Below are 144,179 nucleotides of genomic sequence, written 5' to 3'. Positions count from 1 at the left end.
AAAACATAGTTGCTTTTAATGTAACAGAAAATTTGAAATGTCTATAAATTAGTATATCTGGGTTTGGATATTACATTCATTTTTCTGTAGTAAGTACTTAATTTTATTCCCCCAAACCAAATATTAATGGTTAAAATACATAGAACACCTACCTTTTGCCTTTGTAATCAGATGATGTACTGTAGCACACACAGTAAACACATTCACGTGCATGCAGCGCTCACACCCACACATGCTCTCTCTCACAAACACATTTCTGGAAAGCTACTGCATTTTCTGGCTCACGAGGAAGAACTCAAGGAGAACAAATTTATTATGAGACCATGTTTCTCAAACTGAGGTAGCCCTTTATCTCAAGCTGAGAATTATGGCAAACAACTAGAGTAAACAGTGTAACTGATCCCCTAAACTGTTTATTTTAGTTAATGAATTAAACATCATTTTTTTTGTATATATATAAAAAAAACTAGAACAGATACTCGAAGGAAGAGAATGCAAATTTCCCATGAAAATTTAAAGATCATAGCAACGTGAGACTGCAAAGAAATGTGGATCTTGTGGCAAACTGCTTGGGCTCTGTCCCAGACTGCCAGTCACACAGGTTCTGTTTGTTTCTTTGTTTAAGTGGAAAGTCAGGCATTCTTGTACAGGATTTGCATAGAAACAAACACAGAAGCTACCGACCCACAGAACCTGTGCTTCCCTGGGATAATAGATGTGATTACATGGGGCTAAAGGATCAGTTATGATGATTAAGAGAGCGGTGTCACTGAAGTTGTATTTCAATAACACCAGAAACAGCAAAAAGTTTACAAACTAATGGCAACTGAACAACTCAGTACTGAATGAATGAAAAATGGGTCAAGACAGAAATTGAGAATGAAACTAGAGGCTTTCTAGAATTGAATGAAAATGAATATGTAGAAAAGTCTTCTGGCGAGTGCTTTTGCAGAGTCAGCACACAGAAGATGTGCTGCAGCCAACTCTGGGAACATATGAGTGTCATTCGTGCGCTACTGGTTCCAGTGGCATGGAAGCTACACGACAAAAGGGGTCATGGAAAGGAGCTGAGGCTTGGAACCATGTGGCAGGTTTAGAGGACCCGAAGAGAAGCCAGAAGATGACCCTTGTGAAGGTTCAGTCCTCTAGATCTTGTAGATGCCAGGACTATGTATTAACTGACAAGAGCAGTGACAGATACAGAATGGAGCCATCCTGAGCCTAGCTGTGTGCTTCAGATAGCAGAGCCAGAGAAACAGCTGCCCAAGCACTTTGGAACCAGATGATGACAAAGTGCCAGATGTCCGAGGTTGGGCTAACTATACTATTGGAACTTGGTTTTACTTAAGTGTGATTAGAACTGTCCCTAGCTCTTCCACTTTGGAATTAGACAGTATACAACTTAATTTTGATTTTGTAGGAACCAGAAAGTAAGAGACTTTGGATTTTTTTTTTAAAGAAACATTGGAGTTTTAAAGTGTTTAAAGACCATGAGACATTTGAAGTTGAGCTGTGGTTTTTATTGTTATGTTACGATGTGATCTTGGTGAAAAGTAAAGATGAGAGTTTAACAACAGTGATGTGTTTGTGTGTCGAGTCAACAAGGGGTAGACTTGTGTTAGCTAATCTTGGTTGTCAATTTGGCATACTTAGGAAGAGAGAACTTCACTTGAAGAGCTGCCTTCATCAGACTGGCCTGTGAGCATCTCTGTGGGGCCTTCTCTCGACTGCTAACTGATGTGGCAGGGCCCAGCTCACTGTGGGTGATAACACTCCTGTGCAGGAGGTCCTGGATTGCATAAGAAAGCTGTCTGTGCATGAGCTAGAGAGAAAACCAGAACCGTGTTCCTATGTGGCTTCTGTGTCGGTTCCAGCTTCTAGGTTCCTGTCTCAGTCTCTTGCTCTAACTTTTCTGCAATTATGGACAGTGACCTGAAGTAAGCAGTTTTCTCCCCAGGTCATGGTCCTTACCACTGCAACAGGGGAGCAACTAGAACACTAGGGGTTTCTCAAACCGTGTAAGCTTTGGAAACTTTCTGGGTCTTATACAATTTTTTATTTCATGAGTCTTAGGAACCTCTGTCTTCTCTCTAGAATGGAGAGTTCATACCGAAGGGAAATGGCTTCAAGTTTCCCAGATTATAAATTCCTGGGAATGGTAAATCATTAAAGTTCTAAACCTCTCCTGCCTCAGTCAGCCATAAAGAAAACTTCCAAATTAACTTAATCTGATAATCATATTCTCCTTATGCTAGAAGAGTTTTGCCTTAATTCTCTAGAGAATTCTGTACAGAGGTGGTCAAGTGTACCTTGCTGGGTTTCCCTCCCTGCCTATGAACCAGCATGCCTATGGAGTAAACCTTCATAAAACCTTCAAAGTTGAGAGAGCTTCCAGTTAACTGAACACATGGACATTAGCAGAGAATAGCTAGTGAGGGCTTAGAAGCTTGGGGTCCTGTCTCCCTCAACCCACCCTGCCTGTGCATTTACTCATTTGTATCCTTTATGCTACACACCTACAAATAGCAGTCAGTGCTCTCCAAGTCCTATGAGTAACTCGAGCAAAGTAATCAAATTCAAGGAAGAGGTATGGGAACCGTCTCCCTGTTACTCAAAAGCTCAGGTAGAATAGTCTTGGTGTGTGACTGGAATCCAAAGGAGTTTTTGGAAACTGAACTCCAATCTGTGAGGCCTGATGCTATTTCCAGGAAGATGGTGTCAGAATTACATTGGATTAGAGGACAGGATCTGGATTAGAGTGGAGCAGCTGGTGTCCCCTCTGAGAGAACTGCTTGCCGGTTGGGGAAAACGCATGCTTTGAGGTCATGGAAATTCTGTATTGACTGTGGTGTGAGAACGGACGGAATACAGGCAGTTTTCTTTTTCTTGACACAGGGGTAAAACTAATTTTGCACAAGGACAAAGGCATCCCAAATACAGCACCTTCTTTGATTGACTGATGATTGACAGAAACACTAGCCACAATATGTGGCACAGGTGTTTTAACTGTCACCTAGAACTCGCTGTCCTGCAAAGGGCATCTTCTTACTCCACACAAAGAATGCTCTCGGGTTTAGATCATTGTTTCTAATATTAAGCCAAAATGTCTTTCCTGAAACTTGATTTTAGTTGTCTCGGGTCTTTCTTGGAAAATCATATGGAAAAAGTCTATTTTTTCCTCTTCAAAATAGACTCTCAACTCTAGCCCAGCTGACATGACGTTAGAGTTTTTGCTTTCCCATGAAACATAGTCTGTTTCCTCACTAGTTCTTCATATAATATGGGATTGATATACCTCACTGTCTGGGTACTTTCTTTTACACACACACTCTGTTTAACATAAAAATTTAAACTATAGGTTGTTAAACTGTGGGTCGATCAATGCAGAAAGAGGAGGAGAGATGGGGAGCAAATTGTAGCATGATTAATAAAAACCCAGAGAAAGAAATTGGGGTTCAACCTGACGGTTAGAAAAGTAAAACAGCCAGCTACTGACTTTTAACCTCTACCTCAGTACAAAATGGTAATCCTGCCTCCAGGTATCTCAGAATGAGTGTGTGTGAGAGCTGTCTCCTCCCGTTTTGTATTCCTCTCAATACTGGGATTATAGACATGTACCACTACCTCCCATTTACTATGGCAAACACATGAGTCTACTGGGATTAAAGCTGTGTGTCACCACTGCCTGGTTTGTAAGGCTGATCATTGCAGCTGTTTTGTTCTCTGAACTTCAGGTAAGCTTTATTTATTACAATATAAATGAAATAGAACTACAACAAATAACACCAGGGTTGCTAGATAAAGCTTCAAGAAATCATAATATTTCAAATTTACTTAAATTATACTATATTTGTATGTATCTTGAGGGAAGTAATGACACTTGATAATGATCCCCACAAAAAAAAAACCAAAAAATAACAACAACAACAACAACAACAACAAAAAAAAACCAGTACTAGTCAGGAGAAACCTCCTTTCAATGGTTGGTCAAGGTAGCTCAAGTGACTCCCAAAACCATGTGGACTATTAATGTAGAGTTTGGCTGCATCTCTGAAGTTGAAGTTATGTTCCTATTGATGAGGTCACAGGGTTTACATTATTTAAGCTGGATCTAACCTGAAACCTCCCTTGCTGAAATTTAGCTTTCATAATACCAGAATATCCTTTGATGGCTTCCAATGAACAGTTCTACTCAGCAATGAGCTCTGTGAACCATAACATTGACAAACATGGCAAGATATCCCTCAAGGTGCACCAGTGGCACTCACATTATTGGTGATAACCTACAGTTGTCAAATTGGACTTCAGAGCACTCAACAGTCTGGTACTGGAAAGCTAGTGAGGTCATGTACTTGAGAAAAGAATCTGCTACCACCACATTGTTAGACCAGCAAAATTCCTAACTACATTCTAAATGTTATCCTTATACCCACAGGTAAGCGTAGCCACCACTCTTCATCAAAGAAACCTCTCATTACAGCAAATGGAGACCATCACAGAAAACCACAACTGAACACAATGCTAAATCAACAGACTGTGGAGAACCCAACCCCAATGACTACATCTACGTCATAGCTCCTGCATCTGACTCAGGGAACATCATGGAAGAGGGGACAAAAAGATAATATCAGAAAATCAGTTATGAAATACTCTCTCCTAGAAATAGCTGCATAAACAGAACCAGAGCAATGGTAATATCAATAGAAATGCTAACGTGGAAGGGGGGAAAGTTCACAGGCTATCACCAGGATGACGCTCCTAGAAGAAGAGCTACGGGCAACTAATGATTGCTAGGGGAGAGAGAGTTAGCCTCTCCCAGGGATGAGTCCCCTTGTTAGACAGTCAGCCCTGAGACTGTGTGTGTGTGTGTGTGTGTACATATATATATATAGTACACACATATACATATAGTATGTTACAATAGTAAAGAAAAAAGACTAATTTGTAAGTTGATGGGGATAGAAAAGTCTGGAGGGAGGCTACCTTGGAAGGGGCTGAAGGAAGAATGTAAAATGTATAAAAAATGAATAATAAAATAATAAATAGGTTATACTAGTCAGTTTTTGTTGCCATAACAACACTTGAAGCAGCTATTTTTTTTTTAAAAAAAAGAGTTATTTTGTCTTATGGTTATGGAAATTCCAAGCACAAACTTGAGGTCCCCCCAGGGTAGGGGTTCTGCAGTAAGACATCATGTCAAGAAGGCGAAGTACAACTTTCACTCCATGCTCCAGTAAACAGGAGGAAACAGAGCCCATGGGCCTACACTCCCATGGCCTAACACTCTCCCAGAGGCTCCATCTCCTAATGGTTCTCCACTTCTGATCAGTACCACCCTGGGGAGCAAGCCTTCGCTATTACATGGTCCATGAAAGACATCTAACATCCAAACTATACCAAGGTTATTAAACTCTTCACATTTTCAAATATTCAAAAGCTGTTTGCCTCACCAGTGCATGAAGTAAGGACACAGCTTTGCCCCTCCCTGCTTAAGTTCAATTTCTACTAATGCCTTCTACAATTTGTAGTAGTTTCTGTTAAAAATAATATTCCCCTTTTTGACTCTCATTGAACTTTAAATCTTTATCAAGTGAACTGCTGTCAATCTGAAGCTTGCCTACCTTGTATTTAAATAGTTGATTCTTTGAACTTGGATGCAAAACTTAACATTTAACCCTATTAAGTGTATATTGTTAATTTCATTCCATTCTTCTCCTTTTCAAGGTCTTTTGACTTAACTTTGATTCTTTAATCTGGTTTATCAGCTCTACCTCCAACTTTCAGTCATGTGCAAATTTGATAGGCCAAGTTCTTTTGTCTTGTTTTTTGTTTTTTTGATGAGACAAGATCTCACTATATAGTTCTGAGTGGTCTGAAACTCACGATGTAGACCAGGCTACCCTTGATCTCACAGGGATCAGTCTGGTCTCTGCTTCCTGGGTGCTGGGATTAAAGGTGTGTGTCGCCACACATGGCCAGCCCAGGTATATATTAAAATTCAAAGGACTAACTGTCTTTCTGGAAGGGTGGAGAATAGAGGATTAATACTGATTGAAGGAAAGTGTGAACAAAGGCAGGAATGAAATGTGGATTGGTACTCTGCTAATACTTTTGCTGTTTTCCAACGTACTCACAAAGCCAATAGGATCAGCCTTTTCAAATACTCTGTGTAATTTAACCAACTGTTACCTTTGATGCCCCTCACTGGGAGAAAAATTAAAATGAAAACATTGACAACTGTAGGAGGGGTGGAGACTGACTTCACAGTGGTTCTCGAGCTTGAGAGAGTTAACGAATCACCCAGGACATGTGTTCGATATGCTTGATCCCTGAATCTCAGCTCCTGGAATTTGGATTCAGCGAGTCTGAGACGTGACTCCAGGAATGTGCATTTGTAATAAGCACCATATGCTATTCTGATGCTTTTGGTCTTAGGCCACATCTCAGAAGCATCCTCAGGAAGTTTCCTTAGGTTGAAGCCGACAGTGTGCTCCCTAGTTCTCAGAGGGTGCTGTGGCTTCCTGCCGCAGTGTAGAATGAAAACTGACTGAAGGAGGGTGTGAACAAAGGCAGGGATGAGAAGTGAAATGGTACTCAGCTAATAATTTAGCTATAGTTTTCAACTCACGCACAAAACCGATATGATCAGCCTTTTCAAATACTCTGTGTAGTTAAACGAATTGATAACTCTGTGTCTCACTGGGAGAAAAATAGAAAGGGATGTTTAGCATGACCCATGCTTCACGAACATAGGCTGTCACTTAGTGGTTACTGCGTTCCTTTCCTAGTGCTCAGAAATATTACTGCATATGTATGGACTCTGAGGACTCTGAGAACTAAGCAATGTCTTGTGTTAACCCGCAGAATCTTCTTCTGCTACTTCCTACTTCCCTTGTAAAAAAAAATTAGGGTGTAGGTTTAAGTGGCATTGTCTTTCTTCCTCTTTTCAGTGTGTGTGTGTGTGTGTGTGTGCTTCTCAAGGCTAAAGCAGTAGTTATCAATCTTCCTAATGCTGTTACCCCTTAATACACTTCCCCATATTTTGGTGATCCGAAGCATAAAATGTAGCATGAATAATAAAAACCCAGAGGCATATATGGGGTTCAAAACGAAAGATCAGAGAAGCAAAACAACCAACTACTGGAGAGCTCTTACCGCTATGGAATCTTCAGACTGAAAAGAGAGTGAGTTCTTGTCTCATCCTGTCTTATATCCCTCCTAGTGCTGAGATTAAAGACATGAACCACCACTGCCCCGCCTCTATGGCTAACTCGTGTGACTGCTGGGATTAAAGTGTGTGCCGCCACTGTCTGGCCTGTATGGCTGACGAATGTGGCTGGCTAGCTTTGTGCTGTGATCTTCAGGCAACCTTTATTTATTAAAAAAACAAATAAAATATCACTATGACACAATTATTTCCTTGCTTCTTCATAATTGTAGTTTTACTACTGTTATGAATCATAATATAATATCTGATGTGCCACCTCTCAAGAGGCTGCAACCACACGTTGAGCACTACTAGGCTAGAGGATAGTCTCGGTCATTGCTCCTCAAGCACCTCGCCTTTCCCTTAAGACAGGGTTTCTAACAGTCATGAACTTGTCAAATAATCCAGCAAGCCCCAGAGATGTGCCCATCACTACCATCACTACATGTGTGCACCATCACATCTGACTCTTACATGGGCTCTGGTGACCAAACGAAGATCTTCATGCTGCGAGGTAAGGACTCTATCAATGAAGCCATATCCCCATTTGTCTGGTTGTCCTTATTTCTCAATATTCCTTCAGAATAATAAGGATCTAACCAGTACTTTAACCAGTAGGTATTTTTTAGTTACCCCAAAATATATATATTCAAACAAAATTTAAGGATCACCAGAGAAAACTTAGAAACAAGACATCTTTCTTAACCCAAATTAGTCCTTGTTTGTGCTATGCCCAGATCCTCAAAATCCCCCCAAACCAAACAGGAGATTGAGTCCCCCATATGTAAAAGCAAAGAGCTTTTATTCTATACAAGTTTGCAAACTCAGACTCCCCGCGTGTCCAACGTATTGGACTGACTGGAGAGCCCAAAGCTCAGTTAGAGTTGGGTTTTGTCATAGTAAAGGTGGGGGTGAGGGATTTCTAAGGCTCAGGACCCCCGATTGGCTGACGTTTGTCTAGGGGTGTCCTGGTGAACGTGTGCTGGCAGGTGATCCCATCTACAAGGGTTGCAACATTAGGAATTTCCTTTGGATTGTCTATTCCTGGGTGGTGCCTAGACAGTCTCAGTTTGTGGTTCTTCCTGCAACCAGGTGTTGCCTCAGGGTGAACTCTGAGACTCTGGACTCCATGAAGCTTACAGTGCTGGGTCCTACACTGGCAGGAGATAATGGTTGGAGTGTTAAGAACCCCCTTTGGATGCTCTGTTCCTGCTAATCTTATCATGGTTGGCTCCTACAGTTTGCATTTTGCCCTGCCTGTGAGGATTTTTCCATGACCCAATGGATCTTTGTACTTCCCCAGTCCCCTTTACAGGACAATTCCTCCACCCTGCTTTCAGCCTTCTCAGGTGGGCACCTGAGTGCTCACAATGTACTTAATTTTGTTAACTTACTTTTTTTTTTTAGTTTTGTTTTTAGATCATGTATATTCAAACAGTAAAACGAAAGAGGCTTTACTAAAACCAACATGAAACATCGCTCCTGAAGGGAGAGTAGTGTTGTATTTAACTCTTCGCCACCAGTACAAAGGCATCTAGAGAGGGCTGATCTAAGTAAAAGAAGAAAGAGGAAGACGGGAAGGAAGGATCTAGACCACTGAGGAGTCTAAGGACCTGGGGAAACCCAAAGGGATTTCTTCAACAAAGTCAGCTAGCAGATCTGTCCCCACCTTACAGGAAAGGGCCTGCCTGACAATGGCACTTGCAGAAAGTGGCAGGATGAGCGGTTGCCATGCAGATGGATTTAGCTCTCCTTCCCTCAGTCACCAGGTCGTGACTCAGCTATGACTCTTAGTCCCCATTTCACTCTTTGGGTGACTCTTCTGATTGCTTGCAGAGGCACGGAAGTCCCCACTTTCACCCCAGCTTAAGACAGCTCTAGAAGGTTCTCACTTAGGCTCTGTGAAAGTTGCGTGCCAGCTCAATTGCCCACTCCTCTCAGCCTGTGTTCTAGTCTTACTGGTTTTTAGCATTCCTGAATTTCGGGGCACCTTTCTGCATACCCATCTACAGGTACTGCTCTGAACTCTTGCTGCCTATATAAATCTTGACAACCCTGTGATGTAGGTGTCAATAGCACCCTCTATCCAGCGTTCCTGAGGAACCGGAGACTCAAGAAAGTGGGTAAATAGCAGTTTCAAGGCATCCCAGCCCTGAGGAATGGAAGAGGCTTTCCTGGGAAGCAGTCATTCTGATGGACTGCAGTCCTCTCAGCTCATTCACTGTGCCTCTCAGTGTCAGGGAGACAGCAGGGCGCAATAGAAGAACTTCCTGCAGATCTACAGTGGGAGAGGAAGTGTTGCCATTGTATAAGATGGTCTGTGGGAAAGGCGGTGCTTGCCTGAGCCCTTCCTCTTCCACAGAGCCTTTGGGGGAGGTGGGACTTGCTTTCCCAATCCAACTACATTTCCCAGGGCTCAGCTTTCACCCAGCAACTGGAAACAACCCCCCCTTACCTTCTACACAAGGACAGTACATACAGAGCGCCAGAATGAGAGACTGACTGGCTCCTCTTCCCCAACACAAGAATGACGTATTTGAGTGCACACTGAGTCTTTCTGAGTGGCCTAAAACACATGGGCAGCTAGATGCGCTCTGCTCTTTATCAACAAGAGCTTTAAGATGTAGCTTAGGCAGAAATCTGCAAGGCCACTGTAGCCATATCTATATGAAGCAATTATTAAGAGAAAGGTTGAAATTTAGAGGGGAAATGTTTATATTAGAATGAGACTCTTAATCCAAAGGTAGGATGATGGCCAACTGTCCTAAAGAAGGACAGTTGACAAGCTGGGAAGGCTGGTGGCACTACAATGAACGTTTTATGGCTCAGCTTTTATGGCTTTTAACTATGGACTGTCTTCCCCTGAACTGAAGATACTTTATATTCTTTTAAATGGTATTTGTCTGGCATTGTTCATCTAGGAAACTGCTATTGGAACTGTAACAGGGAACAAAGTAGAAACTGGAAGCTATCAGAGCTCATACTATAGCAGCTACTATTTAACCCTTTCACAGCCTCCACCTATCGCTCTGCATGCGTATGTGCATGCGTGTGTGTGTGTTCGTGTGTGTGTGTGTGTGTGTGTGTGTGTGTGTACTCTGAATATGAAAGTGGGCAGTCAAAAAATTTTGTGAACCACTTTCCCATCCAGAAATATCCTTTAAGCTCACATGGCTAGTGGTTGCATGGTCTCGACTGAGGACGCTCAATATTTTAACTACTTTCCAATTGTTCGATATTTAGGCTAATTTTTGCTATGAAAGACAATGTTGCTGTGAATATTTTTAGGACTCTAGTGATTTCTTTGGGAGAATCTTCCAGAACAAAGTCTTGGAGGTATAATTAAAAACCACTGTATCTTATCTCTGGAGCAGCTCTTGGAAGGCTGTACTTCACAGTGCATCGCCCACTAGACTAGGTTTTCCAGGTTCAGCAGCCTCAGAGTTAAGAAAATAATATTTCCACGCACATTCTTTATTTCTTTTATTAGCACAGCTCAAACATCTTTCATCTCTTCCTCATTCAAGTTTCCCTGAAATTGTTTGCTCATACACTTTCCCAGAAATTTTATTGCAGTTTCGGATCTTGCTTCTCATTTGCGTAAACTAGTTACACACTTACTACAATAAATCTTTTCATGGCATCCTTGTGTGGAACACTGTTTTGACTTAAGCTTGGCAGACGTTTTAAGAAGTGCTGTCCCTCAAAAATGTTAGCCGCTTGTAGTCTTTAAACAATGAGCTAAACGCTGTACACATACCTTCATCGAAGTCTTCTTCCCCACTGTTAGCCCATTGGTTCTGACTGAAATGACTTTACAATGACTGAAAATAGTGTCACATACGTGTGGTGAGGAAGCAGAATCTATCTCCCAGAGCTTGAACACATCGGTGCCCCTGTGCTGCACCCGTTCCCCTTAAAACCTTGATTTTTTTCCAAGATGCGACTACCACGCCCCTTGTCATTCTTGCTCCCTTTGCCTCTAACCCATGTTTGCTCCTCTAGTCACGCACGTGTTTTCTTACTTTTGAGCATCAGGAAAAAATATCTACATGAAATTCATCTTCTATCTCATATTCTGACTTACCTCCCCCCATCTATGGGCTTAGACTTTATCCATATTTTATGGGAAGATGTGGCCCAGTCATTTTCACCAGTGGAAAACGTTTCATTTTGTAAATATCAGCATTCACATTCTTGGAGCCTCTGGGTGAGGGTTTCTCTCGAGACTATACTTAGGAGTAACATTACCAGAGTAAACTGAATGCGTGTGATCTGTTTCACAAGCCAAGGCTAAGTAGTTTTTTTTTTTTTTCCAGTGGTTGTACTAATTACATCCCCAACTGCAGACTCTAAAAGCATGTTGTTGGGCTTCCTTGCCAATACTTTGGTATTTTACAGTATTGAAATCTGCTAGGCATTTTCACCCAGTGGATTCACACCAACTTTTTAAGGCTTTTTTCTTTATTTTCTTTCTTTTTTGTTTTGTCCAAGTTCCTGACACCTGAAAAGCAAAATCTCAAAAACAAATCAAACTCCTTTTATGTGGATTATCAGTTTCTCCATAGGGTCAGACACTTAGCAAACTGTTCATATCTGTCGTGCTGAGTCTTGGGTTCAGCCCCGCGAAGAGGTGGTCACATCAGCTGGGATGAAGAGAAATTAGGAAGCTGGTGTTCTAGCCTGCTTCTGCCCCTGACACTCTGTGGAGTGTGCATCTATGTCACCTGGCTTCTCTGCATCCTAGCAGCTCACGGGGCCCAACAGAGCTGACCTTTCTCCCCTCCCGCTGCAAGGAGGAAATCCCGCTGCAGAGCACTTTGAAATCTTTGGATGACAAGCATGGCAGATGCGCCAAGTATGATTGTTACCCATGCCAACAACACTAGAAGACAGCATAAAAATAGGAAGCAAAGAAATGTTCATGTTGTGCGGGCTTCAGTGAGAAAATTAGCTGGTCAGAATGTCATCCCCTGTTTCTATAGACATTGGCTTTTATAAAATTAAGAGCCGGGAAAAAAATAAGTGCATACACTATTTTTTTTCTTTTTTTGTCTTTGACAGACAGAGAAGTCTTTTGAGTATCCTGATCCTTGTGAGACCAGGTGAGTCACTGCTTCAGAAGGAAGGGTGAAGGGTAATGCCTGAGGAGCCCAGTCAAACAGTTTTTACAGATGCCCTGCTCACTCCACCATTCACCCCAGGCATCGAAGCTGTAAGGTCTGAAAGGATGCTCCAGGCTGAGAACTGGGGAGGGTCTAAGACTTGAGACTGTCAGAAAATAGCAACTCATCTCCTCGTAGCAGAAACAGATCATCCTTTGACTGTGGCCTACTACCTTTCACTTCATCTTCTTAGCCCTCTCTCCTACCCTGTATGTGAGAACAGGAGAGATGCACAGAAGGGACTTTCCGACAACCTTTGATACATTAGGAACCACAGAATACGATGAGTCATGGCCATTAATGCGAAGGCTCATTCTAAAATTGCCTTAACCGTGATTCGAGTAGCTCACATCCATCTTGGTCCGCTGCGGTAAGTGAATTGTGATGAGCCATAATCACCTTTTCTTACCAATCCGATGGGCTGTGGAGCCGGTTCCAAGCCACAGGAGAGGCATTTCCCACACTCAGCGTGGAATCTGAAAAGGGAGCTTTCGTTTGATTTTGCTCACCCCTGCTCTAGATCTTTACACTGGAGATTTTAAAAGTCAAAATTGCACAAGGTGGTTCAGCTGCTGCACCCCATGGAGAAGTTCAGAAAGGAAAAGGTAAGAGGGTGTAGCCTTAGGCTTGTAAGGGGGGCGTGAGTGACAGGTGTCCACCCACAGGAACTGTTCTGTGAAGTTATGAATCACAGGGTACTCGACTCCTAATTTTCACCCAGGAAGGGAAAGCTACTGAGCACTATTGAAATGTTTTGTTCGCATGTTTCTCCCAGAGAGGGTCCTCATACTGCCTTCTGGGGGAACGTGCGCTCGAATCAATGCAATTAAATTATTACTGTAGAACTGGTTTAGTGTGGCTCTGGTAGGAATCCTTTCCATCAGGAAACGCTTCTTAAGAAAACCGTGGTCCACCCATAATCCAGTCACATGGCAACCTGTTTATTCCAGTCTTTCACCTCCTGAGGAGGGCCATGATCAACAGATTTGGAATCACTTCACTGAAGAAATCAGTTGAAAAGCGGAACGCCAGCCTGCTGGTAGTTTCTTTTTCTGCCCACACCTACTAAATGGTTGAAGTGATTTTTCTCTTAAAACTGACAAATTATTTACTCCTGTGTGAGTTACAATGTTGGTAGAGTCTTTTCAAAAAGCGTACGCATGTGCGTGTGTGTGTGCGTGCGCGCGCACCTGTGTGTTTTAAGCTTAAACTGTTCACAGTAGCCTAAAATTCAGTTTCCTTTTACTAAGTTCATCTTTATCTGATTTCTCAACAGGCAGGGAATAGTCATCCAGCCCTGAAATGTCACCATGATGAAGGGTATGGAGAACACAGGAAAATGATACCAAGCTAACTGGAAAACACCCTAACAGATAGCCATTGTATACTGTAGTTTCAGCGTCCCTCCCAAATGCATGCTGATGTGTGATGCTCTTGGAATCAGTGGTCAGAGTGTCAGCCTTAAGACGTGATTAGATCCCAAAGTCTTTTGTGAGTGCATTAAAATTGTCGGTACGGGAACGGGCTTTTGATGAAAGGAAAAAGGTCTTCCCCTAACTCTACTGCATTCACTGCCTTGCCGTCATGTTAGGACATACACAGAAAACAACCAGATGACATACCTGTTCCTGGATGTCCCCCCTTCTACAGCCATATTTCCTGTTGTCCATAAACCACCCAGCCTGCAGTTATTATGTTATGGAAGCAGAAACACAGGGAGGCATCATGGCTTCGCCCTTCTAAGCTGTGCCTGGGAGTGAAAACGGAAAAGAACCTAGAGGGAAGAGGCAGATGGCTGGCCGAGATGGCAGAGGCGTGAGAATCCCCTCCACCTTTTGTTTTCTGCCCACATCTCTACAATGCTGCTTGTATAACAAACATGGCTGTAAAGGTACTTAGATAAGTGCAAGAGAAGATCTAGGGTGGCACTGATAAGGCGTAGGTGTCAGGCCCCTTCCTGTGCAGGGTGGATGGTGTGAAGGCCTGGGTTGCTAAGGCTCCAGGTGGGGAGATGAAGCCGGGTTATAATCAGCAAACATTTCTGTGTCAGCATTTCTAGCAAATCACTTGGAGGGATGTTTGGAAGAAAGGGGCCTAATTCTCCAGCACTCCTGTAATTTGTCATGATAGAATTTCTCATTCTAAGTAAATATTCAGTTTCATGTCTAATTTTGTATTTGTAATTCTGCATCTTCTTTTCTTAACGAGGGTTCCTATAATTGGTTCAGCATGGTGTCTCACAAACTCTGAAGGTGACTTTGGTTAGGTGGGTCACGGGAACACCAGCTATGCACAAATAAACTGGCTCCCACCCTGGCTTCTCCTAAGAATCCCTGTCTGCTGGACAAAACGCTACTGTGGCCAGTGTTTCTTACCTCACCACATTCTCTGATTTCCCTGACCTTCTAAGAGGTTTGGAATTCTTAGTCACAAGAAAAACAACTGGAAACACTAGCTTAGAAAGGGGTGAACAGCATAGTGACATCATGTCCAGATATTCTTTTGTAACTTTTGCCTTGGTTCGAGAAGTCTCTAGGCTAGAATCCTGGCTGTAGGCAACTCATTGACAGATTTTCCTTTTCTGAAAAGTAGCCAGCTGCCATTGGTGTTACTCTGAACCTCTGAACTCAGTAGAGTAACCTTAATCAAATTAGAGGACAACGGCCGAGGAAAGGAGAAAGACAGGGATATTAGGGTCCCCACCTTTAATTTTTTGTTAGTCATGTTGTGTGGTGTTTTAACATTCTGAGAAGGGTATTGTTAACATCCAAGACTGCCAGATTTAGCAACAAAAAATAGAAGTTGATGAAATAAATTTGATTTCAGATAAACAAAGTTTTTAATATATATGCTCTCCAAATTGGAATCGAGAAGACCTATTGAAGCACCACCCATTTTACCAGGTTATGCAGTCATTACTCCCATTTGGGAGCTGATGAAACCAAACACCCGAGCTTTGTAAGATGCACAGGACTTTGCCTTTTAAGAACTGTTTTAGTGCCCCTCACTATGTCATAAAATTATGTGATATCAGATCTCCTCCACCCCTAGATAAGTGGGAAATTAATTGGCCTTTAGAGGAGACTTTCCCAAGCTTAGAAAACAACAAACTCTCTCTTTGCAGAGAGAGTCCCCAGGAAATTGCATCTCAGAATTTCAACACTGCAGATAGGATTCCTGGGGAGAAAGCAACAGGACCTCTGCTGGAGAAAACATTGAGAATGTGGGTCCTTCAGGGAGGAAATTAGAACGGGGAGGCTGAAAGCCCAGAGCAGTTTTCGCGCTCCTGGAAAGCCACCTCTTCCGCGGTCCCGACAGTGGGAGGGGAAATGCCCTGGGGAGTTGTGAGGGCTCTCACCTGGGTGTTGCTGGAGCCTGAGGCCCACTCACATTTTCTGTCACCTCGGAGCGCTGATTTACCTTCTCCTCCCATTCTACACGCAGCAGAACTAATTGCCTGCCTAATTGCCAAAACTAATGGCTCTGACGTTCATTGTTCATCTGCTCCCTTCTCCAGCTAAAATCTGTGCAGACTGGCTCCCCTGAGGGAAAGGCTGGGATAATTCTTGCCTTGGGGATTGGGTGCTTCAGAGCAAAAGCCAAGGAGTTGGTTTTCTTGTGGATATTGACCAAGGAAGCATCTCCCTGACTTCAGAAAGGACAATAGCTCTCAGCCAGGTGGGAAGGTTTCCTGAGTAGGTCAAGCTGTGCACTGTACTTCTTAGGGTATTTTTCTCTCTCTCATTGTGAATTTAGCATTAGAGCTGGTGATTAAAGCACTGAGACCCAGAAAAGTTAACCCTTTTCCCAAGTCACATGCCTTCATTGCAGGGTTGTATTTATTTGATTATTAGATTTCTCAATTCAGAGTCCAAGATTTCTGTTTTTCCATCCTGTAGTTACTAGAGTTATAATAATAATTCTTTTACGTTTCCATGAAAACATTTATAAGACCACTATTGTGTTATATTTTCTTACTTGTAACTAGAATAAGACTCATTCACATCTATTGAGTTGTTATGGCTATTAAACCTTTTCTATGTGGAAAACTGAGGCAAAGGATTGTTAATAATTTGCCATGTGCATACCATTCTGCTTACAGCTTCTGAATTCTGTTTTATGGATGAACTGTGAAACCATTTAAATAGTGAAACTGGAGCAACTCAAAATTGATCAAGCTGATTATGCAATATTACAGAGAGGCCGGAGCCTTGTGTTCCCATGCCTCCATATTGCAGAAATAAATATAAATGATTACAAGCCCAGCTTGCAATGACCTTGAGGAGGTATGAAGAATTTCTGCCATTTCCTGGGTAGTGGAAAACCTAGTGGGTTGGAGTGTTCTGCCCCATCCTTGGGGGACCCCAAAAGACCACCAGAGAGATCTACTCACCTAAATGCAAAAGCAAGGTTAATTACCTTGCATCAGTACAAGCCTACAGGGACCTCGTCAACACAGCAGCAAGAGGAGGACCCCACCCTTCTAGAGAGCACTATTTAAAGGCAAAACCCAGAAAAATTACATGAGCAGAATTTGGGGTGATGAGTTCAATTCTGATTGGTTGACATTTGTCTAGGTGTCCTGGTGAAAGGGAATGGGTGTGTGTTGGCAGGTGATCCCATCTACAACGTTTGGAACGTTAGGAATTTCCTTTGGATGGTCTGTTCCTGGGTGATGCCTGGGTAGTTTCAGTTTGTGGTCCTTCCTGCAAGCAGGTATTGCCCCGGGGTAAACTACTGAGACTCAAGCCTCTATTAAGCTTATCTTGGCTCGGTCTACACTGGCAGGTGATAATGGCTAGAACGTTAAGAGCTTCCTTTGGATGGTCTATTCCTATTAAGCTTACCATGTATGGGTCCTAGAGTCTGCAGCCTGTAGTGCTGGAGACTCAGTGAGGAGGTGTTGTGTTTCAGAGGGTGGGGCATTTTTCCTGCTCTGTGACCTTGGGCAAGTCCACCCCATCTCAAGGTCTCAGGGTCTTGCTTCTTGTATGAAATTATGTGACTGAACCCATCTGAAGTCCCAGGCTACATCTGAGCTCTAACTGTATAACATATATAACATGGTTAGAGACTGTTAGTCATTGAGGTCAAAGCCAAGACATCTCATTTTTAAAGCTATTGGGTAGAATGCAAATATCTATATTTGTATTGCTGTTTCTGTTCTGGGAGTTCCAGCAATAGAGTCCATTCTAGAGCAGTCCAGCTGCCTTCTGTCCTGGAGGGAAGTGATGCAACTCTTCCACCCTTTCCTGTGTTGACTATGAGCACAGAACCTGGTCCCTTAGAGCAGCACAAGACAAGCATAGCTGCCGTTTGCAACTGCTTTGTGTGCAGACACGGGGACACCATTCTGCTCCCCCACTCCTACGTCAGAGTCAGACATCACAGACTAAGCGACTGCTCACAATCTGAAGGTTAGGAAGCCAAAATCAAGAGGACAACAGGGTTGATTTCTTCCGAGCCCTCGTTCCTCAGGTCGTAGATGCCCTCTCGGTCATCCCGGTGTCTCTGCACAGTGATCGACTCTCTGCCCTGCCCCTCTTACTTAATATTGTAGGCACCTTTGTAGGATAGACATTCTAGAAACCTCCTTTGAAATTTTAGTAGATATTATTTATTCACTGTGTGTGTGGTGTGTGTGCGGGGGGGGGGGGTGGGAGTAGGGGTGCATCTCATGGTCTGTGGGTTGAGCTGAGAGGACAACTCACAGAAGTCTGTCTGTTCTGTATCTTCAGCACGTAGGTCCCAGGAATCAAACTCAGGTCATCAAGCTCAGGCAGGGTGTCTTTACCGGCAACACCGCACACACAGTACATACATGAGTAATGTGATAGCTTTAAAAGGAGCTTGCTAGACTGTCTAGTCTACTAATCCTGCCATCCTATTTTTAGAGAAGCCATCTCACTAGCCTCAACCACCTTCTCTTAATTTGATTACCTCTGTAAACGCCCTTTTCTGCAAATTCGGTTGCATTCTGAAACACTGGAGGTCAAGGTTCTAACCTATCCTTGGGAGAGCATCCAATTTAGCCATAACATGACTCACAAGAAAGAGACTTCCTACCAGCTTGCATTACCTGGAATCTGTTCCGAGAGCCTTCCTCTTCCTATGTGCAAAGGCGTAAACAATTTCCTTTGCTCTGGCAGCAGGAAATTACTGTAGCAAACCATTGGGGGAGCACCCACATAATTCAGTTGTGACAGTGACTGTATTTCCTCCCACAACCCCTGCCTGGCTAAGCTGCTCCATCTTGGGGACACAGCATGTTCAACATGGCCACAGTGAGCCAAGCCAGAGCCTCTGCTATAGCCTGGGCATGACACATGGAGAAACTGTCATCTGGTGGGAGGCAGAAGCTGCCTATCAAAGGAAAACACCTGCCACCGAAGGTTCACTGAAGCCTGAGAAAATAAAGGTCAAAGACTCTGGGCTGAGCTGCCACCAGTCCCCACCATTATTCTGGGGTAGATGACAGCTATCAATTCCTAATGCTGCAGAGGAAGCTAAGAAAAGCCAGGGTGGTGAGCGCTGTCCTACAGAGATAATAAGCCCTGAAGGAGGGAGTCTGAGGAACTGGCACAGGGAAGTCAGGGAGCAAGACTAAGGGCAGAGAAGGGGTTGGATGGGATGGATTAGGGCCTTATGCTGCCCTCTCCATGTGACATCAGCCCTGAAAGTGTGTGTGAATGTGCGCTTGTGTGTTTTGATTGCCTGGGGGAGGGGGGGTGACATGTTTGCACCTGTGTATCTGGGTGAGTGAGGAGGTAGGAGAGGAAGTGTTAGAATCATGGCAAGTGGATCAGCATCTGAAATACTTAATTGCCACGAAGTGTTCTGAAGTTTATCCAGACTCTAGGTTAGGGCACTGTAGGTGGCCGCGAAAGTGAATTGCTCACACAGGGGTTCTTAACCTGAGGGCTACTGACACTGACCCATTCCCTCAGGCCCAGGAAAAGAATTGAGTTTTACTATAATCTACTTGCTTTGTAATCCTCTGGGTCTTATTTTATACATTGTAAAACATTCAAATAGGGGCACACAGTCTTTATTTATCGTATTGGTTGGAAATGGCACACACGTTCACAAAAGGCAAAACATCTCTAGATCAAAACTAGTGTTTTAATCATGCCAAGTAGAATATGTTAAAATGAATTAAAAATGGGAGTATTGCATATAATAAGGGAAAGTGTTCTATGCAACTTTTGTTTTAGGAATGCAAATATTTAAATGCTTATAAATATGTATATTGTATATATTTGTATGATTATATATTTGTTTCTAGTTGTAGAACATGATAAAAAAAACTATCTGACAGTCGGTGATCTTCAGGCTACTAGACATTAGGTCAAAGACAAATCAATCTGTTGTTTAAATGGTAAATCAGGACTGGGATGAGTCTTTTCTGGGTTAGACTGGAGTAGTCTGCGCAGTTTAGTATATTCTGGCCATCTTCCTAGTGAACAGGAACCACAGGCAGTAAAAGATGGCGTATCTGAGTCTGCTTTGCTAAAACCCGAGTTAATCTGAGTGTCTCTGAGACGCGAATCAGTTCCCAAGGCTACAGCAGGCAGAAAATGTTAGTGCCGGAGGCCTTGTTTCTTGGGTAGAGGCTCTTCCTGTTATTGCTGACACAAAAATTCATCTTCTGTGCAAAGACATAGATGCCCCCCGGAAGATGCAGAGCAAAGGTCCTCTCAGGAAGGTGATGACCAAGGAGAAAAGCCAAAAGGAAGCCAAGAGAGGTAGAGGATAAGGACGTGAGATGAAGCAAGCATCCAGGCAAGGGGGAGGGCCAGGGTAAAGCTAGCAGTAGCTGGGCCAGATGAGCAGGGTGTAAGAAGGATCTACCGCAGGGACTGTTAACCTCCGCCACGAGTCACAGCATTGGGGATAGTGGGACCAACGGAAAGATAAGGCTGTTCAGCTGGAAAGCTCGGCAGTTAGAAATCTTGGAATGAAGCCATGCAGCTACTATTAGAGGCATTGAAGGAAGCCAGGTCTAAGGCTGTCTGTTAATAGGCTATGTTTAACCTACTAGTAAACATTAGCCAACTCATATTTGCTTGGTTAATTTAGGAAATGTAAGCTCCATTAGAGCAGGACTCCTTTCCTTCTCGTTTCCATTTATCTCAGTACCTTGGAGAGGCCTGGACACACCTTTGAAAAGGAATTTAAATGGTCTGCTGGAGAAGCTGCAGTAGGAAATTCTTGGAAAGAGCTGGGGAGACAGTCCAGCCTGTAAAGTCCTTGCCACATAGGGACCCAATTGCCATCCCCCAAACCCATATTAAAAAGGCAGGCATGAAGAGGAACACTTTTAATCCCCACACTGGAGAGCAGAGATAGGTCCCTAATAGTAACAGATCAGATAGCCTAGCGGAATCGGCAAGCCAAAAGCCAGTGAGATACTCTGTCTCACCAAACAGGATGGGTGGCTCCTGAGAAATGGCACTTTAAGTTGACCTCTGACCCTCATACACAAGCTCACATGCAACCATTTGCGCATACATGCAAAGACACATGCAAAGACACAAACACACACACGTACACACTCATAGGAAATTACTTGAAACAGTAGCAGCACTAATAACTAAATTTAATATATTATGGTTAATAGTTAGAAATCAATTTCATGCATATTATCCCTCTTAATCCTTAGAGAGTTCCATCAAATGTCGCTGGTAAGTTTCTCATTTTAAAGCTGAGGGTGCTGGTTCAACGCAACTCTATGAGAAATGCCTGGGATTTAATCAATATTCTCTAATATCAGAGCTGACTTAGCACTCAGCCTCTTTTTGCACGCTGTATGTTTGATATAAAAGCTTTGTAGATCTAAGGAGACTTTCTGTTACTGTAACAAAATGCCCAAGATAAGAAGACACTGCTTCCTCAGAAAAAGGAAGGATTTGGCTGGGCAGTGGTGGCGCATGGCTTTAACCCCAGCACAAGAGGCAGAGACAGGTGGATCTTTGCAAGTTTGAGTCCAGCCTAGTTTACAGAGTTAGTTCCAGGACAGGCTCCAAAGCCACAGAGAAACCATGTCTGGGAAAAACCAAGTGGTGAGGGGAGGATAGTGGGGAGGGAGAAAGAGAGGGGAGTTGTTTTGCCTCATAGCCTGGAAGGTCTGTTCAAGCTTCACTGGTTCTGTTGCCTCTGGGCCCCTGATGAGGCAGCATTCACAGTGGGGAGTCCACGGAGTAGCAAAGTTGTTCACAGTGAGGGGCCAGGAACTGAAGGGAAGGAGAGGACAATCAGTGTCCTACAGTCTCCCTCCAGAGCCAGCCCTTAAAGGCTCACTATACCCAGAGCCAGCCCTTAAAGGCTCACTATACCCAGAGCCAGCCCGTAAAGGCTCACTATACCCAGGGTTGGAGACCAACATCTTAAAACAAGAAGGGGCATCAGGGAGTATTTCAGATCTAAACTAAAGCAAAAAAAAAAAAAAAAAAAAAATGTGTTTACTAGTCTGGACTCTCCAGAAATCAGAAACCCTGATGGAGTTAGGAGTGTCTGTGGAAGAGAGGCTCACACGTGTGAGCCACCATGGGGAGGGAGTGAGGCCGACAGAGATGCTCACCTGTCAATTACCTCTCGATATAGAAGAAGAAGCAGAAGGAAGTGGAGTCGACCTAAGAATACTGTGGATTATGATACCATTCTGATGAGATATTAATCAATATATTGAGAGTCCCTGAGAAAAGCTGTCTGCAGCTGAGTCGATAGAAAGGCCACGACATGAGTGCCTACTGTTGCCAGCCAGTGTTGGGTCTTCTAGATACCCATGGCCTTCCTGTGAGAGCTGAGGTAGATTCTCCAGCACTGTGGTTGAAGGCCAGAACTAGCTAACTAGCTAGGTCTCTCTCTCTCTCTCTCTCTCTCTCTCTCTCTCTCTCTCTCTCTCTCTTTTCTCCCTTCCTCTCTCCCTCCTTCCCTCCCTCCCTCTCTCCCTCCCTCCCTCCCTCCCTCCCTCCCTCCCTCCCTCCCTCCCTCTCTCCTTTCTTTCTTCTGTTTTTCTGTCCGTCCATCCATCATTCCTTCTTTCCTTTCTAAATTTTGTGTGTGTGTGGGGGGGTGTATGGGTAAGTGTATGTGTATGCATGCATATGAGCACAAATGCAGGTGAGAAGGGAGCCAAAGGCATTGGATTCATCTGGAGCCGGAGTTACAAGAGGTTGTATGTCATATGCTCTCTGGTCTAAGTTCTAGGAACTAAATTGGGTCCTCTGCTGGGTCATCATCTAGTTGCACTTGTTTAAAATGAATGGTAAGTTTCCTTGAAGGGAGGGGCAGGTAGCATCACAGAATAGAATTGTTATCTCAAACCATGATATTTTCTCTACAATTTCAACTTAAATATGCCAGTCAGATATTGTTTTGGACAGCTTATCATCACTTCCTTGTTTGTAAACTGGATACCACATAGGGACCAAATGTCCCAGTTTGAAAACACTAGATTCCCACCTGCAGGGTTAACAGAGGAGAAAAGATTACATCAGGTTGAGCAATTAAACTTGAATAGGCTGGACCAGGCCAATTGTTACAAAACACAAATGCATCACTCCATTTTTCATATCCAATTGATCACAACACTCTTCCTTATAAGTTGGGTTGTTGGCCTCGAAATTATTCTCAACACGGGGATTCAGACAGCCACGTCCCATCTATCAGTGCTGACACCTGAGATGAAACCAATTTATCATTCTAACACTAGTCAAAAGGGGCAAGTATAGGCCTTTGGGCAGATGTGGGTGTGTGTGTGTAAGAGAGAGACAGAGTATGTGTGTGTGTGTGTGTGTGAGAGAGAGAGAGAGAGTCAGAGACAGAGAGACAGAGAGACAGAGACAGAGTGTGTGTATATGTGTGTGTTTGTGTCTGTGTGTGTGAGAGAGACAGGGGCGGGGCACTAGTAAAGGTTTAAGCTTGGGCGAGATATAATGAAAATGAACACTTCAGTTAGTTCAACAATTAGAAGTTTATGTTTGCTTTTTTTGGAGAGAATCGTATATATGTTTGGAGCCAGAACAACTTTCTCTAGAAACAATTCTATAATAAGGATCGTATGGAAAGCCAATGGCCAGATTTCCTACTCATCCACACATAACTATCAGCTAGATGTGTCTGGACCCTAAAAACTTTAAAAGTCATTGACCATAGCAGACAAGAACTTAAAGGTTCAGGCTTCTAATTACAAATCCTTACAACTCAGTTATTGCGTCTTTCATAGTTGAATTGTATATATTATTCCAGATATTTCTTCCAGCACTAGGAGAATTCAGCCTACCCAAAGGCCTTCCATTTAGGTCTCATGAACCATAACAAAATCACATAACTGTCCTAACTTTAAAAATTAATAAAATTTTCATTTTATTTACAGTCTCTATAAGAGACATTGCTATAGAAAATGTTAGGAGTAGTTTTTGGAAGTTAACTGGCACATGAAAGTGCTTAGAAGTATAAGACGGATGTAATTATATTCCAGAATAAAAATGATCCTCAGATGCTTTTGAGCAAGGGTGGAAAATATTCTCTGTTCATTCTTTTACTAATTCCTGCTTTCTGATTTAAAAATTTAACTAGATAGAAATACATGTTTCTATGCATTTATTATTGGAAATTATTGGGCAAGGGTAGGTGTTTTAATAAAATTATCTATTTGACTTTCAGTGCAGCTATGTTTTAAAATCTAATCATTTGGGAAGTTTTAAGCCCAAATATTGTTAGTATGTTACAATTCTTCATGTAACTTACTAAAACAATATGTCACAAACTAGAAGAGAATTTAAAAGATAAATAATGTGCTATGCTTAAAATAGCAGAAATTGAATTCATCCCACACATGACAATACTCTAAATATACAGCATGTTTACTACAGCTTACAGACATTCCAAAACATTTCTAGGTCTTTGAATGAGTCACATACCGCCCTTCAGGGCTATGTGATTTTTTTCTGTAGACTATAGTACTAAATCCTGTGGAAACTCTGTTATCATTACACATTTTAGACATCTTAATCTTTAGCCACACATAGGGAACTACTGAGAAAAGCTCTTCATCCTCCAAAGAAAAGCTCAAGACATTGTCTCTGACATTCGCTGCATTGAGCTGAAGAAAGGACTGTGTGTGTGTGTGTGTGAGTGTGTGTGTGTGTGAGTGAGAGAGAGAGTTTTGGGTCCACACACATCATAAATAACCAGAACGTATTTGAAGAAAGCTCTGGTTTGAATTGAGTCTTCATTCTACCTCTGACTACTGAGGAAAGCCCCTGAAGTTCTTCGTAGGCCAATTTCCTCATCAGGTCAGATTACTAATACAAAAGTCTGTTTATTTAAAACTAGGTTGTAGGTGGAACCATTTGTTGGAAATTTCCAAGTTACCCAGTTGGTTCCCTTAAATGTAATTCCAGGACCAGGAGCCTGAAATCAGTTCTCAAAGCTCTTACTCTTGTTCATATATATTCTGTACCATGTGTGTCTAGAGGATAGAGAACAAAACTTAGCATATTGAAGGCAGCAAAAGTCTATTGCTTTGAATATGCATGACAACCCCCAAGCTCCAAATCATTCTCATTTGTCCCTAATGGAAATTTATGGAGGCAGATGATTGCCTTCCTTAGGGATTAAGCCCTCCTGGAATTAATTTGAAGCTGGTTCCCAGGAAATGTCAAGATACACAACTGTCCAAAGGTCTTCCATTCTGTCCTGCTACCGTCCTCTGGCTAGTACTATCCATTAACTCCGGCATGGCCTGTTGGAGTGTTGGGTGGCTTGCTTTTTGTCTCTCAGCATCTCAGAATACTCCCAGATAGTCCAATCTATGTTCACAGGAAACATCTCTTTTTCCAACATTTTTAACTATATGTGTGAGGAGGGGCATGGCATGCCAGTAGAGGCTGGTGAGCAACTTTCCCGGTATCCTCTTCTTCCCCTTGTATGAGGCAGGCTCTCTTTTTTTGTTGTTCCCTACTGCAAATACCAGCTGGCAGGCCTGCAAACTTCCAGAGATTTGGCCTCCTCCACACCCCGTAGGTGTACTAGAAGATGTATGCTACCACTCCTGACTTTCCGTGGGGTCTGTGTATTTGAACTCATATCCTCACGCTTGCACTGTGAGCATCTTTAACTCACTAAGCCATCTCCCGAGCCTATCACTTCCACTTTTAAATACTTTCTTTGTTTTCCATGGTAATTGTGTATTCAGCAAGGACCTTTAACATCTCCCTACTCTTGGGCTTATTGGACCGGATGTAATTAATAATGCTTGGAAAAATTTTCTCGAACAAGGTTTCCAAATGTAAGGAGTGTATTGACAGTGAACAATACAAAAAGCAGCAATATAGATTCCAGCACCATTGCTGGCCCATGTAATGATTTCTCACAGATAGAGTCAGTTTTATTTAAAAACAAAAATCTATCTACAGGTGAAAGTTGGTAAACAGAACAGCATCTGTACCTTGTCTTCTAATTTCACAAGCTTATTGTTGAGTTAAAGTAAGTGCTATCCAAACTGTAAAGTGATATTGAAATCTTCCCACAATTCCACGTTGAGGCACGATAAACAGATCTTCATAGTGCAACAGAATTGTCAACTTTAAGTAGGATTTCCTGGAAGATGGGAGAGAGGGTCCTGATTCATAGAAGAATAGACTCGCTCACAGCAGGAGGCCAAGTAGAAGCAGAATTTCTAGTACAAATAGTTTGTGAACACCTTTCATTCCACATGCAAACACCTTCCAGAGCTTGCTTAATAGAGGGCACCTTTGTAGTCAATCATTCCACAAGCATTTCGAACTGGATCAAAAAAAATACACAGGTTAAGATTAGGGTTAGAGGTTTTATATTACATCTCTGAGTGCCTATATAATTACACTGGGGTGATCTTTAGTTGAAAGCTTGTAGATAATAAATAGAGGACTCATTCTGAAGCATTGTGGGAAGCGGGACACATAGATGCTGCACACACTCCTGTCAAGCAAAGGATAACTAGTTTTTATGCTGTTTCCAGTCACACAAAGGATACAATAAGGAGGGGTTCAAGAGTCAATCTTGGATGATGGAATGGGGAAATTTCCAGGCAAACTTGTCTTGTTTGGCAAACAACAACTATAGACACTGATTCAGATTTTTGAAAGCCATTTCCCTCTTACACTTCACTTCCACTACGGGAACCAAGCTGCACACTTTCTCTGCTGAGTGGGAGTGTAAGAGCTCAAGATGAGAGCAGGCTTCAGGCAAAACTGTGAAATTGCTGCTGCAGCCTGCATGTTGTCTCAGTGTTTTGCACCAGGCACCCCATCTCTCTAGATGTAAACTCACCCACAGAAATGCTCTCTGACCTTTAAACAGAGCCCTTGATTTGATCTCTCTCTTGCTGCCATCTAAACTGTAATGATTCTAATATTTATTTACCCAGGGCCTTGGCTTAGGGACATTAACCTGTGCTAATATTTCTAGAATTCCTAGCTCTAATAGCATTTCTGGCAAATGGTGTTTATTTTTTTCCAAAAGTAAATAAATCCATGATGAGATTGATAAGAATATTTGTTCCCCTAGGAAGTTCTTCCTTATCTCCCGAGTTAGAGGCTGCCACTAAGGCTCCCCATGTGTGTGTGTTTCCTGTCGGACACTTGATACTCATCAATGGGATCACTTGTGTAACTGTCCCTTCTTCCAGTTCAGTTCTGAGCCCTGTGTGGAGCCTCATGTGTAATCATACACACATACCACTATACTAGTGCCTGCTGCCCAGCTCTTTGGTTGAATGGTTGGAGGATCTCAACAAATACCTTTGCAGAACACATGAACAATATTGAAGATCTCATGAACAATAGGAATGTGATGGGTTTGGGGAAAACAAGGCGGTATTTTAAGGCCAGATGGCATTTCCTGATGCCTCCGACTTAGCTATTTTATAAGCCTTGGAAGTCCTGCTGATGAAGTTCTGAAAATGCCACTTGAAAATAACAGATTTCAAGATCCCGTTAAGGGCTTTAGAAGCACCTTCAGTGCTAGAGGTAAACGGTTAAGGAACATGACCTTGATGGGCTCAGCTCATAAATACCTTTAACACTAGAAAATATTCCTCAAGTGTTTTGGTGTTTGTGTTTTATCCAGTGATAGAATCTGTGTGTTTTAAGCTGAAATAACACCTTCTACCAAAATGGGGCATAAAAGAGGAACAAAAATCAAAACAAAATCTCCCTGTGGCCACAATCATAGCACAAGCTTGGTGGGGAGGGCAGAGAAATATTTCAGAGGTATCTTAAGTAAACAAAACCTAGACGTTTTGGCTCAGTGTACTACAGGAATGGATCCACCCGAGCAACAGTGATGGGAGCTCAGAGAGCTAAGTGAGCTTGGAGGAAGTGAACCAGAAAATGAGTGGATGGGAACTCAGCCTCCCAGAGCATGCAGGGAAGGCTCTGCTGGGTCACTATGAGAAGGAAAGGAAAGCTTGTCCCCTACCAGAGCGGACACTAGTAAACACTCCCATGGAGTCTTCTCGAGTCCCTGGTGGGGAAGTTTGTGGTTCATGCTAGAGTGTCACTCTCTGTAACGTGTAGTTCAGTGCTATATCTGTGGTTAAGGTATGTTCTTCTAAGAAAATGGCCTCAGTCCCCACCCTTGTTTTTTCTTTTTTTTTTTTTTATTCCCCCTCCTCCATATTCCTATCTCTATCTTCTTTTTTGGCTTTTTTCAGTGCTTCAGTTGATAACTATCTCCAGAAGTGGTATACCACAAAGAATGTAGTACATAAAACAGCTCTCCTTCAATCTGTTACATGTTACACACACACACACACACACACGCATGCACACACACGCACTCACACACACTGTGTAGGCTAGTTTTATGTCAATTTGACATAAGCTACATTCATCTGAGAGGAAGAAACCTCCATTGAGAATATAGGTCTTCCTAAGATCTGTCTGTAAACACGCTTGTAGGGCATTTTTTAATTAGTGATTGATGTGGGAGGGCACAAACCACCCTGTGCGTCCACCCCATGGACTGTGATCTTGGAGGAGCGGGGCATATAAGAAAGCAGGCTAAGTAGGCCCCAAGGAACAAGCTGCTAGTGTCAGCTCCTGCCTTCAGGTTCCTGCCCTGACTTCCCTTGATGAGGGGCTGTGGTGTGGAAGTACAAACAAAATAAACCCTTTCCTCGCCAAGGTGCTTATGTTCATCGTGTTTTAACACAACAATGGAAATGCTAACACACACACACACAGAGGAGGATCACTTAGTTTCTCCCAAGAGTCTTCTTACTCTCTAGTAATTTCATGTCCATGTCATTAGAATTAGTAAACAAATTCAGGTTAATTGATTTGATGGTGAAAAATCACTAGAATACAGAGCATGAATTTTTAAGTTACACAGTCTGGTTTCAGAGCCTTCATCTTTTTTTTTTTTTCGTTTATATTTTGGGACATAACAGACACAAAGCAGGTAAAGAGTAAATACTTTTTTTTTCTTTTTTTTTTTTTTTTTTGGTGGTACTGGAGACTGGAACACTGGCCCTGATACATGCTAGGCAGGAATTCTACTGCTGAGTGAGTCTCATCCCCAGCATTCAAGGGTGTATTCATTGTTTGCCTTGGGTAATGATGCAATGTTTTCATTGTGGTGTACACATCTCAATTTTAGATGAGAACATTGTTTTTAAAACTGTAAGATATACTCGAGAACCCAAAAGCTAAGGTAGTTCTATCCCCAGCAACTTCATGGCGTACTTCGGAGACTGCTCTGGGCTGGCGGATAGAATGTCTGCATTCCTGGCCTCGAGAGGTTAGCCACGTCAGTGTTCCTGAACTGGAGTCTAGGGCTCCAAGGATTTGGTGGGTTCGTCCAGCACAGCATGCCTCATGGCTTTCCATAGCCTATTTTCCCTGGTGAGTGGCCTGCTTTAGGTATCACTACAGATAGATCCTGTTACTCCTACTCTTCCATCTTTCGCTTACACAGAATGTTGTAAACATTTGATGTGCTTCTAGGACAAACCAGTATTTTTACTTGAAACTCTTAGGATTGCTGGGGACCAACAATTTAGAATTCCTATGCATGGGCCGGGCATGTTGGCGCATGCAAACAATTCTGGCACTTGGAAGACTGAGTCAGGTTTACCACAGATCTGATCTCACCCTTGGATACATAGCATGAACCAGGATAGCCAGGGCTATATCACATGGTGCTACCTCATAATGACGACGATGATGATGATGATGATGAACAGGAAAAAGAGCGCATCTATGTGGACACTATGAAGTCCTTTGAGCTTCCCTCAAAGAGGAGGTACCCAAGACATTGCACCGAGAAAGTGTTTAGAAGTAGCAAATGGAGGGATGAGACATTTTGCTTAAGAAGAAAAAAAAACTGATCACAAACCCTTCATTCTGCTCAGCACATAATTTAACAGGTGTGTGATTTATTCGTTTCTGCACAGACTCTCTGACTAACCATTCCATCACAGCACTATTGTCTGCAGAGCAAAACACATTTACAGCAAACTGCATCAGCTCCACAAAGAGGTGGAATTAGTCAGTCTCTAGAAACCCTTTGTTTCCCAAAGAAAAGGAAGGTTAACACCACCAAAACAATGACCCTAAAAAAAAATTAAACATTACTTCAGTAAAATCTTGCCCATTGTAGAATTCTAGGTCATCTCACATATCCTGCTATAAAAAGTGGTTGCTATTAAAGAGAAGAAAATAAAAGCAGTATGTTGTTTCTGTTGACAAAATATAAGACTGTCTCCATAGGCAGGCCATATCATCAGGGCTCTTCTTGGATAACACAGGGTTGCCTTTCCCAAGTAACTCATTTCTTTCCTAGGGGAGTCTCTGTTGGGTTTAGTTTTGTTCCTGGGGTCTCGTAGAAGTTTCCAAGACTGTCTCAAGTTGCCCATGGTCAGCTTGCTCTAGCTTCATCTCTTGACTTTGCTTTTTCACTTGTACTTAGGCGACTAGGAGTGTTTTTGAAGTGTTTAGATATTGATGTGCAGTCGAAGAAATTGGGGTTCAACTGGTTTTCCTGCGTGATTTAAGGAAGAGACCTGCACTAAATTTCGCCCAGCCGACCCTGTGTTTGGACCGCACACCGTGTTATCCAACCCAGCTTCGAAACTGGTAAAGCTGATATTTGCCTTGTTCCTCTGCCTTTCCCTTTCGCCAGGTCCATAGCTGTAAGGGACACGATGATTGGATGCGTGATTTTTTCCCCCGCCCTCAAATTTCAACAGAAGCAAGGATTTCTTCCTGAAGAGAAGCAGGGCAGCAAGGAGATTGGGAATGAGGAAAAATGGATACTTAGTGTGGACTCCTGTGGGTGGGTGTGGAAAACCCTGCTTTTCGTTAACTGCTTGACTTTAATACATTAGATTGTCCTAATTAAGGAAATGAAAGCGCTGCATCTCACAGCGTTCGCTGTGGCCACAATATGGTTGGCGCAGTGGGAACCAGGCAATCAATAAGTAAGCAGACAGTGCCAGCCTGAAGACCTTTCAGCAAAGCATTTCCATTCAGGGGGAAAAAAACTTAGCAGTGGTTTTTCCTTAAATGTTCAAGATCTTTGTTATATTCTAGGTGACACTGTTTTTGCCGTTGAACAAGTACTCCTCACCCCATGCTTGCCTTTGGTAATGACCTACGCTAGAGACCACTCAATAGTCAACCTTTGAATGTCTCAGCATCGGATCCAACCCAAAGAAACTCACATGCAGTAAAATGAGTTTTGCTTACCAAGACAGATTCACTTTTTGCTCCCTTCAGCAATCCATCAATCTAATGGGAAAAATAAAAGCTCTCATAATAATGGAAAAAGACTTCAAGAAGCATGAGCTAATATCAGCAGTTTGTTTATCAATGCCAATTCTATTGCTATACATTTGATGCCGATCCAAATTTCATTTTAATTAAGTTTTCTTGTCATTCTGAATTCTCTCTCTCTCTCTCTCTCTCTCTCTCTCTCTCTCTCTCTCTCTCTCTCTCTGACTTGGCTACTGTTGATAATAAGACACTACTACCATCATTATCAACATCTCAATAAGCATTTCATTTCTAGAACAGTCTAAATTTCTCCTTCAGCTGGGTTTTAGATCAAGTAAAAACTTCTTAGTTGAGACAACACAACCAGAAACAGAGAATATACACCTTTAAAGATAACATATAAGAACAAGGTATAAATATAAACATTTCATACTGTTATAACAGTATACAGTAATACAATATAGGCCACTTAAAATTTCATACTGTTATAACAGAATTTATATAATATAGGCCACTTAAAATTTGTTAATGGATACATTGACAAAAAACTATTTATAAGGTACCAGGTAATACTTTCATGCATTTATACATTATATAATGTTCAAACCATTTCAGATATACCTATCTTCTCAAACATTTGTCATTTGTTTATGGTGAAAACTTTCAAACTCCTTTCTTCTAGATTTTTGAAACATGTAATAAGTCATTCTTATCTGTGCTTACTTTACCATGCACACTACAACTTCTTGCTTATAGATGCAATTTAGCATACATCAATCCTTCTTGAGCTAACTATGAAACATTGTGTCTCCTCAGGTCTTGGCCTTGGGTCATACTCACTGTGTGCTCTCTGAAAGCAGAAGTCTGCTCCTCTTGCGTGATTGATAAAGTAGTTAGTAGATACTCAGAATCAAGTTAAAAGCTTAAACGAATTGAACCATTTAGAGCTCCCAGTACTATTAGAGAGCGGGAGTGAATTCTTGTTTCTTTTTTGTAGATAAAAGAAATTTCATTTAGGATTTTTTAGTAGTTTTTTTTTTTCCTGGTCACATGGCAATGAGTAGCAATGGGGGATGGAGAGATGGCTCAGCAGTTAAGAGCACTGCCTGCTCTTCCAAAAGTACTGAGTTCAATTCCCAGCAACCACATGGTGGCTCACAACCATCTGTAATGAGATCTGATGCCCTCATCTGACCTGCAGGCATACAAGCAGGCATAACACTATGTACATATAATAAATAAATCTTAAAAAAAAATAAGTAGCAATCGTAGACACAAACACAAGGGGCCTTGTTTGGATTCTATGTTTTGAATCAGTATGCCATACTGCCACTCATTGTGTAGAGATCGTGAGGTGCTTTTAGTCACACTTGAGAGTCCAAGTATCTTCAAAACATGGAGAACTTACAAGTTTCAGTCACCTCCAAAAACCTGCGCTCCAATATCTTAGGGATAGTTTAAAATAAACACACCCCAAAGTGATTGCCTATTCCTCTCTCCAAATGCACTTCGCTCTTCGGTTTTGTTTGGTTTGGTTTGATGCCTCGGTACCTTGCCTTGTAGTTCAGGCTGGCCTTGAATGTGTAATTCCCTGCCTCAGCCTGGCTTCCCAGTCTTCTTGATGAAGTATTCCTCTATCAGCAAAGGAAGCCATCTTCCATTTGGTGGTATGATCTAGACGCCTAAGCATCATCACTCACCTCTTCCAGAACCCCAAGAAATATGCCTGGAAACTTCCGCTCTTTGTCTAAACTGACAGCTATTGTGGATTCCAGGAACAGCAGATGTCTAGACATTCATTCAGAAAGAACAGTCATGTCGTGGAAATAAATATAATCCTCAAGTAATAAAGGCTTCTTCAGGACCACACTGCTGAACAAGAACTGAGTTAATAATCAACCAGATCGTGCTTTGACCACGAGTTTGTTACTATACATGCCTCTTGTTCTGCCATGATTCTTCCACTTTTTAAACCTGAAGCTCATGTCAATAGCTCAAAGATGGAATTGGGGTCACTGGACCGTTTTATCCACATCATTCAGTGTGAGCACATTAAATAGTCCTTCTTTCTCCATCTCTCACTGCTTGTCTCTTTAATTGGTGGGTAAGATGAGTGGCTGAACCTAATCTGCTAGGACCCCTGAGTGGAGCTTTTGTCTTTAAACAACAGTAACAATGCTCAATTTCAAGGAATTTAACTTTTTTTCTGGGTCAAAAATTTCCCTTTTGACCTTTAAAACATACTCCAAATATCTCACTGAAGAATAACCCTCCAAAAGGCTCCTAACCCCTTTTTATTTTCTCAATGACCTTCAGCATGTGGCAGTATGAAGCAGCTGGCCCGGGTCACCACCACCGGATTTTCAGTTTGCTGCCTTCATGTTGGGACCTACTTGGTTGGAGAGATTTTTAAGATTCTCTTCTGGTTTTACTCTTGGGTTTTGTGTCTCTGCAGCTTTGGTGAGAATGGGGAAAGGTGGGCTTGATGAAGATGAGATACTGTTGGTGGTGATCCTGCCTGTGTGAATGTCTGACCTGAAATCCAAGAGACCTTGAAGAAAGCGTGGAGTAATAGAATTAGATGGGGGGGGGGGGGCATTAGTAAGAATGACCGTTATCAGGGTATGTTGGGGAAATGACCCATGAGTTCCTCTTCTCTGAAAGCGTTCTGAAATCTGCATTTGCCTTCAGCCCACCCCTTTGATACACATGGTTCCTTTATTGCAGCTTGAACCAACATTACCACAGTGAAAGTTTTTATTCAAAGCAATGTTAACACATAATTGAAACGCAAAACAAAATGAAAAGACAGAAAACAAAACCTCTCTTCTGTATTTTCCTCTCAGCTTCCTTGCTTGGTAGACATGTGTCCTATCCTGGCTGACTTCTAAGACCCTCCTAAGAAGGCATATTAATTAATAGGTATCATTATGTTTTAGACACACAGAGGAGCAGCTACCTGCTTTTGCTCTGATTCCCAGGAACATCTGCCCACCAACACCTGCTGTTCTATATAACAGGTGTATGCTAGTGATTGAAAGGACAAAAACAAATCATATGATGTCAGCCCAGATCACAACTTGCAGCCTGTCACTCCTGCCAAATGGGTCAGTTGAGATGGAAGCCACACATCGAGCAGAAGTCTGTTAATAATTTGAGGAAGTGTCACAGTTGAAATTCACAAAAATATAGAGGGAAGGAGAGAGACATTTTGAAACTACCTAGGAACTTCATTAATTTTTTCCCCATTTTAAAGATCCCATTCTCTCCTTAATCTTCTAGAAGTATTAAATACTTCCAAAGATATTTTGTTTGCTTGTATCTATTTTTTTTTCTGAGATAGAATGTCACTATGTATCCCAGATTGGCTTTAAATTTTTTGTCTCTCCTCTGTCTCAAGTCTACCAGATGCTAGCATTAGATTTCCCAAGACTTAATGAAGATGTTTGAGCAAAGGGAGAATCTGTGTAAAAAGTAGATGTATCAAGAGTTGGGTGAATCTCAGTTGGTTTAGTTCACATCTTTCATTCTGCATCTGAAGACATAGAGGTCCAGGAACATGATCAAGCAAGGAGAACAATGCACCATCTATTATTATGTCTGGGACCCAAAGCAAAGCTAAAGTCTAGGTGCCAAGCATAGTCCATTACTCTCTCTACAGTGCCCCAAAGTCATGTAAAGAGGTCCAGGCACAAGGCATGTTTAATGATATTGTCTCAAGTTCAAGGGTGCTGCCTATGCTATTGTCATGGTAACCTCATCATGCTGTATAATGATATACACATTCTGAGCCCTTGACAAGTCTTAAGAAGGCTTGGTAGCTTCCACTTTGGTGCTTCAGAAAACCTAGAACTGACTGTCCAAGTCCATGTAGGTGTACTCAGTTGAATAGCATCCTCTTAAAATACCTGCCCATGAGGAACCTGTGCATAAAACTGTATTAGGAATTAGGGGTTTCTAAATAAGTTAATCAAGTTAAAATGAAGTCCAACTGGGGTAGATGTACCCAGATCCAATGTCTGGCTTCCTTCGCAGAAGGCAGTATCAAGACCCATGAGGAGAAGGTCTGTGGTGTCAGAGACAGACACGAGAGTGACGAAGTTCTAAGCCAAGAGACATCACAGCTGTGCACAGACCCTGGCAGCCAAGAGCAGGAAAGGAATTTTTAGCTAGAGTTCTCAGAAATACACTTCAATTTTGGACTTCTGGCTTTCAGAACTGAGAGAGTAGCCATCCATTGCTTCAAAACACCCAGTTTGTGGTTCCTCAAGAAATAAGAAGTCTTGTAACTGCTTGAAAAATGAATAAAGACCAGTTTTCATAGCAACCTAGGGTTAGTCTCTTAGGTGTCTGTAACCCCACTTCTGTCTGACACAGCTACATGAAAGAACTCTAAGTAAAATAAACAGAACTGTTAAGGGCTTCAAGTGCATGAACATTCTGTCATAAGATGTCTTAGAGATTCTAGCTCAGCTGAACCTCCAGATGTTCACAATTCCAGCTGTCATCAGGTGGCACAGAAGAACCATCCCATCCAGTGCAGTCAATACCCTAAATTATGAAAGGTCAAATAATGATTGTTTTGAGGAGAACAGTTTCTGTTTCAGTGGCTGGTTTTAAAAACAGGAAGCAGTTATTTGAAGATATTTTTGGAGGAAACTTGAAGCAGTATGGGAGAAGAGTGACAACGGCATATGGAAAAAAGTGAAAATTTAATATCTAGTGAAAATCTGGGGATGACAGGTTTGTCTGAATCCTTCGGGGAACCTTCGAGACAGTATCAGCCATGTTTCTCTTGTCCCCATCTAAGTCAAAGACCCTGGAGAACCCAAACTCCCTTACCCTTCAGTCATTGACTAAGGGCTATCACAGAGGGGCATAGACTCTCACTTCTTTTCTTTGAGGAGAAAGTACACATGTTGAAAAGTAGGAAGGAAGCCCTTTGACAAGGGGACAGGTAACAGGCTTTGGGGATGGATATGTACCCTAGGCAGTCGATATAGAAATGGTGGATGGGTAATATATACTGATCATCTTTATAGTGTTCACATTTAACTCCAAATGTCATTTTTCTGGAAACTCAGAATCCTGGGCAAATGGAAGAGTTGGTCACTATAGGAAACCATCCCAGGGGATGTGGGTAGAACTTGATGGTGTCATCTGTAATGGATGTAGAAATGTCTCCAAATTAGTATGAGACCCAAGACTCCTCCAGAGGTGGTGTGTAGGAGGCTATGCTTGCTAGAGGTCAACAGGGAACAGCCCACTTTTAATAATAACAGCTTGTCACCTATACAGATATAGATGGACTCACACAGTTTTAGACACTATAGAAGGGCAGAAGGTGATAAACATCTTTTAGTTTGGCAAATATAAGCATGAGTGAGAAAAGGGAGGAACGACCCTAACCCTAGCCCAGCATGCTATGCCTAAGAGCTGGGCTGGAGTACGTTACTCAAGAATGTTTAGACATGACATCATCCTCAGTTGCAGATGTAAAGAGAACACGAGCCTGTCCAGAAACTGGGAGAGAGAGGGAAGATGGAGAACTGGAGGAGAGGAATTACCTGTAAGAATTCAGTATGAGGATATCTCAAGTTAGAAGGACTACTTAATGGATATTTTCTGAGAGATAAAGATTTATGGGTAAAATGAAGCTGTGAGATGGGGAGCTGAAGATAGCTAGTGGTTCAATGAAGGGAGGCATAGAGTCCAAGTCGTCTTTGTCACAAGAGGGGACTTTTACTTAAATCAATTTGTGTTGCTATCATGATGGAAATAAGGCATGTGTCATCAGGAATCAAAATTCTTCAGTGACAGGAGCAAAGGGGAAATTATACGAAGCATTATAAAAAAAAACGCATGGGTTGAGAGCAGCAGAAAGGCATATGTTCATTGAATTTCAGCCTGTTAAATGAAAAGGGGTTTGTGAAATCAATTCTAAGGGGGTAAACAAGAAGAATCCTACTTTATTTAATCCCCACAGGGAGAAACATAGAAAAACTATACTAATGGGGCATAGTGTTTAATGTGAATCCAGATCAGCCCAGATGGGAAACGTTCACTTAAACTATATGTATATGTATACATATACACAGATTTACAGGTATTGCAGTAATGTTTAGGTAGATAACTCATAGTAATGGTTCCTTATGACTTTTTCAGACAAGCTTAGTGTTGTTTTGCCCTCCTCTCTCCTTTTCATGTATTTCCTTCCTCTCTTCCTAATTTTTGCTCCCTTGTTTTCCGTTGGCCTCTCCGATCACTTATACCCTGATAGTCTCTCTTTTTATTGCTCCCCCTCCAAAGGTCCCCTTTACTCCCCTGGTTTCTGCAGTTATTTCAGGTAATATAATCACTTCTGAGAATTTGGAGCTAGGAACCTCAGATGATCAAGAACATCTTTGGGTTTGGTGTTAACTCAAATGTTTGTCATGCTTGTCTTTTGGGTTCTGGGTTAACTCAATATGATCGTTGTCAGTTCCATTCGTTACGTATGAAATTCAGGATTTCATCTTTATTTAGAGCTGAATAATATTCTATTGTGTATATGGAGCACGTTTGCATTATTCTGTCCTTATTTGAAGGACATTTAGGGTGTTTCTATTTCCTAGCTATTGTGAATAGAATAACAATCGTGGCTGAGAAAATATCTGTGAAGTAGGATGCTGAGTCCTTTGGATATAAGCCAATGAGTGGTCTATCTGGGGGTAGACTTAGCTTTAGCTGTTTGAAGCTTCTTCGCATTCATTTCTAGCGAAGAGTGGCTGTACTAGTTTGCAGTTCTACCAATAGTGAATGAGGATTCCCTTTCTACCATGTCCTCTCTATCATTTGTTGTTGTTTTGTTGAACTTCACCATTTTGATTGGCGTAACATGCAATCTCAGAGTTGTTTTGATTTGGATTTCTCTAATTGTTAAGGATGGAAGAAAGACTGTAAGAACCAGAGAATCCAGAAGTTTGCTATGATATTGTGCCTTCTAGAAACGTCAGAGAAGCTACACCTCTGAAGACTCAACATAGCTGTCTGAACATGACCTGAACAAAGATGGCACCAACAGATATGCTAATTTGAATGAGGAAAAGCTCACAAGACCTCAAGCCTAGACAAAGAACTACTGGAAATCAAGGAGTGCTCAGAGTAGGAGAAATAGTCTTTCCCAGGAAAGAGCACATCACTTGCCTTTTCAATAATATCACATGGTCAGCCCTGAACACATACATGAGTAACATAATAAGGACTGAGCAGGTTGTATGATATAGAATACTAGTTTAATATGTGTTGCATTTGTTATGCTTAATGATGCAAAGATGTGTTGTATTCTTTTATGGTGCGTTTGTCTAACTCTGTCATGCTGTGTTACTTTGCCTCTCTAAAACATCTGATTGGCCTAATAAAGAGCTGAATAGCCAATAGCAAGGCAGGAGAAAAGATAAGCAGGGCTGGCATGCAGATACAATAGATAGGAGGAGAGGAGAGATCCAGGAAAGGGAGGAGGAGCAAGAAAAGGAGAAGGAGAGAAGGATGCCAGGGGCCAACCACCCAGCCACACGGTCAGTCACAGAGTAAGAAGGAAAGAAAGAAACGTGGAATAAAGCACGGCAGAAGGCCCAGAGGTAAAATGTATTGACTAAGTCTCCATGTATTCATTTGGGATCTGGGTGGTGGGTCCCCAAAGAGTTAAAAACAAACAAACAAACAAAAACAATTTAGGACCATAAACACAGACTCACAGACATACACATACAATTTTCTTGTGCATGTATAACAAAAATTAAAGTAACAGGAAGTCATAAGTTTAAAAGAGAGGAAAGAGGGCTACATGGGAGGAATTGGAGGGAAGAAGGGGAAGGTGGAAATGGTATAGTCAGAATCTCAAAATAATTTAAAAAATCAAGACAAATTTGGACAAACTAGTGAGTGGAACCCCATATTAATTAGAAAATTAATGAGAAAGTTAATGAGAGAAAATACTATGATTTATTCATCTTTTAATTTGTATTTTTCTTAGTGATGTGGGAGGTGATGTATGCTGTGAACATGTTTTATTGCCATTTGTTAATAAAGAAGCTGTTTTTGGCCAATGGCTTAACAGAGGAAAGACAGACTGAAAGAGATAAATAGAGAGAGCAGGCAGAGTCAGGAAGAAGACATGTTGCTGCCCTCAGAGGCAGATAGACACCTCTGTTGGAGCCTGTCAAAACTTTGCCAGTAGGCTACAACCTCTGGTGATACACAGATTAATGTAGATGGGCTAGTTTAGGATATAAAGAGCTAGCTAGAAATATGTGCAAGCTAATAGACCAAGCAGTGTTTTAATTAATACAGTTTCTATGTGGTTATTTCTGTTTCTAAGTGGCTGGGAATGAACGAGCAGGCTCCAACACCTTTCTCTAATTATTTTAAAGATTTAATATTCCAGTACAGGCTCAGTCTCTGCTTCTCCTAGGAGGAATCACTGTTACAGGTATCTTGTGTCTTCTCTAAGATATTAAAGATACTTATGTGTACTTGCTTCTCGAGGGTCAGGAAATCTGGTCCATTTTTTCCCTTGCTGTTGTATCCCCATTAGTAGAACATCTCCTCAGATGGAGATGTCAGTAAGGTAATGTGAATGATTGGAAATGTCCCCCACAGCTCTCATGTGAGTGTAGCTCAGCTGTACCTGAAGATGCTCATGTTTCTTCATTGGCTTACTATGCAGGAGATCACTTGGAAGTGTGTAAAAAGATCACATTCACTTTTTTTTATATTTAAGAACTGGTTTTCATTCCATCATATGCATGTATCACACTCTGCCCAGTTGATTTCTTATTCATGAACACTTGGTTTGTTTCTAAGTTTTTGCCATTACAAACATCACTGCCATAAATACATTGGCGGTGTCTGGATCAGTGAAGTAAAGTTCTTACAACTACAAAACCAGGTTTTTAGAAACCATGCCCTTCTACAAATGTTTCAAATGCCAGTGGTAAGGGTCTGAATCAGATAGACAGAGATTTATCTTGCATGACACTTCTCATAAGAAAGACTGTGATATGTTGGAGTTGGGGAAGTGGCTGCCAGGATACTCAAGATCATGTCCAATGATAACAACAGAAATCAAACCTGAAAGCCCAGCTCCTGGGTGGTCCCTGCTTGGCTTACTAAGCTGACTTTGCACACGGTGGTTTAGGTTTTAATGTCACTGTATAACATTACACATCTGTGATTCTAATGCTTACAAAGGCATTTGGGTACCCAGGCCAATCCGTAATGTTTCCTTAGTCCACCTTCCTTCATCATAGCCTTTCAGCTCCATCATAGCTTGGGGCTTTAAGCTTATTATTTTGATCAGATTCTCACTCTGGGGACATCAGCCTGAAATGACAGTTTCCTCTTTATTTTATCTCAGCATTTCTTCTTGCAAGGGAGAGCAAAGCCGAATCAGACATGGGTGACAGTGCTGAACACAAGCAGGCTTAGAATTGTAAGCCAGCCAGACACACGCTGCGCTTGCTTCTTTCAATGCCACGTTTGCAAGTGAAATGGGAAGACAGAGGCCCAGGTCCACGCCCTTGCAGGGTGTGGTGGTGAATATTAATGATAGATATTTCAAATAGCAATGGAGCTCTTCAGGCCTGAAGTTCTTGATAAAATTGGGTTATAGAATTACTGAGATAAAGGAATACATTCCAACCATGCCCATTTTTCACTATACACTACCTTGACAGCTGCTCGAAGCCTCTTCCTCCACCACAACATCTGTGAACTTTCCAATAGAGTGCACATATGTTTTTAATATTCTGCTCTAGTTTCTCAAGTGCCCACTTCTGGAAACTGTGGCGTTTATTCACTCGGACATTTTTTTAAGTGCTCCCTCAATTCTGGTGGATGCATCAGTCTCAGGAAGAGCCAGGGTCTGTCAGGCTCGGGAGTTGCTTTTCTCTGACTCCACCCCAACCAACTGAATGGACTTGAGAAGGAGCCTGGTTCCTTTCTCAGTGAATCAGATCAATGACTCCAGCAGAAACACAGAGCATGCCTCTCACATCTCACGGATAAATGAGGAGTAACTTTATTACACAAATATGTTCAGCAGAAAATTAATTAAAATTTAAGATTGTTATTGTCTATACTGAATATTTTCTCAAATTATAAAGAAAATTGAGATGTTGTGAAACAAGGTCTATGTGTTTAGTTCAGGACTCCTGGCCTTCAATTAAACTATTTTAATTATTATATTTTCTACTTTGATATATAGCTATCATATGTGCTTATCTATACATAAATATACATATAAAATGCAATATGAATACAAAATATAAGGATACCAATACTTCAACAGCCACAATCAACAACAACAGAACGTATACTCAGAGTCAGGCATGGTGTTACATGCATGCTTTTAACCCAGCACCGAGGAGGTAGGAGCAGGTAGATCTCTGTGAGTTCAAGGCCAGCCAGATCTACATAGTGAGTTCAGGCCAGCCTGGGTTACATAGTGAGGTCCTGTCTAAAATCTCTGGAGAAAGTGAAAAAGCGTATTCAGTTGGTTCACACTGATCTGGGATAGGAAGGGAGCTATTTTTATCTCACCTGGAAGAGTTAGGAAATGTCAAAGTACCCAATGCAAAGCTCAAGTCTTTCCTGAATGTATTTCTTCCCCCGGAAACAGTCCCTTGAACATCTCTTGGATGCTCTCAGGAGCCTGGCACCATGTTCCTATCAAGACATAATAGGAAAATAACCTATGGATCTACTTTTTTTTAAACTTCAGTGACTGGCTGAGTGGGGGCTGGTGATCTGGTAGTTGTGGTAGAGTTTATAGTCGAGTAGGCAAGTAAGAATTTCCAGGATTGCACTTAAACGCCTACAGGTGCCAGGCAGAGAATGTAGAAGAGGAAAGCAGGTAAGGGCAGCACTGCTATGATTCGCTTTCATTGTGCTTAGTGCTCAGAACGGCAACTGCTTCGTTTCCAGGAGACAGTAGGGAGCGGGGAGGACTGAAGTGCAGTGCAGAGCGTTGCCCTGTTTGCTCAAATCTGGATTTGAATGGGAGGTTTTCCTTTTCTGAATATTAGCGTGTGTGTACAAGTGCCTGGGCACCACAGACGGTCATGTGTAGCAAGCTGAAGTGGCTTTCTTGGGGAACCTATGGGCCCCGTGGTGTTGGAGAGAAGGTAGCATGGGACCTGGGTTATCATTGAGCACCAAGGGTGGCACTAACTCTACCTGCTTCTCTCATTTCTTTCCAGGAGCTTCATGTGACCTCCAGGAACAAAGTGGAGGCCTTCTGGGTCATCGTGCAAAAGCCTGTCCCTTTCTAGGGACTGGTAGACAAGAAAGGTTATTTCAGAAATGCCTTAGCTTCTCCATGGTTCGTCATTTATCCTGGATCCCTTGGGAGTTAATGTGTCTAATGAATACGTACTCTGAAGACTGTGTACATTTCTGCAAACATATATAGTTTCTATAAACTATATAGGCTAGATTGTCAAAAAGGTGGGACTGTGAAGCATAACTCATGAATGCTCCTATAATCACAAGGGCCAAGCTACTTCTAGCAATGGGGGAAGCTGACAGGATGGTTATTACCACCTTTGTAGTTGGGCGATGGCCCTGTGGAGGTAAGACAGCTAAGCAACAGACCTCTCCCAAAGCGATTCTGGCGAACTGGTTTGTTCCAGTATTAGAAGAATAAGTAGCCCTAAATGATTCATTGTCTTGTTTCTTTCCCTCCATGAAATGTTTCTGAATGCTAAGCAACCGGAAGGAAACTGAAGAAGGCATTTCAGTTTCCCTGATTGTCTCAATTTTCTCACCCATGAAAGGGCAGAGACAAAGAGCATCATTCCAATGTACTCTAAAAGCTGATTTGGAAACCAAAGACTTGATTCTTTTCTCTTCCTCTTGGGATATGTAGAAATCACCCACACCCAGTTAAATCAGGCCTATTTCTGTTTGATGATAAGATCAAAGGACTAATAAAACACAGTGAGTAAGATGTGTAACCTCAGGGAAGGGGGACGAGGGCCCCAGCACTGGAACTGGTTCCAAGGAACACAAGTCAAAGGTACAACAGTGTACACTTTCCCTTGTGACTTCCCTGTAATGAGACAGCATGACTCTTGTCTCACATCGAAGGGGTTTTCCTTTAGAAGGTTTGTTCCAATTACCAGTCAAAGCTGAAACTCACAATGTGCTACCTGGGAGATGAGAGGAGAAGACAACTTAGGAAGCCATATTCTCCTCTCTCTGTCTGCCGACATCCAGCCCTTTCCTCCCACCCGCCTGTCTTTAAGAGCAGGGATTCCCAGCCCTTGGCCTTGTGCATTTTTTGGGGCAGTTTCACTCAGCTCAAGACGCAGTTTCTAAGCAGGACAATCCGACTCTAGCCCTGGCTCTGTTCTAAGTCATGAAGTCTGGCCCACCCCTGCACACTCAACCATCATCCGCATGTGTAAATATGTGGGGCTTAATTGCTCGTGGGTAAGTGGTGAGTATTGGAGCCAGCCCCAGGGAGATTTGACTAAGTAGCATCTGTTTAAATCACGAGGTCAGACTATTACCAAAGGTAGCACTTTTAGGTCAGCTCCATCCCTGGGGAAGCTCCTGGCTGACAAACGGTTTCTGAGGGCTGTGCACAAATTAATAACAAGGGAATCATACCCACCCGAACCCCTACTTACCTCCTGTTTTCCTACCAGCACTGGGCCTGGGAAAGGTGCATCTCACTTTCCTTCTGTGTGCTGGCATTACCTTAAGGTCTGCGTTTTGTACCACGCCAACTCTGATTCCTGGTTCGCTAGTCCTTGATTCAGATTCTGGCACTGCCGCTTCTTGATTCTGGAGCTAATCGTGGGCAGATTGGTTCTTGGTCTGTCAGCCTCATCTAAAGAAATGGAAGCTTGGCCCAAGTTCTCATATTCCATTTTACTTTGCAGTCAAGTTGTCCTATGATCTCTCATGTTAAACCATCCCACACCAACCTTTGATAGATGGTATCTGCAGTTGTCTTTTTTTTTCTTTCTTTAAATCATACCCATGTGGATGGTTTCAATAGACTTCAGTAGCATTTACATTGAATAGGGTCTCTCTTCTCACATCAAATATCCTGGATTTTTTTTTTGTTGTTGTTGTTTGTTTTTCAAGACAAGGTTTCCTTGTAGCTTTGAAGCCTGTCCTGGAACTCACCTGTAGACCAGGCTGGCCTTGAACTCACAGAGATTTGCCTGCCTCTGCCTCCTGAGTGCTGAGATTAAAGGCGTGCGCCAACACCGCCTGGCAAATATTTTAGATATTAGTGTGTGTGACAAGGTTTCTTTTTGCTGGAACTCCCTGTGCTGTGGGCTTTACATAAGAAGAGTTGATGGCAGTGGCTATAGAATACAAGTGTAGTCATTTGTCTCTTTCAAAAGTTCTTGGCTGCTTCTCATTTGATACTTCTCTGTACGGTCATAATCAATGGTATTCTTCATTCTTTTCTCTCATCCCCAATCTCCCTGCTTTTTCTGTGTGGGAAGATGTTCTAATTTTGACATTCTGATGTCTAATTTGGTCTTCCCTCATGATTGTTGTGATGGCTGAATACATGTCTAAAGGTCCTTGTAAGACAGTATTCATTCAATGAAGGGTAATTATAACTTGAAAAATCTTTTTCCATTGTAAACAAATGGAGTTATTCTTGTCCTCACGTATCACAGACACGGCGTGATGGGCTTACATCCTTTGGTATTTAGTTTAGCGTCTCTTGATCTTCATATGTGCAAATGGAAATGACACCTCCCTTGGTTACACAATAAAATGTGAGACTGTAGATGTGTCAGTCAGCTTTTCATTATTGTGACAAAATACCCGCGAAAAGCAACTTACAGGCAAGAAAATGTATTTTTGCTTGGTTTCAGAGGTCTGCGGTTGTTTGATTCTGTCGCTTTGAGCCTGAGATGTGTATGGATATCATGGTGGAGAAGGGGTTATAGGAAAAGCTTCACTGTGTCCTTGAAAGAGAGAGGAGAAGAGGGAGAGAGGGAAAAAGAGAAAGCACAAGAGGGAGAGGAGAGAAAGTGGGACAGAGAGGCAGACACACAGAGAAAGATGGAGAAGAGAGAGAGAGAGAGAGAGAGAGAGAGAGAGAGAGAGAGAGAGAGAGAGAATGCCAGAGCCAGGGATGACTACAGTCTTCAGAAGTTGAACCTCCATTATGCTTATATCTCCAGTTGGGTCCCACCTTCTGGAGTCTTGCACCTTCCAATAGAGGTGTCATGTTCAGACCAAGCTTTTATTTCTTTAGAGAGATTGTATTTGTGTTTCTTTGTCTCTCTCTCCATCTCTCTGCGTATGTGTGTGGGGAGGGGAGGATGGGGGATGTCAACTTGTGCCACATCATAAATGTGGAGGTCAGAGGAATTGAATTGGTTCTTTCCCTTTACCACATGGGTCCTCGTGATTGAACTCAAGTGGCCAGTCTCAGCAGCAAGCGCTATTACTCCAGTGAGTCATCTCCCCAGCTTGAGGCCCGAGCATTTAGCGCACAGCTTTCAGAAGACTAAAATCCAAGGCATAATAATAATATGGCTAGCACAGTGTGCAGCACAATCATCACTGTTCTCTTCTTGCATCTTCTCTCATGCTGGTCCCATTTCCTAGAACTTCTTCTCTAGAAGCCTCAGGTCTGCACATCTTCGACTGTGTTCTGCTGTATGCAGCTCTCCCATCAGATCATGATTTATTATTTAGGGTCCATTTCCTTTGTAAGCTTTTTCTGCTGGGTTTCCTGGCCTCCAAGGACCCTCCCTTTCATCTCCCTTTTCTTCTAATGTTCAGTTAGCGCCCACCCTTGTGAGTCTACTGAGTCTACCCACACCTTCACGACTTCATGTCTTGTCTGCATGGCATGTCCGTTTTCCCCTGCTATTAGAATCTTACCATCTTTCAACGCTAATTCTATGAATATTTCTTTGTTTCCTTAAATTTAGAATGATTTTTCTCACCCCCGTTTCAACTACTGTTTATCTCTCTATCATGAAACTTACTATTATAAACGTTTTAATTATGTGTATGTATCTTTCCCATCGGACTGTGAGCTGTTGAAGGAAATGATTATGCTTCATTTGTATTTGGTTCCCTTAATACCTCATAGTGTATCATAGCAAAGTGGTTATCTGTCAAATGTTTATTGACTCTGCCTCATATATATGTACTAAACAGAAGCTGCCTAAACCGAGAAGCTAGAAATACAACCGACAGTAGTTTTTCTAGGTCACCAGCAACCTCTGTGATGCTGGAGGACTGTTGAATTGTTCCCAAGGGCAGAATGAATAGGAAGGCTTGAATTCATCACACTGTCTACCTGAACTAAAACGTCCAGTGCTGAGCATAAGCACGGGCTCATACTTAATGACATAAGACGTCCAGAAAGTACATGAGAAATCAGGTTATATGCAAGACAAATGGATGAGTAAAAATAAGAAATACTGAGTAAACCCTGGCTATGATGCCTTTTAGTCATCACACATAGGACAGAGTCCTTTTTTAAATGTGTGGTTATAGAAAAGTGGCCATTTCCTTTTTCAGGACAGTTGGGTCAGGGATGTTTCCTGTTATCAATAGGAAACTGCTGTGCAATTAAATGGATCAGTGATGCAGTGAGCTAAATTAGTTTCTTTATAGTCAAATAATTGGACTAGCTGTGCATTCTACAGTATTTTAGTATGTACAAGCACGATCTTTGAGTCTGTCGCATAGGACAATGTCTGGGCTGTTTTAACACATTGATTTGAGAAGTGGTAAAAGGTGATAGTTAGGAAAGGCCTTGAAGTATTATCAATAGAATGGTTCAGGGGATACACATCTGACACACAGAGTGGCTTTATGTAGACTTAATGAGTTTTTAAAACAATTTACAAATCTGACCTAATTCAACCAATGCTATAATAATTTATCCTAAAATATGGTGCACCATACTGCTATGTATTTCCTGTGTTTAGGTCTGGCTTATGGAACATTGTATTGCTTGTTGTCAGTGGTATGTAAGTAAACTGTTTTTCTAAAGCTCTGATTTGTAGCCATTTTATTTTCCCATGGTATAAACACTGGTAATGGGCCGGTGGTAAGTGATTGACAGTTACCCAGCTCTTGAAATTTGTAAACAGCCAACAGCTAACTTCAGAGATGGGAAGAGCTGACTCCAGAAGACCACTACAAGTTAATGCACACAACGGAAAGAGATGGAAAATCGTGCTCTCTGGGGACTATGAGCCTTTGGGCTCTCCCACTTCTCCCAGTCACTTTAGGGATATGCTTTGTGCTTGAACTAACGCATCTCGACCCATGGTGTAGTGTCCCGTGCAGAAGCTTTTGCATGCGGTAAAAGAAAAGCAACCGAACATGAATGAAAATAAATCTCTATTCTCTTGCAGGAGAAAACTGACCACCAGTGAGGGCTCAAAAGCAGAGCAGAAAGTTCTTAGTGGAGATGTTGTGACACGAGAAGAAATACATTTGACGCTTGCCTGTAATTCCTGGCACAAGTTTCCAAATGGTTTGCAATTTCCTGAAACTTTGAGGTTTTCGAGCATACATAATGAAACCTCTACCAAAAACTAAAGGGGTTCAGAGTCTTTCAAGTCGAGGGACACAGGGAAATGCTAGGTGTGTCTGTGGACAGCAGAAGGATTTACACCCTTTCTTATAATCTACCCGGTGTACTTCACTGTTTTGGTGTGTTTTCTGTTGCGGTAACAGAATGATGCAAGTGGATGGACTGGATAACTGAGAAACAATAGGAGCTCTTTGGGCTCATGGTTCTGACTAAGAAGTTTAAGGAACATCCATCACACTGTTATCTGACAAGAGCCTTTATGCCGAGTAACAACATGGCAGAAGGGCAAGTGACCATGTGCAAGACAGAAGAAGTGCAGGAGGCCAGGACTCTCGGCTGGTGTCTGCCGTGGGGGCAGACTCTCTGGACCGAGCCTCTTTCTAGAGGTAGTGTCAGGATCGAGTTGCTGGACACCAATTAGTTTTTAGAAAATTAGCTGTGGGTGTGAAAAAGTCCGATATTTGATGATAGAAGTGTTGGGAATATGAAAAATATTTTTCTTCCTAGCAAACTTGGAACTGGAATCTGGTTGGTTGAACCCCTAAACGCATAAGCTTTTGAGAGAGGAGCTGGAAAGGTCACTAAGGGGCATGAGGACAAATGGGATGCACGATCTTGAGGAGTGGGGATGGCAGGGTGAGAGGGAGGAGATTTGCTGTCATGAGGCAGCAAATCAGGTTGGAATTTTGTGTCTGAATGAGAAGCACACAATCAGAGAACTCGAATCCTTGAGACATTACTTAGACATGTTAATATGAGCATGTTCATCAATACTCTCCTCTCCTGCATTTTAAGTGATGAATAACAGCTTGTAAAAACAGGAATTCAAATCAGTTTTACTCACCTAAGAGTAAATTTTTAATTTAAAACCATAATAAATTGCTTAAGATTTGTAGTTTGATTGATAGGCACATGATTTTTTTTTTCCAAAATGAAGCTATGACAATCATTGCAACTTGACCACAAACAGGGCCACATATCTGCCTTCTAAAATTCTATTATAATATTGTTTTAAAAAATATAAAATGGAAGGTGGGATTGCTAGGGCTTCAGTCCATGGCCCTATGCATAATATCCTTACATTTTGCCACAGAATTATACCACTGTCCCCTGAAGACCTTTCTTACTTGTACAAGAAGTTTAAGAAGAAGATTGGGCCTTGTAATCTTAAGTTGACCAGCAAATACCCTACACCTCTGTGCTGTTTCTAATAGGGAGCATGGAATATTTGCATCATCCAGGCTGGGAGCTCTGAGTCAAATCCACAGGTGTCTCATCTTCTCACACGAGCTATTAGAACCAATGAAGGGATGGAACATGGAACAAGATTGCATACAGTTACCACACCTATTAACATAGGCTTGTTCTCTGTGAATTCTTATGAAAGATGTTATGACACTATTAAAAAACTATAATATTAATATAATAATAATAATACATAAGCACTACTGGAAAATTTAAGGAAGAGGACAGAAGAGGAAAAAATCCTTGTTTGAAGTGATCAAGTCTTTGTTCTGTTTGGCTGGTGGCAAATACAATTGTAACTTTGTTTCACTCAGTGAACTACAGAATTTCAATAGAAGGCTGCACTGTTTCAATACATTGGGCATTTGAATGCCAGAGAGGCTGCCAAGTTGCCTGAAGCCTGTGTCACCTGTAAGAACTTCTACTTCAGATTTGTAAGAAAGTTGAGTCTGATTTCTAGATCTCCCTCCCTAGATTCTCAAGATGTTAACAATTTATCATAATTTCCATTGTTTTTAGTGAAAGCCTTTAATGATTAGTTAACAATATCATGTCACAGTGAGTCTTTGAAATTCAGAACAATCCTAGGCACCTGCTGGGAAGACTCAAGGAACAGAATCCAAAGTTTCAGGAAAGAAGCATTTTTACTGCTGTTTTTTTTTGTTGTTGTTGTTGTTTTAAAATTAGCAAGGTCATTATATATATTAATGGGGTACAGTGTGTGATTTCTGATTTCAACACATGAATACAATGTGCACCGAAATCAAATCAAGGTAATTGGGATCTAAATATTATGTCATGATTTATTACTTCATCTTTCTCTGTACATGCTTAACTACACACACACACACACACACACACCCAACCTTTCGTTCCCTAAGCCATTTAAGTTGCTGTCATGACCTTTTATACCTAAATAATAGTGTATTATTCTGCATAAATTCTTTTCAATAGCCACAGTTCAAATAATTGGACTCAAGAAATTGAGATGCAATTATTTAATCTACAGACCTTTGATGTGGGAGTGATTTCTTTATAATCTGTTGCTTTTATTGGTTAATTAATAAAGAAACTGCCTAAGCCCATTTGATAGGCCAACCCTTAGGTGGGTGGAGTAGACAGAACAGAATGCTGGGAGAAAGGAGCCGAGTCAGTGAGTCACCATGATTCTCCCACTCCAGACTGATGCAGGTTAAGATCTTTCCTGGTAAGCCAGCTCATGGTAATACACAGAATATTAGAAATGGGTTAGATCAATATGTAAGAGCTAGCCAATAAGAGGCTGGAACTAATGGGCTAGGCAATGTTCAAAAGAATACAGTTTCCGTGTAATTATTTTGGGGCATAAGCCATGTGGGTGGCCGGGTGCTGGGGACACAGCCCCGCCGCGCCTTATTACAACAGACCTTACTAAACTTTTTTTCTGTTTTGTCAAAATATACTTCGTAGCTATGGCCCCTATATACTTCCTGGTCCAAGGTCCAATCCAGAACTGCTGTTACATCCAGTTGTCATCATGCCTTTCATCAGGAACAGTTCCTTGGTCATTATCTCTCATCACCTAACTATCTTTGAAGCATCCAGGCCATTTTGTATAAGTCTCTCCATTGTCTGACATTGTCTGACATTCTGTTAGCAGATTCAGGTTATGCATCCCCAGTAGGACCCACACGAATGTACGCTCTCTCCAGGTGGAAAATGGTACCTGCCCATGGCTGGTGATGCTCACTTTGATCAACTTAATGTAAGTGGTGTGCAGCAGATTTTCTAGTGAGAAACTGACAGGCTTTCTTTGCGTCTTCTCTTTCCTACATTGAAACCATGCGGTCACTCCATTTCTGGTCAAACTTCCACCTAGTAGATTCAGCACTCATTGATGATTCTCACCCCAATTAGCTACCGTGGTAGCTGCCAGCTGGTATTTTTCTACACCCAGCATTCATTTCACACATCAGCCGTTCTATTGTAAGGAGTGCATTCCCATCTCCTCATTTACCCCTCGTCTATTTTTATCTGTATGGCCGGTGGTTATTCTGAAGTTCTATTTCATCACTATGATGCTGAAGCTTCCTCTGAATCTGGCTGTCCATTGGACATTTCCCCATCATTCTTTGAGGACTTTCGTTTACGGCAGAGACAGATATTCTTGGCACATACATGCTTTCCTTCCCTATTTGGGAATCAGTTTTCTAAAAGGACTGATTTTATTTTTAAATTTTTTTTCTAAGTAGAAAATTTAGATATCAAGGTCTGACATCTAGTTATTACACATCCTTGTAGTTGATCAGTCACTGCCTCCTGACCCTTGCAGAGTACATAAGCGGGAAAAGGGGGCTGGGGAGATGGTTCTGTGGGTAAACTGCTTGTGCCAGCATGAACATCCCTAGCACCCAATACAAAGTCTGGTGTGGCCCAATGTGTCTGCAAATCCAGTGCTGGGAGACAGAGGAGACAGCAAGATCTCTGGGGCTCACTTGTTAGACAGGCTATTGGTGATATCCAGGTTCAGTGAGAGACTTTGTCTCAAATGAAGGTGGAGACCCACGAGGTTGATACCCCGATACCTAATGTTGACCTCTGGAATCCACAACTAAGACAGAATCTGGGCAAGGAAGTTCCCAGGGCCAACTGTGATGGAGGAAGGTCATTGGTTAAATAATAAAGAAACTGCCTAGGCCCATTTATAGGCCAGCCCTTAGGTGGGTGGAGTAAACAGACAGGATGCTGGGAGAAAGAAGCCGAGTAAGGAGTCGCCATGATTCTCCCATTCCAGACAGACGCAGGTTAAGATCTTTCCTGGTAAGCCAGCTCGTGGTGCTACACAGAATATTAGAAATGGGTTAGATCAATATGTAAGAGCTAGCCAATAAAAGGCTGGAACTAATGGGCCAAGCAGTGATTAAAAGAATACAGATTCCGGTGTAATTATTTCGGGGCATAAGCTAGCCATGCGGGCGGCCGGGTGCCGGGGACGCAGCCCCGCCGCTCTTATTACAACACAACTGCTATGCTTCCCGTTTACCACTAGGCTCCTCCACTGAGCACAGGGCTGGAGGATTCTAGATTTTCATAGTGCCTATCTTCCCACTGTGTGATTATTTACAAATCAAATAAATTCTCTTATTTGCCATCGTGTTGATTGGCATCCTCTTGGGTAGTAGTTTATAATAGATATCAATTTTCTCTTATCCAAACTTAGAGAGTTTTAGTGAACACAAAAGATGTGCTGGTATGTGTGTGTGTGTGTGTTGGGGTATTTGTCTAGAAAGTAAGTGTTAAGACAAAAATTTAGGGGAGAAAGGAATTAGGATTAAAAATGATATATTTTTTTTTTTACTTATTTATTTATTTTTATTCTTTTTTAATTAAAATTTCCACCTGCTCCCCATTTCCCATTTCCCTCCCCTCCTCCCAAATATTGCCCTCCCCCCACTTCCCTCCCCCTATCCCCACTCCTCTTCTCCTCCCCCCACTCCATTCCCCGTCCCTCTCGATACTGAAGAGCAGTCCAAATTCCCTGCCCTGCGGGAAGACCAAGGTCCTTCTATCTACGTCCAGAAAGGTGTTGTTCTAAACCATTTTTAAATCAAAATTACTATTTGCTCTTTGCTTCTTAAAAGCAATGAGACCATTTCTTGCTTTGTGAGCCTCTCATGTGTTTTTCTCCCCCAGGTTAAGGACTGCTCTTTAGTTTTTCCTTTAAAGAAAGGATCTCATGCATACCTGGCTGGCCTCAAACCCTGACTAAGGTAGTCTAAGATAACCTTAGTCAGGAGGTGGTAGCACACACCTTTAATCCCAGTACTTGGGAGGCATAGTCAGGCGGATCTCTGTGAGTTCCAGACCAGCTTGGTCTAAAAGAGCTAGTTCCAGGACATGCTCCAAACTACAGAGAAACTCTGTCTCAAAAAAAAAAAAAAAAAAAAAAAAAAAAAAAAAAAAAAAAAAAAAAACCAAAAGAAGACAAAATCCAAAACCACAGAAAGAGATGACCTTGAACTTTTTTTTTTTAAAGTTTTTCTTCCTTCTTTCCCTCCTTCCTTTCTGTGTGTCCATGTGTGCAGCCACGTGAACCATGGTGTTTGTGTGGAGGTTAGAGGACAGCTTTTGGAACCTGAGAATAAAACTCCAGTTAGCAGGCTTGGCAGCAATGCCTTTACCTGCTGAGTCACCTTGCAGGTCTATGAGTTTGAGCTTGTGCCTCCCTCTTGAGTGCTACATTGTAGGTGTGAGTCACCGACTGGTTCATATAATGCTAAGGATCAAACCCAGGGCTCTGTGCCTCATAGATGATAACTCTTGTTAACTGAGCTACGGCCCGCCCCCAGCCCCTAAAAGCTGCTCTTCAATATTGCTTTTTGTCCGATTTATAAATTCTAGTCTAGAAAATTGCTGAGAAAGTTTCCTAAAAAAATAGTGTCAGTACCAGATGCTGATCATGAAGCTCATTATGGCGGGTTCCACAGAACACTGCTTAGCATAGCTGACTCTACACAAAACGGCGGCATGTAGACATAGGCACACTCATCTTTTCCTTTAGTCCAGAGGCTCAGTCAAATATGGCGGAACTATTAGTTAATCAAAGAAAAGTAATAGGTTGTACATGTCAACATGGACACTGGATTTTTTTTTTTTTTTGGCTTTGTTTATTTTCAAGTTAAGAAGGTGATAATGAAACTGTAGAGCTGCGGCAAGGGAAGGTCGGCTCCCTATGAAGAATTCCACCACCTCGTCTCAGCTCCTCTAACAGATAAGTACTAGTGGTCACTGTAGAAGGAGACCAGCTCTGGAGGTCACCAGAGGTGCTAGGCCTGTGCCAGCAGTCTAGGACATGACGGCAGCAGCATACATATGACACACGGTCATACACACAAGGAATAGGAAGATAATGAGCCACACGAGCAGGAGCAGGACACGGGCAATGGCAGTGAAAGCGACTCTGAACCGGAGAATTTTTAAGTACTTTATTTTAAATACTATATTCATTGTAAAGGCTTTAGCCATCATAATCACCATGATACAATACCTGTGCAAAAATACCCACTGGACATGCTTGGGAGGTATAAATTGGGAATCCATGCAACATTAAAAAATCATTTCATATAAAAAACAATCAGAAGCATGAAAGCCCGCATGTTTTAATAGAAGCCTATCGCTGACTCTGGGGTAGCAGCCGCATGCATGTCTCGAGTCATATTGCTCTTCTCCTTCAGCTTGGACTGCAGCAGCGTGTGCTCCACAACACCGATCCTAATGTCCATCTGAATAGTCTCTTGCTTCAGTTTGGTTAGACTCTGCTTAATCTTCACCAAAGGAGCTGGGGATAAAAACAGCACAGAATAAAAATGTTCACTTGGAGTATCAGTTTGTTAGAGAATTGCCTGACATTTCCCCCACTTTGTCTCAAGCCAGAAATAGGGTTAAAAACGCAGCCAGTGACTCGCTGACATTCACACAGCTTTGCACTGGTATTTTAAACACCTGAGGTTTTTAGAATGGGAACTGGTTCAATATTTGATGTACTGAGGCTGAATTTTCTAACTTTTTCTAGGAAAAGAAGCGCTAAGTGGGTATTTAAGGAGGTGTTCAACATGGTTTTTCTACAGGAACGGGAACAGAATAGTTAGAGGGGGATTGTTGAGATACAAACAATGAGCCAGTTGAAAACACTGCCAGAAAATCCCCACATCTTGCTTGATTCCCAGCCTTCCTGCAGAGCACCAGGACCCTAGACAAACTTTCCGACATAAAAAGTCTGGGGTGATGGACACTGGCCTGGGTCAAACTAAACAGTCTGTAATGGAGGATAATTACTGAGAGATTAATTCTTCTCTGTTTGAGCCCTGCTCTGTCAGGACTTCCTAGAAGGAGGGGGGAAACCCTAGGGTCATCCCATCACTATCCTGGTGTCATTTGGGACAATCGTAAGGTCTTTTTGTGCATAAAATGATAAAAACAAAGTAATATATTTCTGTTAGAGTAAGATATTCTCTGTTAGAAGAAAGCAATACTTAAATATTTCCCACTCTATCTTTGAGTCATTAGCTTGAATCAATAAAATCTAAATTAGAGTGAAAATATTTTTCTCAGTTGATTGATAATGAACTTAGTATTTTGAGGATCAGACATCATTTTTGTGCTACACATCTCTCTTAAAACAAGTAAAAATGGACTATTTTAGATCTGCGTGTGCGTGTGTGCAGGTGTGCATGTGCACACATGATTGCACAGATGCGTGGGGGTCAGAGAACAGATTTCAGAAGTTGGTTCTCTCCTCCCATCGTGGCGTCTGAGACAGGAGCGAGGCTGCAGGCTAAGTGGCAAGCACAGAAGTGGAGCCGCTGCTCACACACAGAGACGCCAGTCGCCTGGCACTACTGTGCAAAGGCCTCCTGGAAAGCGGTTCCTGAGTCCAGCCCGGGAGGAGACGTGTACTCACTGCCATCTGTCATGCTGCTGCCCTTCTCTTCCATTTCTTGCTTTACCTTTTCTAATTCTTCTGTAACCTTTTATTGAAAAAAAAAAAAAACAAGTCCTGTGAATGCTAAATTTTAATGAACCTTAAAATTTTTTGAACGCCGTATTGAGGAAAATCAATTTAGATCTAAGGAAATAAAACATTAAGACTATTCAATAAAAGACAATGTATGCAGATACACAAAGCTTTTCATTTTTAAAGAACGGCTTATAAAACACCCGCAAATTACTTTCACATTAGCTTCCGCATGCTGCGATATTATAGAATGAAAATCAAGTTGTTTGCAGTTCGAAGCCCTCAGACTGTGCAATTATCACTAGCATTTACCATGCTGCTCTCCAAAAAGTGCTTACTAGTAAATACAATGCTACTAGAACCTTGGCTTTCCAGGATCTTTCTTAACAGTATATCTGTTTATCTGGAGACCATGTCACCTTTGCTTGTCTAGACCAGTAAGAAAACGCTTATGTCCTATGGTGAGATACAAAAATGCTCTATTGCTTTCTGTAAGCCAGGAACTCTGAACTCTAAGAGACATGAGTGCTATCATAAAGATTTCAGATTAATCTGCTCTTGGTATCAAGATTACACCATCGCAGCCTCTGCGGGCAAAATTCTATGTCAGCAGTATAATCTCTAAAATTATATAGAAAATATAATCTCTAAAATGTGAGAGGTTGTTTTCATATAATCTAGGGCTAGGCTGTAATTACGGTAACCTAGTCGGCTTTATTTCCATCATGCCGGTGAGTAAAGTCTTCCCAGGGAATAAAGTGCTCATCCAGGCAAAGCAAATTAATTTCTTCCAGGCACCTGAAACATCACAACAGGGGACAACTACGGACTCCAGAGGACTAAGTGGTCCCTGGACGCCCTTCAAGTGTTCATTTACCCCCATTAGTGAGCACTTTCTTTCCGAGGAATGTTTTATTTGCTTAGAAACACAACAGGACTAGAGTCTAAATATTTCTAATGGTATATTTTGAAATAAATATTTCTGAACTACTCTTCATAAGAGAAACTTAATTTCTACACCAGAACTTATAAAAATCGTGCTGCCTTGTAATTATAGACATTCTCAGATCTCAGTCTCACACTGGCTCCCGACAACGTTGTCTTTACTTTTGATCTCCATCACCTCCCGTGTAAAATGAGAATATATACCAGCTCCTTCTTCTCTGGTAAGACCAAGGAAGAAATGCAGCCACACTGCAAATATTTTAGAAGTCCCTAAATGAAGAGGTTTCAGTCACCTCTGGACCACACACTACTAACAGTAATGGCCGACAATGCGCTGTCCATCTAAGAGCCACATTAAGACTGGCTGCAGATTCCTCCCTCGTGCTTTCCCGCTCTTCTATTATTAATTACTATGTTAAATAAAGATTAGGAAGGTTATCAATGCACTAATAATAAGAGCAAGTTTAATGATTAATTTAATTAAACAACTTTAGACGCCTTAAAAGAACAAGAGAAGGATAATTGGTTCACTCGTTAGTGAACTCCTAAAGCTGATGGCTGGACATTGGGAGAGGGGTTCACTGAAATCAGCAGCATTCAGTCAGGGGAGGGCCCGGCTGCCTGGGGCCCAGCTGACAGGAGAGCAGTGCATCAGCGTGCTGGTGTGTACCTCAGACAGGAGGCGGGTCCTCTCCGTTACTCCACCATTTCCCTGCTGGTAGCGCTCTCTTGCCTGAGGAGGAGAACACTGTGTTTAGTGACAAATCCCGAGCAGGAGTAGATTACTGTGTGTGTGTGTGTGGTTTCTGCATGGCATTTTATGGCACCCCCTTATTTGTGAACACATTTGTGAAAGTGACATTTAACTGTAGCTATTTCATGTTCTTATTAATAGGCGCCATGCATTTAAGTGAAGCACTATAAAATGACGAACTACTGCACCCTTTCCTTGCAACTCGCATGGGCACAGTCAACAATAAAAACTGTCCTCCATCCTTCCTAAACACTCTGGGAGGGTGACTCTCGGTCAATCTAATTGGTGTGCTATGCAAGAGAAAATTAGTTCTAGAAAGAAAAAAAAATCAATCAAAGTAGAGTATGAAGTTCAGCAATTAATAAGGATTAATAAAGTGGATGAGAGTGCAGCCAACTAGAATATGTTCTCAGGAACTAATCTAGCAATCAATTATTCAATATTAGTGTTAGATACACAGTGGCTTTAACCAGAGGGCATTTTTAAAGTAAAAATGCTCATGAATTCATGTGTATATGGGAATAATAGATTCAAAGAAAATATAATAAAAAGTGTAAATTATTTTTGACTTGGTCTTTGGGAACTTCTAAAGACACGAGTTATCTCAAACTTATTTTCATTATTTTTCTACAGTAATTCTTTAAAATGATCATTCACTGACAATTTCATAAGTGTATATACAATGTATTCTGATTTTTTACCTTCATTGCCTTCTCCCAGTCCCCACCCTGCTGAACCCCTATTTGCATGTATTCTTACTAGACTAGCTTAGCATCAGGACATACGGGATTGTTCTTATACATTCCCAAAGAAAGCTATGGGATTTCCACAGCTGTTTGCAGAAACGAGGGGTTTGGGATTTTATTTTTTGAACAAAATTCTAAAACGTTGAAAGAATGAAAAACGTTTCATTTGATTAATTAAATTGTTTGTCTCTTGCTGGGCAGTGGTGGTGCATGCCTTTAATCCCAGCACTTGGGAGGCAGAAACAGGTGGATCTCTGTGAGTTCAAGGCCAATCTGGGCTACAGAGTAAGTTCCAGGACAGTCTTCAGAGCTACACAGAGAAACCCTGTCTTGAAAAATCAAACAAACAAACAAACAAACAAATAAAATTGTCTCTAAATTCATCTTGCTTTTGTGTTCCTTAGTATGTAGCTGAACGCCATTGTGCAAGGGCTGTTCCTTCCCTCTGACACATGCAATGCATACTATTCTTTCTCTTGCTTTCACAGTGAATTAGCGACAGACTTCGAAATGAAACATAGCATCCTGACTCTCTCTCGTAGTTCTAAGTCATGATCACCAGCAGCAAACCTACATTCATCTAAATAAAATGAAGAAGTGTGTTTAGGGACTCCTCAGGGAGTAATCCTTTCTATCACATATGAAACGGAGAGTTCTCCCAGCCCTCATCCCCTTGGCTTCAAGTGGGCAGAATGCACATATTTCTGTTGATGAAGAATTTTAAACATTATATATTCTTTGATCCCTTCACACTTGTTTACAATGTATTTAGATCATATCCACCTCAAGCTCTCCCCCTTTCCTGTTTCACAATTTATAAACAAAATACGTTGTTTTAGGGATTAGGGCCATGATTTTGAATAAATCCTTGAAAAGCATTTTTAAGTTACCTCACTCAGCTGGGCCTGGGCCCCACGATATTCTTGAACCAAGTGCTCAAGTTGATTGTTGATGTACTTTTCTCGGCTACCAATCTTTTCGAGCGTCCGACTAATTTCATTATGGAGCTTATCCAAAAATCCCTAGAAATTCCATGGGATTTTATTAGATAAATGAACAAATACGTTTTACAAAACTCATGAAAACAATTTAACTATTCTTTAACCCACTCCACAAATGGTCAGTCATGTGTGCAGAAGACGACAGTTTGAAGCTTCGGCAGCAAACAACGTTTATGATTAGAAACACTTCAGTCATACCATTTTTATTTATTTATTTTTATTTTTTGGTTTTTCGAGACAGGGTTTCTCTGTGGTTTTGGAGCCTGTCCTGGAACTAGCTCTTGTAGACCAGGCTGGTCTCGAACTCACAGAGATCCGCCTGCCTCTGCCTCCCAAGTGCTGGGATTAAAGGTGTGCGCCACCACCGCCCGGCTCATTTTTATTTTTTTAAGAAGCCAGATGTGATGTTCAGTTCTGTAATCCAAGCACCCTGGACATTGAAGCAAGAGAACTGCCCCGGGACCCTGTTTCCAGAAAAGAAGAACCTGGCAGTGTCAGTCACCTCTTGCCCTCATGGACACCAAAACACCTGAAGCTTATGTCGTTATAATAAGTTGCATATAAACTTCAAAATCAAAATAGCCAAGGGATAATATGGTTTTATGAAGTCACAGTTCAAAGCTGATGTGAATATTACAGCTAGAAGTAGAGTCCCAGATCTGGACCTGGTCTAGCCTGGGATCCACAGCTTTGCACTTGAGCTTGTGTCTTTGTGGCATTCTCTAAAGATCCCACTTCTGCCAGGGCAACAAGCCTGGGAGAGCTACAAGTCCCAGCCATTGTCAGTCTAGGGGGCATGCAATATTGGGAATCAGGAGAAAGACAGATATGTGTCTAAAACATCTATTAGATATATATGTGCAACATGTGCTATCCATATATATATATACACACACACACACACACATATATGTGTGTGTGTGTGTGTGTATAAAATACAAATGGATTACAGGAGTGTATTACCATGACTGACCATAAATAGTTTTTACATAAGTAGCTTGATTTATTTGGTGTAAGCACTAGGGCTGTGAAGATGTAATGCAGTATATATGATTAATCACCTCCTGAGAGATGAGGATTGTATCTGTTCTCCTTTCAAACTCTACCACAATAGATCTAGATGAGTAAATCATGTTGGTTTGTCTGAAGTGATTCACATACCTTGGTTTCCTTTAGAGCTGATTCAATTCCACTTTTGTGCTGGTGCATTTGGTCAACATGGATCCTCCAATCCTATTAGTACAAGCACACATAGAAACAAAGTGTAAGAGGCCACACTTTCTCCTTGCCCGGTCTGTTGTGAAGTTGTGCTCTTTATCCTTGTTACTTGGCAGCTGTCCTATTTCGGGTAGCAGAGTCATATACAATTCACAATCAAGAATGTAAAGAAGCACGTGGGGGGCACTTTCGGAGAAAATGTCCTAAGTAAATGTAAATTATTTTATGTGTTCACTGATAATTTGAATATAAATTATTCCTGCACTGCTGGTGGTTAATATTTATGACTACCTATCAAAATGAAAGAAAATCTAATTACTAGCAAAGAAATACTTGCTTAAGCAGTAACGATTATGTTTGCCAGAAGCAACTCTCAACTCTTTGCTCAAATATCATGTATCAAAGATTAGTTTGTCTCCTGAAAATGAAAATAATCTTTTTCTTCAGGAAGACTTCTGAATATTGCCCTTAATAAAGGAAGTCTATACTGATTGCTGGAGCCTAATGCTACAGGCCTTATTTTAAATTGATGTCAGCCGTGTAATTCCCTAAAATACTTCAGTTTATATCATTATAAGGAAACACTTTGAATGACTTCAGACATACCAATCAGGAGAGGTAAATTGAAGTAAATGATGGGACTAGGCTATTCTCAATCCCATATGTCTGTTTGCCTAAACTGACAGGCTTGCTTGTGCTAGCCACAGAATTTCCTGAAGAAAAACTTGTGGAGAGTTCACTGCGCTGAGTTTTCCACTTTGAAATACGCCCATAGCAACAGGGTGTACAAATGTTTTGGGCACTTCAAGCATACCAAATATCAACTTATATTTAAGTCTCAGAGAACCTCAGAAAGCATCTAATCTCACACTCATCACCTCACAGAATAACAAGTAGAGGCCTGGCTACAGAAGAGGGCATGGTGGAGAACACTGGCATAGCAGTGTAACTTCCTGCTTGACACATACTGCCAGTTCAGGGGTAAGGGGACAAAAACTGTCACCTGACCCTAGTGAGGACTGCAAAACAGCACAAACAAGCACTGTCCTTTCCTGGATCTTTCTGCCTCATTAACAAAACATCTTAAAATACAAAGGCTGGAAAGGTCCTTCAAGGTTATCTCCTTACCCACTTATCAAGCAGGTAGCTCAACACTTTCATTTTACGGCTCAAAGACCTCTTTCTCACCCAAGTCTGACTGTTCTATCTGGTAAAGGACAAGGCCCTTCCCACTCAGCAGCCAGCACTGGAGAAGAGGGTGCAGGAGCAGGAGCTGGGAGCTCAGTCAGTCCAGATGACACCTCCACGGAGAAGAATGCGCCTGATGAGCGGCATTATTCATTACAACAATGGCAGCACAAATTAGACTCGAAGGGGGTGGGTCTGGGAGGAGTTTGGGAGGGAGTAAATATAATTAAAACGCATTATATGAAATTATCAAAGAACAAATAACAGTTTAAGAGAGAAACTATGATCTAACACGTTCCCAAATTATTCATATACCTTGGATCCTAAAATGCTTTTAGAAGTCTTAATGAATACAAAGATTAAATATTTACACATCTTTCTCTCCACCTATCACTCTATTTCTGTCTTTTTATACAAATAAATGTATACAGAAACACACACACACACACACGCACTTTTATCTATCACACACGGTCCTGATTTATTATAATGGAAATATTTAAGATAGTTTGTGGTCTCATTTTTCTGTTCAGAATTATATGCACAAATATAATACTGCAAGCATTGCCATTCAAAATGGTTTGAGAGTGGCAACAACACTGACTCTCCATGTTAATTATGATAACTTACATTGATGTAAAACTCTGGAGCTAGAGTTCTTATGGAGCCTAAGTAACATCTCAATGGGATATACAAGAGAAGAGGAAGGTAGGATGAATGAGAAACACAAACAAGAAAAACAAAAGGAACATATCAGTGTAGGCTGGCTCAAGTCTAAAACACAAAATTCTGGAGTGAGAGGTAGAAAGGATTGATCATCAAGAAATCAAACTGAAGAGGTTGAGTAAATTGCTCCAGAGTTTTGTTTTTAACAAGTAAGGAGTGTGGTTTTTACCACGTAGACAGTGGCCTGTTATTAAATGTCAGTTTGAATTTTCAAGTCAAGCCTGGGCTTTGAATGAGGAGGCTGTGCAGTGGTCCAGCTCACACAGGTCTGAAAGGAAGAGCGGGATACATCCAAAAGATCTGTGGAGTCACGACAGGTGGGACATCCTTACCTGGGGAAGTGTGAGGATGGGGTGGCTGGAATGGAGGTGGGGAGGAAAAAGATAATCTTGCTGGGTTCTAGATAGACAGATAAATGAAATAGTGACCAGTGCAACATGTAGCAAGAGCAGGACAGAGTGGGGTAGCCAAAAGTGGCAAGGGATTGGGTTTGGACTTACTAAATTTCTCTAATTTTTACAGGCAATTAAAGTACAACACTAGTCATGATTTAGAATTATCTTCCAGAAAAAATCCAAATAAATATCTTATTAAAATATCCAAGGACACATCTCCTGATGAACACTGCTTTTAACAAAAACAAACAAACCTTTAAAATATTCTTATCTTTTAATCCAGAAACTTTAACTCCAGAAAGTATTCCTACCACAAATTGGAAATTCAAGCACATGTTTTTTGTTAAAACACCAGAAAATAATATTGCTAATTTTGTATAATTCATTCTACCATTTTAAACAATTCACATGGTATAAAATAATTCTTAAAAACTTCAAAGCTAAGCAGAACTCAGCAATACACTATTCAGAGATACACACAGGTAAAAATACCCAGAAAACAAGGAAAGAAGCTAAGAACAGTCCACAGACTTGGCGATGGTAGTTACCATGGATGGGGAAGGAAGAGATACAGAGAAACACACAGGTAACTTCAGGATGCTCCAAACTCAAACCAGAAAAAAGGCTGGTTTTATTTTTGAGATTTGAAACTCTGTATTTTGCATTACATATATATTAAAATGTGTTAAATGCTAAGTTCTTTTTTATTTAATGATCAGCAAAAATGTATGCTTAATAGCATACAGATAAGAGAAAATACAGTTCCCAAACACTAGGCATTTAAATTATTAAAAGTTAGTATTATATATGTTTAAGTATGTATATTATAAATGTGCTTGTATGTTTTTACATTAACACATAGGTTTGAATATAGAATAATTTTTATAATTATTCTTTATAATTATAGTTTATATATTATATATAATTTATATATATATTTTATATTTTATAATTATAGAATAAGTTTTATTTTTATTCTTTATTTTTCTAAGCTTTTTACCAAATTTTATCACATTAATTATCACAGGAAAAATAGAGAAAAATAATCTCATAGTTGTCTAAGAAGTTCCTGAAAAGGTTTTAAGGTTTTAACATAGTTATAATGGGAAGTAAGTGTAACTATAACTGTGACATTTTAAAAACATGAATATAAAAGGAGAAAGGCATACATTTGAGGGCGGGCAACTGAGATGGTTGAAAGCTTTACAAAGGTTTGTGTGGTAAGAATGGAGGAGTGATGGGTTTTAATGATATGTAAGGACTTGAAGCCTACCTGGATCCTAGAAATAAGTAACTCTAAAAGGAACTATTCAACAGTGCTAGCAATTCAAACATTGGTGGAGGATGCATTAAGCTACAGCCACTTTAATGTAACTTTACATATTTGAAACACAAAGGTTTGGAGAGATAAGTAGATACTGTCATCCTTTCTGATCCATTTCTCCCTTCCCAATACAGCTTAGTGAAACTTGCTGGCTGCTAACTGGAGGAATGGACTTCCCTGCTCCACTGTTGGTCTTGGCTGTGTGATTCTTCTTCAGTGGAATGGTGGACTATACAGAAGTTGGAAGAGGTATCCATCTAAGAGTGCCTTTTCCTATCTTTTACTTGAGATAGGGAGGCTGTCTTACTCTGATGCTTTTTTCCCCTTTCTTTTTTATTATTACTTTAAAAAATACCAACCCAAATTCCTACTCCCTCCCCTACTCCCACTCCCTCCCTCTCCCTCCACAGACCCTCCCCCCACTCCTCAAACCCTAAGGGAGTACCATGCAACCCACCCTGCGGAAAGTCCAAGGCCCTCCCTACTACATCTAGGTTGAGCAAGATTTACATCCAAAGAGAACAGGATCTCATGAAGCCGGTATCTGCAGTAGAGACACATCCCGGTGTTCACTATCAGTGCCCCCACCCCCCCCTCAGTCTGCCCCAGCTGTCAACCCCCTTCAGAGGGGCTTGGTTGTTCCCATACTCATTCACTCCCAGTCCAGTTGGAGTTGGTGAGCTCCCATTAGATCAAGCAAACTGTCTCAGTGGATGAACCCCCCATGGTCTTGAATTCCTTGCTCATACTCTCACTCCTTCCATTCATTTTTAGCCTGAGTTTGGGACTGAGAAGCATTGGGTGCCACTAGAATTAAGCTGCAGCAAAAGTTTTCTCGAGTTAGGATAATGTGCTGCGGTTATTGTAAGGCACTGTGGTTTAGAGGTTGTTCATTGCAGAGGATAAAACTACATATACACTTCATACTGAGACAAACTAGGTGTCTAGAAAATGTGTTTCCAAACATGTGGACTTTTATACGTCATATACATCTTTGTGACAAAACAGACTGCTGAGGAGTTTACAAGGTTGAACTACGGCCTCTTATTGTTGTGTCCAGTGAGCACTGTGTGCGACTGGAGTCTACTGGCCAGTATTCTATATGCTCGGAGGCATCTGGTATAGGAGGCCCTTCTGTGTGATGCTTTCATTAATGAAAAAAAAAACTGCCTTGGCCTTTTGATAGGGCAGAACATAGGTAGGCAGGGAAGATGGAATTAAATTCTGGGTGGAAGAAAGCAGAGTCAGGGAGCTACTATGGAGCCATGAGGGATAGACACTAGGAATTTTACCCTGTAAGCTACTGCCACATGCGATACACAGATTACTAGAAATGGGTTAAATTAAGATGTAAGAGTTAGCCAATAAGAAACTAAAGTTAATGGGCCAAGCAGAGATTTAATGAATATGGTTTCTGTGTGGTTATTTTGGGACTAAGTTAGCTGGGCGGCTGGGATGAACAAGCGGGCCCTCCTCTAGGCATCTTTTAGTGTTCTTCAGACATTTATCCTGTCTGCTGAAGATCAGTGTCTCACCTAATTTTACAAACTTTCTCTCTCAGTGGAATGGAGAGCAGTAATGACCCAGCAAATAATTTCCTTAGACTCAACTTCTATTCTCAGTGTTTATGATTGAGCCCTGGGCCTTGGGCATGCTGGGGACTCAACCATTCATCTATAGTCCCAATTCCTTAGGCTTCTTATTTTTCAAAATCAACTCATACAAAATCTCATATAATTCTATCACTCGTGAGGGTAAATAACAAAGGTATTATAACCATATCCTTTCTCCCCACTCTAAATTCTTTGGCATTAAATTAATTTATTACAAATCTCTCCCTTTCAGAAAGTGGAGAGTCGTGAAGAAGCAGCTCTAGCTGGTGATTCGCAGTACAGCATACAATCAAAATGGATGCTGTCTGGCTGCGGCTGTTAGGTGACTGAAGGCTACATGGTTCCCTGAGTTGCAGTTCAGCAGAACATCACCTGACTGGTCTCCTTTGTATACAAAGGTTTAGTTTAGTGTCTTTTTTTTGGGGGGGGGATGGGTGGGTTGTGGTTCCAACTGAATGACTAAAAGCTTCTCTCTAAAACTATGGGGCAAGGGATGCAAGAATAATACCATGATTTATGGTTGTTGTACGTCTGTGCATTAAGTATCATTAACATATAACTTGTAAAATGTCAGCCTCTCCCTTCCATCTTAACTGAGGCATGAGCTTCTGTGCTCATGGACAGATACAGAGTTAAAGTCTGTGTGCTGGGATGTGTTCTAGGCTAATGGAAAACCCATGGCACCACACAGAAGAAACTACTAGTTCATGGGATCTACTGGAAGCTTTTGCTTCTCCCTCAAAGCAGGAAGAGGGCAACCACGTCACCTCTGTAATTCCCTGTGTCCCCTTTCTCTTCTGTTCTCACTGTCTGTATCTTAGATCCACTACTGACAATTACCAGTGAAATCTCAATTCAATGAGGCTTTGCAGTTGCATTTTAATAAATATCAAAAGGGCATATTAGCTCTTATAGGTTCTATTTTAGATAGTTATCTCATTTTCCCCATTAAGGCTTGGTTTCAGTTCAGAATTCCTCTAGAAGTTTTCATGGTTACTGCATTGTATGAAGGAAGAAATCCTGCACTCCAGCTCACAGGCTGGGAAACAAACTGAGGTTGTCTGATTTTTAGTTTACCATTAATTGAAAAGGAAACCAAATGTGCTTTTCTGTCACAGACAGATTTTCTTTTATATCAAGCAGTCACTTTCATTTTTTTATCCTGTCCCCCAATTTCAGTAAGAAAAACAGGTTATGAGAACTCCCTATTCAAACATGTACACTGAATGAAGTCATTTTTCTGTTGTTTGGCTAAAGTATGGACACTGGGGAATCTTATTGCTTCTAGTCTGCTCCAGGTGAACAAACTAGATAACCCTGCTAGGACTATCTTTAAAACAAAATAAACAACTTACAAAGACAGATTACAGTACTTTCCTACAAATAAATGAGCTTTAGTAGACATTACACGTATGTATACACATGCATATACAAAAATATATAATACATGTATACACATGCATAAATACATAATACATGTAGACACATGCATAGACACATACACATATACATTACATACACAGTTCATGTAGACACACAAACATATACACACACACACACACACATAACACATGGGTGCACATACATGTATGCATTTTGGCTGGTCAGAAGTCTTTCTCCTGCATCCTTGCTTTAGTGTAGATTAGGATCTCTACAGTCATATGGCTCTTATGGTCTCTCTAAATCTAATGAAGACAACTATAGTGCTAACAAGTATTGCATTTGATAGATGTAAGCATTATGCCAAGAACTGCTGGAATCTCGGTATATATATTTTGTCTAGAGATTCTCCTAAGATGCAGATAGGAAAGGCTTAGCTACTTTTAAATAGAAGCCCTAAGTCACACAGGTAAATTCATCATCTAGGGCAAACCTATGTGGATTATCATCACATAAATATCCCAATGAAATGCACTAAAATGTAAGTCCAAATGTGAAGAGGACAATGGGTAAGCATGACTTTACTCTTATTTGTGGCAAAATTTGAATCTTCATAGCCTCTGAAGTCTCAAGTCGTAGGGCTTGATTGCTAGCAGGCATCAGAGGGGGTAGAAGCTTCAAGTGGGGCACGCGAGAGATCTCTGGGCCACTACGTGCAGGCTCTCTAAAAGGGCGGTGGGATCTCAAAAGTTTCTCTCTCCCAAACTCTGGCCACAAGGAGCACTGTTTACCACACTTCTACAATAAAAGTAAAGCATGATCTGCTGCTGCCCCACAGCAACAAGGCCAGCAGACGCCACCGACTGTTGCCCAAAGGAGCCTTCTCTCTACAAGCTGGCTAGCATGCTTCTGTTAGTAAAGGCAAAGTTAGCACGGTTTTTAATATTTGACAATTTACAAGAGTTAATCTATATATTAACTGTCCAAAATGAATTTAAAGTGTTCACAGAATCAACAAATATAATTAAAAACATTCTCATTAGGAAATATCTAGACCCAGATGGCTTGAACAGTGAATTTTCCGAAACATTTAATTAAAAAGAAAATAACAATCATGTATAAAGTGTATTGCAGAGTAGAAAAAAAAGAAGGGGTGGAAAGTGGGAGGGAGAAAGGAAGGGGAAGGAGGAGGGAGAGGGGAGGGAGCGAGCAAGAGAGAAAGAGAGTCAATTTGTTTTATGAGGCCCATATAGCATTATATTAAAACTTGACAAGGGTATGAAAAGCCAAAAGCAACCAACCAAGCAACATCAAGTCACAGATCAATAAATACCATTTGAACCTTTTATAAAAGAGTTATAAATATATTAAACAAAATATTACCAAACAAAACATAGTAATAATGAAAAAAGATAAAAAGGCAATAACTTAACATGCTCAAAATGAATTTGGATTTGGATTTATTTCAATATATAAGGTTGGTTTCACACTAAAAAATCAGTACTTAAAAGGAAGGATGACATCAGCAAGTTAGGAGGAAATTTCTTATTTCAAATATGCGTCCTTCAACACAAAGGGACCCCCCCCCCAAAAAAAGTCTGTTGTTCAACAAGAATGTGAGGAAGGTTGTTGAAGTTCAGTAGGGATGTGGAAAAGATGTGGTCTTAGAGAGAAAGGGACAGAGTACATATCAGTCACCCTGTTTCCTAGTCTAATATAAATCCCGAACCAAGAGGGACTTCACACTGCAAAACTGGGTTCACAGGAGGTCAATATAATTTCCTACTAATACCGTGGACTCTTGAGACATTTGCTAATTCAGAAACTTGCATTTATTCCTCAAGTCCTAGCATAGTTTAGGGAGCAGCTGGGGAACACAAGTTCCTTCAACAGCCTGGAGAAAAGTTTAGACTATGTGTCTTCTCCAGCTCTTCTACATAGAACCATCCTGGGACGTCAGCACCTTTGACGCTGAGCTAGACTCAGGTACTGGGCAGCAAGTACAAACCCACTAATCTTTGCAAAAGGTGCAGCACTTGAGAAACAGCACACACCCAGCCACTTTAGGTCACTAGTGTGGTCCGGACTATGGGGCATATAAACACTGATAAACACCTTGTTCCTGCTGCCAGGAACACTATCTGCTGAGGACCACCAGAATGGCCTGATCCTCCATTCTGCATGCATACATACATTAATCTTATAGGTGCCCCATCATTGCTCCTGAACCTACTGTATCATGCCTACCTGAACTTGCCTATATATCCCCTTCCTCTGTGCATCCTTCACAAAGTGATGGCAACTCCAGCTCCACTGATGTGTATCATTACGAGACCACTAGCGACCTGTTCCACCCAAAACAGTTGCATCTTAGCTGGACAGGCAATAGCACAGACTCCTTCAGCTGAGGAGATCCATATAAGGCATTGCTGACACTTATTACAGCTGAAACATATATTCAGTGAGTGTACTACCATGTCGACCTGTGACACACGTCAGTGTACCACACATAACTGATACCATAGGACATGCTGCCAAGAGAAAGCCTTTAGATATAAAAGCCTTTATATGAGTTGACAGGGTCAACGGATCGGATGCACAAATAACATGTGTAGCATGAAAAAGAAAGGTTAAATCATGCCTTCAAAGAAAAATAGTAACTTTCTAGCAATGGACCCTAAAGAAGAGGGAATAGGCAAGTTGTTTGGAAAAAAATTCTAAATGATGACTTTAAAGGAAGCTTAAGGAAATATAAGAAATTTGAAAAGTTTAATAAAATAAGGAAAAGAACTTAAATCTGAGCAAGAAATTTAGCAAATATAAAGAGGCCACAATAAAATAAAGTATAATAGGTTGGGGAGATGGCTCAATGGGAAAAAGTACTTGCTATGCAAGCATGAGGGTCTGAGTTCGGATCCTCAGCCAATGTTGTGCAAGTAGGCACTGATCTCTAACTCCAGCGTTGGGGCTGTAGGGGTGGGAGTAGAGACAGGCAGATCACAGGGGCTCTCTGGCAGCCAGGTTAGCTGAAATAATGAACTCCAGGTTCAGAGAAAGTTACTGTCTCATGTATGTTTGCATGTACATATTTACACACACACACATACACACACACACACACACATTCACCATGATCAAATGAAATCCATCAAACCAGCAAGATGGCTTAGTGGGTAGAGGTTCCTTCTGTATAAGACAAATCTGGTGACCAAAGTTTGATTTCTGGAATTGACGTAAGAGTGGATGGAGAAAACCAACTTCATAAAGTTGTCCTTTGACCTCTGAATGCACACGGTGGCATGAGTGCTTCTGGTAGTGTGGGCACACACGGCAGCAGTGGTTGTCTAAACAATAGCTGCACAGAATCAAGGCAGTCAGCATCCTGACATGGGTGGGGGAGGGCAAGGAAACCTCTACCCCTAGCCAAGCAAGCAGATACTGACAGTTAATGGCATCTAAAAAAAGAGCGTCGGTTTTCTTTCAGGGTGTGGTCCACAGCAGGTGCATCATGCTTCTGTAACCATCTACAACAACCGAGTGCATAGAACTCAGCACTGGTTGGACTTAGTGAGTTACAAAAAAAAAAAAAAAAAAAAAAAAAGAGGGCGTGAATTTCAAAGGGGCAGGTGGTGGGGAGTCCAGAAGGTGGAGCAGTGCATACAGAAAATGTGCATAATTACAACAGAATGCTTGGTGGCACGAACAGGAATGGGGATGGCAGCCGCAGTAATTTTGATGAAACAGAGGACATTATGTTAAGTGGAGTGAGCCATTGCATTAGTCAGCTCCTCATCAATTTGACAAATGACTCAAGAAAAATCAACTTAAGGGAGAAAGCTTTCTTTGGCCTCATGGTTTTAATCCATGGCTGGCTGTTTTTGCTGCCTTCAGACCTGTGGCAGGTACAAGCGCCCACTGGGGACCTCTGAACACAACTCTGTGGACATGGAGACAGCTGCTGTACATATCTGTAGTGTGTGTTGTAGCTGCTTTGTTTCAGGGGTGTGGGAATAATCACCACGAGTACTGCTGTTTGTGGAAATTCCTCTTTTCTGGCTATTCTCAATGCAGAGAACTCTCAAGCATGTACACAGTGGCAAAGCCTGACTTTCAGAACGAGCACAGGTATCCTCACACCCACATATAATCGAAATCAAACTGGAGATCCAGAGTTCTGAAGGTAAAATCCTGTCTGTTAAACAATAACACCTCTAACTGGCGCAGTGGTTATCTTTACCGACTACCACCCGCCACTGAAGAGCCTTCACATGCTAACTGAAACTTGTTATTTATGATGATTCCAGGCTGCACTTCTTTTTTATGATTGCGCACACCTTGCTGAGGGCCTCCAGGCATCAGAAAGAAATGCCCAGAGTCGAGATCTCCCAGGGCAAATACTCACAGGTCAAGTTAGAAATCAAAACTGATCTCATGAGATGCTGAGTAACTACTGTGGAGAACTGGTGATTAAGCTTGCCACTCACTCCCGTTTGTGTGCCTGCTGGGATAAATATCAACCAATAGTAACCTAGGGGAGGAAAGCATTCATTTCATCCCACACTTCCAGGATTCACCAGAGACAGAAGTCAGGACAGGAGCCCACACAGGAACTGAAGCTGAAACCATGGAGAAAGACTGCTTACTGAATTATTCTCTCCGGTTTGTGTTCAGAGAGCTTTCTTCCACAACCCGGGACAGCCTTCCTAAGAGTGCCACTGCCCACAGTGGGTTGGGCCCTCCCAAATCAACCAACAAGTCAAAACAGTTTTCCCTCATCCTGAGATGATGTGGCATCTACAGATCTGGCCGCAGACCAAACGCATCCCTTGCACCAAGGCTCTAACAACAGTTCCAGCCAAGTTAAAGAATCGCCCATCAAAACTTAGATCTCAGACCGACATTCAACATCCTTCCAGGAAACAAACAAAATAGTTATCTTCTACATTTTCAAAGAACCAAGAAACAGAAATAATTTCTTTGGTATAAAAAAAAAGACAGGCAAAAATAATGAAATAAAAACTATGGGGATAAAATTTTGTTTAAATATTAAAAAATTTCAAATAAAACATAGTAATAGTGAGAATGACTCTAACAGGCTGATTAGGAAAAATGAGTCAAGCCAATAAAAACTACATTTTGTAGGACGTCCATGTGACAAATGGTTTCTGCTTCAATTCATATTTTATATCAAGCAATTCAAGGGAAACATTAAATCATACTTTACAATAATGAAATATTTAGGCAGTCTAGACATTTTAATTATAATCAATATATATTAATTCACTGCTCTCAATCACAGGTGTCTATCTGAGGTCTGTGGGCAGCGAGGCATTAGTCTCTCGCCGCTGCAGTATTAATGGAGCATGCAGTTTTCACTGGTTATTTCTTTGTAATGCCATCACTGCTGATGCTCTTTAGTTACAGCTAATGGTGGTCACTAAGGCAAAACTATTCTGACTTCTATTTTAATTTGTGATACATGAGACCTTTACCTGGTCCCGTTTAAACATTTATCACATTCAAGGTAAACAGAAAGGCAGGCATCAGCAGCCATGCTTAAACAAACAATATCCAGAGCATTAAGCAAGGCGAAGACAGAGCAACTTAGGATCTTGTGGTTGATCGGGGAGACTGGCTTTGTCTCCACTCCTTTGCTGTATTATGCTGTATAATTTTAAGCACAATAAACCTTTTCCACCACGTGGTATCTATCCATGACGATATGCAACAAAGCAAATACAAAACCCAAATCAAACAGCTGACCTTGCAAATACAACTTCCAGTGCACAAAATCATATCTTGCTTGAAATAATACAACAGTCCCAAAGAATAGCTGCTTTGTGCAATCTCTTTTGAAGAATGCTTGCTATAAAAGTCCATCAGCGAGTATTTTCCCTCGTTCTGAGATGATGTGGCAGCTGAGTAATCATGCCGGCTGTTCTAAAAATGTATGTGTGTCTAGTTAATTTAGGCAGTTTATTTTGATAGCATTCACCTCTTTTTGATTATAGCAGGTGTTTCAAGGATAAATTTACTGAAAATGGTATTTTGTTTAAACAACAGCAGCATGTACATTTATGGCCCTGTTATATTAAAAAGCATTTATTGTCTGGCGGCAATAGATACAATTACAAACATTTGTGACAGTAATTGGAGCTATTACTCCTGCAGGAGCCTCATGGAGATCAACTTATTGCCACCTGTATTTACATTTGTTGCTATAATTGCTAAAGCTGACTTTTTAAATTGGGTGTCTTATTTTTCTTTAAATTACATGAATATTTTTTAATAGAAGGTCTACCAGAAAAATCTCTAAGAATTATAAATGCGGTTTCTGCACTATGCAAATATCAGACAGAATCCTGTGTTAATAATGATCATGTACACGGATGGAATCCATTCCTGTATTCTAGCCCACAGAATACATTATATCTCTTGGCTTCTGGATGCAAGAATCCTATTATTATTTCCCACCCAAAACTAGAGAATAAGTCTTAAGAAATGTTCCCATTCCCAAACTCTAACAATACATAAATATTTAGAAAAGTTAACCTTTGCTAACACTGTCTCGTGCTGTATACAAATGCTGATAGGCACAAAGCCATGAAAGCTAGTTTCTCTATTGCTTTGGAATGAGAGACATGCTCTCAATTCCTCCTAGGTACAGATTTGTCTGCAATAATAAAAAGAAAGAGCCTCCCCCTGTAACTTTCTGCAGGACTTAGCTTCCAATTTGAAGAGACTGAGATCTAATATAGTAATTCTGTAGTCCCTCCAGGTTCATTTAAATGGAATTCTACCTGCTGATTAATGAAGGCCCTCTTCTCCCTCTTAGGTCTTAGCTCTCATGGTGATGGAGGAGCCCAAAGGCTCAAAACTATTGCAGTGGTTTTATCCTATTACGATGACTCTTCCCAAAAGGTCTCCCGCTGTAGTCACCTAAGGCAACACCTGGGTGCTTTATTTACTTCAAAACAAAATTCAATTGTGTGGAGTTGAAACTTAAAATTTAAGGTTCTTCTGATGACAGTTCAGCAAAGTCAGATGCCGCAGGACAGGAAGGTCTATAAAAACAGTTCAGTGAATCAGAGCTTTAAAATAATTAGAAATATATGTTGTAATACTTCCAAAGCATTCAAAATAATCACTTCATCTAAATTCCTTGTAATGAATCTGAAGATTTACATAATTACTTGAGACATTTTGGCAAAAGGAAGGAGGTACCTACCCAACTATCTCTTAGAAAAACAAAGCAGGAAACATTTAATTATAATTTGGGAAAAAAACCATTTAAGACATTAATCAAATTTTTAATTACTATATCCATGTGGCATTGAAGCATATTAGAACATTTGTTCATTCCATTAAATACCTAATATTAAATCATCGTAATGTACAACCTTTTAGAAATAAGAACTGCATAATTGAAGAAAAAAGCCTATGTTAAAATTTAGTTGAAAACTGACTTCACACTTCTCGTTTTTCCTCATTTTTGAGGAATAAGAATAAATATTAGTAGTATTTACTTGGTGTTAAGAAAAAATAATAAGACAGAGCAACTCCATTGCCGCAAAGAAATCCAATTAGGTCAGATCAAACCAAATCAAAATGCCCATCACTTTATTAAGTACAGCACTCTCGGGTGGCCAAGCGCATGCAAACCCAGAACCATGTGTTTCTCCTCTGGGAGCCCACTTAAATACCCTGTGGGGAATGGTCCTGACCACCCTCCACAGGTAGGGGCCAGGACCTGGCATGCTGGGATTTGAAGTTCAGACCAAAGCAACTCCCGGGTCAGGGAGGCTGGGATGTATGCCAGGGTCTGGAGGCTACACTCCAGACTTAACACTTGGTTTCTACTGTGGTAAAACAAACAAAACACCATTAGAAGTCATTTTTCCTTAGATCAACTAATACACAAATAGGCAACGACAATGCCAAGACACACACCAAGCCAGAATTCTAATCCACCCGGTTGCAGCATCTGGTCCAAGAAACTAAGTCATGGACTTTGTAGTAATTAGCCCCTCCCAGTCCTTGTTCAAGTCCTTCCAATTTGGGATTAGCCTGCAGACAAAGCCATGTCCTCCCTGCGATGGTGAGTAGCACTTGTCAATTTGTAAGGCTGGAATCATCAGGAGGCAGTCATCTGGGTAACCGTGGGTGACTATAATGATCATGTCAATTGAGGTGAGAAGACAAGCTCACAGTGGGTTGTGCCACTCCCTGGCTAGGATCCTCAACTGTGGAAGGGAAGAAAGGGAGCTGAGCAGCAGCCTTCCTTCATCCATTGTTCTCTGCTTCTTGGCTGTCAATGAAGTGTGGCCAGCAACTTCAAGTTCCTGCTGCTTTGACTCTTCCCAAGATGCATTGCACTCCTGAACTGTGAGTCAAAAGAAAAAAAAAACCTTTTCTTCCTTGAGGAGCTTTCCTCAGGGTATTTTATCACAGCCACAGAGAACCCTTATTAAGACACTGCCCTACACAACCGATTGTGTAGGATGCCTGCTTCAGATCTTACTGTACTACAGATTCCCAGTCACTGAAGCTTCCATTTGTTCTACTAACAGAATATTTTAAACCTCCCTACCAGTCTTTGAGGCTCTGTCAAATGTAAGTAAGAGATGGTGGCTGAGCCCCTTGATATAGTGAGCTCAGAAAAAAAGAGCCCTGGTTGGTCCCATCTGAATAGTGTCCAAAGTCAAAAGTCTACAAACCCTGTCTTGGGGGAAAAAAAGAGGAGAGAGAGATCTCTCAAGAAAATAGGATACTCTAGAGATTCAAAGTTATCAAGTCATCAGTAACACAGACGATGAAAATCTAAACAAATATTCATTCACATCTCAGAAGTGCTGGGCATGCAGAATTCTTCGGAATATCTCAGGACCTTGTCAACTGAGTCACTTAAAATTTTTTAAAAATTGTTATACTTTTGGAAATGTTTCAGTCACTTAGGAAAAAAATTCCTTTGATAATTATCATGAATAATATTCATAGAAAGATTCTGAAGTAAATTAGCTTAAAAATAGAGACTATTCTGAATGTACATGCTGCAGCTAAGAGTGTTCTGACTGCAATGCTGCAGCTAAGACTGTTCTGACTGTACATGCTGCAGCTAAGACTGTTCTGACTGTACATGCTGCAGCTAAGACTGTTCTGAATGTACATGCTGCAGCCTACGACTGCTCTGAATGTACATGCTGCAGCTAAGACTGTTCTGAATGTACATGCTGCAGCTAAGAGTGTTCTGACTGCAATGCTGCAGCTAAGACTGTTCTGACTGTACATGCTGCAGCTAAGACTGTTCTGAGTGTACATGCTGCAGCCTACGACTGCTCTGAATGTACATGCTGCAGCCTACGACTGCTCTGAATGTACATGCTGCAGCCTACGACTGCTCTGAATGTACATGCTGCAGCCTACGACTGCTCTGAATGTACATGCTGCAGCCTACGACTGCTCTGAATGTACATGCTGCAGCTAAGACTGTTCTGAATGTACATGCTGCAGCTAAGAGTGTTCTGACTGCAATGCTGCAGCTAAGACTGTTCTGACTGTACATGCTGCAGCTAAGACTGTTCTGAGTGTACATGCTGCAGCCTACGACTGCTCTGAATGTACATGCTGCAGCCTATGACTGCTCTGAATGTACATGCTGCAGCCTACGACTGCTCTGAATGTACATGCTGCAGACTATAACTGTTCTGAATGTACATGCTGCAGACTATAACTGTTCTGAAGGTATATGCTGTTGTTTAAGACTGTTCTGGTTGTACATGCTGTTGTATAAGGATGTTCTGACTGTACATGCTGCAGCCTGAGACTGTTCTGATTGGACATGCTATTATCTAAGACTATTCTGGTTGTACATGCTGTTGTCTAAGGCTGTTCTGACTGGACATGCTGTTGTCTAAGGCTGTTCTGACTGGACATGCTGTTGTCTAAGGCTGTTCTGACTGGACATATTGTAGCCTAAGACTGTTGACTGTATATGCTGAGGCCTAGAGACTCTTCTGACTGAAAGTATGTTATGGCCTAGATACTGTTCTAGCTATACATGCTGTGGCCTGGAGACTGTTCTGCCTTGACCCCTCCCTCCTTCTAATTTCCTTCCTTCCCTCAGACAATGTCTCTGCAACTTCCATATATACATGATATAGAAAAAAAATATAGTCATGTGTGTGTGTGCACACATGCACATGTGTGTCTTAGAGTTTTCTATTGTGATAAAACACCATGTCCAAAGCAACTTGGGAGGAAAGGGTTTATTTGGTTTATACTTTCACAGCACTATTTGTCATCAAAGGAAATTAGAACAGGAACTCAAAGATGGCAGGGACCTGGAGGAAGGAGTTGATGCAGAAGCCACTACGAGGGCTGTTTACTGGCTTGTGGTGCTGCTTTCTGGCTTGCTCCTCATGACTTGCTTAACCTGCCTTCTTTAGAACCCAGGGCCATCAGCCCAGGGCTGGCTCCACAACAATGGGTTGGACCCCGTTCCCATGAATCATTCAGAAAATGCCCCACAGGCTTGTTTACAGCTTGATAGTATGGAAACAATTTCTCAATTGAGCTCTCTATAGAGTCAGATGACTCTAGCTTGTGTCAAGTTGATATAAAACTAGCCAGCATAATACAATTTTATGTATCTATATCCTACCATGCAACATTCATCTGAGTTACTATTTTCTATTTTCCATAATATAACGATCTCCTGTAGCATCCATTTTCCTGCCAATGACATAATTTACTTGTTTACTGCTGAAGAAAACTCTATTATGCATTTATACATTTTCTTGACTAATTCATTTGTTGAGGCACATCTAGGCTGTTTCTAGAACCTGTATAAGTGAAAAGCACTGTGATGCACATGGATGTGCAAGTGTCTCTGGTATGCTGACCTAGTGTCCTTTGGGAATACACCCAGGAGCTGTATAGTTGGTATTACTAATCAAAAGTTGTCTTGAGGAACTTTGACGCTGAGTGCCATAATGTTTCATCTGTTTATATTTCCATCAGCAGTAAATAAGGGTCCCTACCAGGGCCCAGCCTTGCTAGTGTTTGTTATTGTTTTCCTAATGATAGCCATTCTCACTAGGATGAGATAGAATTTTAATGCTGATTTAATTTGCATTTCTCTGATAACGGAGAATGTTGTAGGTTTTTTTTTTTCTTTGCATGCTTATTGGCCATTTGTACTTCCTGTCTGAGGAACTGTCTGTCTCATTAGCACATTTGTTGATTCGATGTTTTCTTTGGCAAGGTTTTGAGTTTTTTTTTTTTTTTTTTTTTTTTTTAACAGACGTTAGATAATAATTCTGTGTTAGATGTATCTTTTTCCAATCCTATAGGTTGGATATTTCTTTCCTGGCCATTTTTTTCCTTCTAATCCTTTAGGCTGTTTTTTCTTTTGATTGTTTCCTTTTCTGTCCTGAAGCTTTTTAATTTTATTCAGCTTAGTATCCAGCAAGACCTCAGTCTTCAGCCGACTACCACATTATTTGTATTTTTGGCACATACTTCTTCTCCTAATTCTATTTTGTTTCTGCTAATATTAAAATTGGTTTCTATTCTTTGGGAACAGGCAACAGTAGCAAGTAGTGCAATATAACAGATACATGCTACTTTGGCAAAAAGAACCAATTGCATCATAATGGAAAGGATACAAAGGAAAATATTGGCATATGATGGAATCTGGTGGACACAAATGCAATATGTAAAAAAGCATATTCCAAGCTAAAAGAGTCCCTTCTTGTTTTCTTTTTAATTCTCTGCAAGAAAGCATAGAAGTAATAAACTTAGCTTGAGAGGAAAAGTAAAAAAAAAAAAAAACATTTTATCCTGTGGCAGACAAATATGAGACTTATTTACTACTAATGTAAGGTCATTTAAAATAAATTTATAATGAGTTTAAATAATGAGACCCTTTATTATATGCCTCCCAGAATCTCTGAGCTATTCAAATATTAATACATAACCAGTAAAACATTGACTCTTCAAATATTTAATTTCTTTTTTCTTCCCTCAAACATGAAATAAAATAAAAAGGGTTTCTAAATGCCCCAAGTAGCCTGTGCTGAGTGAAAGGTTATTGGCCAAATAAAGGCTGTGATCTGGACAGGGTCAAGAGTGAGGGTGAAGTAGGATGTGCTCTGAAGCTGCCGCAACTGTCAATGACAAGGGGTCTGAGAGGACACCTCATATATATCTAAGTTACTTTTTATTTTTTTGATTTTTGAAAAACAATAATCCATTTTCTATTCACTAGATTCTTAAGGCTTTTAAGTCATTGTATAATCTCGTTTTCTTAAGCTACAAACATATTGATGCAAGTGCTATGCTCTCCCTTTGGCGCATCTGAGAGGCTCAGAGAAAAGCTGCTGTGAAGCACTAGCTAATTTCTGGATCAAATGTCCCAAAAAAGAATTCTGACAAAGGGGGGATGAGGTGAGTGCAACTTCTGTAGGAGTTTCTTTGTTCCACTGAGCCTGCACCTAGCAAGCCCACCCTGTTGTCTGCAAGGTCCCTGACCAGCAAGTGGCCCTGATCCTGTACCAGAAGATCCATCTGGAGGGGTGAGTGTGTGCCTAACCGGCCGGCTGGACACCCTGGGAATGGAGCACAGGCAGCCTCCAATCCCCTAAAATTTCTGGCCATTCAGTGGGGCTTTTCTCCAGCTACTGCCTTTCTCTAATTATCCCGTCCCAGCTTGCCCCCCAAGCACTTCTTTCCATCTGTGGGGTCCTTAGATCCACCACCACAGCCTACTTCAGGATGGAGAGAATCTGAGAGCCAACTCCAGTGCTGAGCGGACCTAAGAGTGGGCAGACCAAGAAAAACCCCCAAGTATACAGTTAGCCACAGCAAAGATCGGACCAAGCCACAAGACTCTCCTAACAGCATTTGAAGGAAGAGATGGGCAGGTACCAATGCAAGAATTCTTCCAGCAATCTGAAAAGCAACATGATAATACCAGAATCCAACGAACATACTACAGGAAGACTTGAACACCCTAATCCAGAAGAAATAGAAGAAATAGACTTTAAATGTAACATTATGAAAGAAATTAAAGTCTTCCTTGAATTCAATGTAAACAAAGACACAACATACCCAAATCTATGGGACACTATGAAAGCAGTGCTAAGAGGAAAGTTCATAGCACTAAGTGCCCACATTAAAAAATGGAGAAAGCACACATAAAGACTTAACAGCACAGCTGAAAGCTCTAGAAAAAAAAAAGAAGCATACTCACCCAGAAGAAGTAAAAGACTGGATACAATCAAACTGAGGGCTGTAATCAACAAAATAGAAACACAGAAAACAATCCAAAGAATCAATGAAACAAAGAGCTGGTTCTTTGAAAAAATCAACAAGATTGACAAACTTCTATCCAAACTAATTCAAAGGCAGAGAGAGAACATGCAAATCAACAAGATCAGAAATGAAAAGGGGGACATAACAACAGACACTGAGGAAATTCAGAAAATCATTAGGTCTTACTACAAAAGCCTATATGTCACAAAGTTGGAAAATGTAAAAGAACTGGACTTGTTTTTAGATAAATACCATATACCAAAATTGAACCAAGACTAGGTGAACAATTTAAATAGACCTATAAGTTGTGAAGAAATAGAAGCTGTCATAATAAACCTCCCAATCAAAAAAAGCCCAGGACCAGATGGTTTTAATGCAGAATTTTACCAGAACTTCCAAGAAGAGCTGAAACCTATACTCCTTAATGTGTTTCACATAATAGAAATAGAAGAGTCATTGCCAAACTCTTTTTATGAAGCTACAGTTACCCTGATACCAAAACCACACAAAGACTCAACCAAGAAAGAGAATTACAGACCAGTCTCACTCATGAACATCAATGCAAAAATTCTCAATAAAATACTGGTATACCGAATTCAAGAACACATCCAAAAAATTATTCATTATGATCAAGTAGGCTTCATCCCAGAGATGCAGGGCTGGTTCAACATACAAAAATCTATCAACGTAATTCATCATATAAATAAACTGAAAGAAAAAAACCATATGATCATTTCATTAGATGCTGAAAAGCATTTGATAAAATTCAATACCCCTTTATGATAACAATCTTAGAGAGGTTAGGGATACAAGGATCATATCTAAATATAATAAAAGCAATATTCAGCAAGCCACCAGCTAACATCAAATTAAATGGAGAAAAACTCAAAGCCATTCCACTAAAATCAGGAATAAGACAAGGCTGTCCACTCTCACCATATCTTTTCAACATACTGCTTGAAGTTCTGGCAGTAGCAGTAAGACAACATAAGGATATCAAGGGGATTAGAATGGGAAAGGAAGAAGTCAAACTTTTGTTATTTGCAGATAATATGATAGTGTACATCAGTGACCGCAAAAACTCTACCAAAGAACTCCTACAGCTGATAAATACTTCAGTGATGTGGCAGGATACAAGATCAACTCAAAAAAATCAGTAGCCCTCCCATACACAAATGATAGAGAAGCAGAGAGGGAATTCAGAGAAACTTTACCTTTCACGATAGCCAAAATAGCATGAAGTATCTTGGGGTAACACTAACCAAGTAAGCGAAGATCTATTTGACAAGAACTTTAAGACTTTGAAGAAAGAAATTGGAGAGGACACCAGAAAATGGAAGGATCTCCTATGCTCTTGGATGGGTAGGATCAACATAGTAAAAATGGCAATTCTACCAAAGGCAATCTATAAATTCAATGCAATGCCCATCAAAATTCCAACAAAATTCTTCACAGACCTTGAGAGAACAATAATCAACTTTATATGGAAAAACAAAAAACCCAGGATAACCAAAAGAATCCTATACAATAAAGGAACGTCTGGAGGCATTACCATCCCTGACTTCTAACTCTATTACAGAGCTACAGTAATGAAAACAGCTTGGTATTGGCATAAAAACAGAGACGTCGACCAATGGAATCAAATCGAAGACCCAGATATTAACCGACAAACCAATGAACACCTGATTTTCGACAAAGGAGCTAAAATTATACAATGGAAGAAAGAAAGCACCTTTAATAAATGGTGCTGGCATAACTGGATGTAAACCTGTAGAAGAATGAAAATAGATCCATATCTATCACCATGCACAAAACTCAAGTCCAAATAGATTAAAGATCTCAATATAAATCTGACCACACTGAACTGATAGAAGAGAAAGCGGGAAGTAGACTGCAACACATGGGCACAGGAGACCACGTCCTACATATAACTCCAGTAGCACAGACAATAAGAGTAACAATGAATAAATGGGACCTCCTGAAACTAAGAAGCTTCTGTAAAGCAAAGGACACTGTCGTTAAGACAAAAAGGCATCCTACTGAATGGGAGAAGATCTTCACCAACCCCGCATCAGACAAAGGTCTGATCTCCAAAATGTATAAAGAACTCAAGAAACTAGACATTAAAATTCTAATTAACCCAATTTAAAAAAAATGGGGTACTGAACTGAACAGAGAATTCTCAACAGAAGAAGTTCAAATGGTCAAAAGACACTTAAGGTCATATTCAACCTCCTTAGCGATCAGGGAATGCAAATCAAAACAACTTTGAGATACCATCTTACACCTGTCAGAATGGCTAAAATCAAAAACACTAATGATAGCCTACACTGGAGAGGATGTGGAGTAAGGGGTACACTCATCCATTGTTGGTGGGAATGCAAACTTGTGCAACCACTTTGGAAATCAGTGTGGCGGTTTCTCAGGAAGTTGGGAATCAACCTACCTCAGGATCCAGCAATACCACTCTTGGGAATATACCCAAGAGATGCCCAATCATACTACAAAAGCATTTGTTCAACTATGTTCATAGCAGCATTATTTGTAATAGCCAGAACCTGGAAACAACCTAGATGCCCCTCTATGGAAGAATGGATAAAGTGTGGCACATCTACACATCAGAGTACTATTCAGCGGTAAAAAACAATGCCATCTTGAATTTTGCATGCAAATGGATGGAAATAGAAAACACTATCCTGAGTGAGTTAACCCAAACCCAAAAAGATGAATATGGTATGTACTCACTCATTAGTGGACTCTAGCCATAAAGAAAGGACATTAAACCTATAGTTCACAAGCCTAGAGAAGCCAAATAACAAGGTGAACCCAAAGAAAAACATATATAGATACTCCTAGAAATTGGAAGCAAACAAGAATGCCGGGCAAAAGTTGGGAGCATGGGGTTGGGGATAGGGGTGGGGTTGGAGAAGGGGAGAGGGGGAGAAAGAAGAGATAAGGGAAAGACTAGGGAGTGTTTGGGGGAGTGGGAGGGTGGAGATGGAGGAAGGGCAGATATAGGAGCAGGGAAGAAGATATCTACATTAAGGGAGCCATTTTAGGGTTGGCAAGAGACTTGGCTCTAGAGGGATGTCCCCAGCTAGGTCCTTGGGCAGCAGAGGAGAGGGTGCCTGAACTGGCCTTGCCCCACTATCACACTGATGATTATCTTGAATATCACCATAGAATCTTCATCTGGTGACAGATGGAGACAGAGACAGAGACCTTCATCAGAGCAATGAACTGAGTTCCCAAGGTCCATTTGAAGAGCAGAAGGAGGGAGAAGATGACCAAGCAATTCAGGACCGCGAGGGGTGGGTCCACCCACTAAGACAGTGTGCCTGATTTAATGGCAGCTCACTAAATCCAGCTGGACCAGGACTGAACAAGCATGTGATCAAACTGGACTCTCTGAATGTAGCTGACAATGGGGGTGAACTGAGATGCCATCGATAATGGCACAGGGACCTGTTTCTACTGCATGTACTGGCTTTTGGGGATCCTAGTCTATTTGGATGCACAACTTCCCAGATCTGGATGGAGGGGAGAGGGCCTTGGACTTCCCACAGGGCAGGCTTCCCTGCCCTCTCTTAAGGAGGGAAGGGGAGGGAGGAGGGTGAGTGGGGGAGGGAGGGGGGCGTGGAATGGGAGGAGGGGAGGAAGTGTAAATTTTTGAATGGAAAAATGAAAAAAAAAAGAATTCTGGCAAAGCAATCAAGTATGGATTTGATTAGTATATTTTAATCATAAAAATCAAAATTCAAAGTAATATCCTCATATCCTAAAAAATTTCTGAGAAATCAAAACATCTGCTCTTGGGGATGCTGCTCACATACATGACTGTATAAATAATTTGCCTCAGTCAGTTTCCATGAGACTAAGCTGGTGGCATGCAGTGGGAGTCAGTGTCCAACTTTAAATTAGTTAAATTATTTCCCAAGTCAGAAGGGCACTGATTCTTGACAAATCCAGGATTGTGAGTTGGTCTACTGTAGAATCTGAACAAGAATGTCTTTCTTGGTTGATTCTAGTGTGTGGAAGGCAATGACTACAGTTAAAACACAAACACAAACCCATTAGGTTCTAGATGACAAGTCTGTCTCTAAGAGTATACTTAGAATGAAAGCAAACAAGTTAAATTTGCTTTCTTCTGGGATTAAACTATTCCCAGCTACACAATTATTTTAACATGTTATTATATCTAGAATCACAACAATAGTGACTTTTAATTTCATAAAGAAAGTTTGTTTTCACAAAATAAAAAAAAAACCTAGAAATGGCATGTTTTTGTAAAAAAAAGGAAACACATTACTTCTTTTTGAAAAGCTTGGTTTCTAGCAGAGATCTAATCAGAGAAAAAAATTCTTATTAGTACATAATTTGCACATGTGATGAGAACAAAGCATTCACCTCCAGTATGGCTGCACACCTACTGTTGTCCACAATGACTGGGTCAGCAGAATGACCAGGCTGCAGGATTCTTCCACTAATCATGGTAGACTTGTGTACATTACATTGCTGAATAACTCTTGTAGCCTCACCCTGCTGTCAGATGTTATAGTAACCTAGGCTACTTCTTAAAGTTTGTGAGATTTGTAAAGGATGAATATTCTTCTAAGATTCTCAAGACATCAGTCTTTGTAGAGTGTCTATTTTGACACTCTACAGACATAAAACCATGGTTTTCAGTAAAGACCTTTCATAGAACTTTGTTCATGAATTCTGAGTTTATGTTTAGCCGCATGGATGAAAATCCGTCTTCAGGTCCCATTATCCAGCCCCGCTGCCTCTTTAGCCCTTTATGCAGAGATTATTAGTAATGTTCATGAGAATTGCTCACTTTAAAATAATTACTTACAATGCCATAAATAAAAAAAACAAAAACAAAGTAGTACCTTGATTCAGAATCAGCTTCCTTGCTCAATTATCCAATCCATGTCTTACTATATATTTCTTCTCTTCTTAATACTGACCTGGAATTCATGATCCCCTTGCCTTAACCAGCTAAGTGCTAGGAATACAGGCAGACTTTGCCCCGGCTTTAACTTCCAGTCTCACAAAGTGCAGTACAGATTATCAAAGACAACATCCACGTTACACGAAACTGAGCTAGGCAGCAAGTTCTAAAACATCTTTTACTCTGATCAACTGGTATCGCCACAGAATTCCAGTTCACCTCAAGAGAGTACAATTTTCAACAAATTACATTAAAGTTATTGACAAAAGTCCTTCAATCCAAGTGAAATAGCATATGTTCCAAATCCTTCCACAGACTTTTCTTGCTCCTTTGACTGTATTACAGTCTTCATTCAATAATTTGTTAAACTCTTGTTAAGACAAGAGCAGACTAGGCAAGAAGGCACATGCCTATAATTTCAACATTGGAGCTGCTGAGGCAGGAAAATCACAGGCTGGCCTGTCGGATACTAACCCAACGCCCCTCTTCTCCCATTCTTAAAATTGTGGGTGTTCTCAACCTAAAAGCATGAGGTGGTTTCTTGGAGCAACTGTGCTCTCTCTGGTACCTTATTGTCGGTCCTGATCGTGACTTTCAGCTGCGGTAGTACACGCTCCACTTCTAGACTCCATTCCGCAGCATCTGTCGTAGATTCCAAAATATCTTCTTGTTTGGCAGACTCGTTTGTGTCCTAAGAAAAGAAAGATATCACAAGATTTGGAGTTTATAAAAAGAACTGGAAAAATCTTGAGGCATTTAAGCAGCACTGCACAATTTAAATCGAGGATAGTAGTGTTAAAATTACAGTGCAGCAGAAATTCTTTTCTGTCGTCCTACCCAGGTTGCAAGAAAATTTGGTAGAATAGCAAAATAAGTATTTTAAAATGAGGTTAATATCTAACATTTCATAATGGATAATGCTTTGGAAATATTGGATGGAACTCCATGATGATTTTACCAAATGGACACTCCATTTAGGAATTCTAACTGCTATCAGTAGAGAAATACAAATACTCAGGTTTGGTAAGGAAATGTTAGCTGAATTTGTGATACAGAAACACAAAGCCAAAATAGGAAAGAAAAAAGAGATACAATTTCAGACCCAAAGTGTTTATTATTTACAAACTATATATTCATAACTAGACTAATGTTTTGGCTAAGTTGAAGTACAGGGCACTGTAAAATGCGACATGATGTAGACATGCTTGAACTCCAAAGGGTAGGGGCCTTTGGCTTCTGACCATGAATAACAAAGGTGACTCACGGCCATTGAGTGACAGAAAGAACCTCCACCCCTCTGATTTCTCAGCCTTTCATATTTTAGCATTAGATATCAGGATCTAAGAATGTAGAGAATTTACACATTAATGATTTAAAAACAAAGCCCAAAGCATTAATTTTGAAGGCAGATTTTCTTCTTTAAACTCCTCGATAAGTGATTCTAAAGAAAAATTAAATAGTTATATATGATAAAAGATACAAGAAGCATAAAAATTAAGTACATGAACCTTATATGAATTCTAATTAAAATAATATGCAAAATATTTTAATTTAAAAATATGGTTTTTGCACCCAAGTGATTGTATGTATGTGTGTAGTGAGTGTGTGTGTGTGTGTGTGTGTGTGTGGTGAGTGTATGCCTGCTACTTAAGTGCATAAGTAAAGGTCAGGGCTTAAAATGAGGTATCTTATGCCATTGCTTTCTTCTTTCTCTTCTTTCCTTTCCTTCCTTCCTTCCTTCCTTCTTTTTTTTTTTTTTTTTTTTTTTTTTTTGTGAGACATGACTTTCATTGAACCTGGAGCACCTGATATTTTTTTTTTTAGGCTAGCTGGCCAGGGAACTGTCAGAAACTATGTTTCTACCCTCCAGAGCTAGGGTTCTAGGGGCTTGCCACCATGCCTGATCATTACATTAAACACACACACTTGTGTGTGTGTGTTTATGTGTGTGTGTTTGTGGAGAGAGAGAGAGAGAGAGAGAGAGAGAGAGAGAGAGAGAGAGAGAGAGAGAGAGAGGGAGTAAGTGAGATGCCATGTAGCTGCCAGAGGAGAAAGACGTGAGCCACCAGCAGGAACCTTGCCAGTAGGCCATAAGCCTCGTGGTAAAATATAAAATAATAAAAATGGTTGATTTAAAATACAAGAACTAATAACACACTTAAGTGATTGGTCAAGCAGTGATTCAAATAATATAGTTTCTGTGTGATTACTTCAAGTCAGAGTGGTCAGAAATGAACGAGCAGCCTCTGACATCATGTGTGCCTCTGCTCCTTGGTGCTGGGGTTAGATGTGAACTGCAGCACCTTGTTTTTTTCATGTCTGCATAAAAAGTATTTTACTGATTGAGCCCCACCCCTCTCACCACTAAGTGATAGGGTTAAGACAGTCAAGGTATCAGAAATTGCTGGATGTTAGAAAATGATTAATTCTAGGGGTACAACTTGGTGTGATGGTAATATTAAAAACAAACCTTCCTAGTCAGAATATATGCCAAGGTTTTAGAGATGAGTTGAATGATGTTTGAAATTCACCTGAAAATATTTTGGGACAAAAAAAAGTAAGCATAGGTAAAACATCACTGAAAAAATATTAACAACTTTAAAAAAGGCAATGGTGCATAAGGGGCCATTATCTAATTCTAATTTTGTTACATTTGAAATGCTCTGTAATATAAAATTCAACAATAAACACCATACAAACATAAAACTTTAGAAACGATGTAAATAACACAGTGAAGTTACACTCTTAATGTGAATTTAGGCCGTTGAAAGACATCTCTTTAATGTCTAACTACAGTGGTTTGCATTTCTGTGGAAGCCTGAGGTCTCTAGTAACTGATGTCACTCACGGGACTGCAGCACTGCTGAAACGGCTATACATCCCCTTCCTATTAGCAAGTCCTGATAGACTCAAGAGAGCACATACTGCTTCACACTCCTATCCCTACTATCTGAGGATGGAAAACTAATGTGTGCATACATACTTTATTATGTATATTCTGCATTTATTCAGGTCTATTCTACTTAGAAGGCCTCAAAGTGCTTGTTTTTTAAACAATAAAGTACTTTTTAAAAAAACTTTAAGTATTTGTCACAGTAAAACCTGGACATCAAAGTGAAAATAACTCAAGATTGGACCTCAGGTACCACAGTGCCCATTTAAACACTGGAACCCTCATTTTGAGCACTTAAACGACTACTGTATGGTCTATAATCTAAACACAGGGTGGCACAGGAACACTGAGCGCCATAGCTGGGAAGTTGAGAGGGCTGTAGTGTTCACAAGGCAGACACATGTGTAGTTCCCATAGGGGAGTGTGGTCATGGCAGGGAAAGGTTCTCTCTCATTTGATTTGCACTGGCACTCACAACAGGCATGCTCTGGGGAGAGCAGCACGTGCACACTCACTAGCACATCTAGCTACTTGCCCTGGCTCACACAAGTTCAAATTCTGACTAGTTCACTTGCACCAAACAGGCTAGAGTAGCAGGGTGGGTGGAAGTGAGGCTGTGTGCACTGAGTAACGTAATATATAATCCTTAACTATGTGAAGCTTGAGTGGGTGGGCTACACAGGCAGCTCCTGCCAGGGTTAAGGGCCCCACACTGCAGTCCCACAAAGCCAGACCGAACCAAAGAAAACACATCCTCTCAGTAGCAAGTTAGCCTAGTTCTTAATAGACTGTAGATGCTGTGGTCACTGATATAAAAAAATTGAATTATGGAGCTATTATTTAGATTAAGTGAAGCCACATGGCGTAGATTAAAGCCTGAGCTCGTGCTATCCAACATCATCCCCTCATTCCTGCCACTTCTCCTTGTCTGCCTTTCAAGGGGTGACTTCTAGAATTGCCAAAGCTGGGAAGAAAGGACCACTGGCTGAACTTTCTTTAGTTGGGGACATATCATCTCCATCTGTGAATATACCGTCTGTGAATATACTCAATTTTATTCTCATACAGTGCTCTTATTTGTAGGATGAAGACTAAATGCTGCTTTTGGATACCCTAGTACATGTTAAAGCATGAACTTTAACATTGGCCCTTTTAGCTCTTCCTTTTCTGTCTCCCTCTTGAAGAGGCAGCTTCTGTCTTCTCTCTCTCTCTCTCTCTCTCTCTCTCTCTCCTTTCTCTCTCTCTTTTTCTCTCTCTCTCTCTTTGCCTCTCTGCTCTTCTCCCCTTCTCCCTTCCCCCTTCAGAACCCAGTAAATAAATATCCAACCTCACTCTTAAAAAAAAATTGGTCCTTTTAAAAAGTGTGTTCACTATTCCTGGCTTATTTAGTTTTCTTCTGCACTAATTTGCTAACTCCCACGGCCAATGTCTAAAGATAATTTAATATAGGAACTCAGCCTTTTTCCTCACTTTGGTCATATTTAATATACCGAGAACCTGCCCAGTTGCTGAGAAGAGAAGGTAGCTCGAGAACGAGAGCAGCTCAGGCTTGGAGAGTAGCACGAACTTACTCAGCTTCTGCTTCCACATTTGCTTGTTTACTTCATAACCTTATTCCCCATTCAACATCTCTTAACATCTGTGAACCGCACACATTAACTAACAGTAAGTCAGGTAAAATTCTATCCTGCGCCTCGGTTTATTAGAACACTTGGAGAAAACCACTTTTCATTTAACACATGGTAATTTATGTGTGTCTATTAGTAAAGACAAGACTGCTTCTTTGATATGATCAAAATCTTGGGTCCTTCTCTGGAGCGGTATTGACTGAGGTCATGCTTGGCTCTCAGGAAACTGCATTTTTCAGTTACCTTTGTGGAAGGGACAACTAGACACTCGGGAGACAAGGATATCCAGCAGTTTTCCTTCCATAATTAGCTTCACCAATAATTCATCTGTTAAATTCTTAGAAGATCTGAGGCCAGAATCCAGGTACTGTACTCGGTTTGGGAAGATAAAAGGCTTTAATTCCTGCCTGCAAGGGGTTTACAGCTTCTTAGGAAGCATTTGAGGTCAGCTAATGGGAGTGAATTTGGTCTTGGGTAAAAGGGGGATGGATGAAACGGGAGGTGATCCTCGCTGTGAAAGGAAGAAAAGAAGATAATAGTCCAAACCATCCCATAAAGTAACCTTGGGATCAAATAGTGGGGACAAGATCAAAGTCAGTTCAGAGATCAAACATGAAATGTTAATAGTCTGCTCAGAGCGTGTGCCAGAAAGTAGTCTGTCTCTCCCAGGTCATATTAATAAGACAAGACAGTTAAGACATGACAGCATATACACCTAAAGAGACTGCATATGTACATGTGTGTGCTCTCCAAATAAAAATGTATATGTAACATGTACGCACACTTATAAACACATAACAATCTTATGGAGAGACTTAAATTCATCTGAAGAGATCAATTCATACACCTACCAAGATAAACTTCAAATGGCGTTAACTGCCAAGATTAAATAGTCCCAGCCAGGTGCGGTACACACGACTGCAATCTCAGTAGTCAGGCTGGCAACCAAGTTCCAGGTCAGCCTGGTCTATATGACTCTTTTTACAAAATAAAAAAGAAGTGAAATAGTCCCAAGACTCTGTGCAGGAAACAACACCATCTTGAGAGTCACCATGGTACATTGTACACGACACAATAGTGACCTCAAATTTCATCTCTTACCACTTGTGTTTTAATTTTCTGCCAACCCCTCCCCACTGCTCCTTATTATAAAATATGTGATTTTATACATCCAAATTTCTTTATTTTATGTTTTGTTTTTCATATCATGTATTACCATGTCTAACTGTACCCATTTAACACTGTCATTCATGTTTCTATTCATTGCTTTTGTTCTTTTTTCCACCTGTTGATCCACGTGAGTTTACATGGACATAATAAATGAGGGAAGAATCTAGCTTTTTCTTCACATTAACAGCTTGATATGCCACCACTACTTAACCAAAAAGTTCAACTTTTGTCAATAATAACATCATTTCATATACTGATTTTGCCACATATTTGGATTATTTCATGGATCCTAAACTAGTCTATTGTTCTATTTCCAAGCCAGCCATACCCACCCTCTATGCCAGTCATAATCAATCTAACTTACATAAAAAGCACAAACAATTATATACACCCTTCAGCAGATTCTGAAATAGCAGGATCTTACATAAGCTGAGGTCAATGAGAGAATACAGGGTAGAATGTTTATGTCTAGTGCTGAAATGTGGAGAGATTTTCACATTTTACCTACAGTACTATTTTGTGCTCTAATTTACAAGAAACATTCGCTTTTTAAATAATAAAAATTGAAGCATCTTTCTGCCTATACATCCATGTACATAGACTGTGGCAACAATAAAGTTTTGGTCAGGCTTCAATTTGCAAATTAGGCAACTGATCATGTACATAACCTTGTCTCTCCCTCACCCCTGACACACACACACACACAATTTCTTTTAATTCAAGGTAAGGCAATTCCCTCCTGAGCTTTCAAACGTGTGTGACTACATTAGTATCCCCCCCATGCCCCGTGTGTGTGTGTGTGTGTGTGTGTGTGTGTGTGTGTGTGTGTATGAAGGTGCCTGTTGGGGGCAGGAGTAAAATATAAGCAGTTACAAATATAAGTTTAACTAACTTTAGAAATAAGATGGAATATAGATAGGACAGGCTCTAACTGAGAAACTCAGGGTTTAACTGAGAAAGGAGGAAGTATGTTTTATGACAATAGTGAGATTTAAATTTATCCTTAGGAAGACATAGACAGCAGAGGAGAGAGAAAGTCAGGTGTTTACAATTGTGGAAATAGCTTAAGCCAGAATGCTGAAATAGGAATGAACACAGCCTGTAAAAAAATCACAATGAGAAGAGTGGCGAGGGGCTTAGAGAGGAGAGCACTGAAAATCTAGGTCACAGTATATGAATTTTGTTCTTTGGGCCAGAGAAGAGGCAGAATTACAAGGAAGGTCTGATGACTTCATTCACATAGCAGATAAATATTTACTTGGTGTCTACTTTTGCTACATACTGTGCTAGTCTGGGAACAAAGTATAACGAGAACCTTCCTGCAGAATCTCCTAGTTCTGTTTCAGAAAGATCTAGGTGTTGTGGGTTTGTGGGCCACAGGGCTGACTGAGATGGAGTGTTAAAGAGAAGTGTCACTCGGGAGGGAGAATCTGAGCTGAACTTATCAGGAGAGATAAGGACTTTTAAATAAACTACAAAAACAGAAGGGTGACTTGGAAGGGTGGGATGTGGTTCAATCTGTAAAGTGCTTGCCTCGAAAGCACAGAGCCCAAGTTTAACCCCTAGAAGCCAGATAACAAAAGTCAGGCATGGGGGCCTGGGCTGGACCTGTGCCTCCTGGGGAGGCACAGATGAATCCCTGGGTCTCACTGGTCAGCCCACCCAGCTTACTTCTGAGATAACAACAATAGATGTTATCTCAAAACCCAAGATGGATAGTTTCTAAAGAATAACAGCCTAGGTTATCCTCCACAGTTAAAGGTAAACACACACACACACACCACTCACCCCCCCACTCACACACACTCACACATATACACACCCATACCACTCACCCACTCACTCAGACTCATACTCACAACATGCACACACAGACTCTACACACATACACATGCACAAACACACCACTCATCCCTCCCATTCACACACATGCACACACACACACACAATCACATATACATACACACACCACTCACCCACCCACTCAGACACACACAACATGCACACACACATATGCACCACTCACTCACTCACCCACCCCATACAAACCCACACATGCACACATACACAGCACACAGCGGCACAACATAATATACACATGTACACAGAGAGAGAGAGAGAAATAGAGAATAGAGAAAGAGTGTTAGTTATACACTTAACACTTGGAAAGACAAGGATGGAACGGACTTAACCCATAAAGGTTTGTGAATGAAAGAACAAGGTTAGATACACGAACAGTTAGTTACTAAACTGCAAATTGAAGCCTAGTCAAAATCTTATTGTTTCACAATCTATGTACATAAACTCACAGGCAGAAAAAAAGCCTCACAAGTTAGTTAAGGTGGAATAATCTTATAAAAGTAATGCATTGGTCTTCAAATGTTTAAGCAGGGTGACAATATTTCGGAAAAGGGCAGCGGTGGAATGGAGTGTGGAAGACCATTAAAACCTGACTTAGGGGTCAGACAGGTGGGAGAGAACATAGCCTTGAAATGCAGCTGAGAGGGTGAAAATGAGACACACTGCAAAGGTAGCATCCACATGTCATGGTGACTACATACGTGTCTGGGGTGGAAACAGAGCAGTCAGCAATTCAATACACCACTGTTTTCAGGAGTGAGTCATGAAGACGGGCTGGCGGCAGTGCACAGAGGACTAAAACCACATTCATCTAAAATACTCAATTATACAGTAAATATTTACTCCTACTGTTGATTCAGGAAACATAATGCTTTTGTTTATATAAGAACAGTTTACAAATGATACCTGAAAAACAAACACATTATTTTTCAATAAATTCTCCTGTATCATTTCTGTAGGAGAGACTCTATGACAGAAAATGCAGTCTAGGGGCCTCCAGTAATAATCCATGTGACAGATTATGAAAGTTAAGCTATGATATTACCAGCGTTTCTTAATTTACACTGAGATGCAAGCTTATTGATAGCCTGTCCCCTATGCAGGAATCTTACTAAAGATGACAGCAATCTAGAGAGCTGTTTGTATCAAGGGAGTAATGCCTTTTTCGTTTTCTAACTGCACACACAAATGTGGTAACCGATTCCAGCCTTGAGGAAAGGTGAACATTTTTACAAACTAATACAGCAAACACATGTGGTCTGTGCCAGTCCCACGCCAGGTGCCGTCTGTCCACAAGTTAGGCTATATTAATCTCAAAAGCAGCCTGGGAGAAATTGTGTCCCCACATTATAGATAAGGAAACAGCATCAAGGAGAGGTTAATTAACTTGCTAGGGTCATGTGGCTAGCAACATACCGTCAGGACTTCCATCAAAGGCTATTTTGGTCATAGCATCTACCTTTAAGGCTGGGACTTGTAGCTGAGCAAGGACCTTGAAAAGTCCTTGTTCCCTATTCTTGCTAAGTCTGCAAGGACCAAGGTGGAAATAAGGATGTCTATTCAAGTGGAGAATCAGAAGCCAATGAAAGATCAAGCGCACTCTCTTTGACACCCAGCAAGAACTGCCATTTGAGCCTTCTTGGAGCCAAGGGAGATTGAGCTTTCTTCTCTAGATCACATTCCCTATTCTGCCGTGGATATAAAACTGATGGATGGTACAGGTTAGCTGCTAAAGAAATAAAAGCCTTTACTTAGCCATCAAGTCCCATCCCAGTCAAATGTGAGGCATTTTAATCCTTTCTCTGGCAAATTACCAACCACAGACTTCTCTCAGGAACACGGACAGCCCTACCATTCACATCAATGGTTTAGGAAAGGACGGAAATGGCTCCTTCAAGCCAGGATCTGACTCCGCAGTAGACTAGCAGGCAAGTTGTATAGTAAAGCAGCACCTCCCCCCCACCCCCGCCTCCAGCACACACCACCCCTCCCCTGCCTCCCACACACACCATACCACTAGTGTTTTACAACAGAGCTCCCCCCTGCTACTCAGAAAGGACTTTTGGCTGAGAAAGAACAGGTGAAGTAAATAAGGTGAAGTAAAATAGCATTCAAGTTATTTAAGGCATTCACCAGGCAAACCTGTCCCTGTCCCTGCTTTGATTACAGCACAGCAGCCCTGCCTGGATGGCAGCCTAACATTACAGTGAAGCTCGCATTCTCGGGCTTTTTTTTAAACTTCACTTTAGCTTTTCCTTTTTAAGCTAAATAGTCTCTCATCCTTTTTACATGAGTTTTTTCTTTCTTTTTTTCTTTTTCTAAGTAATTAAAAGCCAATTGTGTTTAAGGCTTTTGAAAGACTTCGTTTATGCTGCATAACTCAGGACTGGGTTTCTAAAACCTCAAATTTAGCATCTCAAGGAAGAATAGTATCTATGGCATGTTTGAAAAAATGTTTTGAAATAAAGTGATGGGCATTTAAAAATAGAATTCGGCAGAGCACGCACAGCCCCTGCAGTTCTTTTCCACAGGGGCGGGAAAGTGACATGCCTGCATTCTGCAGACAGAACAAGGTGGCTGTGATTCTGTAGGCTTCAGCAGGGATGTGAGCGCCAGCAAGGCCACCATGGATGTGCTGGTAGCTTTCCCAATTGACAAATGTGAGGCGGAAACAGAATGCCCGCAAAGCTCACTGACACTTTGCCACGGCAACCTGCCCTCCCAAAGCCCGCTCTTATCTGTGAACATACTACCGCACGCAGGACCTTCAACGGGTCCTGCCCGGCCCCCAGGACTTCAGCTCAGCACTGGCGGCCTCCTTCTGGGGGAGCTTAGCTAGACACCAGTTTTAAGAACACTCTGAAATTGGAGAATGTGGAAATTTGTGGTCCAGCCTCAAAGCCCAATATCAATTCATAAGGTTCTTCTAAGAAAGGCTATCTCAAAATCCAGATGAAACTTTGGGGAATCATGCATCTCTCATTAATTGTGGCTGCTTGCCAAAGGGATGCTTGGCAAACTCATAATCAGGGATAAGGAAGTCACATGGGAACTCAAACAATAAGAATAGTTGTAAAGACATTGTCTTAGATCTAAAAGGAAAAGAAGGCTCTGAGCAGCGCGCCTTCCCCTAACAAACCAACTTCAGCACTGACCACCAGAGGAAGGGCTTTGTGTTCTCCAGAGCTTGAGCTACCTGCTGTGCTGTGATTTGTTTAGGCATTTCTTTGCAAGTAAAGGCGGTGGAGAACACTAATTCCATATACCATAGTCTTCAAGTTGGTAGGTGCAGGCTTCAATATACTAAGACATTAAAGAGACAGTCACCAGGTCCACTCTCAGGGAAGGACCTGCCTACCAAGCTGCAGGGAGTGTGAACAGCAAATGGCCTCCTGCTGTCTGCTCCCCAGGCTGTCTCACCTGAAGGATGGCCTTCTAGGGCAGCCTGTCGCCAGGGACTGAGCCAGGTAGGAGCTTGTTCCAATGCCCCTCCCCAGGTTGTCTGCACTGTATCACAACCAGACTCCTTTCTCTGCCCTTTTCTGCCCTCTGCCCTTCATTCCATCATTCCAATGACATGAGCACCTTGCCTCTAACCTCTGTCTTCCTTGACTGCTTCTTGAGAACATGACCTGTGTGATGTGCCATTTTCATTGGCCTTTCTTCTTGCTCCATCTTTACCAAAACTCAAGAAAAAAAGACATTTTTCTAAATCCTGGAATTGTGTTACTTAGCACGCTTTCAGGGTTCTGGTATGTATATGTATATGTATATGTATATGTATATGTATATGTATATGTATATGTATATTCTTCCTGTATTTCATATGTGGTACACAGAAGAAATAACTACTATTGAAGATCTTTTCTCTATGAAGTCTAAACTACACCTTGCCTAAAACATTCCATATATATTTTATACTCAGCACATGTTCATTCAGTCTTATTGATTATTGTGCAGCTTCCACACAGCAGGCACAGATTTTTTAAAGGGCAGTAATGAGCTCCCGCTGTAGAGGAGTGTGCATTCTCGAGATGAGACAGATAATAACAGGCCAGTAATTAGTATAATAGAATACTGGTAGAATACTGGATCGAGAGAGAGAGAGAGAGAGAGAGAGAGAGAGAGAGAGAGAGAGAGGCAAGGCGAGAGGTCAGAGAACGATCGATGCTGGAAGCATCCACTGTTTTAAAGCCCCTGGAAAGGATGGCTTGCTTTAGCCAACACCTTCCCAGGTTGGCAGTCACATACATGCTCAGTGCATTGGTTTCCTTGGCAGACGAGCGACCTTACTGAAAGGGTATTTCTGCTGTTCTGCGAGCCCACCTGCTATATTAAACATAAGATCTTAAATCTCTATTACTAACCTACACAGCAATTCTGTCTTGGGGAAAGAAGAGTCTATGCTATTAGAAGCTGGAGTTAGTCACAGCTGTCCCAGGCAGATGGCTTTAGTGGGCAATATGATAAGCCTGCCAGGGTTTTCAAACTATGAAAGGGTTTTTCTGTCTCATTAGTACTTCATGGTTGACCATCCACAAACACCTGGTGTTCAGACTTTTCCCCCCATGAAAATGTCACAGTTTTAATTCCAAAGGATATATATTATGTAATCTTTGCCAAATGAGCTGATATTTAAATAATTTATAAACACACATATAGGAAGAAAACACTTCTTTATATAGCCTGATTTCAGTGACAAATTAAATTGGTGGTAGAAGCAAATGAAGCTACTTTTGTATTTCTCAACACTCAATTTTTTTGCTCAAAGGGAATTCCACCTTCACAGGCTATTTACCCCAACAGATATCAATAACACAAATGAGTTTCTAAGAATAATTGTGGATTCATCTCTACTTTGTTTTCCTTATTTTAGAAGACAGTGTCCTCATCATCTCCAGCACATACATCAAATGAATACAAGCATCATATTGTACTTGCTCCAAGTAGGGATCATATCATATTCAAACTCTGTCAAACCTATGTGGTGGAAGGGGGAAAAGACTTTGAAGAAATATTTTAAACTTTGTAGTATAATTTAATAACTTTTTAAAATTTGAATACCTTGAGGTTATAAATGTTAATGTTTATACTACACAAATACATCAAAAGAGTAGACGGTATTAAAATAATTTGAATACTATAAAGGGATCTGGAAATGTAAGATATAAATAAATAACAAGTTTATTTGATCATAAATGTTAACATTACTTTATATAATCTTAACAAATCAATAAAAATACATTCATTCAGAGGGACATTGGAAAATGGAGGGCTTTAATTAGGGAGAGAAAGGGATGTCAAACAGACAGAAAGGGAGGAGGGACTAACTGTAACATTAAAAATGTTTGCTATACTCCAAGGGAGGGAAGAAACCAGATATGAAGCCTATGAACCACAACAGTGACCAACACGGCAAGGTTTCCCTAAAACTGCAATAGTGGTACTCATATATTGGCAGTAACCAACAGCTCTCTAGTAGGATTTCTGGTCCTGGAAACCTAGCAAACTCTGTGGGACTAGAAAGTCATCAACCTTAGAGGAGAACCTACTACTGCTACATCATTAAACCAGCATAAATCCTAATTGCTTTTTAAGTTTTAATCCTTATACCCACATATAAATGTAGTTCCCAACCCTCACTAAAGAAGCTTCTCTTTACAACAGAAACCATTGTAGATGAAGACTGCTCATTCATCTACTGGCCACCCAGACCCAAATAATCACACAGAAACAACACTGTTACAATTACTCTTATCAATTACAACACTGTTTGGCCAATAGCTTAGGTGTATTTCTAGCTAACTCTTACATATTAAATTAACCCATTCTATTAATCCATGTATCACCATAAGGCTGTGACCTACTGGTAAGGTTCTGGCATCTGTCTTCTTTGGCATTTACATGGCATCTCCTTAACTAAACCTACTCTCTCTCTAGACCATTACAGAAAACCAAAACCAATCAAAATGTAGAGAACAGCTGGCCAGAGAGCACCAGCCCCTGTGGATACATCTACAGCATAACTCCTGCACCTAGGACTGAGGGAGCACTGCAGAAGAGGAGGCATGTCTTCTGGAAGTGCCAGAGGACCAAGAAATCTGTAGTGAGATTATGTTTCCTAGAAGTGACAGGGAACTTCATCCATGACACTTCAATGATAAAGCTACCTAAACAAGACCCCAAAAAGGTCAGCACCAACAGATCTGCTAAGGCAGAAAGGGAATCTCACAGCCTTCACCCCAGACAAAGAGCTACAGGAACTAAGGGATGCTGAGAGCAGGAGAAGCTTTCCCTTATGAAGGAGACCCCTAATTGGTTATTCAGAACTAAGTGGTCATCCCTGTAATAATTTACATACAAGTAACAATGACTCAGAAGGTTGTATTTATGCTCATGCATAAGTGTGTGTGTGTGTGTGTATTTGTGTGTAACAATAAGAACCAACAAAAGAGGAGACCAGGGATTTTTAGGGAGCTAAGGAGGAGAGTCATGGGAGGAGTTTGAGGAAGGGAAGTAAGTGGAGATAAATAACATAATTATATTTTACTTAAAAATAAAAATAAGTTTAAAATGTTTTCATTTATTGAACACATATTTATTTATTCAGCACTTTGTGCTTTATGGCATGAGAAATATAAAAGGGACAATTATCCCTGTCATGAAGGAACTTATAAATCAGACATATGAGAAACATGGGAAAGGTTAGCTCTTAGCTAGCATGTGATAAACATTTACTATATGACAGATGCCATTATTACGCTCTGCTTATAACCCTTTTCATCATAGAAGTCTTATGAACGAGCTAACTAACATTTTCCAACAAGTTGGAAATTTGTCCAAGGTTAGAATCCTAGTAAAGTACTGAGCGCTTGTCAAGAGAGCCACAACATTCCATTCCATTTCAAGCTGGGACACAAACATATATGCACACACACACGCATGCACACACACATATATATACACTCATGCTCACACACACTCATACATACACACACACACACACACTGGTGATAACTACTGAAAATCAGCAATACTAAGACAGGAAATAGCGAGTAATAACAGAACATCTTGTGGTAGCTTGAGGAAGCTTTCATATAAAACAAAAACTAGATCCAAACTTGCTTTGAGGACTCAGACATGAAAATAGAGGGAAAGTAAGAATATATTGTACACATACGTTTTTGAGGGTACATAGGTACATACTTTATTGAAATGTAATATATGTATAAAATGCAAAAATGCCACATGTACATTTAAAGTAGCTCATTGGCAGTACGTATACTCTCATCAACTGTATTAATTTTGTAATCAAGACAGAGGGAAAATCTGTCTTAAAGCAAAGCTTAACCACATAATAGAATTTATTTTACTTCATGGAAATACAATTTAAGTGTTCTTTTACAAACAAAAATCATCCACTCCTGGTCTATCTCAATGGATAATATCTTGAGAGACAAAAATTTATAGCTTTTCATAATAAAAATGCCATCCAGCAAATACATTTTCAGTTTGCCCCACAAGCACTGTGTTGGTTTCCACAAGCAGGAAGCAGCCTTACCTTTCTGGATTTTTATGCTTGCTATAATTGTATACATATAATTGTGTACATGTATATATACATATATGTATATATTATATAATTTTCCTATGCATAGCATTATATATATAGGAAAACAATTTTCATAACTACTTTGCAAGAATTACACAAAATAATGTCTGGCAAATGGCTTCTTCTCACATTTTTAGCAGAATACATATTGTTTATTGCTTGCTGATTCCTTGTTTAGCCAATGACACTTACCAAGCGATAGGTCTGGGCCTTTAAAACGTTGAGATCAATAAAGTTTTCTTCATTATCTGTCTCCTCTTCCTTTGAAAAATAAAAATTTTAAATTTATAAAAAGTTAAATAGATATTTGTAAATACATAATATTCTAAGCTAACTAAGCTTAATATGACTGACTCAGTAAAGCATATTTAAAACCCTAATAAATATTCATAAAGTAGGGCACAAAATTATTAACAGCCCATAATTTCTTTGAATTTAAAAGAACCTGTTTCTGCAGACAGTGAAGAAAGGAGGGAAGAAAGAGGGAGGGGAGGAGTAATTGCTACAATTCATGAATAAACATAAAAACAAGAGAAAAATAGGTCGAAATGAGATATATGAAACAGTGGAAGAATTTTACTGGAGCAACAAGACTTGAAAAAAAATGAAGGCTGAAAGACACAGGTAGTTTCATTTGTCTCAAGGACTAACTACATGTAGATGCGCTTGAAAAAATATTTTATTTACCTGTTTGTGTCTCTGTCTGTACCTGTGTGTGCTACATGTGTGCTGGGGCTCACGGGAGAGAGGAGAAGGCTGGATATTGGGTCTTTGGGAAGAACAGGAAGTTTTTAAGCACTGAGCCATCTCTCCAGCATCGAAGATACACTTTTCACTGTGCGAAGAGCGTCCTGGCTGCTCAGGCTTGTTAAGGTAATGGATAATAGTGATGCTTGGTGTATGGTCCTCACATCCAGAGGGATTCCAAGCTGGCCTCATCTGAAAGCAGCTGGTTGTGGGGGTGTGGTTAGGAAATGACCCTTTGAGATACAATCTGCTCTATATACAAAAAATAAGCAGGGGGTTCTATTAGCATAGAAAACATAAGCGTCTCCTCTTCAAATGCCATTCATTGTGGTGACAAGTGGCATAGTAGGGAAAAGTAATCTAACAAGAATATTTCAATCTTATGGACACTGGGCATTGCAGTAATGCCAACAAAAAACGATCTTCAAGTCATCTGATCTTGTAAACAAAAATACAAGCAAACTAGGCCAAAAGTGAGTGTGGGCTGGCAAACATTTCTACAGGTAGGTGTGTTCAGAGCTGCAGTGGGAGGGTTCAAAGAGCCCTTGTCTTCAGACTTGAGAAAGGAGAGCCAGTAGTTCTCAAAATGTGATTCTGAGAACAGGAACATTGGTATTGCCAGGGAACTTGCTGGATTGAAAGTCCTAAGGTTCTTTCCCAGATCTGCCCTACTAAAGTAAGACTTGAGAACTATGCCCTTAGCCTTGGAGAACTGAAAAGAATCCAGCAACTCATAAGACAGTATGGACACTACTGGCTTGCCATACACTGGCTTGCCATTTGTTTTTCTTGAGGTGGGGAATAATGGGGCCAAGATGTGCAGACAAAACTGACTTGTTTATATATCAAGACAAGTAAATATACTTCTACTTCTGAAAAGTGACTTAAGTGTATTTTGTGTTTCTACTACTTAACAAGAGTAATTCATTGAAATGCCAATGACTCAGTGCTGTTAGGAGAAACAAGGTCACTGTACTTTACCTGACCTCATCAGTACTGTTCACATAGGACATCAGTAGATATGTGTACTCCATTGAACACTAACAGGACAAACCTTTAATACTAGATACTAGCATGTGCCATCACCCAGCAGACAGCTCGAGAATTAAGGAGTGCAAATGTGTGGCAGCACCATTAATTCTAATTAGGAAAATCTTTGCTCTGGTTCCTGTGACTTTATGATTCCGTTAGCCTACAGGTCTTAACTCCACTAGGAGATAGATACAATGATGACTCTACTGAGCTGCATGCTAAGAACACTATTTGACTGCTTAGGGCTCCCTACACTTCTGAATCAATAGCGATGGGAAGAACTACGTTGCTGGCTGCCAAAGGGAAATTATGCTGCTGTTACAACAGAGGTAAGGCAGAGGGGAGGGTGTCTGGACCACAGGCAAGCCTTCAGTTTATCTTTTAGCACTGCCATGCCCAGTAATTATGGCCACTGGGAAACTATAATGACCTAATCCAGACAAGACTTCTGATGTCCCAGACCCTTTAGGAATGAAGGTTTGGATCACCACCCAGAAAAGGACCACAGTCAGCTGCAGTGCTGAAGGTAGAGGGGTAGAGAACTGGCAGTGAATGAAGGAGGTTCTAAGTAGAAGTCGCTAACTATGACTATGTAACTATGTGTAGGAATAAGGACCGCACTGTCATGCATATTTCTTCCATATTTATATGCAAATATATTTCTGTCTTATCCTTTCTCATAGACTCCAAGACACTTTAAGTGTGCGATATAGTTAAGCAGAATTATGCTCCTGCTACTGCCTTTATTTGAAGATAAAATGAGATTTAAAGGGCTGCAAGTTGAAAAGGGATGGAAATCTAGTAGCTAATTCTATGTGTCAACTTAATTAGGCATTGATGCTGAGATAATTTATTAAATATTATTCAGAAAGCATCTTTGAGGATACTTCTAGGTCAAATAAATGTTTGAAAGAATGGAGTTGAGTGAAGGGGCTGTCTTTTCCAAGGTGGGTGTGTCTCTAGCCTGAAAAGTCTGAAGAGGAAAAGCCACCAACAGGCTTTATGTTCCCCTTGCTTTAAATTTAAATCAGGGCATCGGTCTTCTGTCTGGGGTGTAAGATCCAGACAGAAACCTGACGTCTCCCTGCCATCTTCACATTCACACTGGAACTAGACCATCAGTTATCCTGGGCCTAACTTGTTAAGAGCCGGCCTTGGGACTTCTCAGACCCCATAGCCGAGTTACTCAGTTCCACATAAACACTTTCTCCCAGCCAAGCTTGCAGTGCATAACTGCACTTCTAGTTAATCAGGAAGCTGAGGTGGGAATATCCAAAGTTTAAGGCCCTTCTAGACTTTATAGTGTGAGCAATAACCTGGGTAAACCCTGGGTAAAATACAAAGAACAGATCTCAAAAAGGTGCTCTAGCTCAGCTCAGGGGAGAATACTCACATGGTATGAGGGAGTGAGGCTTTGGTTCCAATCCAATCACCACCTCTCCAGGGGAAGTTTTTCTTTCTCTAAAAGTGCGTGTGTGCATGTGTGCGTGTGTGCGTGTGTGTGTGTGCGCGTGCACACGTGAATCCTACTGGTTCTGTTTCTTAGAGAATCTAGACTAACAGGAAAATTAACTAACTTACTAAATATTATGAAGAGAACACTCCAAAGGAATTCAAACATAAATGGGCTCAGAAGAAAATACTTTTTAAAATAAGTTAGGATTCTCCATGATTTATCTCAGAAATTCAGAAAGCACAATTTCCTACCATTAATTTGCTTAACTTGCACCTTAATTCCCTTCCTGCTTGCTCCCAAAGGTATGCTCATATAAAGTGAGACTCCACGTCATCATTAATTTGAAGGACTAATTAGCAGGGTAACTGATTTTGATTTGGCGCTTTGGCGCTTTCCAGCTGCAGGTCTCTACTTTCCAGCTGATAAGAGCATTAGTGTCAGAAGTTATCTGGGCTATCCTTGACCCAGCCAAAACTCTGCTAACAGCATCAGTGGGTCCCTTACAGGGCTCTGCAGGCACAAGGCCAGTTTTCCTTAGCAACAGTTACAGGAGATGACAGGAGAAGGAAGAGAGAGAATCACAGTGATGTGAGGAGGAGGAGGAAAAGAAAGGAACACATCCAGAGACTGGACAGAAAGCAAACGAGAAGCTCCAGAGAAGTTCCTCTGAGGAAGGCCTGTGGTTTGGTCTTATACTGGGAGATCTTTACCCCCTGGCTTGGGAGAATAGTATAAAGAGGATCTTGTCTAGTTTATTTCCCTAATTTCATAAACACAGTAATTCCACATTGACCTTTAAGAAGATTCATAAAAAAAATTAGCTAAGATTTTGAAAAGTTACACAAGAGTATCCTGAGAGAGTCTGCAGTCAAATACTTGGCACACACCAAATCTGGGCCATGATGGCGGGCAAAGTGAGACTAGTACTTTTGAGTGACAGCCTTGAAGTTAAATGTTGCTATAGTAGAAGCAGGTATAGATTGATACTCTATTAGTTATTTAAAAAACCATGGAAATACCCAAGTAAATGGGGAAAAATTGAGAATATATAAGGACTTTAATTCTGATCCTGAGTGGAAATTCTATTGAACAATTGCTTAAACTTCTTTATATGCCTAAATTCTCTTTCCATTTCACCTGAAGCATCCCCACCTGATCCTAGAAGCTCTGTTTTTTTGACAGTTGCTGGGTCACACCTGGTTCCTTCCTGCCTTCAAGCTTCAGAACATGCTTTAACACAGCTACCTACTGCTGCATGCAACAGGAGTTCTGTAGCCACAGGCAGAATTGAAGGGTGTGCTTTCTTTTGCCTTGATTTTCAAATTTTATCATGTTAAAAAATATTTATTTTAAACTGACTAGTTTTATAGTGGTCTAGCTTAAGAAGCAGAGGCCAGCCTGGGCTACATGGTGAGTGTTCTAGGCCAGTCTGGCTACAGTGAGATTCAATCTTGGGAGCTAAAAACGCAGCACAGTCATGTAGAGTTATGTATCTTAATATGTTTAAAAGTAGCCTTTATACTTCTAATAAAATACATATTAAAAAGCTTGAAAATACAAAGAAATATTAAACAGAATCATTCATAATTATTCTATTTATAACAAACATTAATATACTGGTATTTTTACATATTTTACATAATTACAGTCATGATGCCAGCAAATTTTGTGGTACAAAAATGAAGTATAAATTGTCATTCTCATATCAGTAATGTCTGTAATTAAGACATGCCATCTACATAATATTCTATTTGGATATAACTCTAACTCTATGACTACTTGTTAGCTTTTACTATTTAGATAATCTAACAACTAGCAACTTTATAGCTTATACTAGTTTATTTAAGTTGAAATATGGAATGTATTATCTTCTGATTAAAAAAAATGAAATCTTGAATTGGTTTGTGACAGCGAAATACTACACAAACTCTTTTCCCCACCATGTGTCTAGTTCAAATTACACGGATATCTTCTAAAACATTCAGCTCAACCCACATCCAGTTCTATGAAAGGATCGCTTTGAGAAATGCTTTTTGGTTTCTATTGTCTTACTACACCAACTACTGTAGAGAACTGATTATTTAGCTTCATACCATGGATAGGAAATTAAACATGGAAAATATGTAGATGGAGCCCAACAACTTAAATAATACTGGTCACTTAAAAGCATTTTAACAAAATTTCAGCAGAGTATTCATAAAAAATAAAGGAATTCCTTTAAAACAAATAGTAACTGTAGGAAACAGAATGCACTAATTATAAATCTTAGGGCATTTTGAAGATGATGTGTTTTCTTATGATATCATCTTGCTATGTGGCCTAAGTCCCAAAACTTGTTGTGCAGTAGACACAGGCTTTTAACTGGGGACTCTCTAATCTCTGCGTCCTAAAATCTGGTGTACACCACCACAAGATGAATTGTTAGCTTTCTGCTCTAGATTCTTTGTTAGTTATGGTTTCTCAAGGTCATGCTCAGTTGTTAATAAAACCCTGTTCATATAACTAGTGATATATATACACGTATATGCATACACGTGTATATATATACATATATAAACAGATTTAGAAACTCTTCTAGAACTGACTCTAGACCATGAACATGAATTTAAGCAAAGGCCTAAAGGTCTGATAATGGCACTGGACTTAGAACAATTAAATGCATTCTAGAAAAATGGAGTAGGGGAATCAGGAGAGGGAAAGGGAGCCACGGGCGAGGCTGGAGGCAGCTCAGCTCCACACTTACCACAAATTCTTCATCCACTTTACTTAATGTTAATTCTGCATCATCTTCTGGGACAGTTTCTTCTTCTAATTCTTCCACTGGGTATGATGGCCTGAAATAGCAAGATATAGTGAATATTTAAAAATAACTCAGTAAAAATACAAGTCTAATGAGGAATGGGAAAGATGCTTCCATATGAGGCTCAGTTCCCTTCACTAATTGCCAGTTAATGTTTTGTTTCTTTCTGAAATTTTCAGTGTTAAAAAAGCAAAGATATCTATCTCTAAACATAAAAAACACACTGACAAAAATAAGTTGATTCTGATTATACTGCTATAATATACATTAATATACAAAACATATATACATATTCTGTTAGCTATCATCTATATACACACACACATAAAATGCACACTATATAACATGTATATATATTATACATAATACATAATATAATATGCATTATGTTTCAATGAACAGCAGTACTACATTAAACTATCAGTCTATGACTAAAACATTGGGATTGTTTCTATTGTTTGTTAAATGATATTGCAAAAATCATATTTGTAGATTTATTACTAGACAGATCTTTAAAATAGATTTGTTCATGTGGAATGGCTACATCAACAACTTTGTACATGTTATTGTTTTGATGAGTACTGACGAAATTGGCTTAGAAAATGCTACCCTAATTTATACTCCCAAGAATAGTGAGGGATGGCATCTCTGTTTCAATATGTGCACCAATATGTGTAAAATAATCTGTGCCAATAAAACAAATGAAAAAAATCATTGCGTTTTATAACTGAATTACTTTAGCATGAGACTGATGGAACAACAACTTCATAATTCTAATTGATTATTCATTTTTTCTGAGACACACATTTACACTCTTTGTCTTCCCCAAATTAAGAAAATCAATGTTCACCTAATCTATGATGTTCCCTAGTTTCATTACTTAGAATCCTGAATAGTCAAGACTGTTATAATTACTATTGGATAGATTTGACAGCATTTTCCTGTCCAGACCCTAGACTTTACATTATACATTTACAGTGGTCCCTCGAGCCACACCTCCTGACAGCTCTCTGATCTCTGTGTGCCTACGGCTCTGTTTTCAATTCACATCTCTGAAATCTGCAGTTTATTTTTATATGGGTAATAAGATTGATTCTTATTTCTAAAATCCAGTTAGTGTACCCAACATTAAGTATTGGACAACCATTTCTTCCTTAAGGTTCACTTATTTCCACATTAAAAACACCCAGATGCATCCACATTTATTTTGTCAACTAATTTTAAGAATCTGTATTTCAAACCTATTAAGACAATATAAAAATTAACATGGAACAGGAAGCAAGGAAGGTATTATGAAACAAATCAATCTTGTACAATAAATTTCTCAAATTTTCATTAGTTAGAATTAGATAATTATCTCAAAAAATGTTCTTCTAAGAATAGTTCCACATTTGTATAAAATAATCATTCATAAGAATGCTATGTGTAGTTTATGTATTAGAGAGGTGATATAGTTTCAATGTTTATTACTTTTTAACTTTCTCCTTTCTTCTTCCATGCATATATATTTCTTACAAATTATCCAAGTCATAACTCATAGGCCGAGACAAAGATTTTACTAGAGACAAAGGAAGTACAAATTGAATAGTGGCTGAGACAGTAATAGCTTGGAATGCAATAATGATATACTGGGCTAGGGAGTTAGTAACTGAGAATCTAGGGCAGCACGTATGTAATTTATCTTGTTTTGACACCTAACCAACAGTATTAGGCGTTGCAGAGTCATTCTTTACAATGTACTGAATGGACATGTTTGGGTTGAGGTAAAGGAAATTATCACATTTTAGCTTTAAAGTAAATGGATATCAGTTATTTAATATACTTCAATCCAATGGTAGCATAAATCAAGGAAATTTTTAATAATTTTTGAAATTAATTACATCATTTCCCCCTCCCATTCTTCCCCCTAAAATCTCCCATATACCTAGCCCCTTGTTCTCTTTCAAATACATGGTTTCTTTTTCTTTAATTGTTGTTATTGTTGTGTACGTGTGTGTATGTGTGTATAAATATTCTTAAATACATAAATACAAGTTGTTCAGTCTGCATAATCTTCCCTGTACACACATACACACAGACACACACACACAGACACACACACACAGACACACACACACACACACACCTTTGTAAGTTTTAAAAAATACTTCCCAAAAGGAAGTAGATTTTCACCTAAATGCAATTGTATATGTATTAATATATTAACATGGAGTAATATATACCTCTCTATATACAAAATTTTCTTCAAATCTAAATCCAATGCTAAGTCATATTTTATTTGCACCATGTCTTTCACATTCAAACCTATCAACAATCCAAACTTTCAAAATACGAACTGTATATGTTTTAATCATACCCTATATAAACCAATGGTTTCTGATTTTATTCATTCATCAATACTTACTAAATATATATGACAAACTAAGTATATTTTGTATATTGTGCTAATTACCATAGAATACATATGATTAATGATTGGCAAGATCTGTAACAACAAAATCTACACTGGTAAATAAATTATTTTAATACCATAAAATATAAACAATGTACTTTTAGGTCAGAGAAAACCTATGGACACTGTCCAAGAGGATGTCAAGTGGCTTCTTTAATGTTATTCTTGCCACTAAGCAAAGAGAAAAGAAAATCGCACACTTGGTACTATTAAACTTCCTTTTCCATTTAAATATGAGGCTTTTAGTTAACTCGACACACACAATGGTCGTGGGTATAAACAAACACAGGTTCAAAGAGAATTTGAGAAAGTTTTTCCAAATTGGCACGGATGTACGCAGTTATATTAAACCTTCAATAATTACAAACAGGGAAGAGGCGCTGGGATGGTCAACATTAGTTCAGAATAGATTTGGAAGACATCCTGATGTTCGTCTAGACTTAACATTCGGAACCACTGTCAGTTCAGAACAGTCAGCTCTTGTCACTTCAATTAAACAGCTCTGCACTTCAGGAAAAAAGGTAATTACATAGCACATTATCCTGTCAGGTAATAGTTACCTTTTCCAAGTGAAACCAATGTATTTTAATGCTTCCTCAGCTAAACAGTCAAGAACATAGCATACATGTTCTCCATAACCAGCCTTTAATTTTGAAGGAGGAAAATCTGCAGTCCTCCCCTGAAAGATAAAGATATTATTTGTTAGATGTCAAGGTTGTGTCAGCAAAGAATCACTGAGCACATATATAATTTTTCACTTTTCAAATGATTTCAGAAAAAGGTAGTTGCTTTTCTTCTTTGACATTCATTTCTTAAGACTCTTCAATCCATTGATACAGTTACACAAAGGAAAAATCAGGTGTTTTATTGTTCAAAGTACCAAATTAAAATGCAGTTACATCATAGCAGAAATACAAATTAATAGTAAAAAAGCAATAAAACTACTCATATGGCAAAATATATTTTTTAAACAATGACTCAGTGTCTCATTTATTAAAAATTACCAACCTGTACCAAAATGTCTTATTGCCTTTCCCCAGAAAAAGTAAAAAATGAAAATAGAACCAAGGACACCTAATAAATTCAAGATCCTTTCAAAGTGCATGGTTTGGCTTAGCAATTCTTAATTTCCCTTTAAGGGAAATAACTAACCAATCAACTAACTGTTCACTTTTGAGAGCTAAAAAAAATAAGACAAATATTATTACTCTTGGCTAAAGAGCATCTAGAGTAACATTTTTAGAAGTGAAATTCACGTTATATGTAATATCAACCATACTGGGAAGGTCTTACTTTAAATTAAAAAAAGCACCATATATCAGTCAACTATTATCTGTCTGTCTGCTATTCCAGAAGAGTCATCTAAAAGACTAACATCTGTCACTAATGCTAATATCGAAATCCACAGCTTAAGAATACTTACAAATGCGCGAAGCTCAGAGAGTATGTTAGATATAGTTGCATTGGGATCGTCGTATTCTTGAGGCTGCTCAAAGGGACGCCCTGTTTTGTTGATCAGCCACGCAGCAAGAGTGCAAAACATGTAGAACTGCTCACCTGGATTGGTAGGCAGAGCAAAGTAGTGTCTGTTTCAAAGCAAGGGAGGGTGGGAAGGGTGAGAAAAAGCTAACCAACTAGGAATAAGTAACACAGTCAAGTTCAAAGCTGCTAAATTTGCATCTCAAGCAGCCTTCATCAACATCTTGAACTCCCCAAGTTTCAAATCAATATCAGGGGCAATCACTACAATATACAAAATATTTCCAACCAGGGAATGGAAGATGGTATATTTTGGAGAATAAATACATGAAGCTTTTGTAAAACTTAACTTCAGTGATTGATTATAAGTGAGTTCCCCTAAAAAAATGACAATTTCGGATTGTGAAGATATTGGAATTTAGGAGCCACTAATAACGTGCTGTGTTTTTGCTGTTTGTGACCTATCAGGTATGTCAGACGTTGTTTTCATCTTCGTTGCAGACTCAAACTGGGTTCTAAGTACTGCTATGGTGAGAGTCACTTCTTGCTTGCACCATTCATGGATAATCAAAACTTCGGGTACAGAACGTAACAGGTACATTTCAAAAGTTCCCAACTTAGATGGTCCAGGGGTGCAGCAAGGATGAAGCACCTTAGCCACATCCCCCAGCATCACAACTGCTGAACTTTGTTATACCCCTTTTAGTACTAAACATGCTCCAGTGAGGATATGATTTATACAGACCCATAGAGGATAGAAGAGGATATAAAAGGTATAAACAACATTCAAGAAAGTTGAATCAGGGATCTGCTTTGCTTTCTTTATGTAGCTATCACTATTAAACTGATACATATATACAGCAATTATAAGCAATGGAAAAAATCAGTGGTCTTTACTTCTATTTTTCTAAACTTTTTCCATCAAGAAATTATTAATGTTCTAAAAGAAAACAGAAAACTAGGAAATTTTAAAGGGTCACGAAATCTTTTCAGGAATAGGCTTACAAAGAATCTGTCTACTAACAACTGTGTTTTCCTTATCAATGGGCATGCCTCACAGACAGAGGGATGGACACAATGACAGGTATTGTGGGTCTGTGATGGTGGCTCCCAAGCATGAGGGCACATCAGAACCACCCAGAGGGATGTTTGTCTCCAGACCTTGTGAAAAGGGAGACCTGGACAAGGGCTGGGGAATGTCTTTCTCCAGTCCCAGGTGATACCGACACGCCAGTGGTGACACCGTCAACCACTGGCTAGAATATGCACACACAAATCCATGGCACAAAGTACTCCACTCACCCCTTGAGGTTCAGTACAGCAAAGTATTAATAGTAACATAAGGCCCAAATCCTTTTGTTTGACAAATGCATTTGGAAAACATTAACACAGTTTTATCAACACCGAAAATGTTAGCCATCTATATTACTATGATCAATTTGTTTTAAATAATAATCCAATCCTAAAACTTCTATCAGGGATCAGGATCAAGATGCACTCTCTTCTCTAACTTTTCTCTTTTTACAGACTAACTCAGCGTCATGGAGAGTCTAAGTATCTTTCAACACGAGTGTCTGGAAAGAGAGCAAGATCTGAAAACTGACTGAGGAATTTATTTGAGCCTACCTGTAGACAGTAAAAGAAAGTACTCTAGATAATTCTTTGTATTTGCTTCTTACAGGATAAAGCAAATATAAACCTTATAGGAACAGCAATGAATCACAGTTATCACTAAGCTATCATGATTACATGAGAGGGTGCTGCCTCTCACTCTGGGCAACTAACGGCACTGCCTTCCGGATATTCCCAACTTTTTCTACCACAGCAAGCATGGGACTTTAGGTTCTATAATGCGGACCATTCCAACACTAAATATTTCAATTGCCTTCTCCAGTTTCCAGTTTCTACGAGTATTGCTGCTGCAAAAGCATTAAGTCTTTTGAACCACAGTAATTAGTCCACAAGTTTACAACATAAAAAGTGCTCCTCAGCACAGTCCTAAGTACCCACAGTTGTTAGTTTACAAAGTCTAGCAAAACAAAACAAAAACTGGAGAGAGATCTCAATGATAAGGGCATTCGTCTCTAGAGATCAGTTTTGCTATTATTTTATTACCTTTAAAACGAGATTTGTGTTTGGTTTATGGTGCGTATATGTTTTAAAGAATGGGCAGGCTGTCTCCCCCAGGCCATTACAAAACTTGTTTACTTTCTCCACAAAATGACCAAGTCTGGAAACTTCACCTTGCTCCGTGCAGAAGTTCCTTTCCTGAGCAAGGAAGGCAGAGAAAGTGCGGATCCTAGCCCAGGGTCTTCACCTCACCAAGGAGGAGCGTCCCCTGGGCCCGGTCAGCACCGGGCGCCTGAGGCAAGGCACGCACCTGGACGGGGGCTTCAGATTGCTCTTTCGGAGGAGCTCCTCCTCATAGCGGAGTAGCTTCAGCTTCTCCACCAGGTCCTCCATCACCACGAACATGTGGTAGGCCGCGCCGGGCCCGCGCTCCACCACCGCCTCCCCTGCGCCTTCTCCGCGAGCCCGAGACACCCCATCCTCCAAGCCCGACGGCGGGATCACCGCTGCCGCGGCAGCCATCGCAGCTCAGATCCACAGCGCCCGGCGTGGGCTCGGGCCAGGATCTTCGCGGCCTCTGCGGCCAGGACCTCGTACCCCGCACAGCCGCCACCGTTACCTGGCGACCGCAGGGCCGACGGTCACCAGGGCAACCAGACCCCGCCTCCCTCACGCCCAGCCTACCTTTCTAAATTCTCGCCAACCAAGACTGAATTCCTACATGACGTCGCTCTATGCCCGCCCCCATCCTGAGAGGTGGCCCCGCCAAAGGGCGTGGCTACCGTTCTTCCGCCTCTTTGGCGACTCTCCTTCGCTCTTTAAAGGCACAGGATAGGCGGCTGTTCAGCTCTGCAAGTTCAGAGCAGCCTAGAGGAAGAGCAAGATCTGGTGCTTTGCTCAGGGCTGATTAATGAGAGTGGACGTCTGGTCACCTGGGTAACAATTCAAAGGACTGAAACGAAGCGGAACACAGTAGTTGAGGCTACTCGCCCACTGATCCTGTTTTCGTAGTTGTGAAACTCGCTGTCTTTAGTTTCAAGGCATCTCAGAAATTCCAACCACAAGACTTCTTTTGTCTATTTCCTAACTTAATAGTTTTTTAGGTAATGCTAGATTTAATAGCTAAATAAAACTTGAGGTCATACTATGACCCTGTGTTCAATGTTACGAAAGTTGTTAATTGGAAAGGGGCAGCGGGAGAGGGCACGTGGAGGTTGAAGTGGGAAGAGTGGGTTTTGGGGAAGGATTTGTACCACCCTCACACCCTGCCTCTTAATCTGCTTCAAGCTCATACCTACCTAAGTTTTTGAGTACAAATGAAGTCCAACAAAATAGACTATCTGGAAAGGAACGTCTACACTGCAGCTCTTGGGATTGATTGATAAGGGTGTTTTTGATACTATGTCTGCAGGTATTGACTTAGAAAATACAAAGGAGACATAACTGAGCACGGGTGTGACTTATCCTTCAAATTCTAAGAAAATAGTGCATCAGACAGCTTTCCTAATAGTTAAAGTCAGAAGTGAAGCAAAGTAGATGCTCACTCGCTTTTTAAAATGTAATTTGGAAGCAAGGGTCAAACATTTGTGAGTTTAATCCTGTGACTGTCAAGGGATCATTATGTCTTGTATCACACTCTTAAGAACGTAGAAGAATCACATTGTTTGCATAACTAAAACCTGAAATATATTTGTAAAACCTTTGCTTTGTGATAAAATGAGAATATACATTTCATTCTAATCAGCCTTGTCTAATACTAATAAAGGTGTCCAAATGAAAAATGATTCTACTACTGATTTATGTAGAAAACAAACTAAAGGGGAGGATTCCACAGAGAATTGGATAATTGCATTTCTTTACATCTTCTATCTGTCTGTCTATCTACCTGCTATCTATCTATCTATCTATCTATCTATCTATCTATCATCTATCAATGCATGTAATAAATGTGTGTGCAATGAATATGTGTGTGTGTTCATGTGTGACTGAGAGTACAACCTGTACTTTCAGTCTTCAACCACCACTTTGAGACAGGGCCTCTTGTCACTTGTTAAGCAAATTTCGGCATAGGGCCTGTAAGTTTCTAGAGAATTCTACTGTTTCTGCCTCTCATATTGTTGGACTACAGACCACTATTGTGTCCGTTTTTATACAGGTTCTGGGAATCCGAACTTAGGTCTACACACCTGCAGCACAGAGTTTACCCACTGAGCCAAATCCACAGTCTAAGAATTGCTTTTTAAATAACATTGTTTATAAGTCATGAACCAGTTGCTATTAGTAAAGATGAATTGGGAAAATTGAGTCTGCCTCTAGCCCCCTGTCAAATTAGTCTCTCATTTTCTCTGCTGTTCTACAGCAGTGAATACCCCCAGACACATCCACATCCAATGACCACAGGTGGAAGCTGAGAGGATTACAAGGTGAATGTGAAACTTTTTAGGAATAAAATAATAGCCATAATTATCTAGACATATGTTTTGGGGTGTTTCATTAACTAACAAGCAGCCCATGGCTTTTAAATGATTCTTGAAAGGCTCTCGAATAGTGAAAATGCGCAGTTCACACCCAGGGGGTGGGGGTCCACCGGGAGCATGCTGCCTGCATAAGATGTTCTGACACGCTTGGATGCTTGGAAGGTTATGCAGCACAGTGGGAAGTTGTCAAACACTGCTTCCCTGCTGAGTTTCAATAATGTTATATCCAGCCATTTCCTTCCCTGACTTTACCTGTTGGCAAGCAGGTAAAGAATCAGTTTTCCACTGTAAATGTGGAGAAACAAAAGAAGGAAGAAAGAAAGAAAAAAAAGAAAGGAAGAAAGACAGGGAGGCAGAGAGAGGGGGAGGAAGGAAGGAAGGAAGAAGGAAAGAAAGACCAAAGTATAAACTATCCCCAATAATTCTGGCACACAGAGAATAAAAAGAGAGAAAATCCAATTCTTCAACACATTGTGGTTTTCCATGGGAGAAAAAGAGTAAAGAACACAGTAATATGATTCATCTTTAAAAGGCCCAGATGTTTTCACATTTCCTTATTTATCTACAATAGTTGCCAACAACCAACAGCCTTTTCCTTGATGGAGCAATTCCCTTCAAATCCTCTCCTACTTATCTCAGTCACTTGGAAGCTCCACGTTGTATTTTTAATAGCTTTTTTTCTGCAAGACTAACTCTTTGACTTAGGAGCTAGATAGAGCTTAAAGAGATGGAAATATGGCCGGATGTGTGTACTTCCTAAGAAGACTTATCCTGACGCCCCTTTAGACCACTATTTGTGGCAGCCTTCAGATGATTTCATTTCTCACAAACCATCTCTGAAATGATTGGAAGTAGTTCATAAGACTTTTAAAAGTCATTCCATGTCTGCATGCAAGCTAATCACAGAAAACTAAGCAGAATCCCTGCCAAAGCTGGTCTTAGCTAAATGGATTTCCCTGAAAGGTGCTTCGCAAACCTGACAGTGAAAAGGAGAGAGGCTTGCTTGATGAGCCTCCAAATACAGGGAATAAGACTTGCAAGACTGGGAAGGTTTAAAAACCCATTTTTTTGTTAAATTGGCCAGTTTGGGAGGGGTTTGGGTCCTGAAGAAAAATCCTTCCTGACTGTAATAATGGTCTTATCATGGGCATAGATTAGCTATAGTGAGGATTTGATCTGTTTTCTCTCCTTGCACATGTTCTATTTGACTTCTGTCTTCTGCCATGAGTCGGCAACACATGAGACTATCACAAGAAGCTATTAAATTTTATGCCATCTTTCTGGATGTCCCAGACTCCACAATCATGACCCAAATGGATCTTATATCTTTATAAATTTCTTAATCTTAGCTATTCTCTTATAGCAACAGAGACCAATTAAAATACCTCCTTGGGGTTTTAATACATTCATTTCCATCCATTGTAGATATTAAAACGTCAGAAAAACACTAATCAAATAAAATTTCTTTGAAACTGAAACTATAAGGCTGAAAATCTTTCCTTCCTTCCTTTCCTGCTCCTCCTCCTCCTTTTTTTTTTTCTCCTTTTGGGTTCTGTGATTAGGCCTGAAAATTAAATTACATACTAATGGCTTAACAGAAGAGAAGCACACACATTTTATTTAATAGCATCAAATGCTCATGAAATCCTGTTTAGGTAATATCAAAAGCATATACACTCCCTGAGTTTTTTTATTAACACAAAGAATAATACAATTGTAGCAAAGAAGAAAGACAAAGGAAAGTGAATTTAAAGCATGATAAACTGTAGGAAAAATGACTAGAAAATGTCTGTTTAAAATGGGAGATAAAGGTTGTTTTCATAGGTTTCTCTATACACACTGATTTCAGCAGCAACTTTTAATGTCCAATAATAAAATCATCATTCTCCTCTTAGTACAGAAAGGAATCTTTCTCATGGGAAACCTCAGATCTGCTTTTAAGTCGTAAATGAGGTCAGAGAGAGAGTGTGTGTCTGATATTTTATGAGTGTCACCCACTCAAATCAATCAATATGCAAACCAGTATCTGGGTAGAAATTTTTAAATTCCTTCCGTCTGGTAAGTACTGTGAAAATTCTAGAAAGAAAAAAGGTCATATTCAAATGTGAATGTTAGAATTATCTCCCTAAGCAAGATAAAAACATACAGCAAGGGCACTGTGTACTACAGCTGGACTCTCTGGTGACGTCAGCAAAGGCATCCAGAGTCTAGGAAGAAACTACTGGGAGGGCTCAGAATTTTCTACCTATCCTCGCCAAACTAAAGAAAAGCTCCTGGAGACAGAAAAACACACAATAAAGTCAATTCCAAAAACACGTAAGTCTAGGAATGAGCCTATCATTTATTGGAGAAAAAATTGTTAAACCTTACTGAAATTTAAGTATAGAAAAAAGTTTTCATGAATGAAAAAATTAGTATAATTGCAAAGTTTATAAATTCCGGGTCATTCAAAAACTTCTGATCCGGTGCTTTATACAGGAAAGTATACTTTAGAGAAATATAAGGATGGAATTGTAATAGAATATAGCAAATTGCCTAATAAAGGTGAAACTTATTACAGGAGTATTGGGAAATAGCCTGGGAATAGACACAACTTTCCATGGGAATTCAGTACACAAAAGAGGAGGGGAAAGATGAACTAGTCACAAGCTGGTAAGAGGCTATGGGCTACCCACATAGAAACAATCCCATTTCTGATTTCCATCATTTAAATTCCACTTGTGCTGAAGACAGCATTGCAAAATTTTTCTGATGTGTTTAGAGCACTGGTTCTCAGCCTGTGGCTCTTGACCCCTTTGGCAAACCTCTGTCTCCAAAAATACTGACTTTACATTTCATAATGGTAGCAAAATTACCGTTATGAAATAGCAATAAAAATATTTTTTGGTTGGTGATCACCACAACAAAAGGAACTGCATTAAAGGGTCGAAGCGTTAGGAAAGAACCACTGGTTTAGAGGATTGCTAATTTCAGTGAAGGAGTTTGTAAAATAAATAAATATGAAAATTGAAAAGACAAACCCATGATAATTTAGTTTCAAAGGTATAAAATAAGACTAGGTAATAACCAAAGAAGAAAGATGTTTGTGACCCATATAATGTCTGTGGCTTCGTGTCTAAAGCACATACATTGCTCATTACAAATACATGTTAGGGAACTGTAGGTGTGATCTACATTCAGGTCTCCTGGACTTGGCACAATTAACATTTTAGACGGGATAGTTTCTTGGTTTGCATATGTGGGTGGGAACTGTTCTGTTCCGTGGACTTGAAAACTTAAATGACTGCCACCCCCATTATACTGCAGAAACACCTACACCAGTTTTGATGACCAAACATGTCTTTAGACATTGTCAAATGTCCTTTAATGGTGTGTGTTTAGTGGGGGCGGGGGGGGATCACTTCTGGGAGAGAACCACTGTTCAAAAATGCAGGTTTGATATTGCAAATGACTTTCAAAGTGCTGGAGGCCAAAGGTTAATGAATGCCCTGTGTGAGTGGACTATTGAGAATAGAAAAACTCACCTTCGCAAAGACAGGGCATTTTTGCAATACAAGAATTGATTTCGCTACATTGATTTTGTAAAGATCTGAATGTTATACATCAATGTGAGTCTCAAATGCTTGAGAATGGCCTCTGTGCTCAGAAGATATGTCTGGTATTAAAGGGTCTTGATTTAGTAATGTATTAAAGCTCAAATTTGAACAGCATTATTCTCAAGTTTTTAGTTTGTTATTCAAATCTTATTCAGTTTGCAAATGTAGATTTGTTGCAGGCAAGCATGAGGGAGTAATTACAGCTTATATTTCTATGCAGATTTTTTAACTGCTCACAAATCTGTTGAATTTGTTTTAATGGTGTCTGGCAAAAAAAAAATCCAGGCAGGGATTACTCTTCCTAGTCTGAAAGTAAAGGAAGGGAGGAGGATAAATTCTATTGAGTATTCTAACACACAGCTATAGACGTCAATGTAAAGGCAAGATTTTTAATAAATTGCTCTGTTACTTACTGCTGTGGTTTGAATATGCATGCTCAATGTCATGTTGCAGACTTGATTATTAGTGTAACACTGTTGCAAACGACATTTGGGAAGAACCATTGGGTGGTAGAGCCACAAGGGAGGTGGTGTATAGATGGGGAGGCAGCCCTCCATTCTGATGAACAAGCAGGGTTCCCTCTGCTCTTCATCCACAGTGTATTTTCAATGTACTTGCTATTCCCTTTTGTACTAAGGGCTGGTTCACCCAAATGATTTTTTCAGGCATGGGTCCTGCAGTCTTTGGCTTTCTAGTCTATAGAACTGTAAGACTTATTTTAATTACCGGATTTCAGGTTTCTGTTACAGAAGCACAGAATGGATTAAGACAATATATTCAATAAACTTTAATCACAAGTCTGTTTTTCTAATAGACCCAAATCCCATATAGTAGATATTAAAGATGTACGGGTAATTATTTTAGCATAACCATTACTACTATGAGCTTGAATTTTGACATTTTTCCACTTAATGCCACAACTTGTAATAAGTGAAGTATGCTCAATCTGGGAAATAAATTTCATTTTAACCTGTGACCAAAGAGTTTCCCATTCAGTGTGCCGAGAGTCCTGGGTCGGGTGTAGAAGAGATAAGACCCCGAGCATCAAGCCCTAATGTGCACTTTTCCCCTGAGTTAGGAAGGAAAGTGATTTTATAAACTGTTCCCTTGGGCTTATTTTATTTTGCGCTTGTTTTCTGCTAATGGAATTCTTCTAACCCCATTAAGATTACACTTAACTGTGTCAACTAATTTTGACTCTCAAGGTGGATAAATATCACCCAGCTGCTTTATATACTTTAACGCTTTGATGGGTTCAATGATTTAATTTTCTTGTGGGAAAATGAACCACATGTGTGAAGCACCGAGCATGTAACAGTTGTGTAGGTTATAAGAATGACTATTTAAGGAAGTTAAGAAGTGTGTGTGTGTGTGTGTGTGTGCATGTGTGTGTGTATGTGTGTGTTTGTGTGTGTGTTGAGTAGAGTTTTGGATGAGTTTGGATGAGTTTTTATTTTTAGATTTTTTCCTTTTATTGAAAATAATTTTTTCTCACATAATATGTGGTGGTTTTAAAAAGAATGGTCCCCATAAGGTCATAGATTCAAGTAGCCCCCTAGCCCTATTAGGAAATGGTGGCTACTTGACAGGAACTAGGAGGTGGGACCTTGGTGAAGGAAGTATTTCACTGGGGTAGGCTTCACAATTTGAAATGCTCAGTCCAGGCCCAGACTCTCTCTCTCTCTCTCTCTCTCTCTCTCTCTCTCTCTCTCTCTCTCTCTCTCTCTCTCTGTGGATCCACATGGAGAACTCTGAGCTATTCTCCAGAGCCATGTCTGCCTGCATGTTGCCACACTTCCCACCATGTTGACAAAGGACTAAACCTCTGTCTGAGCTGTAAACAAGGCCCAGTTAGATATTTTCCTCTATAAGAGTTGCCATGGTTATGGTGTCTCTTCACAGCAATAGAACATTTGATAATATTCTAATTACAATTTCCCCTTCCTCTACTCCTCCCAGTTCCTCCCCATCTCCCCTCCCATACACATCCACCCTCTTCCTATCTCTCATTAGAAAACAAATAGGCTTTTAAGGAATAATAATGAAATAAAATATAATAATGTAAAACAAAAGCGTTGACAGGACAAAACAAACTGAAGAAGAAGAATCGAAGAAAAGGCCCAAGAATCAGAGACCCACTCGTTCACACACTCAGGGAGATGGATGACTTTGCAATATGTATTTTAGTGCTTGGCAAACACGTATAAAAGGGAATATCGGAAGGTGAAAATTGATTCCAAAGATAGCTTTCCTAGCTAGGGCAAACATGTTCTTCAACTGGGGCAGTCGGCAACTAGGGTTGTGGGAAGGATGATAGTTATCAAATCATAGGAAAAGGACTTTTTATCTGGTGTTAGATGTTCTAGAACATAGGTAACACTACAAAGTTTCCTCATGAAGGAGAAAAAAATGTTAGCTCTTATGGTTCTGTCCCACTGAATGTGTTGAGCTTCTCCAAGCACTTATGAATGCCTTGTTGATGAAAAAACACAGCTGAAAACACTTACATAATGTTTACTAGCTGGGCAACGGCAACATGGGCCTGGTGAATGAAGGTCATTCTTTTGAGACAGCAGTTGACATTAAAGATTTATGTTAGTTTTTAATTATGAACAGATATGTATATCTGCATGTGGGAATGTATATGTCTGAGTGCAGATGCCCACAGTGTCCAGAAGAAGACATCTGAACCCATGGGTACTAGGAACCAAACTCAGTTCCTCTGTAAGAGCACTACATATTCTTAACTACTGAGACATCTCTCCAGTTCCAACAGCTGACAATTTATTCCTCTTTATTCAAGATACAGATGCAGAAAGATCTTTGAGAATTAAAGATCGGCCTGGTCCCCACATTGTATTCCAGGACAATCAGAGCACCACAATGAGAATTGGTCTCAAATAAGAAAAAAAGAAATGAGGAAGGAAAGGAGGGAGGAAGGGCAGAAAGAGGAAAGGAGGAATGAAGGAAGGAAGGTAGGAAGGAAGGAAGGAGGGAGGAAGGAGGAAGGATATATGCTCACCAAAGTAGGTATTCTTAGGTATACCTACTTTGAGGTATAAACTGGCAGATAGGAGGAAGAGCAATCAAGTCACTCTCCAAATATTCCAACAATCACCTTGTTTCCTGATGAGGCTTCTATTCTTCCACATATGATAGTAACACTTTGATTTGATAAATGTTGGATGCTAACTAGAGTGATTGATCTGATTTGTCAGAGTAGTGAAGGTTAAATAGAAACCCATTTATTTTTCAAGAGCCAGATTTAAAAGATCCAATTACTTTACAGCCTGGGACACCAGCTTGTCTTTGGGAAGAATTAATTTAAGCTGGAGAGTAAATAATAAATGCCATAGTAGAAACATCTTTTAATGGGGCTCCCTGGAGCGTAATAAAAATGTCTGCTAGATGCTATCTCAGGTGGAATTACACACCTTCATGGTCTAACCCTGCACCTCAGTACTTAGTGTGCTAGTCTTTCTGATTGCCTGTTTTACCAAGCATTGGCTTCTTGTCTTGGGTTTTAGAATCTGTTGCCCAAACTGTTACATTGGAATAAAATGTTGAATTTAAGTGCTTTATTTCTGTTCCTGGATCTTTAGTATAATATATAATTATACTAAGATATAGTAAAATAATATAACTTTATTCTATATCTATATGTCTAACTTCAAGAATGGAAGAATGGTCTCTCATTTTGAATGTGGGTTTGAAAGTCCAAATTCACACACATACAGCATTCTGCTACTTTTTGACATGGACAGATAGCGCTTTTCTAATGTTGTTTTCGTTCATTTGAATACTGATAACCTATTATGATGTGAGATTTCTCTCTGTATGCTGTGATTACCATTAATGAATAAAGAAACTGTTTTGGACATATAGCAGGGCAGAACTTAGGTTGGCATGGAAGATGGAACTGAATGCTGGGAGAAAGAAGGGCATGGTCAGAGAGAAGCCATGAAGCCTGTTGGAGACAGACACTGGGAACTTTAGCCAGTAAGCCACAGCCACGTGGCGATACACAGATTAAGATAAATGGGTTAAATTAATATGTAAAAGTTAGCCAATAAGAAGCTAGAGCTAATGGGCCAAGCAGTGATTTAATTAATACAGTTTCTGTGTGATTATTTCGGTGCTAAGCACCTGGGAATAAACTAGTGGCCTCCTTACTATACTGGGTATGAAACACAAAAAGACTCATGAACCTGGTCTCTGTGCCCGGCAGTCATTCTTTATTTAGGAGATCTATATAGTTGAATATTGCAAGCATAGATGAACATGGATGAGTAAGCCAAATTTTGGGGGAAAGGCTCTCCTGCCAGGTTCTTTTTCAGCTCTTCCCAAAAGACTTGGCTGCTCTTCCATTTTTTCTTCTATGTCTTGTGATATGGTCTCCATTAAGAGTCTCAATGTCCCTTCTTGTTTTTAAAAGGTGAGAACAATGAGAGGAAATCCTTAGAAGTCCAACTTCAGAGCTAAGTGCCTGGATCTGCCCTGTGTGCCCAGTGTGGGATCTGCTGCCCTCCAGCCCCTAGCTTAGGTGAGCAGGGCTGTGAGTTAGTGTGTGTGTGTGTGTTTGAAAACTTCAGTAAAGGCTCTGCCATATTCAGTCAGGTATTTATGTAATCTAGAGACAACAGGAATCTCTCTTCTAGCCACTGAGAATTCAAATAGAAGTATATTCTAAAGCACTCTCTCAAAAATAGCCCCACATCAGGAAGCAAAATAAACTCCCATCTCTCCTTGCAACTTCATAACAACTTGTCATTTTCATGCAGTTTTTCTTTGGCATGTTTTGTATGTCAAGCACAGACTTAAAAATTATAATGCAGGCTTCAGAGGCATACTCATATCTCAGCATGAGACTTCTCTTGACATCCGAGGCAGAGAAACTTTTGCAAGAATACAGTGAGTTGTATATAGACTGTGCAGCTGTCTAAGCCCCTGGAAGACAGGAAAACTCTCCCACCCATGGAACAAAAAGGCTTTTCCTTCACCCCATTCTTGTGAAAACTAGCTAAACACCTACCAGTTCATTTCTTTTTTTCAAATTAATGAGTAATGCTTACATTTATTTGGTTCATTTGAAGAATTCAAGCTTCTTGTTAACTTTGGTGAATTTCTTGGCCGAGGTCTGTAAAACTGTTTTTTGTTTCGTTGTTTTGCTTCGTGACTTTAAAACAAGATTAAACAGATTAAGCCTGGTGGTGGTGGTGTGTGCCTTTAATTCCAGCACTCAGAAGGCGGAGACAGGCGGATATCTGTGAGTTCAAGGCCAGCCTGGTTTACAGAGCTAGTTCCAGAACAGCCAAGGCTGTTCCACAGTAAAATCCTGTCTCGAAAATAATAAATAAAAATAAATAAATAAATAAGTAAAATAAGATTAAATGTCTGGTAGAAAGCCTTCTTCAGGCCTATGTCTTCTTGTTGTTAAATGAAGTCACATTTATGAATATTAAAAGATGCTGTAAATATACTTATACTGGATTAAATATAAGTATACTGGATCTACCACCCAGAGACATAGCTTATACTATCTGTCTCTCATTTGAGATCACTGAAAATTTCCCAGATTTCTATTATTTCTATTTTTAAGCTGACAGTTCATTTTAAGATAGACACTGCTGCCTTTAAGGTGTGCAGCGTTGAGCACAGAAACCTCACACTTCACTTTTAGAAGGCAAAGACTGACTGTAAGACTCTCTACTCTGCTCGGGTTCTTTCAGGAAGAAAAACACTTCTTAAATGAGGTAGAGGGAGGAGTGCTTTCTCAAGTCATATCAGAAACCCCTCAGAGGCGTTGCCTTTGTCGAATAAAAAGCAAAAAGGTCTTTATTCTTACTTGAAGTACAATGATGACTTCCTTATGCTTTCCCCTCCAGATCTGGTCCTCTTTCAGTCTTTTGTCTACACTGTTCCCAAAGTAATCTTCCTACAAATGAATGCAAATGGGGACTTGCCACTATCGCTTTATGGTCCCTCTATTCAGTACAGCAAAATTCTTAGCTTGCTATATATGCCTCCAGGGACAAATTCAGGCTTTGTGAGGCTCAGAGCTCATACAGCTGAGGGTAAAAGTCATAAGATGAAATAAAAAGTGTGAATTCTAATTCAGGTTCTGGACTTTAGAAAGGGCCTTTGGGATGAGCCTCCCTAAAGCATACATTTCATCAGTCTCCTGGTATACCTTCTCTATTAAGGGAATTGCTTAATTATCTCAAATGAGCTGAGGTTACGGGATCAATAAATAATGAACAGGATTAAGGAACAAGTAACTGACAAGCTGAACTTGCCGGTAGCTCTATTATTACTGACTAAAATCAAGACTTGAGGTTGCTAAGTTTCACCAGGGAATTTCTTTCTAACATGAAAGCAATGCACTGAATGTTTCTTATAGTTACCTTGATAGAGGAGATATTGGGCCCATCATTTTCAGACAACATTGACTTCAAATGGATTTGATTCTCAGGTTGCTTAAATAAAATTAAGTTAAATATATCTCTATAACATAACGTTGCAACATGTAGCTCTGGTAGCTACTAACTTCCTTCACTCACCCTCCAGTCTCTGGATGAAATATTTATTTAACAGTTTTCCTGCTGTGATGAGCCATATTCTTGGTAATAGTTCAATAGTAGATGATTGGATTTGGCGTTTCTCACAGCATTGTCTGGCTATGTAGTTGACACACCTAAAATCATGCTGGCAGGGCTCCTGGTTCACTCCCTCACTTCAAAGGCTCTAGTTTCCATCCACTTGAGACTAGAGATGATTTAATGATAGGAATTATTTGTATATTAAAAATAAAAACTAAAAATCAGAGAGTAAAACATCCCCACTGGTCAGCATTACAGACCAGGCAGCGATAACACACACCTTTAATCCCAGTACCGCACTAGTTACCATAGAAACCGAGTGGTCTATATCTCTCATCCCAGTGGTACACACCTTTAATCCCAGTCCTAGAGAGGATTATAAATCAGGAGAAGACAGCTCTCAGACACAGTCTTATTCTGAAATTGATGCAAGATCTCCATTTTCGACTGAGGTCGAGGTAAGAGCTGGTGTCTGGCCATTTTGCTTTTCTGACCTTCAGGTTGAGTCTACTTTTTCTCTCTCAGTTTATTAATTATGCTTCAAGGATTTGGTACACATATTCTGTCATCATCTTTCTTCATCCATGCAAACATCCTTATTTCCTTCTGTGACTCCCTGTTCCCACTTTTGTTTTCTCTGCAGCCTGTTTTGAAAAATGAGCAGTGAATTCCTTATTTCTTCAGTGATTTTTTTTTCTCTAAAGTATTTCTGCTAGCTTGGGTCCTCCAAGAAACAGAGGCCAAAAATGGGATTAGACACATAAGAATTTTATTAGGCTGTATGCCTGAGATAGAAAATGGGAATGAAATTGGCAAAGACTAGGATTGTAGTTAGACCCTGGTATAAGACTAATGCCAAGAGAAGAATCAAAAGGAAGGCAGGATAGAGAGAGCAGTCTCTATGGTGCCAGGCAGTCTAATGACCTCATTTAGAGCTGGAAGCCTTGCACATCATCCTGTATGCCCACCAAATTAATATACCTAAATTTCGAATGCGCTGTCTCCGTAAGTGAAAGAAAATTTCCAAATGTCTTATTTCTTTCTCTGTGTAGGAGATATAAAATACAGAAATTTGTTGTTTGTAGAAGCTGGGATTTCTTTCTTTCTTTTTTACTTTTTTGGTTGAGATTGAATAGGATGCATTTCTTAGACACTCACTGCCTATTGTGTGTCATGGGGCCACATTAATTTATTCTGTCAACCATACCTAATCTGTAGCATGGTGACTCCAATCTGCAATACTTCTTGGTTGAGTTTGTGATGGTCTACAGCAGCTTTCCTGACCTCTCTGGTTTGTGAAGAGTGTGGGGTAGCACATTAAATAACGACACACCACCATGGGAACCACCACTTGAATCCTCCAACTAGCTAGTGTGGATGCACTTTTTATTAGTTTATCTTGCCACATCCCTCCATGAGACAATGAACTATTTTTAGTTTAGAATTTTGGAGTCTTTTCTGACGTTTCGTTCAGCTGTTTGCACTGTGAGAGCTCACCACAGTCTCAGGACATGGAGAAGGGATCATTCTACCTGTTAATTGCCTAAATTGGAATGAATGCATATAGACACATGGCTTCCATGGCTGGGCCGTCTTTCCTTCTAGGTCCCATCTCTTTGTTTAGTCAGTGGGAAAATGATTCATGGTCTGGAGACTGAGCAGGTGATTATGACTTTGTTGGGCAATCACTTTCAGCCTCCTCTCATCCATTCTTGTCTTCTGGCTGTAGTTTTAAACAGCACACTTGTTATCTGCCAGTCTGTTTTGTTTCTAGACATGCATGCTGAATTAACCACCTCTACAGCTCCCCAGAGGTCAAAGCTTTGCCAGTGATTGTGATAATCGCAACCACCTGGAACACACAGGCCAAGTACTGTCAGCAGGCCTGTACTTGTCATGGCTGTTAATTAATCCTATGTGGCTCTTCTGGGATTATAGTCTGTGGCCTGCAGAGGGAGCACCACAGAATTTCTTAGCCCTGCCCTGTTTCGATAGTCTGTAAAGGGTGTGAGCTCAGGGGCCTCCTGAGACATAAGTGATGATCGTTTAGCCTCTGGTCATGTATCTGTTCTACATATCAGCTTTCCTTAGCCTCTTCATTTCTTCACCTACCTTCTGCTAAGGCATCTTAGGTATTTCTATGTAGTTGAGTATTGGCCAGGCTTCTAGGAGCTATACTAGCTGTAAGTTTAGCCATTCTAAGGTTCTTTCTTGGGTATTAAATTGGTAGTCTTAAGAAACTATCCCCAAGTCAATGAGTCCACACATACCAAATTATGATCAAGCACTTTCAGCATCTAATCCTAGGAGTAACTCCCTGACCCCTGCTCATATACTGTTACCTTGTATGAATATACGTTTGTTCAGATGTTGAGGACCTCTGTTTCTTTACAAGTCTCCACCATCAGCATCCTGGATTTACACTCATGATAATCAAAACTCTTTAGCTGATACTTTTATTTACTTTTGTTTCTCTCTTCCAGGTTCTGCTTCATCTAATTCCAAGGTATTTAAGAGGCATTCCACCATTTGGTTTGCCTACTAACTTACATTTGATTGTGTACGATTTAAGATTTATTAGCTTAAAAGGTCATTTGATTCAGCGAGTACCATAAGAGTTAACTTTTCTTTTTCTCTCATCTATATTAAATACAGGTTGATGAAAAGCAAGGATTACCCCCAAAACAAATCACAGGGAGCTGTTTCAGGATACTTTTCTTTTCTCTGAGATGGTTGATTAACATTTCAGCTCTAGCCTGACATATAATTCCAAAATAATAAAACCCAAATTTGCCTTCTGAAATGGCCTTTTTGAAATGGGAATTGGGGAGCTGAGTTCCTATCCAAAAGCAATTAAGTGACCTTCAAGAGGTAACTTGTGGTCTCACGATAGCATCTGTGATGTATTCTAGAGCAATACACTAACACTGAGTGAGAAAGGAAGGAACAATAGCCCTCTGCCCTGAAGGACACTAACTGTGGTTAGCCTTGTATTAGTTCCATATTCCTTCAGAAATCTTACCAAAACATAAATGGGCATAGATAATGAGACAAATTAAAGTATTTAATTCCTGTCTGCATGGGAGTTAAAATGCAATGTAGCAGAAGAAATAAAGGGAATGAATGAGAAAAACCCAAAATACAACTTATGACTGTGCACCAAATCAGCCCTCAATTTGTTTAATCTTCATGTCATTTATACTTGAAGAGCTGGCTAATTTGTGATATTGTTTGGAGAATTCAGAGGTATCAGAGTGGAGCCCTTTTTTCCAAAGTAAAATTAGTTGGGAAGATAAGAAAATCCACCATTTAAAAATAAATTGGCTCGGGGACTCACTAAAACTCAAGGCAGAGCTGTATCACAAATGAAATCCTTATTGGAAACTTAGCTTTGACTTATCAGTGAAGATAAAATCTTAGTGGGAAAGCAATAGATATGAATTACTTATAAATTTGATTTTTCTGATGATAATTGACATTGTTTGGTAATTGAAGAAACATACAGAGTTTTTTTTAAATATTTATTTATTATATATAATATTCTGTCTGTGTGTATGCCTGCAGGCCAGAAGTGGGCACCAGATCCCATTACAGATGGTTGTGAGCCACCATGTGGTTGCTGGGAATTGAACTCAGGACCTTTGGAAGAGCAGGCAATGCTCCCAACCTCTGAGCCATCTCTTCAGCCCACACACAGAGTTTTAAAGAGAAAGAACCATTGGAATTAGAAAAAGCAAATTGCAAGCCAATCTGCCTTTTATTATTGTTTTAATAAAATAGTAGGTTTACCCCAGATTGGACAGAATCTAATGACTGAACTCTGGCCTCTCTTTCTTGGGAACTGCTAGGATGACACATTATCTGCCTCTTGTAGTTTTATCATAGTTAGACTTGAATAGGGCGAAGAGACCTGCTCTCTCCATCTCCCTCCATCTCACGTTCAGCCAGCCTAGTTAAAGAGAGTGGAACATAGATTTCCATTGCTTTAACAGAAATGCTACTGAATCAATAACTTTAAATAATAGTGAATACATTGAGTAGAAACATCTTGATTAGAAATGGGTTCTAATTATGATGGAAGCAGGGCAGTTATATCTTACTTCAATGTTGTCTATGAGAAAAAAGAAAAATTTGGGAAATCCTTGATTTATTTGACTCTTAAGCTAGCACAGTCATTCCACATGTTCTTAGAAGTATATGAATTTACCAATAACTTTTTGTCAGCAGCAGTTTCTGGAAACTGTAGCACAAATTCTAGTAGGTATTAATAATAAAAGCCTGGAAAAAACCTGGGAGAGCAGAGAGATGAAGGAGCAAAACCACGGACACGTTACCTCTCAACTTTCTAGTAGAAAAGAGGCCATGTTCCTGTTTCCTCCCACCTTATTGCTTCCTCTCTCCACCCGGTCATATCACTTTCTGTCTGTCTGAACAGACCTCCAGACCTCTATGGTTAGCTAGTGGCTAGCTCTGCCCTCTGATCTACAGACAAGCTTTATTTATACAAACAAGGTATCACCACATTTCCTTTATTTGTCTAAAAATTAAAAAAAGAAAGTTTATAACTAATATAATAAAAACTATATACAATAAGTACAATAACTATACATAATATATACAGGTAATTGGTACAACAACAATGTCTAGTTCATTAACAATTGACAAATTAGAGAAAATACTCCATATCTGTCCTAACTTGGTGAGTCCAAAAGTTGTGCTTAAATTCACTTTGTATTCTAACTTGCATTACCAAAACTATCTTTTTATGCCTCTCAACATTATACACTTTACATTTCTTTAGTGAGTTTCTTTTCTGGATCTCATAACAAAGAAAACTATAACTATAAAGTCCTCAACTCCATCAGAGCCTTGAGAAAGAAATAATATTACCTTAGAAAGTAGGAAGTGCAAGCAAGCAACTTCCAAAATGTGAGAAATGACAGAAACAGCTGGCTGCCTGGACAGTCATCCAAGGTTTTTCTGCAACATTGCAACATCCATCTTTGGCCTATAGGTTAGCATAGACTTTTGTTGAAGCAGGATATTCTGAAGGGCTGTTCTACCCTCTCTTGGTAAAGTTTAGCCATTCTTGTCCAATTTGTACAGCATACTGTCAGCAGTCGAGTCAATATCACTTTTTTGCCCAGTGGCTGACATTTGCCACTAAGAAAGTAAATTCCATGTCCCTGCCTATCATCTTTCTGAAGTGGATTGGTGTTGCTAAAAGCAGGCATATCTTATTGACCTATATTTATTGTTCCAATGCCTGCCTTTGGCAGACCTTCTGCACAATATAAAATGAAAAGACATTCTGTTTGAATTATGCTTAAAGAAAACATTGTTTCTAGAAATGCCCTGTTTATAATCCCTTTTTTTTAGGTGACTATGTTTGTCACAATTGGAACACTGGATATTTCAACTCTTCTTCAAACTTATGGAAATCTTTTCTCCTATCCATATGCATCATCATGGTCACGAGATTCAATACTGATTGTATCTCGGATCCATTCCTCAGAGGATACTTATCTTGTCTTTAATGGCTTAATTACCCTTTTACATGTACATTAGCATTTTCAAACGTCAGAGATTCAATTATTATTTGTCTAGCTTCTGAATCTGGTATCATTCTATTTACTGCTGATGTTAGTCTTTGTACGAAATCTGTGAAGGCTTCCTTTGGGCCCTTATAACTTTAATAAATGACTCAATTTTCCTTCCTACTTCTCCAATTCTGTTCCAAGCATTCAAAACTGCTGTGTGGCATCTAGGATATGGTCATCATATAGAGACTGACTTTTTACATCAGCATAATCTCCCTCTCTAAAGAGTTGGTCTTGGGAGACTTCCATACCTCTAGCCCCGCTTCATTGTTCAATGGTCTTAACCTCTTCTTTCAACCAGATCGTCCATTATAATTGAGGATCAGACTCCAAGATTGCTTTAATCCAGTCTCTCCAGGCTCTAGGGATAATTCTATTACAAGTTGACCACGAGTTTAACATATGCTTCACACAAGGTAGAATGCATGCCCTATGAGACTATTGCTTTCTTGAATCTCTTTAAATATAACATTTCACAGGAATCCATTTAACTTTTGCACAGTCTTGGGGATATCGATCATCTGGAAGTTCCTGAAAGGTGACTGGATGAATTAAAGTTGGTTGTTTGAAAACCATAGGCTGTTCCTCTCTCTAACTTTATAATGCAATTCTGAAATTGTTTCTCCATCAATTTTTTTCTGTTTGGATCTGAATATCTCTATGATCTGTTTTATTAAGGTTTTCTAAAACTTATATCTTAGCACTTTTTTTAGTGAACAAACTGAAAATGATAAAACTGATAATGCTTATAATTGACATTACATAAGTCCCATCTAAATTAGTTATCCTTTCATTTAATTGTTCCATTTTTAAACTGTCCATGGTAGTAGCACGCAGAGATCTAAATACCTCTATGGTAATAGTGTTTCCCTTTATTAATGTGGGAAAACCTCCTTTTTAAACTAATTCCTCCCTTTAAAAAAAATCTCGATTGTTTTACCAATCTGCCAACAATGTTAGTGAACGCTGAGATGTAGCATGGTTGAGTAGAGAACACAGGCAGTGAACAGCCTGCCTGACGACAGCTGTAGGCAGCTAGCATGTAGCTGTGGGCTGCAAGAGGTAGCCGAAGGAGAGGAGGTGTAGGGAAAGCCATCACCTCATGGTGGGGAGGGGGGGGCTATCTGAAAAATGCACAGGGTATTGTGAAGGTGGAAGAAGGGGGCAGGCTGCCTAAAGGCAGAGCCAGTCAGTCTAGGGTGGGTAAATCCTGGGTCTAGAGTAGGTAAGTCCTGTGGCTTGGAATCTGGGTACTTCTGGAGTTTGAGTGGTCTCTGGAGACTGTTTCAGAAAGGCTACAACAGGAAAATCTCAGACTTTCTCAGAGGCTTTGGGGAATAAAGAAAGAAAGCCTTGTTGGGTGGGGCAGGAGTCTCATGTGCAGTTCTGGCTTCTGCCAGTGGCTACAAAGCAAGGCAAGTGGCTTTTTCATGAATTCCTGCCTTTAAGTTGTATGCCAATATATAGCATGAATTCTCATAGGCCTTAGTAATAAAAGTCCGGAGTCAGATATTGGGGATAATGTTGAGAGATCAGAGGGATGAAGGAGTAAAACCATGGCCACCTAACCTCAACTTTCCTGTTTTTTCTGCCTTATCACTTTCTCTCTCCGTCCAGCCATATCACATCTTGTCTGTCTGTACAGACCTCCAGATCTTTATGGTTAGTTAGTGGCTAGCTCCACCCTCTGATCTTCAGGCAAGCTTTGTTTGTACAAACAAGATAACACTATAGGAAACAGTGTTGGTGAAAGTATCAGTTACTGTTATGTGGCTGTGAATAAAAGCCAAAGGGAGAAATGATTTATTTGACCCTGACTTTAGTGAAATTTCAGTCCATCATGGCAGGGAGGGAGTACCGGGAGGCCAGCTCAGTCAGTGCTTGGAGCCTGTGGCAGGACCAAATTTTGGTAACTCAGGAAATAGCGTCTGGAATCAGAGTCTGGAGTAGTCACCTTCACTTTGGAGTCTGATTTCTGGTAATCTGCTTCCACCAGTGAGGCTGTGCCATCCAGGGGCTTTGCATTGCCCGCAACAGTGCTACCAGATAGGTAGCTAGTGTTCAAAATATGAGCGTGTGGGGTTCACCACACATTTTAACTGTAAAAGCATAATCCACAGAGAAGTCTTTCAGGTAGTTAAAATAGACTTTGGCGTTCCCTTTGTCATCTTTGTCAGTCTTCCTAAGCCTGCAAGCTAAGTGATCCCAGCTCACCCATCAGCTGATGGCTGGTTGCTATGCAGACACCAGCTCCCACCAACCCTTAAGGATGTTCTGACTTAGTGTTCAGATGGAGTCTGTATAGATGTATGTTTAAAATTCCCTCCATTGAATCTGATATGGAGCCAAGAGTTAGATCACCCTCCCAGAAAAGTTACTGCTTCTATCTAGCATCTCGCTGCTGGGGATAAGAAATCAGAACTACCATCCCATTCAGGAGTACTGCTTGTCCTGTTATATCTTGACATTCAAATGTTCTTCCCTTTGAGACCAGTTCACTCCATCAGTCTTGAGTTTCTCACCTTGAAGGAAAACAATTTTTCCTTATGAAGGATGACTCAAAACAAAATTAAGAGGCTCTGCCTTCTTTACTCACTGACTTTTATTTAAAACAGTGTATTCTGAGAGCATTGGGCGCTGTCTTGTCTTTGTTGCTATTTTCTGCAAGTCTAATTTTGACAGCATGATGTAGCCCATTATTAGTTTTAGTTCTAGCTAGTTCCCTGAAGCTGCAACTGCATTGTCTGCTTAGTTTGTCTCTATGCTTCTCTTTCCTTAGCTCCCGAGGTGTGGTGGAACCTCCCACAAGTCCCAAACTGTTTCTCACTATAGTAGACTATCTGGCATGGGAACCTTCTAACTGCTTTTTAAAATAAATTTTCTTAGTACCTGGCACATTTTACAGTGTCCTTGACAGTGTCCTCTCCTTGGATGTAATAGATTTGTTCTTTTTTTTTTTCTTTCAGAGTTCCTATTCTCTTCTGAAGGCACTAATTTATGGTCAAAGGCAAATTAATTCAAGGGGAAAATATACTTTTTGAAAAGAGGCTTCTTAAACACCCAGTTTCATTCTTTTCAGAAGGATTCACCAGGCAAATCAAGAACTTAACATATATCTTTTCCCTTCAATACTCCCTCTCCATAGAACATTGCTACATCCAAAGTCAATGCAAAGGTTTATGTAAACAGAATTTTTCTATTAGCTCATACAATAGAAAAATAATTGGAAGCAACTAGCATGTCCAGTGGTACATAGTTAATATTCCATTGAATATATGGTGCTTAGTTAGACAACATTAGAAAAAAGTCTGTGGGATACTTAATGACATGGGAAAAGACTCATGCAATCACAAAGTAGGTTTGAAGATTATGTAAAATGCACAATATCAGCTTTCTAAAAATAAATCAAATGAATTATCATGCTAACAACAGTTCTACTACCAGATTATTGTGGGTTTTGAGCTCTTTTTTTTATTTCCAAACACCTTATAACCACATGGTACTTTAAATATAAGAAAAATATATTAGATTGGTTTTTATCATAGATTCTTATATTTCCATCTTTGGTTGTCTGCTTGGCTAGATTTCTCTTTTATTTTTATACATGTCCTAAAACTTTATTCAAGTCTCAGCTATCATAGATAATGAAAAGGACAGAGGAGACAGTCCAGTCGCTTGCTAAGCAATTCTCTTGATTCCCTGCTAGCTGGCATTTGAGTCTGTCTGTCAAGTGGAGCACTTGGGGGTTAGAATACTCAGTTCTTTATGCATCACATTTACTACTATCTCACACTAACCTTAAAAGGTATTTAGTGTTTTGTAAGTGTAGACTCTAGGTTCATATTTACAAGAACACAAAATTGGTATGGTTGTATGTGACCCAGCATCTCCAATGACAAACTCAATTTTTCCATTACAAGCCAAACCTGAGGCATGTAGCAGCCTCCAACAAATTATTAGATTATATACAGCAAGTGTCTCCATTTCCTAGCCCTTTGATGAGTCATTTTTAAATTGAATTTTGCTTTTTATTTTGAAATAATTATAGCTCCACACACACTTGCAAGAAATAGTAAGGACTCACTTTCTCTTTCCCCACCCAGCTTCACAGGGAAGATTGTACAAAAACTGGTATAAGATCAACACTAAGATTAACTAACTGACGTTGAAATGGTCAAGATACGGAACACATCCATCACTATGCAGATCCTTCAGCTTGACCTTTTCTAGCCAAATCCACTTTCCTCATCATCCTACTTAATCCCCAATGACTACTGAGTTGTGCTAGTTGTATAATATCATATCATAAATGATGACTGCTGCCTGAATAGAATCATGAGCTATGTAACTTTTGGGAATTTTAGCTCTTAAAACTGAACCTTATTCTCTGGATGCTCATATAGACTGTTGTATATAGCAATTGTTGGTTCCTTTTCCTTGCTGAGCTGTAGTCTGTGGTATGGAGGAAGCAGTACAGTTTAACTCTCCTCTATGAAAGGATTATTTACATTGTTTCCAGTTTGTAACTATGGTTAATGAAGCCTCTCTATTATCATTATATAAGTTTTTGTCTAACTATCACTCTAGGATAAATTTTTTGGGGTAATTATTGAGTTGTATTTTCTGTTTTAAAGAAACCAGCAAAAATATTTTTAGACTCCTCTAACAGCAGTGTAGTAGTTACCCAGTTTCTCTCCATCCTTGTCTTGTTGGTGATGCCATTGGCTTTTATAGCAGTCATTCTGGTTGGTATATGGTGATAGCTTATATTTCCAATAATGTTGATCATGTTTCCATGTAAATTTTTCTTCTAGTATCTTACATGAAAGGTGTCTTCACATCTTTTGTTCTTTGTATTATTGTGTTCATCACTTTTATTGTTGAAATGTGATATTCTGAATAGGAGTCCTTCACCAGATGAGAGGCCTACAGAGAAAAGGTTCTTTGTCTTGCAATGTGATCCTTTGCTGACTGAATGTTTTACATTTTAATGAATCCCAGTTCATATTTTTTTTTCCTTTTCTGGATCATAATTTCAGTGTCCAGTATAAGAAATGTTTATCTGTAATACTAAAGATTTTTCTCAAATTGTTTACACTAAAGGTGTTATAATTTTACATCTTTATGCAATAATGATTTGGTTGCATTTTGTTGAATAGACTTTATAAGCACTGTACACTTGGACTATCCCAATGTAATAAACAAACATTCCTTCAATAATAAACTAACTTTTGCTCAGTAACATTTTGGCTTTATAAATATTTATATTTCAACTTTTGACTCACAAAAGCAGTTTAAAGCAGAAACACACTCTACAGGTATGCAAAATTGCTCTCTTAGTGTCCTCATTTTTGTCTAAGTTCTCTGAGATTGTGATTTGATATGTAGGCTGGTTTTCTTTGCTTTATGTTTAAAAACCACTTATGAGTGAGTACATGTAATAATTGTCTTTCTATGTCTGGGTTACCTCACTCAAAATGATGTTTTCTTTTTATTTTTTATTCTTTTTTAATTAAAATTTCCACCTTCTCCCAGTTTCCCATTTCCCTCCCCTCCTCCCAAATATTGCCCCCTCCCCCCACTCCCCTCCCCCTATCCCCACTCCTCTTCTCCTCCCCCCACACCATTCCCCCTCCCTCTCGATACTGAAGAGCAGTCCAAATTCTCTGCCTTGCGGGAAGACGAAGGTCTTCTATCTATGTCCAGGAAGGTGAGCGTCTAAACAGGCTAAGCACCCACAAAGCCAGTTCATGTATTAGGATCGAAACCTAGTGCCATTGTCCTTGGCTTCTCATCAGCCTTCATTGTCCGCCATGCTCAGAGAGTCCAGTTTCAACCCATGCTTATTCAGACCCAGACCAGCTGGCCTTGGTGGGCTCACAATAAATCAGTTCCACTGTCATAGTGGGTGGGTGCATCCCTCGTGGTCCTGGTTTCCTTGCTCAAGTTCTCCCTCCTTCTGCTCCTCATTTGGACCTTAAGAGCTCAGACCGTTGCTCCAAACTGAGACTCTGTCTCTACCTCGATCCATCGCCAGATGAAGGTTCTAAGGTGATATGCAAGATATTCATCAGTATAGGATAGGGTCATTTCAGGTTCCCTCTCCTTAGTTGCCCAAGGTACCAGCTGGGGACATCTCCCTGGACACCTGCTAACCCCTCTAGAGTCAAGTTTCTTGCCAACCCTAAGATGGCTCCCTTATTTAGGATATATACTTCACTGCTCCCATATCCTCCCTTCCTATATCCCAACCATCCTAATCCCCCGAGCTCCTCCTATCCTCCCCTTCTCGTGTTTCTCATCCCATTTCCCCTTTGCCCCTTGCCACCTCACCCGCAGGTTCCCAGTTTTTGCCCTGCAATCTTGTCTACTTCCCCTCTCCAGGCGGATGACTATATGATTTTCTTTGGGTTCACTTTCTTTTTAGCTTCTCTAGGATCACAAATTATATGCTCAATGTCCTTTATTTATGGCTAGAAACTGATTATGAGTGAGTACATCCCATGTTTTCTAGCTCCATCCATTTTTCTGTAAAATTCAAGGTCATTATTTTTTTTCTGCCGTTTAGTACTCCATTGTATAAATGTACCACATTTTCCTCATCCATTCTTTGGTCAAGGTTCATTTAGGTTGTTTCCAGGTTCTGGCTATGTCAAACAATGCTGCTATGAACATAGTTGAGCATATGTCCTTGTGGTACGATTGAGCATCTTTTGGGTATATACCCAAAAATGGTATTACTGGGTCTTGAGGAAGGTTGTTTCCTAATTTTCTGAGAAATAGCCACACAGTAATATCCAAAGGAGCTGTGCCAGCTTGCACTCCCACCAGCAATGCAGGAGTGTTCCCTTTACCCCACAACCTCTCCAGCATAAGTTGTCATCAGTGTTTTTGATCTTTGCCATTCTTTCAGGTGTAAGATAAAATCTCAGAGTTGTTTTGACTTACATTTCTCTGATGCCAAAGGATGTTTAAAATTTCCTTAAGTGTCTTTCAACTATTTTAGATTCTTCTGTTGAGAGTTTTCTGTTTAGGTTTATACCCCATTTTTTTTTTTTTTGGATCATTTGTTCTTTTGCTGACTAATTTCTCGAGTTCCTTATATATTTTGGAGATCAGCCTTCTGTCTGATGTGGTTGGTATAGGAGTTCCTTCTGTTTGTGTGTTGCTTTCATTGGATAATGAATAAAGAAACTGCTTTGGCCTAGTTGATAGGGCATAACTCAGGTAGGTGGAGAAGACAGAACTGAATTCTGGGAGAAAGAAAGGAGAGTGAGAGAGACGCCATGCAGCCTCCAGGTCAGACATGCTGAATCTTTCCCAGTAAACCACAACCTCATGGTGATACATAGATTAATAGAAATGGGTTAAATTAAGATGTAAGAATTAGTCAATAAGAAACTAGAGCTAATGGGCCAGACAGTGTTTTAATTAATACAGTTTCTGTGTGATTTTTCGGATGTAAGCTAGCCTGGTGGTTGGGATGACAAGCAGCCCGCTCCTCCTGTTACAGTTGGTAAATATCTTTTCCCATTCTGTAGGCTGTTGTTTTGTATTGTTGACGGTGTCCTTTGCTTCACAGAAGATTTTCAGTTTCAGGAGGTTCCATTTATTATTTGTTTCTCTCATATGTCTGTGCTACTGGGATTATATTTAGGAAGTGGTCTTCTATGGCAATGTGTTCAAGTATACTTCCCACTTTCTTTTCTATGAGGTTCAGTGTGCTTGGTTTTACGTTGAGGTCTTTGATCCATTTTGACTTAAATTTTGTGCATGGTGATAGATATGGATCTTTTTTCATTTTTTTTTTTGTTTATTTTCGAGACAGGGTTTCTCTGTAGCTTTTTGGTTCTTGTCCTGGTGATGGAGGTGGGTCTTGTATTAATCTGTTGCTTTCATTGGTTAATTAATAAAGAAACTGCCTAGGCCCATTTGATAGGCCAACCCTTAGGTGGGTGGAGTAAACAGAAGAGAATGCTGGGAGAAAGAAGCCGAGTGAGTGAGTCACCATGATTCTCCCACTCCAGACAGACGCAGGTTAAGATCCTCCCTGGTAAGCCAGCTCGTGGGGCTACACAGAATATTAGAAATGGGTTAGATCAATATGTAAGAGCTAACCAATAAGAGGCTGGGACTAATGGGCCAGGCAGTGTTCAAAAGAATACAGTTTCCGTGTAATTATTTTGGGGCATAAGCCATGCGGGCGGCTGGGTGCCGGGGATGCAGCCCTGCCACTTTTATTACAACATCCTGGAACTAGCTCTTCTAGACCAGGCTGGCGTTGATAATTAATGTCATTTTCTCTACCTCCTCATCTTGTCCTGGTGGAATTTGTTCTGCAGTAATGAGAGGAAATGCAGGAAATGTCACTGTTACCTCCCATGATAAAGGATCTGTCTTCTGGAATATCTCCCCAAACAGATTAGCTGGAAACTGTTTTTATGTGAGCATTTTCTATAAACAGGAGTGGTAGACCCAGAAGATTAAAATATAATATGGTAGATACAAAAGCTGATAACAGAGCTGTTTATTACTATTATGAAATGTTGTGTAGTGGATGAAATTGCATGAACTATTTTTACATGGCTGACTGCACAGTGCATTCTCTGTACTCGCTCACTGAAAGCATGAACACAAGAGTGCAATGGTATCACTGGCCAAAAGGGATATTTCAGATCTACTAATGCTATGGTATCCCATAATATGAAACCTATCATTGACTGAAATACCTTTTCACAGTGTGTAAGTTCATCTAGGTCATCACATCTTGGATATTTCCAGCCCCCGTGCTAGAATCAGTCATTTCTCAAAAGAACTGTGATTATTTTTAAATTGGTTTAGAAACAGAGACTTGGTTTCTAGATGTGCTCATTGTTGCTAAATTGTCTTTGCTCCTAGATTCTCTCAGTCAACATGGCAGAGAATCGTGTGTTATACCTATCTCTGAATTAATAGTTGTACATATGCATCTATAAATACTTTCCTAGGCAAGCATATATAGCTGTATTATCTAAGAGAGTTCATAATGTTATCTGTGACTATTGTCTGGTCTGTTAGCACACAAATCTCCTGTCTTTGTTGGCTTTCATATTCTCAATGAAGAAACCTGGCTCCTGTTCTTTTCCCGGTAGCAGAGCTGTTTATCAGTACTGTATATGAAAGAGCTTTATCAACAAGAGTGCTGGCCTTTCTTTTGCATTGGCCTCAGACATTCTACTCATTTCTTGAGTTACTACCCAGCATCTTCGGTAAGGTTGTTGTATACATTACTAATACATTTAGACTGTCTACATTGTCTGCATCCTATGCAGAGACTACTAGACCTTGTAAATATTTTTATTTGCATATACATTTTTGTTCTGTACATTTCTATGAGTTTTACAGGTGTAATAATAAGCATCTATAATTACAATTTGCAGAACCAGTGCCTATAAAAAAATGTTCAATATTTTCCCCATTTAACCTTCTGCCCTTACCTGGCAACCACTAATCACTTTATGATCTCTATCGTTTTGTATCTTATAACTTGCACCATACCTTATGAAGTTTTCCAGACTGGCTATTTTTACCTTTAATGTGCATATAAGATTCATCCATATCTTTCTGTGGTGTGATAGTTCAATTCTTCTTTTAATCCCCAGTTAGTAGTGCACTGTACAGACACATCATGGTGGTTTACCTAGTAACCTATTGAGGGATAACTTGATTTCTTTTATCTTTTCTGTAACTGTGAATAAAGCTGCAATAAACACTGACATGTAGATTATTGTGTAAACATAAATATGCAAATCATTTGGGTAAGCATCTATAAGAGTGATTGCTGGGTTACATGGTCAAACTATATTTAGCTTTGTAAGAGGATGCCAAACTTTTTTTCATAGTGACTGTGCTTTCCTGCATTCCCACCACCAACAAATAAGGGCTTGTTTTCCTCTACATCTTCAGCAGTGGTTACTACTGTTGGGTATTTTTGCCATTGTAATTGATGACGGGTAGTTGTTATATTTTAATTGTTAAAAATCAACTGGAAGACAGCTAGTTCTTCTGACAATCAGGGAAATGGTAAATAAAGAGTTCTTTTCTGCTACTTTTTAAATTGATTTTTATTGAGCTCTACATTTTTCTCTGCTCCTCTCCCTACTTCTCTCCTCCCCTTCAACTCTCCCACAAGGTCCCCATAAACAGTTGTTTGGCCTTACAGAATGAGGAGTACCTTCACTGCAAAGGAGTGGCTTCAAGACCCACAAAAGCCCATGTTTCTTTCTTTTTTTTTTTTTTTTTTTTTTGGTTTTTTGAGACAGGGTTTCTCTGTGGTTTTGGAGCCTGTCCTGGAACTAGCTCTTATAGACCAGGCTGGTCTCGAACTCACAGAGATCCGCCTGTCTCTGCCTCCCGAGTGCTGGGATTAAAGGCGTGCGCCACCACCGCCCGGCAAAGCCCATGTTTCTATACATTCCCTTAAATTCGTAGTTCTCAGCCCTATCAGAACCAAAGCTCCCTTATGAAAAATATCTGTAATGCCAAAATAAAGTTCATCAACAATGTACCTGAGCATAAGAGTTTTAGATAGCAACATGATGCTTTATTACATTAAAGAGAAAATTTAAATATGAGGATTAAATTATTTGGGTCAATGTATCCCATAATATTCTAGTTACATTAAAGACAATAAAATGGTCAGATATTAATACCGTAGTCTTAAACAAGAAGATAAGACTAGCCAGTGTAGCTCCACAAAGACAAATATCTTAAAGCTGTGGCACTTCAGTCTCTTGTTCCCACTGAGGGGCTTAAACCAACTTTCACTGTTGTGGGAGCTGCGGGCTGCATTCCTGCCACCCATCTCCCGGCTGCCTGGCTAGCTTATGCCCCGAAATAACAAAACACAAACTGTATTCTTTTAAACACTGCCTGGCCCATTATATCTAGCCTCTTCTAGGCTAATTCTCACGTATTAATTTAGCCCATTTCTAATAATTTGTGTAGCACCACTAGGTGCGCTTACCGGGAAAGATTCAGCATGTCTGACCTGGTGGCTGGCTGCATCGCATCTGGCTCTGAGAGGAGCTGCCCTGCATCTGAGCTCACTTCCTCTTCCTCCCAGCATTCTGTTATGTTTACTCCACCCACCTATGTTCTAACCTATGAGGCCAAGCATTTTTTTTATTAATTAACCAATGACCTTCCTCCATCACTTCACTTCCCATATTCCAAAGGCATGAAGTTCAGGAGGAAGGTGAGAGTCAGTACAGTTAGGCTCTGAGGGATTCCTTTTACGTTGAAGAATAATATTTCTTGTTGTATGCTCATACGCTGAAAGAGAACAAGAAAGTTCTTGTGTTCTCTCTTGTGCTGTCATTAATCCTGTTAATGAACACTATACCTCCTTGACAATTTATTTCTCAAAGGCACACACCAGTGTATCATGTTGGTAACTAGAATTTTGACTTGAATTTTTGAGAGATATAAACATTCAGTCTTCACAAGCAGGATGGGTGGATACTAGGATTCATATATTATTCATGTTGTGCATGAGAAAAAGAGTGCTTATTTGTATGCTAAGGGAGGGCATCACCCCAGCTGAAGTAGAACTAACATGCTGAGCTAAATGTTGCTGAGGTGGAAACAATGGGAACATAAGGTTCTTACAGAATGAGATCAATGTGCATGCGATGTTAAAGTTTCTCATAACACAATGCATAGTACGAGAGTGACAAACTGTCCTGTTTCCTGTTTAGAAATTCTATCCATTTTGAGATATGCATTTAGTCTCATCCACCATGTCAGAAAAGGCCATATTCTTCAGTGAGCCACTGGAACTACAAAATGAATTGAAATAAGACACTTTAGGGGAAAAATGTGTGTTAAATGATTGGAAATGGTGTTGAAGCAAGTGCTAAAAAATAAGCAACTACAAAATTTTTTTATTGTTATTTTCACAGCATAAAGTTTTATCATTGTATCAGAAAAAATAATAGAAGATGACTAAGGATGTAAAATTTTAATGCACTTTTTGTAGTGAAATGCTTGAAGCTTTCCGTATGGTCCTCTACTTTGATAATATTTGGCATCTAGTCACTTAAAAGGAGTCCCAAATCTATGATACATTTGCAATCTGCCTGTAGTTTTTGCGGGACTGCACAACTGTACTTTTAACTAGTATGTATTTAGAAGCGCTATGCTACATTGAGTAGGTAGAAACCAGAAACTAAGTCAATTATCCGATAGTTTAAAATAATGTCTTTATCCCACTTAAGTTTCTCTGCGCAATATCCTTTAATTTACATTGATTTTTTTGGTTGAATATATGTTAATTTTCAGTCTTTAATAAAATATTGACTTACTTTCTTAGTGTATTTGACACCTTAGGCCACTAAAAAAAATGTACAATAGTATTTCTTCAGTGAGATTTTCTTATGTGTATTAGAATATCTGGAGTGCTTAGTAATACCCGAGTTTCCAGGTCTTTACCACTAATTATCAGAAAATGGGCAATGCTCCCAGGCTACCATAGATGTCAAAAGCCAAACTTGCTGTCAAAGCCTGTCTTGCTGATGATCACACAATTCAAATGCTCATTCACGCCCTTCCACAAAGAGGAAATTGAGGTTGGGCTCTTGAGTCTGCAAACATATGTAGGTTCTCTGGTAACTTCCTGGTGGCTGCGAGGTGGGTGATTAAAAACAGGTCTCTGAGAAGTATGCTAATAATCAGCCAAGACCATGTCAGCCAAGTGAAAACTAACCTAGCTATTTTGCTCTTCTTGTTTTTGTTTGGTTTTGGTTTTGTTAGAACCTTGGTTATAATGAGAAAACAAAGAAAACAGAAACTGCTCTGTAAGTACGCACTATAGGCCGTCGGCTATAGTGACGACTCCACATCTAATATTCATAAAAGGCTCAGAAAATTTTCCTGCCCTCATGTAATATTCACTTAGTAGAAGAAGAAACTGTTGGAAGACACAGGGAGAAAACTAGACATTGGAGGAGAGCTCGTGGGATTGCCTGCAGTGTTGAATAGGTCAGCAGTAAGGACTACTGAGAGGCTGTTTGCTTTTTAAAGATGAATGGCATTTTTGCGATGTCAGGTAGAGGCATTCTGTCTTCTAACCTTGTTTAAGGTCTCCTGTCCAACTTGTGGGAATATCCAACTGTTCAGTTTCATTCCTTGCTTCTAGGAACAAGCATACTACCAAGGCAAAAGATTTGTGACTCAGCTGGAGCTGTCAGGTGGCCTCTACTTAGTAAAGGAGATTTATGCACGTGCAACAGTTAAACGTTTCAACTTGAAAGATGGAAGGAAGTCCCCTCAGCTCAGATTAAAGATTCAGTGCGAGTGAAATAAAGTGCTTTCTGAGAGCTTGTGTTCAGAACACGTCTATGTGTTTGTTCTATGTGCCACCTTTTGATGATCTATGTTTAAATCAGCTCATCCTATGCTCTGTCTCTGGAGCCTCCGAGGTAGCATGCGGGAACACACTCCTGGAAGCTCAGGAAGGTCCACTGTGACAATGTAAGAGCACTTCCATCTGGTAGTTCAATGACTGATAATAGTTTAAAATCAGCCAGGAGAAGAATAGTGCTACGACAGAAATCAGCAAATCTTACAAACAAAACCTACACTCCTCCTTCCAGATGCAAAATTGAAATATTTATCAGTAGACGAGGGGCTTCAAGATTGACTTGTTCCAC

General features: G+C 40.2%; 1 protein-coding gene across 1 annotated transcript; it reads right to left on the bottom strand.

Annotated features, from left to right (window-relative positions):
- Window positions 1–53,917: 53,917 nt before the first annotated feature.
- On the bottom strand, window positions 53,918–112,889 carry Ift57 (intraflagellar transport 57). Its single transcript, XM_057763398.1, has 11 exons — window positions 112,527–112,889; window positions 110,091–110,253; window positions 109,228–109,346; window positions 106,159–106,249; window positions 100,373–100,441; window positions 85,586–85,708; window positions 60,067–60,138; window positions 58,795–58,926; window positions 57,075–57,137; window positions 55,406–55,472; window positions 53,918–54,283 (listed from the first exon to the last, which is right to left on the bottom strand). Exons 1-11 carry the CDS (start codon window positions 112,736–112,738, stop codon window positions 54,105–54,107), a joined length of 1,290 nt encoding a protein of 429 aa, XP_057619381.1. The 5' UTR covers window positions 112,739–112,889; the 3' UTR covers window positions 53,918–54,104.
- Window positions 112,890–144,179: the final 31,290 nt, after the last annotated feature.

The sequence above is a fragment of the Chionomys nivalis genome, chromosome 3 (genome assembly GCF_950005125.1).
Source record: "Chionomys nivalis chromosome 3, mChiNiv1.1, whole genome shotgun sequence".
NCBI classification, from domain to species: domain Eukaryota; kingdom Metazoa; phylum Chordata; class Mammalia; order Rodentia; family Cricetidae; genus Chionomys; species Chionomys nivalis.
This window is presented reverse-complemented; position numbering and strand designations above follow the sequence as displayed.

What these genes read in the sequence shown, in the direction of transcription:
- Ift57 (XM_057763398.1), bottom strand. Translation starts at nt 112,738, where the DNA reads ATGGCTGCCGCGGCAGCGGTGATCCCGCCGTCGGGCTTGGAGGATGGG. An exon ending in AATCTGAAGCCCCCGTCCAG is followed by an intron (nt 110,254 to 112,526) that starts GTGCGTGCCTTG and finishes GCTTTGAAACAG; the next exon opens with ACACTACTTTGCTCTGCCTA. An exon ending in CCCAGGCCCAGCTGAGTGAG is followed by an intron (nt 57,138 to 58,794) that starts GTAACTTAAAAA and finishes TCTCCTCCTCAG; the next exon opens with GCAAGAGAGCGCTACCAGCA.